We start from the raw sequence: 129,000 nt of genomic DNA, 5'->3' as shown, positions 1-129,000 counted from the left end.
ATGGCGTTTTTCATAAGATAGCACAACAGCGACGATGTGCCATTTTACTATAGTAAGCTTATCAAATGGAAGGTTCGGTATTTTGAATGTCTCTTCAAAATGTTCCGAATGGAATAACAAACACTTCAAAGTTCATGTTATATGGATGGAATGTAGCTTACAATTGAAGAGTCCATTTATATTCCTCAAAATAAATATTCAACGATTAAATTACTTTGCCCTCAACAGACTGATTAAGTGATCCATCAAATTCTAACTTTAAGCTTTCAGGATATACATTTGGTCAAAACTTGCCAAAACCCGAGCAGAATTGGATGTCATGTTGAAAATTCTTTTTGGTGTTGTGATGTTGCAAATGATGATTACTCAGATTGGCATCGTTTTTTACGGTTTATTCGAGAAAAATTGAATTTCAAACTCGAAATAGTTTTTGGTTATCAGTGAGAGCATGTTTAAAATTCAATCAGATGTCGAAATTTCTTGTTTAACAACAAAATGATTTGATGCAGTATGTAAGCACAGAAAAATTATAATAAAACATGATATTTTGTTTGAAACTCGTGAACTAAAATCAATCAAAATTTTCAATTTTGTGCTAAAATCAAAATTTGATTCCAATTTGCTATAATTTTGATATTAAGCTGAACTCGAGAAACCATTCTGCCACGTTCTGTTCACTGAACAGATAGATAAATCTTAAACAATTAATGCTAAAGCCAGAGTCAACCGGCGAAGTCGTGCATTCGATTGCCTATCACATTACGAACGCCACAGCCAGAATTGTTCAGTCGTGACTCGACTCGTCCCGTACGAGTGTACATTTAATTTACGACTTGCCACCATATTTAATTGGAATAATTGCTCGCGTCGGCGTTCGAGAACACATTTTTATTCCGGTATTTATAACTGATGACCTTCGACGAACGCCCTGGAACAACGCAAGGCGACGCACGGTTAACGATTTTGAACTGTGTATTTGCCAAATTCACTTCTATCGGTAGTTCTTCGCAGAAGCAGTCAGGTGAAACTGGACAATTCTTCAACAGCCACTCAACTATCGTATGATTTTTATACTAAAAGCAACCGGTATTTCCAGCGAATCACTTTTCTACAGTGTCATGAAGCGACCATTGTTCGAATTCTTTCAGGCGAAATTAAATATCCTTTTAAGGGGAAAACCCCACATTGCCCGCTGTACACGCTCCACTGCACACTAATGCGCGAGGGCAAGAATCTATCGGCCGATAATTATCGCTCAACAATCCATCCACCACAAAAGGCTAGATTTGTGTCTTCATCAAGGAACCTGCTTCGTTCGCTGTAAGCCTCAAATGGAACGTGATAGATTGTGGAGTCGTTGCAGTCTGTTTTGACTTGCTGCTTCTGCCCTTTTCGCCTTTTCTTTCGATCACCGGTGGTGCATTTATAAGGCGGACTCGACAACCGACGATGCGTTGGAATGCTGTCGCCGTGATAAATCGTAAGAAAAGTAACCATACTCACTAATTACCCCGCGCGCGGATCATTGGAAAACTGTTGAAGTTGTATGTTGTCTGTACGCGCATTCGTCAATAGGATGTTCGGAGAAAATGGGTCGCCCTTAACTCGTTGCTAAATAGTAACTTTCTGCGCACTTTCTTCTTGCCAACCTTGTGTTTTAGTCGGTTACCACCCCGCAACCGTCACGGATGAAGAATGTTGCCACATCACAACAAATTGGACAACAATAAGGTTCATCTCGGAGATCGAAGGTTATGTAGGTTGCCAATAAAAAAATCCGAGGAGGTTGGCAATCACGCGAAGTGCATGTCCGCATTGTTATATGTATGCACGTCGCTAGGCAGTAACGGTCTCAAGTTGGGCTCAGTCAGTCAGCCAGTACTAAGTGCGCTGATTGGCTAATATCTACTAATGGTGATCATTTTTCAGTCCATCGCACCGCACTGACACACCACGCGAGCATAATCGTGACTGTGACGGACGAGTTGTTTATTTGCTGATGGCATGGCAGGAAAAAAAGGCTCGCCAGTAATGGTCTGGTGCTGTGGGGTCTGGGAGAGTTGCAACAACATTGCAATCGTCACTCACTGCCCTGCAACCGCAAGTCTAAGCCCGAGTGCAACAGAAATTGAACCGTAATTGTCCGATGGTATTTTTATTGTGTGACATAAAAGTTTTTCGTACCGAATCCGAATGAGTCAGGGTGGCATGTATCAATTAATGGCCTTCTTTGCAGCGTTGAAATAGATATTTGCACAAGAAATGCCTGTATTACGTCATCGTTAGCACTTTGCCTCTGTGATGGTCGATTAGCTGATCTCGGCTAATGGCTGTCATATAGTGATATTGCTATAATTACTAGTGCACCTATCAATCCCAACAATCTTATTTTCTAGTAGTGAGAGTGAACGATCGAATCGAACCTGTTTGTAATTCGTATTCAATTTATTCTTTACGATATCATTACTTAAGAGGGTTAGCTGAACTCACCTGGAAACCGGATAATTATAATTTTATTTCTTAGTTTCACTCGTAGGTCGCTAACCGCGTAATTTCCCTTGTATTGAATTCTGCTGAAGCAGATTGTGCGGCTCCTTATGGGTATCGTAATTAGCGATTTTATTCTATGATAAAAACTCGATTTAATATACCTAGAAGGGACATGAAACCTTTCTTATAACAGCGTTTATATACCGAACTAAATATTGATATACACGATTAAATTTTGAATCTGTCATAGAGCAACGAAAACATACACATGTACGAACCGCCAGTTATTAGGATTACGATATTTTGGATTGTTTTTTTGTTATGATTATAAAGGAAATTGACATATCAACCACGCCGTATCCGTCTCTAGATGTTCGATTGTTGTTGGTTTTTCAGATTCTACTTATTTATATATGATCAGTATCACAACCAAGTGCTGGGCTGTTGCACCAGTGTTTACGCTATTGGGAAGAGTGCATCACTATTTCATCAATTACACTAGTTTACAAATTTTGGGGTGATTGCATGAAGTTAAGAAAAAATGTGTTTTCTAAGTCAATTTTGGGTCGCTGAACACGAAAATCATATTCATTTTCTTTTTCAAAGAACCCTTTTTGAGATTTTTTGAAAAACGTGTTTTTGAGCACTTTTTGCAGTTATCGGTCAATATCTCAGGAACAAATCTTTCGATTAACACAATCGACTCACCATTCGAAAGGTATTGATGTGCCCATTCCAAAAATGTATTAAATATTAGGATAAAATATCAACAATTTAGGGTTAAAAGCAACCAAAGTCAAAAAAGTAGTGTTTGGTAAAATTACTAATTTTTAGTTGGTTTTTCATAAAAAAATAGCTCGGCAAAAAAATCTTTTGAAATCTTATGTAACAGACAAACTTCTTACGTGAATTTTAAGCCTAAGATCACGAAAATCCGATAAAAACTGGTGATGTTATTAAGCACCGAGTGAAAATTGTTCTGTTTTTCACATATCTCTTTTGGTATTAAATAAGATTACACTAGTTTACAAGAAAAATGAAGTTGCGAGAAAAAGTGTTTTCTAGATGAATTTTGGGTCGCTGAACACGAAAATAATACTCAATTTCTCTTTCACAGAAGTTCGAGTTTAAAAAAAAAATAAAACGTTTTTCTTTTGCTTCCTCATTTTTGGTTTTGCTCTGTTTTTATTACAGAAAAATGATTTTTTATTTTTTCAGAATCTAATGTGACAGATTCTAACAATTTTAAAGTAATCGCGATAAGCTAAAAAGAAAGTTTTTTTATGTTAAGTTTGGATCGCTGAATACGAAAACAAAGTCCACTTTTTTTAAAGAAGCATTTTTAAAAATTTCTTTGGAAAAGGTGTTTTTGGGCACTATTTTAGTTATTTGTCATTATCTCGTCCAAATAGGATCCGATCGAAACAGTTCGAAAGGTATTGGTACGCTCTTTCCGAAAGTGTAGATCATTTATTATACATACATTTATTATGATTACAATAGACAAAAGTCAGAAAAAAGTCTAATGTTCGAGCTTTTTTTAGAAAATGCATATTTCTAGTTAATGTTTTATAATAAATCAAGGACAGAAAAAAATTATTTTAAAATCTAATGAGATAAATAATCTTTCTATTCTATTCTGTTCTATTCTAACCCTTACACAGCCAGTATTGAAAAGCATCCTGGAAAACACTGCAGATATCCTTTAGTGTTTTTTTTTTGTCAACATTAATATTTGAAGCATATTACAATATGTCGCAAATATTAAAACGGCCAGGCCTACTGTGCAGAGTTCGGTTTGAAGATGTTTCAATATTATACGGCAATTGAATTATTCATTTAATGAACAATTCAACAAACGAATCGTCTTGAAACTTGAATGAGGAAAAAACGAGGACAACCGTACCGACCGTTTCAGTTTATAGGGGGTTATGATAAAACGTTGGGAGTTACTTTGCTAAGAAGGTTAATGTCGCTCCTTTGGTCCTTTGGGATGGGACAGAGGTATTTACACCTTGCCCTGGCTCATTAAACCTAGGTCAAAGCGCCTTTACTCGCTCTCTAATGAGATAAATAATCTTTTTGCATAAATTTTATGCCAATAGTCACAAAAATCTGATGAAAAATGTAGATGGTATGAAGCACTGAGTGGAAATTGTAACTTTTTATTTTTCGCACAATCATACTTTCGGCTGAAATAATCTTCTATACTTGATAGTTATTGTTTGTGTTGGGTACTGTCTTCTCGAGCTTGCATCCATCCATCCTGCGGCATTTGAATGGTTTTGGATATTTCATTGTACAACTAGGTGCTCTTTTTAAAATGTGGAAATATTCGTTGGAAAAATTTTGTTTTGTCTGTGGTGAGTACGTATTTAACAAATTAAAGGAATTTTCGCCTACTGCTTCAACAGGCTTCGCAGCCGATTCTCAGTTTACAGAATAGTACGTGGCTAGTGCTACGATCCCACTGAGTCCCGATAAGGACTCGAATATTTGATGACTGGCTTATCAGACCAGTGCTACGGCCTCTAAACCGCCGCACCAGGGCAGGTTCTGCTAAAATCATAAAATTTCCATTTCGCTCAATGTGCCATAGCATCAACTTTTTTCATCCGATGTTAGTGATATTAGGCTTAAAATTAACGTAAACATATTATCATTCATCTTAGATTCTAAAAGGTTCGAAAGAAGATTTGTTTTTCTGTAAAAAATCGATTGAAAATGAGTAACTTTTAAAAATGGTCAAAAAGGCACTTTTTTAAACTTTGGTCGCTTGCAGCACTAAAAATTTTACATATGATCAACACATATTATATGTTTTTGGAAAGGGCATCTCGGCACCTTTCAACCTGCATATTGACTATATTAATTGGATGATTTTGACACGAAATATTGACTAAAACTACGAAAAGTGCTTAAAAACGAGATTTTTGAGAAAATCACAAAATCGCTTCTTTGAACAAAAAAATGAATACTGTTTTCGTGTTCAGCGACCCAAAATTAGTCTAAAAAGCCTTTTTTTTGAAGCTTCATTTTTCTTGTAAACTAGTGTTACTCGACTTAAAATCTAAAATCGAGAGAATTGCGTATAAATGACTATAAAACTCTGTTTTATTCATGAAAAGCCGAATAATAGGGGTTTGAAAATGGTGCAATACTTGCGTTTGAGCAAACTAGAATACTCCAATTCCCGCCATACCATCTGTACCAATGTGTTGAGCAAAGGCAGCAGGTCCTGTCGCAGAAACAATTGAGGTTTTACGATAGTTTTATAGCTACTCATTAAACTTAGATTGCAGTTGTAGCGTGCTATTAAACTTCAATTTTTATTTGGGTGCTCTAAAGAACGGCTCAAATGGGTAGGGTGATAATAGGAATTGGGTGAAAATAGAATCAACACCCTACTCGTTTTAGACTAGTGTTAATGGTAACAATTTTCATAATTATGTTAAGTGGAACAATAAATAGAAGTATATAATTTGTTCTTGTAAATTCTGAAAGATTTTCAAAAACAATTAGATTTTTTTCTACAGGCGGGTACGTAGGGTAATTTGGGAAGAGATGCCGCACATTTCTTAAAATCGATCCTGTATCAAAATAAACCATTCAATATTAGATGAAATCATTTTTATCTATTGCGACAAGTTCCTAAAATACTGTGAAATGGTTTTTTATGAAAAAAATTCATCAAATTTCCATGAACATTTAAAAAAAAATCATTGCGGGAGATATGCCGCATGTGCGGGTGAGACGACGCACCATGGTCATAAACTGAAAGATGGTGAATAAAATTATTTTTAGCTATCGTTGATGTTTTTGTGATTAGGGATCTTCAGCTGAGTTTCATGAAGTTTGATTGCACCTATAAATCGGCCAGCACTTTCATTTTTCTTAAGGGAGTAATACCATTTCTAGAAACTTTTTTTTATTCAACATTTCAAAAATATTTTTCTTTTGAAACCTTGTGTAACGGTTAAGTTGGAGTAACTTTATTAAGGGTACTATTTATGTATATGTTTGTACGAGCAATATATGTGTTGTATTGGTAGGGGTTCCTCCCTATATACTAGATATAGAAAGTGCGGCATCTGGCCCGAAGCGGCATCTTTCCCGAAATTATCCTATAGCGTCAAAATATTCCAAGCCCTTTTGAAAGCAGAAACCTTCGAAGTATCGGGGAAAATGGAAAAGACGGATCTCGAAGGCTCCTTATGGTCCGCACTTCGACAATATTGGTATTTTTGGAATGGTTTTGATGATTTGGTGCCAAAGGTCGATGTTTGACGCGCTTCTGAAAAGCAAGGCCGATCTCTGGCACTTACTCGTCAAGATCATTTAAAAAAACATATTAAATGAGTTCTAGAGAATTTCACTAAACCGAAAGTCGCCATCTTGGTTTCCAGAATGGTGTCAATCAAAGATCTCTGTCACCTACTCATCACAACCATTTTGAAAGTACCCGTATTGACTACGTTCGAGAGAAATTCGTGAAATCGGAACTCATCATCTTTGATTTCAAAAAGGCGTTAAAAATTGACTTCTGACACCCACTCGTCAAAACCATGCCGAAAATACCCAAATTGATCAGTTAATGACGAATTTGTTTAAACCGGTAATCGCCATCTTAGTTTTCAAAATGGCATCAAACATCGATCTCTGGTACCTACTCGTCAAAAGCATTTTGAAAATACCCATATTGACTGGGTATGAAAAATTTGTTAAATCGGAAGTCGCCATCTTGGATTTCAAAAAGAGCGCTAAACATCGATCTCTGGTGTCTAATCGTCAAGACCATTCCGAAAATAGGGTAATTTGGGGAGAGATGCCGCACATTTTTAAAAATCGATCCTGCATCAAAGTAAACCATTCAATAATTGATGAAATCATTTTTACCAATTGCGACAAGTTTCTAAAATACTGTGAAATGGTTTTTGTAATGAAAAAAAATTTAACCAAATTTCCATGAACATTTTACAAAAAAGGTCATTGCGGTAGAGATGCCGCATGTGCGGGTGAGACGCCGCACCGTGGTCACAAACTGAAAAAAGGTGAACAAAAGTATTTTTTGGCTCTCATTGATGTTTTTGTGATTCAGTGTCTTCAGCTGAGTTTTATGAAGTTTGATTGCATCTATAAATCGGCTAGCACCTTCACTTTTCTCAAGGGGGTACTACCATTTCCAGAATCATTTTTTATTCAATATTTTAAAAATATTTTTCTTTCTCAACCTTGTGTAACGGTTAAGTTGGAGTAACTTAATTCAGGGCACTATTTATCTATATGCTTGTACGATATACATATCTATGTGTTAGTAGCAGTTCCTTAAAAGCACTGTTTGGCTGTTTCTCCCAATGAATTTATACAACTTAGGTTTGTTCTTGAAAGATTCATTTTTAAAAAGCATCAATTCGTTCAAATTTTCGCTTTTATCTCAAGATTGACATCACTACAAATCAATGCGTTCACGAAAATTAGTGCCTGAAACTTAAAAAAAACATACGGAAGTAACTAATACTTAGATACATGTCGCCCATTTAAATATATAGATAAATAGACTCATAATCCTATATGTCACTGTGTTATGTCCGTTAGTTTGTGGATATACCTTATTATCAACCTACACCTGACGCAAATGATCATTTACTGACATTCCAGGGTGAAAAAAATTCATTTTAGCTATGCATCCTCTTCCATTGAGTGCGGCATCTCACCCGCAATTTTGATGCGGCATCTCTCCCAATTGTAGGGGAGAGATGCCGCACGACGCTATTTTCCTCTAAAATTATGGATTATCGTGCTCATGATCAGAATGCCTTCTAAAAGGTCCCAGCTATTCAACCGATACATGATTTACCAAAAAAAAAATCGAACAATTTAAAAAAACGAAATTTTAATGTGGAGCTGAGAAATTTTCGGCGCTCCGTGATGCAACTGAATGCACAAAATCATTAATAAAATTTTCGTGAGTAATTAAAAAGGATTATTTTACATCTCTAGAGTTATAATTCTTCGAAAGACAAACTTACAATATCATATTATCCTATAAAAGTGACCCCATATACGAGATATAGAGAGTGCGGCATCTCTCCTGACGCGGCATCTCTCCCGAAATTACCCTACTCATATTGATTGAGTTATAGTAAATTTTGCAAATCCGGAAGTCACCATCTTTAATCTTAAAATGTCATTAAATATCGACCTCTGGCACCCACTCGTCAAGGCCATTCAGAACATACTTGTATTGATTAGTTTATATGAAACTTCGTGAATCTGGATGTCGCCATCTTGTTTTTCAAAATGGAGTCAAACGTCGATCTTTGGCATCTAACCGTTAGAATCATTATTGATTGAGTTACAATGAATTTAGCTAAACTGGAAGTTGCCATCTTAGATATCAAAATTGCGTCAAATTGTTAAGATCATTCCGAAAATACCCAATTCCCGAAAATTTTGCAAGTATTTTGCGTTCGAAAGTACTTTTGGCAAAAACCAAGCAAATTGCGAAATTCCTGCAAAAATAAGTTGTTTGAATTCAAACGGCTTCAGTGTAACAGAGACGACGTTAATTTGAAAATCCGCGTAAAAACCGCGTAAAACCCTGAGTATATTAAAAATATTATTACTTCAATGTCTACAGAGTATCCGCTAATGTTAGGTACAGTTCTTTACGAAATTTGGTCAGCTGAACTAAATTAAAAACTAATTTCATTATTTATAGTAGATAAGATAAATAAATCAAATCATTGAAATAAATAAAATGAGTGAATGAATAAAATTAATCAAACAAGAGAACTGATAAATTTGAAAAGTAATAAAATTATTCAATTGATGAAATAAAAAATAATTTTATAAATTGAGTACAGTAGCGTCAAGTAGGCCAGCTTTATTTGGCCAGCTCGTGCGATGGTTTTTCTGCACTGATTTTGACAAACAAGCACTCGTTAGCAAGGTTATACATCTGTCAACATTCTGACAATAATGATTTTATGCCTGGCTAAATATTTTTTAAGCTAGATTCAATAAGGCGAAGGTACTTTTTTCGATGTTTTTAAAATCTGGGGGTACGATAGGTTACTATATTCGGGGTAACTACACAATGTACACTTATAGAAAATCAGCGGTTCAACTTTTATTTCAAGATTATGAATACTGCAGACTATTTGAAAATAAATAACACAAATAATCCATTGACGTCATTCAGGTAAGAAAACGAGTAAATGAAGTGAAAAATCATGAAACCACGGAAGGAAATGTCTAAAAACGCGTTCTTCAGTGTTCTCGTCATCGCCAGAATGTGGAATAGATGTTGTGCATTCCGGCTCACTGTGGGATGAATTCTGTTTCCTTTTCTTTATCGATCATGTTTTATTCGATTATTTACTTCAACCCCTTTAAATTATTATATTGTTAACTCTCGCGAAATAACCTACGCACTTTCATTGATGATGATCACTTTTCTTTCATACGAACACGTAATGTTTCGAACCTTGAATTGTTTAGAGGCTGGTCGAATACTGGCGTCCTCTTGAATAGATGCAATTGCATTACTTATACCCTCTTAACTTCCTTTTGAAGTTTTTCACACAAAATTACGCATCATTTTCCTGTCAAAATAATTTAAATTTTCATTATAGTAGTGACTTATAGTGCCCCCAAACGGCTGACCTCTCGTGTCCCCAAGCGTAGGTTTTATGTTGATGTCCGTATCTTTTCACAACCAAATGTACCGAAAAACCAAAGCAAAACTGTTGTTCAGTATTAATTTTTACATGAGAAAAAACTCACTTGACATTTTTTACATTGATTAAATGTTCTGTACTGAGGACGAAAGACAATGCGTTTTCGCAGAAAAACACGCAAAAACGTAACCGACGATGTAACTAATGCAGCTGATCCACAGTAACAGCCGAAATGATAGTCGTCAGCGATGTTCGCTACCATATATCTAATTCACGTAACACGAGCGCTTATATTATTTATTTTTTATATTACGCTATCAATAATCTTCAGGGGGTCTTCTGGTTATAAACACGAATTTCGAGCTTTTTTCCAGGATGGGTTTCAAAGAAACTACTCAAGATATGTTATTGCGTTTTTTTGTTTAGTTAGACAACTCTCCTTGCAATTATGAAAATTACCGTATTTATTTATGTACAATCTTGACCTTGAAATGTCTGTCACCACAATGCGGATTTTGTAAAAAAAAATATTTCGCGAAATAATAAATGTTTAAACAAAAAAAGGTTAAATAAATCTAGTGAATAAAAGTTAAAAAATTGATAAAATATAAAGAAAATTTAAAGAAAAGGAATAGATATAAAACAATGAATGAGTTGAATCAAATCAATCAAGCAAAAGAATAAAAAGAATCAAAGAATTAAAATGTAATAAAATCAATTAAAAGAATAAAATGAACAAAACGAGGAAATAATGATAAAATGATTGATAAATTAGGTGAGTAAAATAGCTAAGTTGAAAAATTTCAATAACATGAGTAAATAATTAAAACTATTACAATTATGTACATTTTATTAGTGTTACTAACAAAATAAATAGAATAAATAATGAAATAAAATAGAGTAATTAAAATGTATGTACCATGAAGCCATGCGCAATATTCCTCGAAGAAGAAAATTTATTTGAACTAACTCAGATAAGCAAAACTATGTGCATTAAAAATGGTTGTGCCTTGAAAATGAACTCAACTTCCAAGAATATTTCCTTCAATGTGAAACGCAGCTTGTGCCAATTCTTTCTTAACTGCATTCAAGCATGGTTTCCCATAATGATAGTCCTGGAAATCTTAGGTAAGTGATGTCAATTGGTCTCATGCTGATGTCAATAAAACTGTAATGAATTGGATTCAAAAATAAAATAAAAATGTTCAAGCATCACATAGATTGTTGAAAAATCCTTTTGATAGTTTGATCTGAATTTTGCTGGTTATTGACGTTGACCTGAAGCTAAAATACTCCGCGTCATGGAACTGATGCGATACTTTTTGTGCCGTTCAATTATTTCAACCAAATCCCCAATATGATTGATCTATTGCAATATTGTTATCAATGATGATTGATGATTGATCGCAAAAAAATAAAAACATTTCTAATGCATTCCGTTTTTTTTTCTCTTCCACTTGCAGGTACGTACAAGACAAGCAAACGTTAACTCTAAAAAATGGGTACAGTAGAGTACCGGAACTCTTATCAGGGTAGGTTTATCAGCTTCAGCAGCATATTTACGGCGACATACAGAAACGCGTGTCGTTTAAATATGAATAGATAATTACGCTTTATCATAATGCATTCGAGACAGGTTAACTACATATTCAAAACAAAAGAGTGAGACAGCAAAACAGGACTGACACATGCGCGCCGGAAGCATCAAACTTGAACAATTATCGCTTGACGAATTGGGCTTTGCAGTAACATTGTGTTTGTTTAGCGACTTCGAAAATGCTTTCCGGAAAAGGTTGTGTTAATGTGTTTTGTGTGGGAGAGGCTTAGGAACGAGTCATTTGGTTTGTAATGATCTGTAAAGCGCAAGCTTGTGGTATTTTTTTTAATGGATCGAGGTTTGGATGGGATAACCCTTATTGCGGTAATCGTAAAAAAGTAGAAGTCGCTGAACATCGATGAATTCCCGGAAAACCAAGGGAATTTTGTGAGTTGTGGCAGCAATTTAGAAAAAGTGCAATTGTTCATTATTATATTTTATCGCTTGTAGAAAGGGGTTAAAAATCAAAGCATCAACTATGTTTTGATTTTTAACCCCATCCTTAAATCATAAAATATAATAATGAACAATTTCTGATTTGCTGCTAGCGCGTTACATTCAGTAATTAATCATTTCAGTTGCATTAGCCATTGGACAGAATGCCATACTATAATTTCTACCAGGCATAAAACTCTTATAAACACCGTGGGCCATTTTTAATAGTGCTAATTTTTGCGCACCGTCGTGTTATTTATGTGCACACTCGCACGTCATTCACGTTCTATGAAGTCATGTTTTTATTGTTTGGGTGCCGCCTCAATTTGCAATAACGGTAACAGGTTGAGGCTGCATTCACCATCCTAGGGGTGGTGATTAAGAGCTGCAAGCTCAGTCTCGACCGGTTAATGGATTTACACTACCCTTCGCTGTCGGTTTTGCTTTCGGTAACGCAGAAATAACACAGAGATCAGATATCTAAATTTATTAAGAACAACAAATGCCACCTAGCATAGAAATTACGTCAGTCGTAATTAAGTTTGATATAAAGTATTCATCGGTTGCTAAGAACCCGACAACCGATCGTAGCCCCTACATTTCGTAGCGAAACTATTTCAACAAACTTCACACAGTGCACAATAAAGATGCATGGCTGTTTAGTGGTACGATCCTACTGATACTAACCATCCTTTGTGATTTGGATTCGAAATTCGCAAAATAGTTTTATTTCAAAATGACCGTTAAATTTCCTACAAACATTGAACATTTGATTTGCATGTCTCTACTCTGTGGTCATCATTATGTTGGATTTGGCGCTGGGACTGCACAGGCGCTCCAACTAACGAGTCAGCTGCTGTCTGGACCGGAGAGTGAGCGACTCTGGAGGAGAGAAATTGAATTGTACTAACGCTACGGAAGCCTGCTTGTACCTAGCACGTGGTAGGCTACAGAACGGCTACCACATGCTGCTAGTATCACCAGTTTAGTGTGCTCGACCGTGGAGACGGATTTTAGTTCAACTTAATATCTTAAACCGAGCGGTTTGCATCGCAAAGTCTCGATTGGCAACATATAACACGTATAAGCGGCTTCAAGTCGGGTTTGATACGCGTAGGGTGTCATGGTCATTCGAGAAAAGTTGTTCCAGGTGATTGCAATTCAGTTGGTATTTAAACCGGCGTCGTTGGAGTGGTTGTTATCAAAGATTCTAGTATGGTCGGTAAACTAACCGGATTATAGCATGGCTTCTTGCCACAGAAAGTTGCCTACTTTTGGGTATGGGGTTCCTTTTCTGTTCAAAAAAAATATATAAGAAGTTCTGATGTCTGTTGTTGTATTCAGAACCCGAACCCTGCTATTAATTAGTTGTGCGTGTTGCTGTCACTCACATTGTCGTTCTTTCGTGACCTGCTAGTTCGTGTATGCCTTTTCATCGTTCACCAGCCAATGTAATGCTAATACTAATATTATACGCATACACATACATACGGTAACTCTTCAGGTGTCACAGTATCCATAAGGAGTAGTGCTGTTATGTGAACAGTGGCACTACTTAAATTTGAATATCCACCGGCTGACACATTTCCAGCCGTCTCCAATGCTATCTACAATCGCTCGCTGACTTGGCCTCTAAGTAATGCCATTGTATGCCGGTTCTAACTGCTGGAATCTAACCGTTCGAGTATTGATCCATGTAGCCGTACACCGTCACACTGGGTTACATTGCTTCTTCAGCGACTAAATTTTCGTCCATTTGAGAGCCTTGTGCAATCCCGATTTCACTTTAAAATTTATAAGAGGTGCGTTCATAGTTGAGTGGTGTAAATGGTGTCCCACATCAAATGGTCGGTGTTAAGTCAGACCGGACCAAGTCGCAAAACATCAAAAAATGAGTTAATGATAGCACTGGATAAAGAATTTTTTCATCTACATTCCACTTTTACCAGATTTAAAATATGAAACAATAAACAAGAATTATGGTAAAAATTAAGTTCCAATTATAATGTAAAGGATGCTGCGATTAAAACTTTAAACGTGTTTATCTCGAAATCAATGCACTGTCGCTTAGTCCGGTTTGACCTAACACCGACCAAATTACAGCACGAAGAAAACGCTGTATAAAATTATCTAGTGTACCGATCCTTTTCAAACTTTCAGGCAATAAAATAATCCATTAGTAAGCTTTTAGTATATTTATTTAATTCAACTTCAATCTTATAAACCGTACGTTTAACGCCACTCATTAGGTTCTGTACAACATCTAGCTGCAGCTTCTTTTGTAGGGAAACCCACTTTTTCTTCATGTCTTCCTCAGATTTCACCTCCATAGGATGCTTCCGCAGTGTCTGCTTTCATAATTGCGATGGGCCTTAGTTCCGGTGCGTTGAGGGGGGGTTCATGTCCTTGGTTTCCAAAATGACCCCGCTGGCTTCGTTACCATTCCAGGACAAAATTTTAATAGTGACACGAAGCTAGATTCGTCTAGAAGAATCGGACGCTTCTGTAGACACTCCTTGAGGTAGTTTACAATCCCGGTAGTCACAAACGGCGCACTCCGTTTGCCGCATGAGCAGATCGCTTGCCAAACTTTTAAAGTTTCTGCTTCCTTATTTCCTCCGGATCATCAAACTTATGCCTATGGCGGTGAACAACAGTAACCTCGGAAGCAGCCGGAAGTTCGCCTTGACGTAAGTCCCATCATCCATGATGGGACAATGGGGCTTCGGCAGCATCTGGGTGTACAGTTTCCGGGCCAGTATCTTTCCCACCGTATTTTACAGTTCGTTACGATTTAAAGCCTTCTGCACTTCGTACCCTCCCGGTCCTTCCCTAGTATCAATTCAGGTTTGATGGTAGTTTTATAGCCAATCATACAATTTAGATTGCACTTGTAGTGTGCCATAAAACCTTAATTGTTAATTGGGTATGCTCTCTGAACGAAAGATTTGGACAGATTAAACTTTTTGGCCACATCCCTGACCGAAGCATTGAGATTTCGCACACTTTCACTAATGCCCCTTACAATGTTTTAGATGACCTCCCATGGATCGCTTATTGTGAATCTGACTCAGAATTTAGTGTAGTTTCAAGATATATAAGCCTCATCTTGCATACTTTTGCGCCAATGAATTTATAAGCATGTTTTTAAAAATACCATTATGGAGACGCCGTGTACTTTATAAATATTCTTACAAATTAGTTACCCAAACAACTTTTTATAGTTGAAAATATAGTGATTTCTACTAGTTTGAAAGTCATTTCTGGTGTCTGATTTGTTTGGCTACTATTATTGACGTGTATATTAGCCATTTAATGTCCACCGCTTTCACATGAGTCTTCTTAAAAATAATAGAAAAAATGAATTATTTGATAGTTTTTTCACAACTTTGTATGGATTGGTGCTGCTGTGCGATGAGAAAGTTGAGGATTTTCCGGGTGCTTGCACAAAATCAATTCGCGACGTTGCTTTTCGGGTGACGCCGTTTTTTACCAATTTTAGAAAAACTGACAGCGATAACAATACACTCTAAACTTAACTTCTACCCAAATTTTGATTTACTTTATCCTTCGCATTAGCTGACTTCCCAGTTATTTGAAAAGTAAATTCCAATTTAATTTCTTCTAGTTCCCCACACCTCCACTACAATTAATAGTCGGTTTATTGAATTTCTTATTTTATTTTTTTTAAATAATTTATTTTATTATAGGGGAACCTGGGGCTATTCGGAGCTACTTAAGCAAATCGCTCTTTTAGGTGGATAAATGTGAAAAAAATTACCGGTCAAAGGTCCCAATTGTTTTGGTACCATAAAAGGTTCATTTGCACCACTTAATGGCAGCGCTAGACGACGATTTGCAAACCTCTACGTTTTTCCATCCTTTTATAATGTAGGGTAATTCAGGCCTCCCTACGGGGCAATTCAGACCGTCACTTTTCTTTAATTTTCATACAATGGAATTATGTTTACCTATGAAATATTTATAAGAGACAGTTCTTAAAAAACAAAAAAATAAATTGCTTTACAAAACCTTAATCTGGTATGTCACAGCTGTCGATGGGCGTCCCATGTATTTGCTTTGCTATGGCGTGCCGCCGCAGCCGCAAGCCGCTGAACGGTGGTTGACGGAATAGGGGTCCGAATATCCCCGTGCGCTCATTTTGCACAAAAGTGGTAAGTGTCTCGAAAATAACTGTGTTTTCACCCAAACAAAAATCATTCCATAAAGTAGGAGCCTCAAGCTTTCCAAAACACTTACCATTTATTTTTTCACTTTTATTTGTTGATTTAATCACGGTTTTTCTATTATAATGATTTTTGTTTTGAGAATGGCAATAAACGAAACACGTTATATCTTCTTTCTACAAAGAACAAAGAGTCAAAATCAGCTTTCAAAATTAATGTTTCAGAATAGCGGTTCCACGAATATGTACGATAGTCAGAAAGTCTTGCTATTTTCTGGGACATCGAGGGGATCTGAATTACCCCCACTGTCTTAATAGCCTCGGGTTCCCCTATTCATTTTGCTCATTTTATTCTTTTATTTCTTTTATTCATTTTATCAATTTTTTCCTTTTATTAGTTGTATAAATGTTATTATTTCCAACAATTTCATTCTATTTATAAATTTTATATCTTATATTTCAATTAATTGATTTATTTTTGTATGCTGTTTTTAAAGTTAAAAATATCAGAATTCATTCAACTGTCGTATTAATTATAAAAATACTGATAAAAACCATGCTTTTTTCGTTTGTCCCTCGCGGTGATTAAGTTAATAGAAGACAAAAAGGGGAAACATGCAAATTCGTTTTCTATATGAGGCCTTCAGAAAAACATTTTCACGGAGATTTGGTTTCAGCATCAGAGTAACAGCGATATCAGGTACAGGAGAGAGAAGGTGGACACCGATGACGGAGAACGAAGTAGAGAAGACCATCAAGTCTGCAGTTCGTGGCAAATTGTCGACGGTTATGATAGCCATAGACTGCTCGGACAGCACGCACGGTCGTCCTCGATGAACCCTTAGGAAATCTTCCAAGTTGGGTCAGACCTTCAGGTCGTTTCGGCTTCAATTTTGGTTTATGCAAGCGCCTGAAGGGAATTCATTAGCCGAGGGAGCTATAATCGATGCACGCCCAGACAATGTGGTCGATATCGTGATAGTTGTCGCCGTAAGCGTAGACACCGCTATCCTCGAACCCAATACGTCGGAAATGTGCATCCAGCGTGTAATGATTTGACATAAGTCGTGACACGAACGAACCCACATCTATCCTCCTGAACCAACGTTTCGTCGATACCTTCGAGACTATCGAAACCTTCTTAGTTCCTCATTTCTCCAGATTTTTCTGATTTGTCGAAGCAAATTGATCTTTCATAAATCTCACCTTCTTAAGCACCCACCATAGCCAAAAAGTTCGTCCTCTCATTGCTCGAAATAAAGCAATGCGACAGCAATAAGACGGCGCCGATGGTTGTGCGGTAAGCGTGACCGCCATTCATTCCAATTGGCCTGGGTTCAATTTCAGCCGAGGTCGTTGAGATTTTTTCTGAGGTGAACAAATATGTGGTCACGTCTTCTTTCGGAAAATAGGTAAAGCCGTTGGTCCTCGGTCCATCAGTTGATGTAGAGATGTCTAGTCCAGGCAGTGGGGTCACCTCTCTGGCATCGGTAAAGAAGAAATAGAATCCAACTTCTATGCTTACTAATAAATATCCTCCTTCCGTGATAATTGTGGAGTGCGCACTAGTATATACGGCCTCTAGCAAAAGCAAGTATCGGACTAACCATTCCTTCCCTTTCCTTCTGCGATCTACGTTCGGACCTGGCCGACGCCGGTATTGATCAAATAAACACTTCTACTTATTCCCTGTGAAACTTTAGCTAGTCCAGATCGATAACGTAGTAGCAGCTAGGGGTGGTCACACATGTCAACGTATAGCCTCAATGAAAATGACTCCAAGGGTGTATTGGATAGCAGCTGGTTTTGCGGCTTAAACTGAAGCAGGGTTACGTAGTTTGTAGAAACCGGTGAACTTTTGATTGAAGATACCGAAGCCAGTGGACCCTTCGAGTTTTGATCCATCAGTATAAAACATTTTACAGCTGTCGGCATCTCGGAATTTTTCATAAAAAATGTTAGGGACCACTTGCGGACGTACGTGGTCCGGTATTCCACGACTCTCATCTTTCATGGACACGTTGAAGAAAACAATAGATTCGGAAATATCATGGGAAGTAAATGGGCGCAGTTGGGATTGTAAGACGAAGGATTGATATTTTGCGCTTTGTAAAGTACAAGGAGATAAAATGGTTCTGAAAATTGAACTCGACAAATCTCTCGGAATTTTCGATCATCACCGGGTTCAAATGAGCATTCAATAAAAGAGTTCCCAAAATAAATTGTTCAACCGGAGAACATCCGACAAGACTTCGAGACACATCGTATGGGTCGACTGTATGCATCCTAATGCGACACGCAATAGCCCTTGCAGATAAATTATCGAAAGTATTCTGTAATGGTCCTTGTATGCCTTTAAGTCCCGTAACAGAAACCACAGGAATCGTCAAGACATTCATTAGTGATGTTGACTTAAAAAATGTATAGGTGGGGGTTCAGACATGAGCCCTGCGGAAGACTCAAACCTAAATCGTGATGTCAATAAATCAACATGCGAAAAATGCATGTGCTCTTCCTATAACAAATATAGCAAAAAGTTTTCTAAATCGGTGAAAAATCATACTGGTGTAGCTTCATTGGAAGAATGTTGATAGATACTGAATCAAAAGCCCCCTTAATATCTAAGAACACTGATGCCATCTGCTCTTTGCTACCATAGGCCATTTGAATATCAGTTGAGAGAAAAGCAAGGTAATCGTTCGTCCCTTGCCTTTGCGGAAGCCAAATTGTGTATCTGACAGTTTGCCATTTGCTTCGACCCAATTGTCGCGACGGAACAGCATCATTTTGTCGAACAACCTCCAGATACATAAGAGCGTTTCAATCGGTCGATACGAGTTGTGATCGGAGGTTGGTTTTCCTAGTTTTTGGATGCCGGTGACACTTACTTGTCTCCAATCATGTGGTATAATGCTACCCCCTCAAGAAACTTGTTAAATGAATTCAACAAACGTCTTTTGACAGAGTCTGGCAGATTCTTCTATAAGGTGAATTTGATTCTATCAGGTCCTGCGGTATTATTGTTACATAATAAGAGCAAGTGAGAACGTCACCATCGTTTGCGGTATGGCGAGCGTACGCGGCAACTTTCATGGCAAAATCCCACAGTTTGAATATTCCACGCCCTCGTTAATACTGTTTCGGTGTTGTATACGTCGGGCCGTACCCCAAAGTGTGCTCATCGATGTTTCTGTCGTTGATCCGTCCATGAATCGGCGCCAGTATCCACGTTTCTTGGTTTTCATCAAACTCTTCATTCGCGTTGCTAACGTCGCTTGCGTAGCAGCCTTCTCCGTGTATAAGTCCGATCCGAAAGATTCAATAGTTCAAAAATCTGAAAATTTAAAGACTCGAGGATCCAGACATCGACTGATCGGAACATTTGTAGATTTAAATACGAACATACGAAAATTGAATGCTTCAATTATCTAACAATAATACAGTTGAAGATTCCAAAATAAACATGCAAATATTTAATGATCCAACGATCAAAAGATCCAAAAATCCAACGCAAAGATATAAGCATTCAAAGATTGATCAATCGGAAAAATTCGTTAATGATAGATCCTAGATTTAAATATTGCATGAGCTAATGATCCAAAGGTAAAAAGTTCCAAAAATTATCCCCTATATCATATGATCAAAAGTTTCAAAACTCCAGTTAATTGTTATGAAAGGTAAAAGATCCAGAGTTTCAAAGATTAAGACGTTCCAAACATTCCAATGTCAAAAGATTTAAAGATGTAAGGTTACAATAATTGCTTCAATTATCACACAGTCGAAAAATTCCCGTATTACCGTTTTCGAGCATAGAGCGAACCAAAGTACAACAGAGTGCTTTTATACAATGTATATTGGTGAAGTTTGTAGTGACTCTAAAAATGAATCCTAGCAACTAAGAGGCCTTAAAATAGTATATTCAATGTGGTGCTTGAAGTTTAATTTGGGATCTAGGTAGACTCTCAAATCTTTAACAGATGATTCGCGTTTGAGAACTATTTATGAGATATTGTAGTCGAATAATCTGAATATATCAAACATTACCTCTCTGGCGTCAGTGTTTGGCTTCGTAGCGGAAATAGGCCAATGAAAAGTAACTAGAACATGAAGAGGAAGAAGGAAGATGATTCGAAATAGCACCGCTCCAACAATAATTTGGAAGATCCGAAAATCCTTCAAAGATCCGATGATACAAAGTTCCAAAGATAAATACATACGCAGATTTCTAGCTCCTAGATCTAAAAATCTAATCCAAGGATTGGACTGGGTAAAGTTTAGCAAGAAAATTTTGAAAAAAAAGTTTAAAAAGAAATTTTTAACAACCACACAATACGACATTTTGATCGCTTTGCTCCAGTTCTCGATTATATTTGAGGTTATGTTCAGATCTGTGTATATAACTTGAAAGATAGTTGAATGCGGCTGACCAAAGTTTGTAGTTCAAGAGGTCCATAAAATATAATATTAGGGATAAATTAGTTATCACTTTTGCGTTTCGACTTCGTCTCATCAGAATACGACACTATTTATCTGAGCATACCCCTAGTCAAGTGTGATGTCCCGCAAAAAAAGGAGTTTATTTTATGCTTATGAGAATTCATGAAACATTGATTCAATTTAGCTAATTAAAATTATCGCACGAATCGTTTTAACCCCTTTTACCCCGATTCTTTACATAACCCAAGTTTCCAGTTTAACCTAGCTCTGCATCTCTGAAGGAGGCTGAATGCGATTAATCAATAATGGTATATCTTATGTAAAAAAATCCAAGAAATCGATAAGAATAATCGCCTGAAACGTGTAAAGCCGTTTTACGCCTATTCTTCTTATAATTGAAATTTACAAACTTACACCTAACTCTGCATTTCGGAAAGAGACAGAATTTTGCTGATAAAAAGTAATATTTCTTTGGTAGAAGAATATAGGGAAGCGATTGCATATAGCTAGTATAACCACAAGATATGTATGTACCCGTTTTACCCCAATTCATCCCATAACTCGAGTTTTCAGTTAGAGTTGACTACACATATTGGAAGAAAAAAAAACATGAGATTAATCTCAAATCATGTTATTTAGTACCAACATCATATTTGTCAGTAAAAAGAGTAAAGTAAAAAAAATGCAAAGAGAAATGTTCCATCCATTACAGACTGACTCCATATGACGGTTCCTTATCCATATCAAACGCGACGTATGTACGTTGTCCTCTCAGCTCTATTTTTCGATATTGTTCGCTTTCGCGCCCTAACAGCAACCAAACCTCCAAAAGAGCGATACAATAATCAAAACCACTACTTTCTCGTATCCCCAGCGAATCTCGAACAAAAAACCTCATCTCGAGTAGAAACAAAAACTAGAGAAATCACCATGAGGTGAAATGGAATCACAATAAAAACATTCATATACATGCAACCGAAAACTCGCTCCAATCGACGACGCCGCCGTCTTAGAGAGCGTGTGTGCATCTCCGCGAGTAGTTTCTCGCTCTTGCGGAGCGGGCGCGCGCGCGAGGCCCACGGTATTGGAGTTGAAATCTTCGACTCAAGCCTGGCTCCGCGGTTGCCTGCCTGCTGCCCGCTGTATGTACTGTTATTACGGAACGTCGCGGCGGGGCCCTCTCGAAGACGCCGCGGATAAATGTGATTTAGTACAACGTTAACAGTTCGTCGCATCGGTACACTTTCGTCGCGTCGTTTCTTCGCTCAAAGCCGGGTTCGGTCGTCATCCATCGTTCAATCAACAACCGGGTTAGCAGTCGTCACAGTGACTCACTACGACTGGTTCGCGAGTTACAAACCCTTTAAAGATTTCCACATACCGTCCGGAATCGGGGACAAACCAGCTCGTGAGTGTGATAACAAACTTTAACTGGCAAGGTAGTCAAAGTTAAAAACCAAAACAGAAATCACGCGCAATTAGTTCAAAATTACGAACGATCGCGATCGTGTGTTGTTCTTGTACACTGCTGTAGTGTCGTTATTGCATAGTTGAACACATATGCAGATTGTGTTCGATCGCGTTCGGGCCTCGAAGGTGTACGAATTGCAAAAATTAATTTCTTGAAAAGGTGCCTGATTCATAACTGAGAAGAAATTTACAATTCAAAGCGGCTAAATGATCACTTTTTGTGTGCGTGTGTCTGTGTATGAGTGTGTTTATTACTCGAATATAAGCGGGGCACGCCTGCGTCCGCCCGCCCACGCTGGTGATCCCTTTTATTTTTTCTGAGTAAGACCGAACTAAAGTGATTCAATGTGCCGTGTTCGTGATGGCTTCCTTCATTGTTGCCATTAGATGCATATTAGCGCACCATTAGTGCGCTATTAGAAAAGCAGATGATGAAGCGCTGCAAGCGGCATCTGCTCTTCATCTTCTTCTCGCGCAGCGGGAGCTGCTGAGTGCATACATTTTAAAACAATCGAGCATAACTGGTGCAACAGATAACCGACTAAGAAGCCCCCGAAAGAAAATTCAAAGGCGGTTGCCGCCGGTTTTGTTGTTGTTGTTGTTGCTGATGCAAATTGAGTGAAGCAGAAGAAGAAATGTTAAATATTTGCAAATTGAAATTGATGTTCAACAATTACGGCCACTCGGTTGAGGTGTTTGTGCTATGAGGCCATAGGGGTCGGCGTGGTGCAACTAGTGCATTCATCGGTTCGTGCAAGTGTGCAATGGGGTGGGGTGCAACGGAGTGATTTGATTTGATTTGAATGCTATCAGTAAGAATGAGGCACACCCATGTTTTCTATGTGAATCTTGTATTGCCACACAGAGGACATCTTGGTGTCAAACTCTGATTAACTCCGAAATCGTAAATCGGGAATTCATTTAGACTGCTTATTTTAATATCTAGCTTCATGGGGAAACTGTTGACGTTTCTCTCCAAGAATACGGTTAATTTATGAAAGGGTCGTCAAACGGTGGGATAACAAAATTCTCACAAGTTTCCTATCTCATGCCTCCACGCGAGTCTAAGTCTATTGATGACATTTGGTCCTTAGACCGGCGACGACTGGGTGCTATCAGCCTTCTGCCGATAGTAGCAGAATGAGAGGGTGCGAACAGATCTAGTCGAGAAAACATTGCCGTAAAAATGAATAGTTGATCGGAAATTAGCCCCAATACGAATAATCTGACTAGTATCTATGATCACGGGTCAATACGTATTGAAAATTCGCCGCGTCTGTTTTTATGAACCTAATTTCAAGCTCCGTTATTGCTAACAAGCCCGTGCATCAGGTTAACAATCCTTTATATTTCCCTCCAGTGTTCGTTATTATCGCTCGTATACTTGTATTCCACAAATCTGATATGGAAAATAAGAAATACTTTCCCTGATTTATAACATCTCGCGCTATTTTTGCCTATATAATGTGTCACTTCGAGTGGAGTTCAAATTGCTTTTGTTTAGGGAACATAGTATACTCTCGGTAGCCGGCTGCCCAGAGTTTAAAAAAAAACCAAAAACTAAAGAAGATCTTTTTTTCGAGTGATCGTGCACTCGAAGACTAACTAAACACCTACGTAATAAAATATGCTTTACAGGTCGCATCGCTTGCTTGGAGCGAATCCTAGACCTGATACCCTTCCAAACTACCAACTCCGCGACACCTATGGAAGAGTCTGATGAATCGTCGTCCTTCCGTTAAGTAGGTGGAGCATCAACACTTCCTGGCTACCTTATCCTTTATCCTTCCCCGTGAACGATGGAGATGGGGGCGGCCGGCAATGATGGCTATCATGCTGTTGAGGTTTTAATATGGGTCGAATTGGTATGAATTCCTACTTACCATTTCCTAAGCAACTCTTATTAGATAATCAGCAGTCAAACATGATGAAGTCAGTGTGCAATCCGCCAAAATCATCGTCACAACGCAACGCAACGCAAGAATACGGTTAATTTATGAAAGAAATCGTTCACTCTGAACGGCTTCGTTATTTCGCACTTGTGCTCACTCTATCGTGGGAATCAGAATCGTTGAACTTGGCAGAAAAAAATACCTTGATTTCGTAGAGTCCCTAAAGTTGATTGTTCAAAAGCTCAGTAAACATGCCTTATGATTGCAATCATACCTTAAAACTTCCTTTAATTTTGTTTTGGGTTCCCCGAGTTTCTTATAAATTCTCTGTATCAATTATTCCTTGAATTTTGTAGACTTCCCTTAGGTTTACAACTGTTCACAAGTTGGTAAACAAAGCTAGACCTGGAAGGGTCTTTTCTGATCTTCGCTTGGTTTTTTAAGGTTTTTTGGGTTTTCTTCAGCTTTCTCAGTCAATTTAGTTTAGTAGTAATTATTCGTAAAAGTGGCCGGCATTTCGAACGTTTTGGCATACTTTATTCGTGTCGACTGTCACTATGACCAAAACAACACAATTATAATTCCCCTTAACCATTATGTGTCCAACAAAAAACACCTTTAACAGGCCGACGAGGGTACCCAGGTACCCACAAATTGAAATGCTCATACTATGGCTTTCTTTAACCGATTTGGACACTTTTAGATGTTTTGGATTCAGAAACTTGTCCGTTTTTTGATTCTGTGAAATTGAACCGGGTGAGTGGATCTGGTTCTTGGTAATCCGGATTTCCCGGAATAATGTTCCAGTACCAGCGTACGATTTGTAAATTTTAATGATGTCCTAGCAACATGAGTATCAAAACTTTTTAAATTGTCTTGGAAGTCCGTTATTTATTGTTACGGGATCATATGGCAATATGACCTCGGAATGGCCCCTCACGGTCCCACGGGAACCTGTTCCGGAATGTCCGTTGCGGGATCAAATCACCAAATGATTCCAAAACCACGAGATACAGCCTGATGCAATTCCAAGCAGTTTCATACCCATATTACCAGTATTCCAGTGAAATTCACAAATAGTATCCCTGCACTGGAACATGCTTCCGGAAATCCGGATTCCCGGGAACCGAATGAAGTAACCCGATACATTTTTACCAAGTCTAAAAGTGGATGAGTTCCTAAATCCAAAACACCCAAAATTGGCATTTCAGTTCCCGATCAGAAACACATAACAAAAAGATTTCAAAACTAGATCTTACGTTGTTACTTGTTATAATTTTCTGTTATTTTAACTACTAACGAGACCAAATTTATAACACAGTCTGTTACGAAAATTTTATTGTGTTATAATATTGTTATTTCATTTTGATCGGGTTTTGTGGGTACCCGAGTACCCTCGTTAACCTGTTACGTAGTAAAAAAGTTCAGAAGCACTCCTCACTACTCCCCTTACTGTATAAACAATATTATTAACCCAAAAGCTTGACTAAGTTAAGTCCTATAATGTCACAAAGTTTCAATTTCCAGCTATGGATAAAACATTTGAATTTCATTTATTGAAATCTGAAAAAAGACCCGGGTACCGCGTCAGAAACATAACGTTTGGGAAAGACCGCCTATAACGGCCGAAACGTTGGGCAGATTAGATTTTTAATTATAATTCGAGTAATTCGCTTGCTTAAGCTAAATTGGCTGTCAAAGCTGTGAATATCCGTGAGAAGTAACAACCGACTATGTGAACTATGTAAAAAGAAGTCTAATAAAGAAATATTAACAATGAATTCGCGAGAAGTACTTACCTGCACTCCATAGAACTATAGTTTTCTGAACTTTGTAAAGCATTACTGTAGTTCTTAGTGTTTTCTTGAAGTTCGAAAGAAATATTAGAGTTCGTAGGACACCCCGGAAGTTTGCAAGACGTATTTGAAGCTTGTTGCATTTTCCGAAATAAAGAGTTCGGACTTCACTGAATGTCTAAGAGGCTCGTTGAAGTTCGGAGAACTTCTCTGAAGTTTTCAAACTTTCCTGAAGTGTGTAGAACATGTCGTTCCTGGAACTTGTAAGCCTTTCTTGATATTTGTTAAGCTACTTTGAAGTTCATTGGGCTCGCTTGAAGCTCCGAGCACCTTGCTGGTGTTCGTACAACTACTTTTACCTGAAATTTGTAGACTGATGCTAACATTCGTAATGTAATTTGGCTATTCACGAAATTCTTCAGACATCTCAGAATGTCGGATAGCCTAATTTAAATTCCTAGTGATTTTATTCAAATTTCCGTATTTCTTTGAACTTTTTATGATCCTTTCCTGGAGTTTACAGAACTTTGTTGAAATTCACAGAGTTTTAGTAAAGTTTATGCTTGATGTTTGTCGAATGGCACTGACGTTCGTACGAACTTTCCCCATGAAATTGTTAAAAATATGTTCAGAACGCCTGGGAAGTTTTATTGAAATTCAAATTCCCAAATTTCTTCGAATTTTCATAACTTTGTTGTATCCCTTGGAAGAAATTCGTTGAAGTTTACTGTAGTTTGTAGAACTACCCTTCTCTGATGTTGGAAAAACTTTGCTAATGTTCGTATGAGCTCTTGGAACTGTTGGATTTCTATGAAATTTGAACGTCGCAAAGCTTTATTGAAATTCGAGGAAATTTATTCATGAACTTCTTAGAAGTTCGTAGAACTTTCTTGAAGTGCAGGACTTCGGTGAAGTTGATTGTAATTCGTTGAAATTTGTCGTATTCCGCCATAGTTAGTAAGACATTTCGGAACATTTAGGATTTTTTGTTGTCTGGATTTCTGCGAAAATTTTCGAACCTTTGAAGGTTTTGTTTTCAAGATAGAAATTTATTGTTTTTCCTTGAAATTCGCTACTTTTTCTTGAAGTGTGTGTCCTTCGTTGCACTTTCTTGAAGTGTGTGGAACTATTTTACTGAAGTTTGTAGAAACTCTCAAACGTTCATAAAAAAAAATCGTATAACTTTGATGATTTTCCACGAAATTCATGAAAGTTCTTCTTTGGGCGAAACACTTTATTTAAAATTCGCGCAACTTCTTTGAATTGTTCAGAGTTACCTAAAGTTTGCAGACTTTCCAGAAGTTTGGGTACTTGCCCGTTGAAGACCGTGCTGTTTCTATGCTTCTATACCTCCTGGTATTTGTTAAACTTCTTTGAAGTTGGTAGAGTTCTTCTTCTTCGAAGCAGGAAGTTCATGAAACAATGGTTTCCACAAGTTTGTAAGACTTTGCTGAAGTTTGTAGTGATTCCCTGAATTCGTAAAAATTTACTTTGGTTCGTAGTACTCTCGGAAGTCTTCTTGAAGCTTGTCGGATGAAGCTCGGAAAGTTCGGAGAACTTGTCCTTAGTTTAAAGATTTTTCTAAAGTTGGTATGACATATTATTGTAAAAGCTAATTTTAGTTATACCTTTTGGAATAGAACTTCTTCAGAGTGCTTGGCTGGACTTCATAATACTAACTTTTCTTGAAGTTTGTTGAAGTTCGTAGTAATTCTCTTGTGTTCGTAGAAGTGTGTAGTATATCCCGGGAAATAGTAACGACTTTTCATAACTTTCTAGAATTTTATGAAATTCCTCGCATTTCTTAGGACATCGAAAAGCTGTATTAAAATTCGGATACCTTCTACAGAGTTTGCACTTCTTCGAAGTTGGTAGGACACGCAGTTCTTAAAGCTTGTATTCGTTGGGCTTCTTCGAAGTTTGCATGGCTTTCTTAAAGTTTAGAACACTTCCCTGGAATTCGCAAATTTAAAGTTTGCAGGATGTTTCTGAAGTTCGGAGTAATACTCTGAGGGTTGTAGGACATCTCGGAAACTTGCAAGACTTGTGTAAAATTTGTAGAATTCCCTTGAAATTCTTCGACTTTCTCTGAAGGATGAAAATCTTTTCTAAACTTTGGAGAGCTTCGATAAAACGTATAGACTTCTCTCAACCACCCTGGACTTTTTGGTACATGTTGTGGTTGATCTTCGTTATTATAAATACTTGCAAACTGGGGCTTGTTGATTTTTCTTATGCTTTGTAGGGCTTTCTTACAGTTGAAACCAATTAGATGACATTTTTTGAACAATGGAACATCTGAAGTTCGTTGGTCTACACCGAATTCCATAGAATTGTCCTGGAGGATTGTAACAATACTCTTTAAAATTCGTAAAACTTGCATAATTTACCGAGTTTTTCTGTAGATTGTGGTTTCCGCAGAAATTTATGGATCTTACAGAGCTTCTAGAAAATCCATATTATTACCTACAAAATAAGTAGGGTTTCGGAAACGACAGCATTAGTCACTAAGTCACTTTACATGTTTCCAGACATGCCGCAGACTCAGGTGATTCGCATTTAAAAATGCCAAAATATTTTGACTCCTGCGGTGGAAGACAAAGGGTTAAGAAAAACTCTAAGCTTGCTCACATGACCCTATTCCACACTTTTCTAAACTATCTTCTCAACTCCTTGCTCTTCCTTAAGTACTATGGTTCTTAATATTAAAAAAAACCATACCAGTCCCTTGCTACTTAAATCTCGTTACAACATAAAAAACTTACAATCTCCTGTAATCTTTTAAAATCTTCTATTTTCTTCTAAAATATACTGAAATTTTCTAAAATTTCCCCAATCTTTAATGTCATTGGAAATCTTTTAATAACTTTAAAACCCTCTGCAGTCTTCTTTACCAATCACCTAAAAACTTTTATTATAAATTTTCATCAATATTCTAACCTTTCTTAAAACTTAAATTCTTTTGAGATCTTTCGGTTTCCATTCGTAATCATCTGACGTCTTCTAAAATTCCAAGATATCTGGAATCATCTGAAATTTTTTCAGATGAAGACTGAAACATTTGAAATCTCTGAAGTTCTCTTGGGTATTCTGATGGCATCTGATATTTTCTATGACATCCAAAATTTTTCAAAATTTCATAAATACTTTGAAGCTTTCCTCTGAAATATTTTAAAATGATTTCAATTTTTTTAATTTTGATTATAGAGGTTTTATCCTTAGGGTCATTCGCCTCTTTTCGGCTTAGAGAAATCTCTTTTTGGGAAAATTTCTAACCTCCTGTGCGGGGTTGGCATTCGAACCCAGGTGAGCTGTATACAAGGCAATCGATTTACCAACTACGCTATACCCGTCCCCTCTTTATAATTTTATAGATGTTAAAAATTTTTGTAATCTTAAAATCCATTGCTTTCTAACATCTACTAAAATATTTTCCAATATTTCTTATAAATAATAATTTGTCGAAAATTGTTGTTATTATTAATCATTAGAAATTCTCCATTTTTCACATAAAGAAACAGATTTTCTGCTTTAGTTTGAAATTATCTGAAAATGCCGAATGAGAAGATTTCACCACAAGGTTAAAGCAGATGTCAGAAGACTTTTAAACTCTTAATATCTGAAATCAAGCCCTCTGAACTTTTTTGGAATCTTTAAACTTCTGCAATCAAGAGAATCTTCTAAAATCTTGTATATTTTCTAGAATCACTGATGTTATCGGAAACTTTCTGACAACTTTTGAACTCTTTTTGAATTTTCTGAAATCTTCTAAAATTTGCCTAACAATTCTTAGTCTAAATTTTTCGAAAATTTAAAATAGTTTTTTTTAATTTCCCTGTTTTCTTAAATAATCTGAATTCTTCTGAAGTACTAAGGTTTCTTTGGAAATAATGCTGAATTTGCTTAAGTTTTCTTAAACTTTTTAAATTCTTATGAAACAAATTTTTATGTAATAACACGCATTCGGAAGGTTTTCATGCTTCATCACTGGAATAGTGTACGGCATTTGAAAACAATACATAGAATTGGAACACTATCCTACACAAACAACTTTCGCTAGAATTTCGATTGGGCGGCATATTTAACATTGTCTAGTGCTGCTTCAATGTTATCAGTGTAGCAGCCTTCGTTTCCATATCATTTATGGTGTGAAGATGCACAATTCGTCATCCAAAATGATGAATATTGCATTCGTAAAGTGTTTACGGTGAAGTGTACGACAGCAAATTTGAACTTTTTCGAGTTGTTCTGTTGTTTATCAGCTTCGCATGAACATTCGTTTGGTGAACTCGAGGCAGACAAATACAGTGAAATTCTAGTAAATCCTGTCTTGAGCATATTTTTCTAATCTTAAATAGGCAAAATATAAAAAAAATATTTTTTGTAATACGCATATTTAAGAAGACTTTAAGGCAAAGTTATACTAAATCTAGAATCGTAAGATTTCTTCAGGTGATGACTGAGATTTTTTAAAATCTTCTATTGCTTTCTAAAGTGTTTTAAAATTTTTTTTCCAAAAATATCATAAAATTTTATGATATTACCTTCCATGAAATTTTCTTTAGTCTGTAAAAAGCCTCTATTTTTTCTAATATATCAAATGTACTGAAATCTTTTAAAGATTGCTAAACCTTCTAAAATCAGAAATCATCTGATTTGTTTTGTAATTATCTGAAATTTTTAAAAATGTTGTAGAATCTTCCGGAAATCTCTAAAATGATTTAATAAAATGTTTTGGTACTATCGTAAGCCCTAAAATGTCTTCAAATTTGCTGAAGCCTTTTGAATTTTATATCTGAAATCAACTCTTCTGAAGTTTTCTGGACTCTTTAATCTTCTGTAATCTTCTAAATTTTCTTCAAGTTCAAAATCATGTGAATACTAAATTTGTTGGGATGTTTCTTAAATTTTTTTGATATCTTCTGAAATCCTCTGAGGCGTTCTCATGTCGTATTGATCTATTATTTCCTAAAGTTTTAAAAATTGCTAAACCTCTTCTTAAATATTTTGAAATCTTCTAAAGTTTTCTTTTAAATCCTTTTTTTGAAAATTAAGATATCAGATTTTCTAAAACATAAAAGATTCTGAAATCATTTTGGAATGTCCTAAAAATTTCTGAAATTTGTTTAGAATATTCTGAAATTATCTGCAATGTCTGATGGTGATAAAATTAAATTTTCTCAAATTTTCTGAGGTTTTCTGATGTTGGAAATTAAGTTTTCCGAAGCTTTCTAGAACTTTTAATGTACTGCTAATCGGGGATCTTCTGAAATTTTTTCAAATCTGTAATCGACAATCTCGCGAAAAATAATTTTTTAGATGCCTTCTGGAATCTTTTTTAGAATTTTTTCTGATGTGTTATGACACATTTTGATTTAGTCAGAATTTTTTATCGGTAAGCGCCCTTGAAATGTGAGATCTTATTTTGTCTTGAATCTACTGACATGTATTATCGAAAATATTCTAATTCTTATAAAATATTCCTAAAACTTTTGAAATACACTAAAGTTTTGTTAAATTAAAAATATTCGGGAAACTTCTAAACTCTATTCAATCTGCTTAAATTTGATTTCTTAAATTCTTTGTTTTCTTGAATATTCAGAATACTTCTGAAATAGTAACGTTTCTTGCAAATCATTTGGAATTTTCTTAAGTCTTCTCAACTCTTCTAAAATCTTCTGAAGCCAATTTATAACATATTATAACATGCGTTCGGAAAGTTTTTACACTGAATTCCATTATTCGCCATTTTAGAACAAAAGATCGAATCGAAACACCGTCCTCAGGAATGACTTTCCACACAAACATCTTGCACTCAAATTTCGATTGGGCGGCATATTTAAGCTCGTCTGGTGTTGCTTAAACTTCGACAGTGTAATAGTCTTCGTTTCCGCTTCATTTATGGTGCAAACATGTAGTGTGTCCAAAATGATGAATTTTCCATTCGCAAAGTGTTGACAGTGAAGTGTACAACAGCAAATTGGTACTTTTTCGAGTTGCTCTGCTGCAACTTTTGGTGCCTTCACTGTCACTCGCTCATAATAGTTTGCAATGAAAATGACAATTTTGGATACTTTACAATGAAAATGGCCATTTGCTACATGGGGGAAGGGGGAATCAATGTTGGTCAATTATTGCCTTAAGTAACTTTTGAATAGTCCCTAATATGCTGAAATTGACCTCAATCTTTGACAGTATTTAGTTATATTTTCAAACCTTGACATCTCATTTTTTGAGTATTTCTATGGAAACTCTTACAATCTTCAAAAGTCACTTCCAACACAAAGATTGGGCTAAATATCACTTACATTTTGTTGAATATCCCGTCAATCTATTGCGATATTATGGAAGTTATTTTTAACATTTTATTCTATTTTGAGTGGTCTGTAGTCCAAATCGAAGAATAGAGAATAAATTCAGAGAACTAGATATAAACTCAAACACTTCGGAAAAATTTATCGAAATAAATTTTTGAATTGAAGGTTAACTCAAACTCAACTTAAAAAAAGAGCAATGATTTTCGTGTTCAATACTTAGTCCAAAGGGAAAGCATTGCTAAATTTGATAAAAAATTGTCTTGTTAACTCAAACACTTCGGAATAATTTTTCGAAATAAATTTTTTAATTGAAGGTTCATAACTCAAAAAACGAAATGAGCAATGATTTTCGTGTTCAATACTTCAAAGTTCAAAGGGAAAACATTGCTAAATTTGACAAGAAAATAATTGTTTTGTCAACTAGTGAAAGCTATGTGTTTGTCAGATTGTCAGCTACTGCTCTTATTCTATGAATCTTAATCTCTAAACCACTCAGACATAACAATGCGTATTTTCATCGCATATTTGATTTCCATTTATTGATACGTACACTCAAGTTTTTTTTACGCGGTTTTTTTGCGCGGTATTTTTCTACGTGTTTTTTTACACGGATTTTGAAATTTACGCGGTTTTCATTTACGCGGATTTTGAAATTTACGCGGTTTTCATTTACGCGGATTTTGAAATTTACGCGGTTTTCATTTACGCGGTTTTCATTTACGCGGCCTGTATCCCCCGCGTAAAAAACCTGAGTGTACTTGGCAAATAACAGTATGATGTCGATAGCGTTTTATACCCCCGATGAAAACGTCATAACAAAATACTATCACAGTTGTGTCGTCCCTAGTGTGAAACACATATGTGACTAATAAAAATTCTGTCATTATTTTTTTTTCTTTTAACCATACAAATTTACGCTGTCTTTCGCATCAGCTCCAAATTCTATCTGCATTCCCACACCTAAATGAGTTAAATACAATTTTGAACAAGATGTAGGCACCCTCTGAAATATAATATTAAAGATTTGGGCACTCCTGCCAAGCACTCCAATCCATTGCACAGACCCAACAAACATCACTACACGGGTGAACGCATGAAACCGCCCCAGGGAGAGGGGATCTCATAAATCAACGGGCTATGATTTTGCCAAATTTCACGCAAATATCTTCCCGGCACAAACATTCACCCCAAACTCACTAATGGCTCAAGATGATCTGAAAGTTTGAATTAAAGTTACCGTACTTAGTGGTACCCCCGCACCGCACAGCCGGCGTCTGTTGAAAGAAACTTTCGAGCCCCGAGGGGGGTACCGGCGGCCGGGAGACCGCACAGTCTACAGCTGGGGCTGGACTGTAGCAAAGACACACGGTTTTGCGCATCGCTGATTCACCCAACCGCGGAGAAAGTCGGAAGGAAGGAACGGAATCGCGACGGGGACACGAATCCGAATCTGAAACTCGAGTGAGAGCCTCGGCCGGCCGGCTAGCTAGCCAGCCAGCCGCCACCGAAAAGCGCATTGACGTGAAGTGAAATTGTTGTTCGGGCGCAAATAGTTTGAATCGTCTGTTGCTGACCAAAATCAATCAACCATTGGATTTGAAGTTTGAATTGTGTATTTGTAGTTGTTTGTGCGAAGTCGTGTTTACTGTGTTTGCGCGATGGAACGAGAAAGCCCACGTCTCGTACGGCTGATTTGATTAAGAGAAAACGACAATTTGTGAAAATTCATTGCTTGGACCCAGTGACCGCGCGCTGCCAGTGATCAGAAAATTTGTGCTTACGTGTGTGTAGAGAAATGCATGTTGCTTCAAGCCGCTGAGTGGGCGTTTGATAAGCATGGTACCGCAAATGCCGAAAACAAGGTGCTCTAAAAAGTTGGAAGAAAGATCGCTCTTCTCTATATGGTCATAATGGAATCGTTTCTTTTTGGAATTCCTGTTTCGAAGACGTACGTACGTACGGTTTGGAAGTGGTCGGTTTTTTGAAACCAACGGGTTCGGAAAAGAATCACTCACAGCATGCAGCTTCTGATCTGCCGTCGCCTTGCTGCAAAGCTTGGAATGCGGCGAAGGGTCGGCTGGTATACCTTGGAATTTCTCTCGTTATCACCTTTCCGCCATCTGACCGGGCTGCCGAGCGGGTTCATCATCACCTTTAAACAATTACCACCACCGTCGGTCATCGATCGGCACACCGACTGAGACCGCGGTGGTGGTGAGGCAGCGGGCCGCGATAACGACAACATCGGTCGTAACTTCTTTGTAAGCGATCTTCGACTTTCCATCACATCTCATAATCGAGTCTTGTTAGTCTGGTCTCATCCCGTTTCATCGTAGGCATCGAAGCGGTTGTCTCTACACGGTTAGAGTATGGTGGTAGGGAGGGGTGTGGAGTTGTCTGATAGCGCCCTCCGGAGGGTGAAGGGTTATGTAAATCATCGTTGCATCTCACAGCGAAGGCTGCCACCGATTGGACCGGGGGAACGCGGAACGCTCCGTCTCGAAATGTCAAGGTACTCGTCTACTGAGAGGGATGGTAATAACGATGGTTTTTAAGCTTTTAACGAAATTGCCGCAAGTCTCGGAGATGTCTGACTGGTACCAGTGCAACACGGTAGGATAGCGCAGCAGATAATGGTTATTATTTTCTAGTGAACTGGGGGTCGAGGTTAGCTCATGCTGAGCAGGTATAAATAAGGGGATGCCATTGTGATGAAAGATTTGTTTTCGCAAGTTTTAACTTGACCTATTTTCAATTAAAGCTGGTTGGTAATGACGCACATTTATCGTTTACTCACGTACTGTTTTTGTTCTTGTACGCGTAGTTCAATTCACCTGGTCGAATTATCTAATTTTTCATTAAGTACCTGGCCTAATTTCATGCACAGCAGTACTGTGAACCAATTCGACCATCTTTTCCTTTGGACTTATCGAAATCAGATGGTGTTTTGTTTGTTTTACCACATTGTTCCACTTTCGGTTGATTATTGCCCTAAATTTTTCGATTGGACGTAAATCTAATTAATTTGGTGAATTGAAACTTTTCAAATGAAAACGACTTCACTCGTTTCATACAGTTCTATCACCTCCCGACTGTAATGACAGTTGGTTAAGTCAATCCAAAACTTAGCATGGCCTTCTTGTAAAGTCATCCATTCATAATCACTCCAGTGCCGAAAAATTTGTTTTTTTTTTCTACAACTGCAGATACCTTGTCATATCATTAACGCACGAGCGAATTTATCTGCAATGACATACTTAGGAGTCTATTCTCACAGTCACGACTTTATGTAAATTTCTTTAAAGTTACTCGATGCCGTGACTGTGACAATTGAATCCTTCATCTTACCCGGATTTGTCTAAAGTTCATTGTTATGTATTGTATCATCGTCTATCAAAATGCATCCGAGGGGTGGGCGTAGCGTAGTTGGTAAATCGATTGCCTTGTACGCTGCGCACCTGGGTTCGAGTCCCGCACATTGGGTTAGAAATTTATCATAAGAGATTTTTCTAACCCGAAGAGGCGAATGACCTTAAGGTTAAAACCTCTATAATTGAAATAAAAAAATGCATCCGTCAGAACTTGTACTTTCAACTTTCTTGCATGGTTTTTGACAATCAGTTTTTGTTTCGATGTACTATTGGGAATTTTGATGATAGTGTAGCACCTAAAACCACCTTGCGTTCAAATTCACCGAATTGTACTGAACCTTTGGTGCAAATCACTTTTAGCTCATATATTAATTACTTTTACGTTTGTTTTCTTTTACGCGATCTTTACAATGACGAATTTCGCGCCAACTCGAACAAATGTTGGCAGCATCCTCTCAGATTTTAATGAAACTTTCTGTACATAGCAACTTTGTCACAAAAAGCCACTTTGCGTACATTTTTTTTTCCAGAAATGATCTAAACTCTCTTTTGAAAAGGGTCAAACTTTTTTTTACCATTTTTTTCAAGTGGCTATAGTTAAAAAATGACAAATCCTACAAACAATGTTGTAGGAGTGACTTACAAAATTTGTCAAATTTTTGAATAAAAATATTGAAAAAATTAATTCTTCATCGACTCCAACACTGAAAAAAACGATTTTAAAAAATTTAAATCGATTTACAAGAAAACTTCATCTTTGATTTGGCTGAAATTTTATTCCAAGATAGGTAATTATGTTCCATACCTACCGTCAAAAATTCAAGTTGGATACTTTCAAGGAAAAAAAGTTTATTGAAACAAACTTTTGCTTGCCCAAGCCGAATTTTTTTCAGTGTATCGAAAACTAAACCAATGAAAGTCATAATCATCTCAGAATCCAATTTCCCAACTGCTAGTTTCCTGATACATGCAAAAATATCAGTAACGAATTTGGTATTCGTTTGGCATATTACCCTGGTTACCCGAACCATACCTGCATCAAAACTAATTTTACCAAATAACAGTACTATAAAACTAAGGCCTGAAAGCAGTCTAGTAACAACAGTTATGAAGAGCAGTAAAATTATCATTATGGATCAATTGTATAAATCAAAGTTAAACAGTATCAAGTGCTGTGCCAACATAAACAATCCGAAGTGTAATCGTAATAATTCACGTCCTGATGTCGATGTCGCCATCTTGGATTTCAACATTGCGACAGACATAAATTTTTGGCACCTACTCGTCAAGACCATACCGAAAATGCCCTGTCAGTCTAGACTGTGAACTCTGGACTCTGCCCTCTTCACACTGGATTCTGGACACCGGGTTCTGGCCTCGATATTCTGTGCTATGGACTCTGAACTATGGTCTCCGGAGCCTTGATTCTGGATTATGGAGTCCGACCTCTAGACTCTAGACTCTGAAGTCTGGACTATGAACTACAATCTGCACTCGAAGCTTCGGATTCTGGGTTCTGGTCTCTGGACTATGGACAATGAACTTTAGATTCTAGACTCTTCACTCTAATCGCTGAATGATAGACTCGGCGCTGACATCGAGTTTCTGTACTATGCACTCTGGACTCTGAACCATGGCTATGGTATCTAGGATTTTGATCCTTCACTCTGGAATCTGAACTTTAGACTGGACTCTGAACTTCCCTAGTAATAATTGAGGTTATATGGCACTCTTGAAGCCCTTCTTAAAACTTAGAATGCATTTGTAGTGCGCTATAAAACTAGAAATGCTGCTTGGGTTTAGGCTCTGCACTCGGGTCTCTGGACTGTGGGCTCTCTCCTCGGGACTCTGGATTTGGCTCTCTGGGCTCTGAACTCGGGACACTGGGATCACTATTTTGGGTTGAGGACTCTGAATTCTGGGCTCAGGACTCTAGGCTTCGAACTCGAGACACTGGGCTCAGTGTTTTGGGTTGATGATTCTGGTCTCAGGATTCTCGTCTATGGATACTGAGCTCTAAATTCTGGACTTTGAACTCTAGATGCTGCACTCTTCACGCTGTGTTCTGAACTCTGGACTCTCGCCTCGAGATTCTGTGTTATGGGTTCTGGGCTTCTGTGCTCTGGAGTCTGAACTCTTGCCTCAGTATTTTGGGTTAAGTACTTCGGGTTCTGGATTCTGGTCTCGGAGCTCTGGACTCTGGCCACAGTAATTTGAGTTGAGGACTCTGGGCTCTGAAATCTGGACCCTGGATTCACGACTATGTTCTCTGCACTCTGGACTCTGCATTCATAACTCTGGATTTTGAGCTCTCGCCTCAAGATTCTGTGCTATGGACACTGGACTGTAGACTGTGGTCTCTGAGCTATTGGCTCTGGGTCTTGATTCTGGACGTTGGCCCACTGAAATGTGGACTCTGGACTATGCACTCTGCACTCGGGACTCTGGATTTTGGACTCCGGATTCTGGGTTCTCTCCTCGGGACTCTAGGTTCTGGTCGCTGAGCTATGGAATCTAAACTCTGGATTATCCAATCTGAACGCTGGATTCTGGACTCTGAGCTCTGGAATTTGGACTCTAAACTCTGGTCTCACTATTTTGGGTTAGGGGCTCTGGAATTGGGGTTCTGGGCTCTGGATTATGTGCTGAAGACTCTGGGCTGACTATTTTGGGATAAGAACTCTAGACTATGGTTTCTGGTCTCTGGGTTCTGGACTCTAAGTTTTGGACTCTGGGCTCTGGTATTTGAGCTCTGGACTCTGAACTCTGCACTCTGAACTCTGGACTCTGAGCTCTGTCTTCGGAACTCTGGGTTCTGATCGCTACGCTATGGACTCTGGACTGTGCATTCTCGACACTGAACTCTGGATTCTGGGACCATTCATAAATTACGTAACGCTTTTAGAGGGGAGCGGGTACAACAAGTTGTGACATGTTGTGACATAGGGGGAGGGAAGTAAGCTAGATGGTTACGTAACATGTTTTCACCGAAGAAAAGAATTTTTTTCAAGGAATTTGTTACGTAATAGAGGAGGGGTGAAGAAATTTGTGACAATTTGTCAATTTTGGGCAATTTTTGCGTTACGTAATTTATGAATAATCCGCTAGACTGGTTTCAGTATTTTGGGTTAAGGGTTCGGGACTCTATATTCTGGTCTCTCTCCTCGGGGCTCTGGGCTGTGAAATCTGGATTCTGGGATCTCTCCTCGGGATTCTGTACCCTGAATAAACTTACACGAAAAAACGGATTCAATTTTGACAAGGAAAAGTTTTTTTTCAAATAACTTTTTTTCCTTGTAAGCCCAGCTTGAATTTTTTACGGTAGGTAGGGAACATAATCACCTATCTTGGAACAAAATTTCATCCAAATCATAGATGTTTTTTTTTTGTAAATCGACTTTAAATTTTTAAAATCGATTTTTTCAGTGTAGAAGTCGATAACAAATTTTTTCAGCATTTTTATTCAAAAATTTGACTAATTTTGTGAAAATCACTCCAGCAACATTTTTTTGTAGGATTTGTAATTTTTAGACTAGAGCCATTTGAAAAAAATATGATAAAGATAGTTTGACCCTTTTCAAAAGACAGTCTAGATCATTTTTGAAAGAAAAAACAAGTATGCAAAGTGGCTTTTTGTGACAAAGTGATCATATACAGAAAGTTTCATTAAAATCTGAGAGGGTGCTGCCAACTCTGAATACGATTTAGCGCGCAATTCGTTATTAGTGAAGTGAAGCTTGATTTTGATAGAAACCCCGGTTCGACTTCAGAAAAATGTAAAATTATTCTGACGGTATGGTTGGATATCAATATGAGTATGACGGTTTGATATCAATATCAAGTTATATTATTCTGTCCCAAGTAGCAATTAAAACATGTGTAGAAATTAAAATTAGCGAAAGATGTTTTGTTAAAGGCTTATATGCGTTTTTTATGTTTAACAAGTTCGAATTGTTTTAGACAAATAAGATACAACATGTATTTGTCATTCGTTATCGAGCACTCAGTCGAGATAGAAGTCTTTTGTCATCGGTCCGTACACTCTATAGCGACAAATAGTGTTAATCCGCGTTCAAGGTTATTTACACACTCTGCGCCTAGTTGAGGTTTCAGTATTTTTTCCCTTCTTTTGTGTTTCTGTTTCTGAGTACCGTTAGCCGGTCAGTGAAGTGAAACAGTGTTCTTCTAGTAAGCCGTCTGGATACCGTTACATACACAAGCTAAGTATTAGTTTTCGTTTCCCCTTCTTGGTTGTCTTAATAACGTGCACTGGGCAATAGGCCCGTGCAAAAATGACTTCTCCTGACGGCGGTTCATCTCAAGGTGAGATGGACGTCGAAATAAAATCGGCTCCCCGGCTCAAGGTATATCCGAGCTCGGCCACCGGGCCATTTGTGATCTTCTTTCGGACCAAAGAAAAAAAGTGTTTGAATCTGTTACAGATTTCTCGAGTTCTGACGGATCGGTATTCGGCCGTGACAGAAATATCGAAAATTCGGCCTGATAAGCTTCGGGTGGTGGTTAACAGTTCAACTCAGGCAAACGATATTGCTGGATACGAGCCCTTTACGAGGGAGTACAGGGTGTATATTCCAGCTAGCAGGGTTGAAGTCAGTGGGGTCGTTTCCGATTCGAGTCTGAATTGCGAGGACCTGCTAAAATATGGGACTGGCTGTTTCAAAGACCCCATGCTTAAGCCAGTGAAGATACTGGAATGCAAACGTTTGCATTCAGCATCAGTCGCAGCTGACGGGAAGAAAACATACGTCAACTCAGACTCTTATCGGGTGACCTTCGCCGGCTCTGCCCTGCCTAATTACCTCCTTTTTGACAAGGTTCGTCTACCTGTTCGCCTCTTTGTGCCGCGGGTCATGAACTGTACTAATTGCAAACAATTGGGACACACAGCCTCCCATTGTAGCAATAAAGCCCGCTGTGGGAAATGCGGTGGGAATCATGCGGATGATTCCTGTGGTAGAGATGTCGAAAAGTGCCTCTACTGTGGGGGAAACCCACATGATCTCCCTTCATGTCCCGCGTACAAACAGCGCGAGGAAAATCTTAAGCGTTCCCTTCAGGGACGCTCTAAGCGATCTTTTGCAGAAATGCTTAAGATAGCTACGCCACCTGTCTCTACGAACATCTTTACCAACTTGTCTACTGACGAAGGCGACTGTGATGAACCCCAGGAGGGAACATCTTCTGCTGTGCCTAGAAGTAGTAGAAAAAGGAAGAACATTTCCTCTTCCAAGCTTCGTCGTAAAGGCCAGAAGGTGTCTCTTCATGGTCCCCCTAAAATAACTACTCAAGGAAGTACTGGTGCAAAACCGAAGCAAGTCGCTCCCGGTCTCAGTAACCTGAGCTCAGAAAAGGAGTTCCCAGCACTTCCAGGAACATCAAAAACCCCAAGTGTTCCCATATCTCAGCCAGAGAAAGAAAACAGTGCTGGCTTAATAAATTTCTCTGACATTGTGGACCGTATTCTTACAGCGTTAAACATTTCTGATCCCCTTAAAAGTATCTTGATAAGCTTTCTCCCCGCAGTAAAAACATTCTTGATGCAGTTCACTGCGAAATGGCCCCTTCTTTCAGCGATTGTATCCTTCGATGGCTAATTCATCGAACGAGGTCAAGGATTTAATCACTGTTCTACAGTGGAATTGCAGAAGCATTATCCCGAAAATCGATTCGTTTAAAATCTTACTAAATAATTTGAAATGCGATGCATTTGCCCTATGCGAGACATGGCTCACTTCAGAAATAACCCTACACTTCCACGATTTTAATATTATTCGCTTGGATCGAGAAGACTCTTACGGAGGAGTACTTTTGGGGATCAAAAAGTGCTATTCTTTCAATCGGATCGACCTCCCCTCGACACCAGGCATTGAAGTTGTCGCTTGCCAAACCAGAATTAAAGGCAAAGAACTTTGCATTGCTTCCACCTACATCCCCCCTAGAGCCTCAGTTAGCCACCGACGGCTTTGCGATATTGCGGAACTCCTCCCCGCACCGAGGCTAGTTTTAGGTGACTTCAACTCCTACGGCACGGCATGGGGTTGCCTTCATGACGATAATCGATCTACCCTACTCCATGAGCTTTGCGACAACTTCAATATGACCATTTTGAATACGGGTGAAATGACACGGATTCCTGCCCCTCCAGCGCGTCCGAGCGCCTTAGACCTGTCCCTCTGCTCGACATCGCTGCGGTTAGATTGCATGTGGAAGGTAGTCTCTGATCCCCACGGCAGCGACCATCTGCCAATCGTAATTAATATTGCTAACGGTTCAGGGCCACCGAATACAATCAATGTTTCGTATGACCTCACACGAAATATTGATTGGAAGAGCTACGCGTCCGCGATATCCGAAAAAGTAGAATCGACACAAGAGCTTCCTCCGGAGGAAGAGTACGGGTTCCTGGCTGGCTTGATTCTCGATACCGCGATTCAAGCTCAGACTAAACGCGTACCAGACGCGAATTCACGCGGGCGTCCTCCCAATCCATGGTGGGACAAAGAGTGCTCAGACGTGTACGCGGAGAAGGCCGCTGCGTATAAGACCTTCCGGGACGACGGGCTGCCAGCTAGCTACCGACAGTACGCGATGGCGGAAACGCGCATGAAGAGTTTGATAAAAGCCAAAAAACGTAGCTACTGGCGCCGGTTCGTCGACGGACTAACGAGAGAAACATCGATGAGCACTCTTTGGAGTACGGCCCGGCGCTTACGAAACCGAAACAGTACCAATGAGAGCGTGGAATATTCAAACCGTTGGATATTCGATTTTGCCAAGAAGGTTTGTCCGGATTCCGCCCCGGCACAGAAGATCTACCGCGCCGCGTCCCCTCACAATAACGCGAACGAAACACCGTTTTCGATGGTGGAGTTCTCACTTGCTCTCTTATCATGTAACAATAAAGCCCCAGGGCCAGACAGAATCAAATTTAACTTGTTAAAGAATCTGCCAGACTCTGCCAAGAGACGCTTGTTGAATTTATTTAATAAGTTTCTTGAGGGTAATATTGTCCCTCATGACTGGAGGCAAGTTAAGGTCATCGCCATTCAAAAACCAGGAAAACCAGCCTCCGACCACAACTCGTATCGACCGATTGCAATGCTGTCCTGTATCCGAAAGTTGTTCGAGAAAATGATCTTGTTTCGCCTCGATAATTGGGTTGAAGCAAATGGCTTACTGTCAGATACACAATTTGGTTTCCGCAAAGGCAAAGGGACGAACGATTGTCTTGCGTTGCTCTCAACAGAAATTCAAATGGCTTATGCTAGCAAAGAGCAGATGGCATCAGTTTTCCTAGATATAAAGGGGGCTTTTGATTCAGTTTCTATCAAAATTCTTTCTGAAAAGCTGCACCAGCATGGTCTTTCACCGACTCTAAACAACTTTTTGCTAAACTTGCTGTCTGAAAAACATATGCATTTTTCGCACGGTGATTTATCGACATCACGAATTAGCTACATGGGTCTTCCCCAGGGCTCATGTCTAAGCCCCCTTCTCTATAACTTTTACGTGAATGACATTGACGAATGTCTTGTCAATTCCTGCACGCTAAGGCAGCTTGCAGATGACGGTGTGGTCTCTATTACAGGTCCCAAAGCCGTCGATCTGCAAGGACCATTGCAAGATACCTTGGACAATTTGTCTGCTTGGGCCTTCCAGCTAGGTATCGAGTTCTCCACGGAGAAAACTGAGCTAGTCGTATTTTCAAGGAAGCGTGAACCAGCGCAACTACAGCTTCAATTAATGGGTCAAACTATTGCTCAGGTTTCAACTTTCAAATATCTCGGGGTCTGGTTCGACTCTAAAGGAACCTGGGGATGTCACATTAGGTATCTGAAACAGAAGTGCCAGCAAAGGATCAACTTTCTCCGTACAATAACCGGAACATGGTGGGGTGCCCACCCAGGAGACCTGATCAGGCTGTACCAAACAACAATATTGTCGGTGATGGAGTACGGGAGTTTCTGTTTCCGCTCCGCTGCGAACATACATTTCATCAAACTAGAGCGAATCCAATATTGTTGTTTGCGTATTGCTTTGGGTTGTATGCACTCGACACATACGATGAGTTTAGAAGTGCTGGCGGGCGTCCTTCCGCTGAAAAATCGATTTTGGGAACTCTCCTATCGATTGCTCATCCGATGCGATATCTTGAACCCGTTAGTAATTGCAAATTTCGAAAGGCTTATCGAGCTCAATTCTCAAACCCGATTTATGTCCTTGTACTTCGATTACATGGCACAAAATATCAATCCTTCTTCATACTATCCCAACCGTGTCAATCTCTTTCATGCTTCTGATTCAACTGTTTTCTTTGACACATCCATGAAAGACGAGATTCGTGGAATCCCGGATCACATACGCCCGCAAGTGATCCCAAGCATCTTTCATAGTAAATTTCGAGAAGTCGACTGCAACAAGATGTTTTACACCGACGGGTCAATCCTCGACGGCTCCACTGGCTTCGGTATATTCAATCAAAACCTCACCGCCTCATTCAAACTCAATGATCCTGCTTCAGTTTACGTCGCAGAACTTGCTGCTATTCAGTATACCCTTGGGATCATTGATACTTTGCCCACCGATCATTACTTTATTGTCTCGGATAGCCTCAGCTCAATCGAGGCTCTCCGTTCAATGAAACCTAGAAAGCACATTCCATATTTTCTGGGGAAAATCTGGGAGCGCCTGCGTGCTTTGTCTGTAAGATCGTACAAGATTACCTTAGTTTGGGTTCCCTCGCATTGCTCCATTCCAGGTAATGAAGAAGCGGACTCTTTAGCTAAGGCGGGCGCTTTGCAAGGTGACATATATGAAAGACCAATTAGCTTCAGCGAATTTTTCAGTATTACTCATCAGAGAACCCTCGAAAGTTGGCAAACATCATGGAGCAATGGTGAACTGGGAAGGTGGCTACATTCGATAATCCCTAAGGTATCGACGAAACCTTGGTTCAGAGGGATGGATGTGGGTCGGGATTTCATTCGCGTGATGTCTCGGCTCATGTCCAATCACTACACGCTGGACGCACATCTCCGGCGTATTGGGCTCGTGGATAGCGGTATCTGCGCTTGTGGCAACGGTTATCACGAAATCGAACATGTTGTCTGGGCATGCGCCGAGTACTGTTCTGCCAGATCTCAACTATTCGATTCCCTTCGGGCCCGGGGAAGATCACCCAATGTCCCGGTTCGAGATGTACTAGCAAGCCGCGATATTCTCTACATGTCCCTTATATACACGTTCCTCAAAACCATCAATATCCAAATTTAAATGCCCCTATCTTTTCTCTTATAATTCCCAGAAGTGCCCTCTTCCGCCTACCGTACCCCAACGATGGTTTGATACGACTCCAAGACGAGACAAAACATCTGTCGAATGAACCAACAACACGAGATCTACAGTACAACATCACACGCGCAGCGCGGTGTGTTCCCGATCCGTATCTGAGCCGTACTACGAAATCGTCTGGAGGAACCCCTGCCGGCTCGAGGAAAACCGCCCGGCGTCCCAATACTTGATACATCCGTTCGAATCTGTAATCCTATATCCCCGCCCCCCGTTCAGTCTTGTCCACCCTCTCTCCCATGTCTCTGATACACAGATGTATGTCTTCACCCCCTTCTCCCCTTGAATATCTTCCCAAAACTTATGTGCCCCCCCTATCTTCTAGTGTTAGTTGATCAATCCATTCGAATCTGTAATCCTGGCCGTTAATTCCTGATGCCGGAAACTGAAAGTTTATATCTCACCCCCCCCCCCCCTCTTCAGCCTTGTCCACCCACCCTCCCATGTCTCTGATACACAGATGTATGACTTCACCCCCTTCTCCCCTTGAATATCTTCCCAAAATTTGTGTGCCCCCCTATCTTCTAGTTTTAGTTGAACAATATTAAATCTCGTTAAGAAATGCGCAACAGTACCACTACTTTAAAATAGTCCTAATTAATTCCCCTTAATCTTGAACCACTCTTTCTAGTTATCTCTAGTTAATAAGCTTGTAAAATGTTCCGCTTAGTTTATAATTATTTTTTCTACAATCTCCCTTCTAAAAATCATAAAGTGAATTACTATACAAAGAACACACAAATGACCCGTCCCCCAAATCTTACGAATATTATGTTATACCCTCTTTTATATGTATAAGTTAGCTGTAGTTTTTTTTAGTTTTATTATATAAAACAAAATAATATTGAAATGTGTATCCCCCTAGTTTTAAGAAATTCAAAATGTAAAACAATGAAAAAATGGCACCTTTAAGCTAACGCATACGTGCCTTATCAAATAAACAAATTGAAAAAAAAAAAAAACATGTATTTGTCCTACTGCGGTATTTGTCAAGGAATCTGATACAAATCAATGTTATGTTCCACAGAGATACCACAATAATCTTCAAAAAACAAGTTACGCTGGTACCATTTTTTTCATTTGATTCATACATTTTTTATGAGTTTATTTTACTGCTTGTAGAACGTACGGATCAAGTGATTTTGTTCAACGATACTACATATGAACATATTGAACACATATTTCAACCAAGTAATCAAGTAACTTGTGATTGAAAACTGTTGCGCTTGATGCGAGATTTCGTTTCATATGCGAATATTTAACATTTCTCAGTTCAATTTTATTTATTATATTTGCCATTTATTCCGCTGGTAATTCCCTGGATGCCAGGTGTACAGATTTTCAATATGCTGCACAGATTTCTAAAACTGCAAAGACTTCCACAGTTTTCAGTTTAATGCACAAATTTCCAGTTTTCTGTTATAATGCATAGGCATTTCTCAACTTTTATCTCTCGCAAAAACTACAACAAATCGCCACTTCTTGTTTTAAAACTAGCTTGTATGCTTTTCTTCATACAGATTTGCACAGAATTTTACATAGGCGGTGCCAAAAATATCAGCTAATCAGAAACGTTTCATGGAATGCCTAATAAGAACATAATGATCAACATAAGAACTACTCATGTTCCACATAAGTAATCTAAAACTTGTGTATGAAAACCATATCGCTCGATTCGATATTTCGTTTCGCTCAACCGCGCATATTTGTTCGTTTTCAGTCGATTTTTATTATGAAATTGTATCACGAGGACTTAGCAAAACTATTGAAATCAATTGATGCAGTGATAATTATATGTATATTGAGTAATAAACAAAATAGTGCGTCAAGTCCCTACGATGTTCTACAGTGATACATACACAACAAGTGCCATTTGTACCGTAGCCTCCCCGGCCATGTTAAAAATATAGGAAAAAAGCTATCAAAACATTTATAATTGTTTTCAATTCATTACATTGAATTTTTAGCATGAATTTCTGCTATGTGTTTTAGGAATAGAAATTTAATTGCGTTTTTTACATTTTGGTGCATTCACGGGTGCGTAGTTAAAATAGAATTATTGGAATAAATTTTATAATTCTACAAAAACTGCTATTTTCAGAGGCGCGTTTAAATATTGGAAGTAAATTTCCATGTTTCACAGTAAATATACATTTCGTTCAGTATTTCCCTCTACTGAAACCATGTTGATTGCATAATATGAAATATATTTTCTTGAGTTTACATATTCAATATGGATTCGATGACGGAATGAATCTTTTTTTTAATTCGACTATCATTTGAAAATAAACTTAGCTAGAACATGTTTCTATGGAATCGTGTTCAATTTGTTTTTGTAGTAAACTTTCTGCCATTGCCGTGTTAACATGTTCTATTCCGTAACTTTTGGATTGTAAATAATACTGCTTGTCAAACATCCTGGGCAAGTGTTTAATCGAGTATTTTGTTAATGCATCAGAATATATTGAAAACAAAACTTGTTCTATATCGCACCTCAACGTGCGCTTTTTGGGTCGTACAGTAGGTAGTGATTTAGGTATTCAAAATAAAATTCTTTGTTCCACACCCAGATAAGAATACTTCATACCAACAAAGTGTGCTACTTGGGGTGTAACTATGGTCATTGCCAATAAATAGCACCCTTTAGCACTAGACCATTTGATCACATTTTTAATGGACAAAAGACACCAGTTTAAAACTTAAAATAAAATTTTGAATCTTAGAGCATTTCACTTCATTCCCCTAGGATGATTGGATTGACGGTATTACGAACATTTTTAAGCATAGTACATGTATCAATTTAAATAAACTTAGTACATCAACTAACAACAATGAATACCAGTTTATTCGTAATTCTCCATTTATAGGTTCAATTGGGAAAATAGCCATTCATATTGTATTGAACATAATTGTAGCTTTTAATATCAGCTTCTAACTGAAAGATGTTTTAAGATGTTGACTGCAATACGCCTCGGTAGTGGTGCATCGAGGAGACCGGAAGGGCGTATTCTGCTTTTTTATGGTACATTTCCTACTCTAACCAGCCCCACGCAAATTTCAGTTATTAGTAAATGTTTCTAATATGTATGCGATGTTCAGAATACTAATGTTTCTGTATGTTTTTGCCTTTCCCATTTTAATTATTTTTAGGTCGTTCTATGCTTGATTGTCACAATATCTAATGTCTTTCTCTAATATGTTGTAGTATATGAGTCGCAAGATTTTCTAACATTTACTGAATGAACTGAAATACTGAATAATTGATGTATTGTTTCTTCTTTTATTGCTTCCTTTTCGGCGACACTCAGAAGAACATGGGGATTTTCAAACGAAACAAAATACATATGTCCACGCTATAAAATACGCGTACAATAACATACAAACACTCGAGCCTGTCGCGACAATGCAAACCCGGTCGCAAACGAGATCATTCATGCATACCTACGCACACGTCCTGACGATTAAGTCAACGGGGTAGATTTATTAAACGTAATCTCATACAAATTCCCGCACTCGCGCGATCATGAACCATCCTTATCCGGGAGCTCCCTCTCTAAAATACAGAAATTATATTGCACTGAGCAACCAGTCTCAGGGTGCCATAATTGGAGACCCCAGTGAGATGGTGGAGCTCGCTTTGTTCCTTCATTTGAACCGCACGCTCAAAATTAACCCTCTACTGCCCAAATTTTTGTTTTACTTCCAAAAAAACATAAGCAGTGTGTTTTATGATGAGAAAACATATTACCGGTTTTAGAAAGTTACGGGTTTGCCAGTTGAACCTCAAAACATGTAACCCGTCAAAAGGTGGGATTGGGCAGCTGGGCGGAAGAAAATTATCATTTTTTCTCACTAAAGAGTTAGAGATTTTTTTTTGGGATGAACATCGCGGAAACATGCCTAGTTTGTGAGCACACACACCTATGGATGTCTGTGGACTCAGTATCTGAATTTCAGTATATTTTTCAGGCAATCCTATTGGATCGAGGCAGTCGCCAAGTTTATCCTATCTGGTGTTTGAATCGACAGATATGCTCGCGTCGAAATCGAAAGTTAATGATCGGTTAGGAATATTAATCAACAATTTTAGGCTCGACTAACCAGATTCTAGAATTCCCGCAATCAGTACTAGTGTGTCCACAAAAAACGTAAATGGCTACAAATATAATTACATTTTTTATTGATCGTCGCGCTGATTTTAATTCAGGTGGCGCATGACAGTAATATTCACACAAACAGGTGGTCTGAAGAACCTGATTCCGAAAATCCCGGGCCCGGTTGGAATGTTTCCACAAGTGTTCGGCTAATTTAAAATGCTTATTATTCATTAAACGTCGATTTGATGTAATTTGACATGACAGTACAGTAATATTTAGGTGCAAATGTGTTATATGAATTGCGCACACGCTAGCATACGCGACGGAAAAACGTCCACGCGATCAAACATGTTAACATAGAAACGCTCGTGTTTTTCTGGTCACGCATGCCATCTTCTGCGCACATCTATGACACGATCTCGCATTCACAGAAACACCTTACTGATCAAGTCAATGTTATAGCATTTACAAATTTATAATCGCCGTCTCAATTGCGATTATAACAAAACCCGTTCTAACGCAAACATGAACTGGTCACGTCCAGAAGCCTCTACCTTTGGTACTAGAAACCTGGAGCCAAGCCTTCAGTCGGGTCTAAAAAATCATATACACTCAAGTTTTTAGGCGGTTTTTTTGCGCGGTATTTTTTACGCGGATTTTGAAATTTACGCGGTTTTCATTTACGCTGATTTTGAAATTTACGCGGTTTTCATTTACGCGGATTTTGACTTTTAGGCGGTTTTTGAAATTTACGCGGTTTTCATCTACGCGAATTTTGAAATTTACGCGGTTTTCATTTACGCGGCATGTATTCCCCGCGTAAAAAAAACCGTGTACACTAGTACTAGTACTCCGGGCGCCAAGGGAGAATATTCTAGAAATATGGGGGAACTTTGGCCTTTCTAGATCTGAACCGTAAACTCAAATTTGCGGTTCGTCTCAACATTCAACGCGAATTTGTAAGCGGTTACACTGCTATACAAACGAATTTATACATGTGCCTGTGTGATAAAACCCGTTAACATACAAACGCTCGAGTTCTGCACGATTAGACTGCTCTGTCACAATTTCGAACAAGTAATTGGAATTATCTACGCAAAGCTCCGCGCGCGCCCTTGTGATCAAGTGAATGTTTTAACAGCTACAATGTATAAACGAGGTCTTAAGTGCGATTTTACACACGCGCGATCCCACGCGATTATGAATCGGTCACGTCCGGAATCCAACAGGTTAGGTCAATATCTTCAGTTATTATCTTTGAGCCGTATACTCAAAATTAAACATCAGACTTGCGGTCCGCATTCAAAAATCCACGCGGATGCACACGAAGTTATATACACATTCGCACATACGACATATAAACGCCCACGCGATCAAACACGTTAACATACAATCGCTTGAATCCTTCGCAATCATCCTCCCATACATGAATACCATCCCGGTGATTACGCTTCCATGCTCAACTTTTTTTAGCGCATATAGGGTTCCAAAACTATGTTTCCTTGAGAATGTTGGGATCAAGACAAATGAACAACCTGTTTTGAATACGATAAGTGCTTGCCTAAACTAAAAGTTATAGCTATTTAAAAACGTTGTTTATAAATAACATGGTCATGAAGGGATTAAACACATATATTTATAGACGCGGTCTCCATCGCGAACAAATAAACGCTTGGTCCCACACGATCGTGAAGTCCCTACGCCAGCATATCTGAACAGTGCACTCAATTTCACAACCAGAATCACGACTCGCTGCAATTTGCCTTACAGAGTGTTTTAGTGGGCGGCATTTCCCGTGTCGTCTACAATTGTAGTGAGTGATTCTGACAAGCAGCTCTTCTGAGAACCAAGCTCTACAGCTCCAGTTCGTCCACTCTAAAAAAAGGAAAAATAAGAAGAAGTGAATAACAATATTTTTTTTTTAAATAATTGGATCAAGGATTCTAATTTTCTTGTTCATTTAAAATCCATGTCCCATGTCACGCAGTCGAAGCATGCTAGACGATTGAGACACTGAGCAAACTGTTTAATACTCAACGTTCAATATTGTTCCCTGTATTGGGGATCGAGAAAACAACTATTCGATTTTGGTGCTATTGCGACAGAGTGTGGTAATAGAGCACTGGTCTGAAGGAGGAATAATATAAATTTGAAACTTTCGCATTTTAGTGTGGTAAAACTCGCCAAACGATATTAGTTTTTGTTTTGTAATGCCCTGATTTTTACCGAAAACTTCACTTTCTGTAGTTGCGAATTGCTTGCTAAACCGAAACATTTTTTCGAACTATTTGTCCTCAACACCAACACTGCATACCAATCAGGATTACCTAGACCCTTTGAGGACACCGTGTCATAACGTCCTAAGGGTGGTGCGTCAAAGCGTTTGGGGCATTATGACGCACCAGGTTCATAATATCCGTTAACGGGTGTGTGTCGTAAGGTCCTGGATTTATGACGCACATTTATTTTCGGGTATTATGACGCACTCCTTGTGCGTCACAATGTCCCGGACATTAAGACGCACTTATAGTTTCGTCCCGTTAATTATTAATAGTTAATGTTCCGGACGTTATCACGGTCACTGTTATGGGACATTATGACCATTGTGTCATAATAACCGTCACTATGAGTGCGTCACAGTGTCAAACATGTCCCTTGCGACTAAACATTGCCATCTTATTCTGATTTCGTTTTTAGATCAGAGTTGCTCTTGATTCGCTCGGAACTGTCACTTTTGCATGGATATTGTAAACATTAGAGCGAACCTAGGGCGACTCGATTCTAAACCCGAATACAGCATTAGATTCCTTCCTTGACAATGAGTGGACAAGATGTATTATCTCATCTTATAAAATTATAATAACAACAACAACTGCTTAACCAGAAGATAATTCTTATACTGATTGCGAGTTATTTGTTTTTTTAGTAAAATTTCCGTTTGCGAAAAATTTCGCTTTCCAATCTGCAGCTGCGATTTGCTTGCCAGACCGAAATATTTTTTTCGGAACATTCAACCCATTTTTGATTTAACATTTTCTGTAGCCATCGTAGTAACAACAGCTCATAGGTAATAAGTGAGTGATGATAGCTATAATTTGATTTGTTGTTCACAACGAAAATGTACATGTGGTGCTGGAACCTCGGTAGTCCCCTTCACTCCGATACGGTTCAGCAGTTACACTTTTGAAACGAAATTATTCTACTAACCACACCGTCGTCGTCTCACAAGAAAAAAAAACAAAACTGACCGCCATCCTTGACCAACCAATTGCTCATTGCGTGACGGTTTACTGCACTATACGAATCGTCGGTCTACGATCCGAACAGCCTGTCGGTTCCAATTGAACGTATGTAGATGTAGATCGACTAAATAAGAACCTGTGATTTCACGCCCGATTCTTATGCGGCTGTTTAATTACCATCACCGTCAGGTTGTGGTTTAGTACTCAAGCACAATTGACTAAGTGCACAGTAGCACCTATCGCGTATGTTCTGCTGGGTTGGTTGTGGTGATTTCACGATTGTCAAGCATATATGTCGCAAAAATTAGTTCAACCGTGACGATTAAAACCTCCATTCACCGAACCAGACGGGTACGCGCTTATACTGCTTGGAAAAAAACAGACTCGCGATCGTGGTGACATGATTGTGCCTTGGTTCGCGGAGGTCTCCGAAATGTGTCATAACATTTTGAACTCCGTGTGCGCTTGCCTGACATTCGTCAGCGCGTTTCGCGTGACATGAGCAATTCGCAATCTTTAACAATCTGCCAAACGAATTGACGTAATGACGATTGGAAGAGATTGTATTTCCAAAATAAAATAACTCAATTAGTTTTGTTGGTGGAAAAAGTCGTTTTCTAGTTTTTGTTTTTCTTGTACTAATTCGCAATCAAGGTTGCCTCGATGAGTCAAATCAAACCGCCCACGAACCGTGTTTATATCGACGATTCGGAAGTCCACGATGATTGGATTTGTCGTTCAACACGACAATGGGTATTGAATTCTGCCGGCAACCAACCAATCATGTCAGGTTGCAATTTTCTCAGCCAATGCTAATGACCGCAAGCCGCCGTCTCCGTCGCGTTTATTACGACAGTGGGAATGAGATTCTATTCATCGAGCTTCTATGTTCGAATATAATACCACCTACACTGTGTAAGCCGGGTCGGGACAGAAACCAATTACTACAGGGTGATTTGCCAGATTTGACATGAGTGACGAAAAGAAAAACCACCAAGCTTTCGCAAACTCACGAATTGATGGTTATCGTTCGAAGGTTACAACAGCCAGGCCGTTACACTTTCCGGCAACGTGGATCTAGATTGTAATAATTCTTACGCTTTCCAGTTGTAGTTGGCTGATTTGGACCTGATCCTGGCCGATTTTCGTTCGGAACACATGACACGTTAGTTTTGACTAATTTTAGGTGATTTTTCTACATTGCAGCGTCGAGGCCTTTTTAATTCCATTTGGATGACGTCCAAGTCGTAGTCGTCGTCGGATGCCAAGCCAACCCGCGGACAACCACAACCTAGAAACAAAGGCTGTGCTGGTTTTTGCGATTCGATAGCATGCAAATGCGTTAGCGTTCCTGTCATTCCAATACGACATGGCAACAGTCCCCAACAAAACCACTGGCCGCGGCGTAATGATGGCACCTTGCCAGCCAGCCGCGAAAAGTGAACCAAGTTCAGAAATAATAAATTTTTCTACAGCACTATTTGGTTTAATGCTTGGTTGCGATTATCGTCGTCCGAGTCGATGACCTAAAAAAGTGACCATTTTTCTTTTGGTCACGAGGAGGTTTCTTCCGTATTGTGTTTCATGCGTCCTTTTGTTCTCAACTTTCACAAATACAATCAACATTTCGAATTTGATCAATTCTTTCCGAATGCGTCACGTGGAATGTCAAACAACTGTTATATTCCGCTTCCACTAAAGTAAGGCGTTTCGTGTGGATTCCGATAAAAAAAACTCAATTTTATCACACGCAATCAGCCGAATCAATGCGAGTTTTCCTGGCATGCGTTCGTCAATATATTCATTTGCGATTATAGATGATGGACGCCGAAAATTACCCCAAATTGCGCGTGTTTATTTTTGAGTAGGCTGCCGCTGACCTAATTTGTTGCGTCCAGTCTGGCGGCTTTGTTTTATCGTGACTAGAAAATACAACGAGCACGCGTCCAAAACATTCCAACCAACGACACGATAGAGAAAACGATGTACACACGACCGACTTAGGGCCGTTCGGCGAAGGGAAATATAAGACACATAGCGATTGTCAACGATACGTGTAACTATCGGCTAATTGCCCGTTTTTCCCCGGACATACTTCTGTCCACCAGTTTGTGTGGCCCACACCTGTCGGAAAGTATGTGGATTTACACGTTTTGTCGATTTGAAAAAAAAAGAATTATGTTGCTTTGGGACACCTGACACGTGTGTTGTGGCGGTCTTCCAGCTGCCACCGCATCGGTTTAGTGTGCCACTCAATGTAGGACAAATGGGAAAGGCTTTTGATTGTTTATTTGACAATTTGTTGAAGTCTTGAAGCTCAAGAACTTGCCGAGATTATTAAATTAGACTAATTTTACGATGAAAGGAATATTTATTTTGTTTTATAAACTTGATTTTGAGCTTGTGCGACCACCCCTGGCTGCCACTCCGTTATCGATCTGGACAAGCTGAAGTTGCACAGGGAATAAGTAGATGATTATGCTAGGGAGTAGCGCAACATCTTTCAATGTGCAACTCCTGGTAATCCTAAAGTGTTTATTGAGCAATACCGGCACCGGCCAGGCCCGAACATAGATCGCGGAAGGATAGGGAAGGAATGGTTAGTCCGACACTTGCTTTTGCTAGAGGCAGTATATACTACTGTGCACTCCACAAATGTCACGGGAGGAGGATACTTGTTAGTAAGTATAGAAGTTGGATTCTACTTCTTCTTTACCGACACCAGAGAGGTGACTCCACTATCTGGACTAGATATCGATCCATCAACTCATGGACCGGGAACCTACGGATTTACTTCCCTTCCGAAGGAAGACGCGACCACAGACCTCAGAAAAATCTCAACGACCTCGGCTGGAATTGAACCCAGGACAACTGGAGTGAATGGTGGTCACCCTTACCACTCAACCACCGGCGCCGTCTATTTATTTTGTTTTATAAACTTGAGCTAAAAACGTGATTTTTGTCGCCCAACACTGAACCAAGATTGTAGATTCGCCGATGCTTGATTGCAAATTTGCTCAGTATGTTTTTCTATAATTGTCTAGAGAAAGATTCTTGCTACACATCTGTCATCTGTTCTAACTAGTTTCTCAAAATTAACTTAAGAATGAATAGCATACCTCGTATACATGAAACTGGATTTCCATAAAACTGATTCACGACGTTACACTCAGATGTTTGGTTGGCATCATGACTAGCTATCATAATATAATTTTGTCATTGGCCCAAAATGTGCTTTAGGGACTTCAAAATTATGTACCAAAAATTGAAAGCCAGCAATATAATCTTTCGAGCTCAGGTCGATCGTTTGTGCTTGAAGAGTTGCAGATTTGCTTGCTCGGTACATTATAATCATTTGGTTCTGTACATCTACAAAATCCTTGAATTTCTCCCCCATCTGGTTGCGGAGTATGCCACACTATCAGATAACTAAAAACTTCATCTGATAGTCATACGGATTTACGAAACGTATAGGAATCGTCAGTGCATGTTGTCTTCCTCTTATAAAATAGGCTCACACTAAAAGTCGACTTTTCAACCGAACCCGTAGTGCCGAGTGTCATTATATTATTCGACTCAATTCGTCGAAATCTGAAAATGTCTGTGTGTTTTATAGTAATGTTAAAAAAAATTCAAATGCCTGGCGTGTAGTGCCTGTAGCCATTTAGCTCCCGTCTCGATGAGCCTGTTATCTCCTGTTTCTGTGAGCCATTGAGTTCCTGTTTTCCACAAGCCATTTAGCTTCCAGTTTTATCGCGATCTACTCGGATAGTTAGTAACCGGCGCTGAATCTACCCATTTTCGACTGAGAGTTTCTCGGCGACGGAATTTCTCCTCATACCGATGCTCATTGTGTTAGCCATTTATCTCCCTCTTTTGTCACGATTTACTCGGGTGTCTAGGTTAGTCCGGAGCACAGTGTCGCCTAGCTGAACATAACCTCATCTTTTTTGGATTTTCATAATTTAACATTTTTCTGCAATTTAATTAGAGGTTTTTTTTCGAAATATTTAATTTTGAGGACCACAGATCGATTTTTTGCAGATCTTAGAGCTGAGAAGGATGATTAATTCTAAATAAACTGTATTTAAACAACTGTTATTCAAATGAATATATCTCTTTAGATGTATTTAGAACATCTTGTTTTGGCCCTGTTTGCCCGGAGGTATGAAAAAACGTGAATTTTCATAAGTCTGAAGGAGACGCATGGTAGTGTTTGATTACCCAGGATTCGTAAAGTGATTAATAATTGTCTCTCACAATTATCAACAGTTGAACAAAAGGTGTATTCTGTTACAAAATCGCTATTCTTGATTTTTAAAAAATGAATTTTCTAGTATATTGTTATTCGTAAATGTTGAATCCACCCCAAGTGCCAAAAAAAGTTGAAAAATAAAAAATAAGCAGCAAATATGAATTTGGCGTCACAGAATTATCCTATAGTAAAGTTTTCATCGAATTCGGAAAACTTTTGAGGTTTTGTCCAACTTCTGTACGGAGGATGATCACTGTGCGGCACTTCCGGTTTGCTGGTGCTCCGACGACCTATCACTGGCACTTCACGCGACCTATTCAATTTTGTCCTCGGCGGTGGAACTAGCATGCTCACGGGTTCCCTGGTATGTTGACGAGATCGGCCCGACGATTCTGAGTAGAGCATGGCGTCCGATATATTGGGGCCATGACGACCCGCTTCCTGTGTATCGACGCGAACGATTCGAGCTAGTTCCCGGCAGTAGACATGGCCTACTACACGAGGCGATTCATTCACTCGCTTGATGATCCCGCCATTTTTGCTGCAGAGCCGACATAATTTGCACAATGGTTCCGTTTAAGGCATTTCACGTATTATCATCACGATAGATTCTGTGGAAGGGTGCGGGCATAGCGTAGTTGGTAAATCGATTGTCTTGTACGCAGCTCACCTGGGCTCGATTCCCAACCCCGTCCATAGGGTTACAGATTTTTCTAAAGAGATTTCTCTAACTCGAAAAAGAAGCGGATAACCTCTATAATCAAAAATAAAATTGTGTGGAAGATGTTACCTGGGTTGATGTATCTACCTCGCTGGTAGAAAATGAATGGTGGTGAATGAATTTACATTTCCTTTGCATTCAAACATTCGATCCTGCAAGAAATTTAAGCTAGTTAAGAAATGAATGAATGAGGGATGCGTTGAAAATGAATGTTGGTTTAATTAAATTCAAGCCGAAATAGGGAACTGAGTTGGAAATTTCGCACCACTTACCTTTAGCTCTTCTAGTGATTCCCCTATTGTTTGGAGCACCACATCATCCACAAAACCCCAGCATTCTCCACGTCTAAGGTCACCCACGCACAATTGCGATATCCCCTTTTCTTTTCTTTTCTGTGTTGTCTCCCCAGTTTCCACAACCCTTCTGATGATATCCACTGTAGACCTGCCTTTCCGGCAACCGAACTGCATGTTGGACAGGCCGTCCACACTGTCCTAGTACTTGGTAAACTTCTCAGCGCCCCAACCTAACCTAACAGTTTTCCGACCAAATCCAACAGGCGTATTGGCCTCTAAGGCCTATAAAATCTACAGGAAGTTTTGTCGCTTTCGGCATCAACATCAGCTGCTGTCGCTTCCAGTTATCGGAGAATCTAACTTCAGCGATGCATTTCTGCAGCGTAGTCCTGAACATATCCGAGTTCTCCTGTATCGCTGTTTTAAGTACCAGGTTTTGGATTCCGTCTTGTCTTGGGGCCTTCTTCGCTTTCATGGCTTTCGCCACCTCAATTAGCTGTTCGTCGGTTATTCGGGTTTCTTCATAATCCTGTCTCTCACTGTACGATAGAAGCGGCTAGATCGTCGGTTCATGCTGTGCAAGGAGTCCTTCTATTATAACCTTCATCTTCACCGGGTACCTTTCATGTGGTTCTGATGGGCCATTTATCTTCACCATTGGCAACTCTGTAGGCGTCTCCCCAAGGAGTCACATTGGCTTTGTGGCCAAACTCCACAAGGTAGGCACTAAACAACGCGTTCCATGGCGACACGACCGGGGACCCTAGTGATATGGGGAATCTCATTCCCTTCTAGCATTCAGCACGCTAAACATACAAACGTTTAGGACCTTCGCGATCATCCACGCACACCAAAGTCCGCGTTCTCGCAAACTGTAAAACACCCCGATGATTAAATGAATGTTTTAACACTCATAAACTTATAAACTCGGTCTCAAGCAGGAACCTACAAACGCCATGTTCGCGCGATAATGCATCGGTCATGCCCGGAAATCTCTACCCTCGGTCTTAGCAGCCTAGATCCATGCCTTTAGTTAAACCAAAAAAATGATATATTCACTGGACAACACGTTCCATGGCGACATGACCGTGAACTCTAGTGATATGGGGAAACTTACTCGCTTCTAGTATATACCATATACTAAAAATTAAGTATTAGTAATATCAGTAATATGCGGTCAACACGGTTATAAAATCGAATTTATACGCGCAAAGTTACATACAAGCTAGCACACGCGATAAACACATTAACATACAAACGCTCGAGCTTTTCGCGATAATCCACGCACACCTGCGCCTGCGATTTCACAAGCAGGATAACACCCCGATGACTAAGTGAATGTTTTAGCGAGTGTTTCAAAAATCACTCCAATCAGTATGCGTTGAAAAAACCATAGTTTGACGAATCATTAAAATCCATGATTTCATCGCTCATGGTTTTTTTTCTCCTGAGGAGTGACAACCACCAAGGAACACGTTACTAGATTATAATTGCAGCATACAGTTTACAAGCCCGATGTAGAGCTCAATTTAGATTTTTAATTTTAATTTTTATCAAGCACAAAAGCAAAACAGAACCTTGGTACAGTTCGTGGCGAAACCTTCTTTTTTGAAAGACCTCGCAGGTTGGCATTCAATGGTTAGCGTAATCGGCTATAGTGGTACACCTGCTTTGCATCCTTCCACTATGCATTTAAACTTTTGGATTTTTTCACTCCAGCAGAAATATTCTTTCACCGCATTTGAGATATGTTTCCCCGTGACTATTGTTATAAGAATATATTTGTTAAAGAAAATTAAATTGAAAGCAAAGGAATTGCTTCAATATATACGTGCTGCTGGGATAATTGAGAAATTGACCGTACAATTCTTGAAGAACTGCTAGCAAAGTGTTAAATTAAATTCGTTCCATAAGCGGCGACCGAAAAAGAATCACAAATCGGAGTGAACAGTAGGAGACAACACCAGGAGTAAAAACCTAAGGGCCAAAACTTACTTGGATTGCTTTGATTTTTTCACTCACTCTCAGAAACGTGCAAAACAACCGCTCCTTTGGAAACAGGCTCCTTAGAGTGAAATGTGTGGTTTATTTGAAACACTGGTTTCAGCACTTCTAAATTTACAAACTCGATCTCAAGAATGCACCTACAAACGCCCGTGTCTGCACGATCATGAATCGGTTACGTCCGGAAATCCCTACTCTCGGCCCTAGCAGTCTAGGTCTAAAAACAAACCCTTCAGTCTGGCCTTCAGTCAGACCAATAAAAAACAAACGACGCTCACATCCACTAGATAACACGTTCCATGGTGCTATAACCGGGAAATCTAGTGATATGGAAGAACTCACTCTTTTCTAACATATGAACCGTACACCGAAAATTAAGTATCAGATTCACGGTCCACGCGCGTTCATACAAGAACACACGCGAATATGCGAATGGACACACGGTGATAAAATCTAATTTATATACGTGAAGTTACATACTCGCTTGCACACGCAACATACAAGCGCCCACGCAAACGAACATGTTAACGTACAAACGTTCGATCCCTTCGCGATGATACACACGTACGCGGAGTTCCTACGCCCGCGCATATTTGAATCGTACAATGAATATTACATTCAGAATCACGGCCCGCTGTAATTGGCCTTAAGCAGCGTGAGTGACATTACCTGTCTCGTCTGCAATTGTAGTGAGTGATTCTGACTGGGAGCCATTTCGAGAATCTAGCTCTACAGCTCCAGTAGAACAACTTTCGAAAAAAAGACCCGTTTTTATCATCCCCTTTGTTTATTTTAGGCTGACAAAATGGGGATATTGACAAAATCCGGACATATTTTTTCATTCCTTTTAATTTACTAAAACCGTTAGAATATTATTTCATAGTCCCTAGATGTGGCCCCATAACTCTTTCTGATTATTTGGTATAAATTTCCTCTAAGGAGGAGTTCCGGGTAAAAAAAGTTTTTTTTTATTTTTGCATTTTCTTGCAGTTCCGAAATCAATCGTATTGTTGAAGTGTGGGTTAAAAAGAAACTTCAAGATCCGCCGTTTACACTTTTCCAAAAGTCTTCTAAGTTCTTTGCATTCAAAAGGAATAAGAATAAAAGTAGAAACCGTATTAATTGCATAATTCGTGCAAGAAAACTTGTTCAAAAATCGTCTAAGTCTTTCGCCTTCAAAAGGATATTTTTGATAAATTCCCGAAATCATCAGTTTTCTTAAAATTGTCTAAATTGGTATTTTGCATTGTTTTCGGAATTAACACGGTTTGTTTTACACGGTTTTTTACACGGTACGTATACCCCGTATGAAAACAAACCTTAGTGTATTAGAGATATATGCACATAAAAGGATAAAATTTAATATGAATGGTGAAATGCCTAAGCACCCCATTTACCCGTATGCTGACAAAGTTCGCAAAGCTTCCGTTCGATTTCTGAGATTTTCACAATAGAAAAAACTGCAAAATATGCATGATTTGCAGCATAGAGCAGAATAGTTATTAGCCCTAGATTAGATTAGATTTGATTTTTGGGACAAATGACAAACTTCAACTTCCCCTATTTTTCGAGAAACGAAAATATTTTCAATGAAATGCAAAGTTGGTTTCCTTTCAAAAAATGTATAAGCTGTAATTTTACGAATTACTTCAAAGATCATAGCATTAAAAAAAATTCTCATATTTTCCCATAATGCTCATGTTAACCATCCTATCTCCCACTAGCCGGTAGTGCTTTACAGAAAAAAAGATGTTTGCATGTATTTAAAAATATTCATGCAAATAACTGGGTTCACGGATTTAGGTAGGTGTTAGCTCAATTGACTTTCCGATGACCCATTTCGTATACAATGCCAGACATGTTTGTCATCGTTCCATCAACCAGCCCCGCCTTAATGTAATGTTTGTATTAATTGGATTTTAACATTACAGTGAAACTTCTAGGAAAGCAGAAATCGATGCGTATTTAGTGTATTGCTTTGAGCATATTTTCCCATAATGCCCATGCCGGAAAATTCAAGCGAAGCGAGTGGTGATCTAAAATTGTCAAAATGATGTGAATTTTAGCATCTGAGCATTTTGCAATGCCCCAACGGTCATGCGGCCTTCCTCTTTGTTGTCTGTCTCTTGTAGCGTGGTGCTGTTTGTTGCTCCAAAAATACTGGATATATTCGTTCTTTTAAATTCATTCTATTCACTTTGTGGAGTCGAGAAATCTAGCAAACCAACCAAAATTCAAATTGTTTGTCAATGTTCGTGTTTTAAAATGGTTAAATTGAAGAAGTTTCGAAAAATGAAGAAAATCTTGATTAAAATTAAAATGGTTAATCATTTCGTTACAGCATTATGCTTAAAATGCGAAGTGATTACATGACATCCATCAATCACTTTCTCTCTCTCTCTCTTCCTTTCTGAAAACTGAAGACCCTATCGAGCTCTGAGCTGCAAAGGATATGGGAAATATTGCTAAATTTTCTTGTAGACAGATACAAAGAAATGTACAGGAAGAACAACTCATGTTAAAAAGAAGGATAATTCCCCATTCTATGGACTGCTAGACCAACAAGTATTGAAAATACAAGAATAAACAGTATTCAATTTAAGACGAACAAATAGTAAGTATTGACAATACAAGAATAAGCAGTATTCAATTAAGGATGAACAAATAATATTCGTCACTAACAAGTATTGAAAATACAAGAATAAAAAGTATTCAATTTAAGACGAACAAATCATATTCGTCACTAATTAGGTTGTATCTACGCATTTCTCTATTACTATTATTCTGTCAAATAAGAATTTTTCTATGTATTACTTTTGACCATATATCTCTTGCCCCAAAACCAGTCGGTCTAGTGATATTTGGCCAACCAGCATTCGGCCAAATTCAGTCAAATGCCATACGGCCCGCTTAGTCAATCAGAATTCGGTCACAAGACCCATTCAGTTGATTGGCTTTTCGGGCAAATAGCGTTCGGCTAAACCTATGAGAGGAGAGAACAGGCTTCTTGCTCTTCTTAATTTTCTCGACTAGACCCTGCCGCAAATCTAAAGACAACAAGCGTTCATCGTTCCCAGATATTTTTTTGTATGCTTTTCACAATTGCTGAAAATAATTGTACCTCAAAGTTCGCACCTTATCCAAGAGTTTGCAATGCTAGCTGCATTTAAAAATTTAATACAATTTTTATTTATGTCTCTATTAACAATACACGTAGCTATGTCGTCATTCAGGGCTTTTATTAAATTTGCATGAAAGGTTGATGTGTATGGAACGTGGCCAGAATAGATTCAGCAGCACTGTTTTCTATCCTGTTTATAAATATAATGAACGCTCATGACTGGCAAAACGACCAATCAGAAGCTGGTTCAGGTTTGGACTGGATCAAATTAGTTACGCGATTGTCTTCTCTTCTCTTAGGGCTAAACAGCAGTTGGCTAAATGGCTTTCGACCAAATGACCAAATAACCGGGTGTAATCATGTTTTTGAATCGAAAATTTATTTTTTCGTTGCGATTGCTATTAGATAAAAATCATTGCTCCCTATGCAATTTTAGAAAATACTGCGGTGAATTCCCATTAAAATTTATCAAAAATCGAGCATCTAAAAATCTACCATAATATTTTCAGAACCCAATTCAAAGCACTATCGAAGATACATAACCCGAAAATTAGGTACCAGCAAATTACAAACCGCCTCATTCGAAACGATTAATCGAATCCAAGTGAGGTAATAAGTAGGTGTTCGTTCTTTTAAAAATAAATAGTTAACAGCAAACCGAAAAGAGACCTGGTTTACGCCACAAACTAATTATGTCGGCACACAGCGAATGATGTGAACCAATCCAAATGACACTGGAAGATTCCAAAAAAATCTATTTTCGTTTTTTTAACTACATTGAAAATTATATAAAAATTCTAAGCATTTCAAATATTATTTCTAATGCCACATTGCTGACCGATTATTTGCAACAGGAAAAGTTAGATATATTCTCCAAAAAAGTGTTTCATGGTACCGAAGATAAAGGTTCTATTTTGTAATATTTATTCAGTACCAGTATTTCGGTACCAATAATGCACAGTGGTCCAATGCAAATTTAACAGAAATTTTAAGTTTTTATTAAAACTATCTTTATTATGTCCTTGCAAAAGTTCTTGTATTTTGTGAGACCTTTAGTTCTAATTTTACTCAGGTAAAAAAACTAACATTTTAATAGCTTTAAAACAAAGAAAATAGATATCATAATTCAGGTGAATATCGAGTCATACTGACATCAGTATTGTTTAGCAGGTTTCGAGTTAGTCACACCCCTACACATACAACCTTATTATTAGCTTATAGGGTGACTTCTACCACCTTGAGATATTTATTCATGCCATCATCAAAAAATATACAAGGGGCCGTACACAAATGACGTAGCTTTTTTCTGGCGATTTTCGACCCCTCCCTCCCCCCTCGTAGCATTTGGTCACAAAATTCTAACCTCCCCCTTGTAAATGACGTAGCATCTTACTAATCCCCCCCATACAACGCGACAGGGAGATGAAAAAATTACATATGTTTTTCAATTCTTTTAAATATATGTCCTTTCAAAATGTTTGACGACTTTTATCAACATTTTCATTATAACAGCAAATTGCCTACTAAACAAGCCCATTTTATGACAAATATAATGTGGATAGTTTTGTTTAGCATTTTACATGTCATATAGCATGAAAAGAAGTTCACAATCCTGCAGCGGTCAACGATTTTAGGAAGTATACGCACAGACTAACAGACATAACACTCAAAAACAAAGCTTCGCCCGCTTTAACGGTCATTTTAAATATATTTACAGTTGGGACTGTGGCCACATTTGAAATTATGGCGCCACTGACATATGAACAAGCATATGGGGGATAGACCATTAGTGAAAATTATTCCCAAACCTGAGGGGAAACCCACCAGTAATTGAGTGTTTGGGACCGTGAATAAAAGGTGGAGCTAGTGTTCTGCGAAAATTGTCGGATCGATGTTTTTTAGGGAATTCCCTCATAGTGTTATGTCTGTTAGTCTGTGGTATAACCTCAACTAAATAACTAAATTTTCTTTGATTGAATCCGAAAGAAAATTTAATTCAGCTACCAAAATAAGTCTACTAGTTAGCAATATTAGCTAACTAATGTGGAAATTTAAATCCGCATGAAAAATCTTTCAATTTCTTTGCGAGCCTGCCATTCCTCGAACAGTAAAATTTACAAAATGAAAAACCGCATGAAAAGCAACTTGGGAATGGAGGAACATTAAATTGTTTTCTCTAATTAATCTAATTAATACTAGGGGCAGATCACTCTAGAAATATATAACAAATTTGCATCAAATTAGAAAAAATGCATTTAATTTCCATTTTTGCATCAACTTTGCACTCCCTCGCCGAAAATTTTGTTTAACAAATGTCCTACGCTGATTCACTTTGTTCGACGTTTTATTGAATGTAGGACTGATTTTTTGTAGGGTTTTGACGTCTTACACGCAACGCAAAATACACTGTACGCAACGCAAAATACATTTTGAATTTTTATTTTGATGGAAAGAAATGCATTTAATTTAGCTGATTTTTAAACATGCATCACAAGTGATCTGCCCCCAGAATTAACGGGTGCCCGTCAAAAAAATTTAAACTTAATGCTACGTCGCACAACTTCTGACCCTACCCTCCCCCTCGTCACACTTCGTCACAAATTTGGTATACCCTCCCTACCCCCCAAAATGCTACGTCATTTATGCATGGCCCCCAATCGGAATTGGCTTGCTACTCTTGAGCCACTCACGCTAACCGGGCCACCCTCCTCCCATCACCAGTTGGTACCTTGCTAGAACACGTTATTCTACTTTTTTTCTTCACATTCCTAACCTAGCGTGTAGAACAGAATGACTTTTGAAGTCGACTGGGTGACACGATGAAGAAGGTGTGGATGATTATTCATGTTTTATTGCTGCCACCACCACCACCACCATCATAATCAAACCCGGCTGCATACTTGTACATTCTCGAATCGAGGAAATTAGCTCACCACCGGCAGACCTCCAACCAACCAACCAACCACACGGCCACCCGGTGGGTCAGTAATTGGTTGGAGGTTAGTCGGCCGAGGACGATAGCCATCAAATCGAGGGCGCTTTTTTGCTCTTTCGGAGACCGTTGGGCGCCCTCTCTTACCACTTCCATTTACTCACGGCTGATGGAGTTTTGGCCACACCGCACAGGGAACGAAAAAGTAATGAAACGCATACCGAAAAGCATTAACCTCTTGAGGCAGTAGCGGCCCCGGTTACTGATGGGTACCGATTGGGGTTAAACTGTGCAATGAAGTGTGATGGGTTCCGTTTTTTTAATCGTAGGTAAGATTCTGCACTTTTCCGGCGAATGGACTTTGGAAAACCCACGAAAATTGACAATGCTTTCTGGATGTTAGCTGCTAATATTAGAAGTAGAAACTGTTAAAGACTAGCCATTGAACAGAGAGTCACCGGCTTCCGGAAGTGCTGCGTTGAATAGCTTGAATTACATCGTAAGGAAAACAGCTATTTGAAGCTGAAGCGGATCAAAACGGCCCGTAAAGTAACAGCACCGTAGACCGGGTGAATCGGGCGTCATATTTGAAAACTAACTTTCGCCATGAAGTCGTAAAACTAAGTGGTCAGTCGGAAGAGGTTAACTGATGCAAATCTACCATTAGCTCGGATGCTCGGTCTGACATCAGCGGCTAGAGTTATGGCCTCGCACCGCAACTCGGGCTTGGTTCGCGGTCCTTGTCGCCGTCGGTCGGCACGGTTCGTGTTGAATTGATGCGATGCTGCAATACAGAAAATAAAACGATAATAAAAGAGCGGAGATGGCGTGGCTCCGCAAAAAAATAAGTGCTTATTGCAACATTTAAGTGATATGTTGTATTAAAAGCGTTGTGAACACGTGTATGATGCTGTACAAGTGTATACTTCGGGGATTTTTTTTATAAGCGACTGGTAGTTTAGTCGAGGCTAACTTGATGTAATAATGCTCAATGAAAAGTGACTGTTTGTTGTTACTTGTATTGCGGAACATCACAAAAAGAAGGAGGAAGAATGAGCTTGACACTACCTGTTTATCTTGCACGAGTCTTGAGTAGCGCATACTGAGTGGTTAATGGCACTGCATTTTTTTCATTTCTTGAACCGACTCCTTAATCAAATCTGAACTGAATCCTAATCTTGGAATGTCCAACTTTAATCTCTGAGTAATTCTAAGCAGAAATGAAATATGTCTTCGTCAACATGTATAATTGATTGATTGATTGGATTTATTGAAAGCGGATTTAATCTAACCGGTCATTCGCCGCTTGCAAATATAATTGTGTGTCAAAGATTACTCTCACTAAATTATTGAATACCTTGCAACCGACCGCACCGAAAAAAGTGTCAAGAATTCTGGAACAATCACGTTTTTACGTTACGCAAACTAGTTCACCATATTGTGAAACTTATTCATAGGCCAAAGGTTGACTCGTGATTTTATTCATAAATCTAGGAGCATTTTTTGTAGTCCGAGTCCGACTATACGACTTAAACCGATTCATGATATATTTCATCTTCATCATAATCTGGCTTCCGTGCTAGTTCACAAAAGAAAATATTCTGGTTTTTTCTCGTGAACTATTAAACTCAAAATATTAATAAATTTATTCGTGCCATGAATTAATAATTCCTAATACATTTGTCATGAAATGTTTCACAAAATCTTAAAATACGTTACGCTGACCCGAGCAGAGACTGATAACAAATTGAGAACTAAACTTGATGTTGTGATGTAGTAGGGAATGATTGCTCAGGTTGATATCATTTTGGTCGTTTTAACGGTTAAATGATCAAAATCGAAAGCAGAAAAATTGCACTATGACATCAAACAGAAAACTATTTATGCTATCAGTGAAAGCAAATTGAAAACTCATTGAGATGGTGAAATATTTCATTGATAACAAAATAAGTAATCATTTTGATGTTCGTCAAAGAAATAGAAACAAACATTTTTTTCTAAAAATGTAAGCACATCAAAATGAGATCAAAATATGATGTCATATCTGAAAAAGTTTAAACTGATATCAAAATAAGATTTCAATTTGATGCTTGATATCAAAATCTGTTGTCTATTTGCTGTAATTTTGATGTTGGACTTTGCTCGGGGACATGATGTAGTTCATAAAAAATACACGGTCCTAATATTTTCTCAGAACTTAGTTTCGTGAACTGGTTCATGATTCGTAGTATATTAATCTCGACTCACCATTCGTGTTCGTGAAATAGTTCACAAAATCATAAAATACCATTCATAGATTCGTCAACTGGTTCATGATTACTAGTATACTAATCACGACCCACAATTCGTGCTCCTGAAATAGTTGGCAAAGTCATAAACTATTATTCATAAATTCGTGAACTGGTTTTAGAATCGTAGTTCATTATGCTCAATCTATCTTGCGGGCTTGTAATTTTTATAAGGTAAGCCTAATCATTTTCACTTTCATACAACTTTGCACATCGTCTTGAAATTTTTACGTGAACTGTTGCTCAAAATTTGGAATATTATTCATGGAATCATTGTGTTCTGTGAGAAGCAGATATATGAAAACTATTATACATTCAATTTAGTTCGGTATTTTCCGCATAGCTGAACAGTCAGTAAAAATTTTCAACTCAGCAAAGTGGCGTTTATTTACTGATTTTCAGTGATATAGTTTCCGAGTTTCAGCAAAACAAACGTAACTCCTACTGAGATCTCAGTGGAACTCTCTTTGTTAGCTGAGTGCTCGGCTGTGTAAAACTCGGTAAAAGTTGCAAAAAACTGAGATTCGGTAGAACAAAATTAAGTATGAGAGGCCTCGAACGTCGTTATTTATTTGATAAGGTTCACCGAACCGCAAATCAGTTACACTATCATGAACGTGTTAATGTCCTCACGCTACTCTAAGTAAAAATTACGATGGTAACCCACAAATAACACCTCACGATAACGCGAAGAGAAAATGCAAATAACATGTTTAAATTGCTAATATTATGCGCCTGAGCCATATTACTCGTCATGAATAAAATATCACGATTAAGCACCTAAAATCATGAAAATCGTTTAATTTTCGGCTCTTTTACTTGATATAATTAATATAAATTAATACTATCATAGCAAAAACTTAACATGTCCAGGGAACAACCACAGTAACCCAATAAAACATTCGAACGTAACTTGACTTTGGGAGCGTCATCGGCATCCTTGGGATTGTGGGCGGTGGTCAGCTATTTTCGTCCGCGTCCCTTATCACCTATTTTTGTAAAGTGATGCATCTGTAGTTCTATCATTGAAAATGAACCACCTTGGTTACACAACTATTTTTTTTCTTTTTTAATGCAAATAATTAAGCAGCCTTCATTTCGTTATATTCTGAGTTGCACACATTTTTTCGCATGTAATTCTAAATGATCTTTGATTTGATGGCATTGTAAGGGAACACGTATCCGCCGGTTGATGCCAATCGAGCTGACATTTCTTTAGACTGAGAAAACTAATTTATTTGTTTGTTTAGTGTTTATTTGACCACCTAGGAAACGAATCCACTGGGTCTTTAATGCGCGTGGGAAATACGCATGGTCTTGTCTGAGTGAATGATGATTTTTGAATTATGTATGAGGGTTGAGAATTCACAATTCGTAAAAACAATTCAAAACCAATTACCAATTTGCAACAATTTGCTTCACGAAAAACACATGTTTAATTGTCATATTTAATGGTTTGCTTTTAGTCCATTGAATGGTCAGTCAATTATACTGAGCTAAGAATAAGTACGTGCTATTTAGAGACGGGATATTAATATCGTTTAGGAACGACCCATCGATATTTTTTCTGTTTCGCGTCTTCATTGACAAATGATAAATAATAACATAAATGGGATGGGGAGTCATGTGCTTTAACGCATTCGGCCGTTTTACGCACGATTGTACGATGTTTACAGGAAATTTCATAGAACATGGACTTTTGCGTACAGCGGCAGTATTGTGCTTCTACAAAAAAGGAAAAAAAACCAAATCATTTGTTCGTATTCGACCAAGGGGATAAAGAGCGTGGTAATATGAGAAAACGTTAGTTAGTTAGGCAATCTTTGCATGACATAATTTATGAATGGTCCACAATACCACTTTTAAACTGATTGTTCATGGTCCATTTTATATTGTCGACAACACTCACGACAGCCGGCTGTCCGTAGTTCAAGTTGTTTTCGATGAAACAAACTCTCGATAAACGGTTACCCAAAGTTTAAACGCCTTCCACTACCCAATTCGTGGTACTTATTGGAGTGTCACTGAGTCGGGGCCTTCCGTTAAGTAAGTACCAAATCAACACTTCCTTTCTCATATTCCAAGTTACGGTAAAGATGGTTGTGGGCCGCAATGGTGGTTCTCAGGAGAAATTTTCGAGTGGACTGAATCAACTGTTATTCCCAAACAATGCTCCTCAAGTGGTCTGGGTGGAATTGAGAGTCATCAGTCTGCAAACTGAAGTATACCGTGCTTATGCAACGACATCGGCTTTCTTGGGATTGTGACTTTTAAAAGTAAGACTGTGCGAATCTAACGGCCGAAATAGGTAATCGGTTCACTAACTCTCGAGAGCTTTTGGTGTCCGCTACCCCAATTTCGACATGTTTTTATTTTCTTCTTAAAAAATGGACATTTTTCCCAATTTGTATAATTGTAGATCCGAAAACTCTAGATCTGAAACTTCTATGCACTTTAATAAATTTTCAAAAAAAATCTCCGTTTCCTTTCTCCTCTTTCCTCTTTGCATATTTTCTCAATCCTGCCTATTTTTCATTTTGTCCATTGCTTTGGTTTTATTCATTTTTGTTGAATAAATAATAATGGTCAATTTCGTTGCTTTATTTGGTTTAAGTATTTTTTAATTTTTTGTTATTTAAAATATTGTATTTATTTCATTAACATAATCTATCTTAATAATTTTTTACTTAATTTATGTTTTTAATTCTATTCAGTTTAGATATATTATTTTTTTACCTCTTTGATTTGATTCTTTTGTTTTAATTTATTTGTGTGCTTATTCATTTCACTATTTTGGTAATTTTATTCTTAAATTCATATTATTGCCTTGCTTATTTTATTTATTCATGCTCATTTATTTTTATTAATTATCTAATTTTAGTCTTTTTTTTTAAATCAACTTTTTCCTTTTAGTCATCCCAATTATTTTATTCATGTTATTTTTTTGGATTTTGTTTGGATTTTGCTCATTTTTCTTATTTTTTTCATTTAAGTCATTTCATTCATTGTGTTTATTTTAAACATTTCTTCATTTTTTTCATAACATTTATTTTATTCACATTATTTCTTTTGTCGTTGCATTCAATTCAGTGATTTTAATTATTGTTTTCATTAATTGTAAATTTGCGCGTATAAATTAGCTTGTATAGCCATGTAACCGCTTATATATTCGAGTTGAATATTAGCGCGAACCGTGACTTCTAGTGTATGCATTTGTTAGTTTTTTTTTGCAACCAAGAATAACGAAATGGACCTAGGTTGCTAAGACCATTGGTAGAGGCTTCCGGACATGATCGATTCACATTCGCGTGGGAAGGAGCGTTGGTATGATCGCACTTGAGACATCGTTTATAAATTCATTGTATGATCCACTTTTAACAATATTTCCCATTCTTGATTCAAAACAATGTCCTACCATTAAAATAGCTATATCCGAGCATTTTGAGTAGGTCGATCAAAAAAGTTTGAAGCATTGGCAATGCTTACTTGCGGCTAATGTGCAAACGAAATGCTGATTATTGGAAGAAGAATTTTAATAATAACTTTTACTTTAGTGATTTACAACATTAAAAATTACTAGCATTTAAAATGCTAGTATACTGCAAGAAACATCTGAAATTCAAATAAAATACTACTTTACTGCATGTACTAATGCTTGGTGGTTACCAGGGTAAACCATTATTTGCTGAATAGAATTTTGCGTAGTCGTTCAGACTAAACTATTTTTTTTCGATTGATTTTTTTTTGTGGCGACGCCAAGAGAAACTGAAAAAGCTACCGACTGCTCTCAAGCAGGTGGCTAAACTTAGCTAAATGTTAAAAAAAACCTGCTACTGACAGTTTCTGTTTTGATTATGCAGATTGTGATATTTCAAACACGAAACTCGAACTATTATTATTTGGTTAATTGGCGATCGTTCTGATCCTTCTTTCTATCCATTAGTTTTCTCGGCTGCGCTACCCAAAGCTCTGCAAAATAAAAACAACAAACTCGCCGTCCGATTTTTAAAACCAAGATCAACTGTGGAGCAAACATTTGTCACAATCATGTCGGCGTGCCAACCATCGTCATGCCAACCAATCTTGACAAGACAATAGCTATTCGCCGATCTCGCCGAATCAACTGGAATGCATGTTTTCGCACTACCACCGCAGATTCCGCGTCGAAGCCAACCAAACCGTGCCATTAGGACATTAGAATCTCCGTTTTAAATCTGCCATAATTATGTACCGACATTGGCGAGAAGAAAGAAAAACAACATCCAAACAGGTTTTCGGCCTTGCGCGCCGATAGCCTTGACTTTCGGACATTGCGTGGCTTGGCGAATCGTGTCCAAGTCCGGGCACACCTAACGAATTTCGGATTTTCCGTGTCTTCTGACAGGATATGATGTTTTTGTTGTAAGAGATGTTGAACAAATGAAGTGGAATTATACTACTAACATTTCATTGCATTCCATTCCATTGCATTGCGCAGTATTTGGACCTTGAAGCGGACTTCGGACAAAGTGATCAATCTAGCATGTGTGCGATTGAAATCGCGCCATTCAATCGGAACATGTTTTTCCTCGCTTCTGCCCGCTCCTACTTAAACCAAGAGGAAATTAGTAATCTAAGCACGACGCAAATTCGTTCGACTTTGCTCTGAATTGGGGCAGGAAAAAAAATGGACAAACATTGATTAAAACTAGAAGGTCTATAATTAATCATGGGCGGGAGGGAGTTTTAAATGGATGTTGTAACACTTTCGGAGCTGCATCTGAACCAATCCGAGGATATTTTTAATTTTGATTATATCATGCCAATCACAACTAGCCGGTTTTGTGCTGGCCACACTGAATTCTGATCGTTCAAAGCCTGATCAAAGGCAAGCTTGAAAGTTCGAGAAACGCAACTTTTATAATTTAGGGTTCGGAGTGTTTTTGTAGTGGCACTATTTTGATGCAATAGTGGCCTGTAGCAGATCCACGTCTGTCAAAAGTATCGCTTCGGGGCAGCATTCGATTATCGCCCTCAAGTTTCTACGTCCAAATTGGTTCTTTTTATTTTATATGATCCGTTTGTTTTTGGGTCTTCGTCGTAATTATCGCATGAACTTTAGATGATCCACGTTGATTAATGTTCCACTTTGCGGTAATAGTAGGCTATTTCAACATTAGCATGTTTCTTGATCTTAAAAAGCATTATTTCTTCTCGACACCAATATCTTCAATTCACTCCAATCCTCTAGTTTAACAGAAAAAGGGGAAAATGCATCACCAGAATTTTCGCGTAACTGGGTAGATTTATTCAAAATAAGTTTATATATAAGCAAGAGCATGAGCTTGAACCGTATAATTTGTAGTAGATTGACCAAAGCAAGCGAAATTGCACAGAGAATCAACGAATGGGCCCTGGAATGTGCACATTTCCAAAGTTCTACACTTTAAAATGCCTCTAACAGCGCCGACCACATCCTTACCTTACGGTCATTGGGGAGGGAAAGGAATGTTAGTATAACAAACGTTGTTATAGAAACTATGTATCTCCACGTTTGCCCACGGGAGGGAGTTTTTGTTAGTGGGATGGGGTAAAGAGTTACACAAATCTGGATTCACCTTAATAATTGGTACGGTCTATGCAACTCTCAGAAGAGTTATCATGTATTTATTGCTCTCGGCAGCTGGCTGCCGAGAATTGATGATAGATTTATCGTTTGTTGAAGTAATTTGGACAGGTTTGTTTTGTAAAAATAAACAACTACTGCCCACAGTCGACAGAAGGGAGTGTTCCTTATTAAATTAAGCAGTATGTAAACGATTTTATTACTCCTTATTTCTTTTCTCACAACAAGCCAAGAACAATACAATATAATAAAAAGCAATTGTGTAACTTTACTGCCTCAAAACATTTGTCGAAATAGATATGCTAATGCCTATGTAATTGAAGATTTCTTAAAACAAATATTATTTTTCGTGTAATAATCTTATTATTATACGAAATCATGTAAAATTCTACTATGAGACAAAATATCTCGCTACGCTGTTAATCTTATTATTATTAATATTTATTTAAAATTAATCTTATTATTATTATACGAAATGAAATGACAATTAGTGTTGGTTTCTTTCTCCGCGAAAGTTTGAATAAGGTGTCGATTCTTATCTCATCACTATTCGCATGCGTTGTTATGCTAATTGAAGTGCATTTTAACTGGTATCAAATAAGCACTGCCGAAATACCTGTAATGGCTAACTTTGTAAGTCGAATATACATGCGATGGCATACGCGCGGATTTATTATGCTAGAAAAACTACTAGAAAAACAAGATTGGAGTCATTAAGAACGAATAGAAAATAATTTTATTGAAAACAACAGTGTGTCCAGAAAATGCAGTTTATGCGAGAAATAAATAAAAGACTCCTGGTTTTGTTACCTCTTACATCAATAAACAAGCTATAATATTTTTATACTCAGGAAAAATATGGTCAACATGACAATCATGACATATACTACTCCAAAATCTATGAAAGCGCTCAACACAAAGAAAGCAATTAATATTACTGATAGATGATTTAATGAACTAATAGTAAACCTATGAATATGAGAATAAAACATTATTATTCTTCGTACTGATATGACTGCCGCAAATTGGTAACTGTTTTTCGATTCTTCTCGTGATTTCTCAATTCCCAACCCTCATACTTGATTTAACAGTCATCATTCCACTCAGACAAAAAAATGCTAAATGCCCAGTGGATTAGTTCCCCAGTTGGTCCAATAAACACTGAACAAACAAAGAAATTAGTTTGCTCAGTCCAAGGAAATGTCAGCACCACCTGGCGGATACGTGTTCCATTACAGTGCACATTGGTCCAGAATGCAAATTCAGCAGGAGTTTTGAGATTCTATTAAAACTAAACAACTTAGCGTTATTAAGTCTTAGGAGAAGTTTTCGTAGTTTTTGAGTCCCTTCTTTTTGTTAAAACAACAGTGAAACTGGTTCTAATTTTACCAAGATCAATTTTTTTAGAAAAGTTTGCTGATGACATGTAAGCTCTTTCTTCTTTTTTTCATTTTACAACAAATTTAATATCAAAGGTTAGGGTGTTTCTTAGAAAAACTGTTTTATTCAAATAACTTTTGCGGCATTGATTTTAAAATTGAAGTAGTCTTCAGACAACTTTAAGACTCTTTCAACTCTTTGCGACGCATATATGTCCCACCTACTTCTCCTAAGTTTTTATTGGATTTCTAATTAGAGTTGATGATGATGATGGTCCCACCTCATACCCCTACAAAGGTGTGAGCTGATTTTTTGCCGAATTTTTCGTTTGTCAGTTTTTTCGAAAAAAATTATGAAAATTTGCAAAAATGGAGTTTATTATTATATTGGACTATAAAACATTTTGAGAGACAGGGATAACTTCTCCACTAGCATAAAAATAGATTATGTGCTTTTTGAGGTCGCTGATTACGATTCTGATAACATGATTCGAAAATTCAAAATGGCGGCTACACAATGGCAGCCATTTTACGAAATTGGCGAATTTGGTTCCAATGAGCATAATGAATTGAAGCTTGGTAACATGTTTAACTACTCCACTTTAACTGTCCGCCGTGAAGACAACATGAAAAATATAGTTTCGTTTTCATGATTAAATTCTGCACTTCACAAAACTTTTCTATTATTTAATTAAATTTTTCTATTTTTGTTAAAGGATGGGTAGGTAATGTCAGAGACATAACCGGATACAAGTAGAATACACTTTAGGCTGTTAATACGAATGCTTCAATTGTGAATATTTTTTAATAGATTCTATCAAAACCGGTTATTTCGACATTTCTACTGGAAATACCGAAATATCGATACACGTACATCGAAATTTAAAATATTCGAAAATATGCGCGAAACAATTAATTTGACAACAGTAGAAAATCGGATATTACTTGTGCCGTTATTTCGCTATTTCCATTAGAAATACCGAAAAAACTTATTTTTATAAAAACTTTCAGAAATTAGTAAAAATTGCAGCATTCGTATTAACAGTCTAACGTGTATGCTGCCTCATTTTGGTAATGTCTCTGACATTATCTACCCTTAATGTAAAAATGCTGTCATACATAAATCTGTTATATAATTAATCTGGTTTTACGGATCGTTATTTAACTGTGTTTAAACATTGATGATACGTGAAACTTTTTCCCAGTTTGCCGCGAGGACCAAGTAAGTTCCCCCCCGTAATGCTCTATAAACTCGCAAATAAACTTTACGAAGAAACTCGTATCAAATCATCAATCGGAAATCATCAGCATCCAATAAGCCAACACTATCTCCATTACACAACGAAACAACCAGTGCTAATCGGCAATCGCAGCCGCACTACCGCTTGCCAGAGCGAAACTAACCAAAGAGTACACATCAGCTCACACTTCAATATGTACACCGTCGTGCACTATAGAACGGGCGCCGTGGTGCATTTATATGTACATGCACCTGATGCCACATCGCCGCTGTTGTGCTATTTTATGACAAACGCCATTTAGGGGTAAACTGAGTTAGATTTACCACATTACCCGTCTGAAAAATCTCTACAAGGTGGCATTTTTCAGAATTTTGAAATTCTGCATTGATTATTGAAATATAGCGAGGATCGTGATGGGAAATCGTGAGGTTTTTGTTTCAAATCACTATATCTTGGGATTGGCTCAAGTTATAATGAAGTTTAAGATGTTTTGATATGTAAAAATGTTCGAGGTACACAATGGCATAATAATTTCCAAAATAAAAATACATGTAAAGCGAGAAAAATGCTGTTTTACTTTTAAACTGGAAATATTGCATGTTTGGCAACACTGTAACCAAAAATTAGTATTTTTCTAGATTCCTTGGCCAATTCCCTCGACAATGCATTTCACCGATTATTTCTAGATCAAATAAATCCGAATATATGAATGAAAGTTAATAATTAATGATTTATTTTTATGAAAAATTTTCCATGTACAATTATGACACGTCATACGAATTTTGTCATCAATACACATTTATGACTCGTGTGAGTGCGACTTTTGTTTACGTTTTTAATAAAAACTCAATATAGTCCACCGATCTTTGTAATATTTGAGAAATTAATAGATAATAGATCGAAGCATCATTTGTCTTCTCTAAATGTTTCTACCATTGATAAGTTTCAAGATATTCAATCTCAAACTTTAAAAATCGTTTTTCTCGATGTGTGCAAAGTGGCGCTAGTTATAAGATAGCACAACAGCGCAGATATGGAGCAAGAGAGCTATCTCGCACAAAACCAACCCTTCGCCAATCCATTTATTCAGCTCCGAAAGAAAGAAGTTGCTGTTTTTTGTGGTGTGTCTTCATAGACTTTTCTACAGATAATGTACGTATACGTCACATGACACAAATACTACATCACTAGCTAGAGGAAAATAGTAAACAAAGAAGGCAAAAGCAAATGGGATTGTTTTCAGCCAAGAAACAGCATTAGTGTTCGTGAGACTGGCCGACAAGAACTCAATGGTATCTTGCGTGTATGCATGAAACTGGCACGCCAGTGTATCATTGGAATGAAATACTATTAGCACCTGGCGGCAGTCATGGGATGTATTACCTACCACCGAAGAATGCGAGCTGACATGAAACGTAGCAGCCTACAATCTAACTAACGAATTGTCCTTATGTTCCCTTTCTATACGTGTCGCAGTTCATTCGATGACAAAGGGGCAGTCCTATTACACTCGCTGCTTGCTGGAATTGTACCGACCAATCATGGATCAGTTAATTACTACTTTCATAAAATTCATTATTTTCGTTATTTTAAGAAATTGTACATTCTACCAAATTGGATACAACATTGTTGCACACATTTCCAACCAGATAACGCAATAATCTTATTTTTTCATTCAGTACAACGGCAGATATTCACATTCAAAAAATCGAGTAAAATTCTTGCAGAAAATTTTGAAAGCCCCTATATTGAAACGTTAGATGTATTCTACTTCAAAATGGGTTAATTAAATTTAAAAAATAGTGGTTTGAGATAGAGTTACGTTGTACCGTGAAGACCCGTTTTATCAGCCTCTTAGTGAATTTTAGGCTGATAAAGCGGGGACATTGACAAAGTCGGGACATATATTTACCTTTCTTTTAAATAAACCGATGCTCCTAAAATATTCTTCTTTAGTTTCTTGATATAGCCTCACAACATTTTCTGATTATTTAGTGTATATTTCGCTTAAGGGGATCTGACAGCGCAAAATTAAAAAAAAAAGAAAAAAATTTTTTTTGCATTTTTCGGATATCTAAAATAAGGAAAATATGCTCAAGGATGGATTTACTCGAATTCAACTTGGTTCGTCTGCTAGAGCCCATCAAACTATCAACTATCAATTTTCATATGAGGCTGACAAAATCAGATACAAAGCTGATAAAATCGGAGGTGGACCAAATCGGGAACTGATAAAATCGGGTCTTCTCTGTAGTACGCTATTTGAACGTCACACAGAGGAGTAACTAGAACAAATTCTTGGCCAAAAACCAAAATATTTTTTTTTTCGATCTTTTTGTTTCGTTATATTTTTTTACATACCTAAGAACCTACTGTATAACGTGGAAAAATTGGGAGTATATCAAAAATTGTTAAAGAATTTTTGCATGTATGCCCAATGGTGATATTTTAAGGGATATTTTAATCGTTTTCGTTATATATTCAGCAAAATCGCTTTCTAGTGATGATGACTGTATTAAATAAGATAATACTATTACAAACGTAGTTCAACACAACCGTTTGTTTAACTTCAGCTTAAAACTAACTAAAAAAAGTAAACTTGCTGTGTATTGCACCAACTTTAAAAAATACCTTGTTTTAACATTTTATTCCAAATTTGAATTATAAAAAAGTTACATTATACGGCTAGATCCGGCAAAGTTGCTGAAGCAGTATTACAAAACAAGATTTCACCCATACAAAAAATATTCGAACTCTTCCGATCTTGTCCGATCCACCTATCCCAAGCGATTTGAAAATATTGAAATTTTGACTAATTTGAGGTACACCGAAATGCTGTAGGGCCAAATATTATGTTTGCCAACATGTATCTCTATGAAAATATGCACAGGCGTCCCTTTTCTTCTCCCTTTCCCACTGATCAAATGTTTATGCAACTGGAAAAATAAATGTATTCACAAAGATCACCTAGAAATTACTAGTATTTGAAAGGATATAGAAAATTGGCCTCTGCACTGGTAAGTGGGTAGATGCCAAATTGTTCCAAAAACTAGTAATTGTCTATTTTTAGTTCATATTAAGGCATAATAACAACAATTGCAGCAGCAAATAATTTTGGCCAGGATTCGACCCCAATTACTCCTCTGTGCGTCAGCATATTGTTGTAGGTGTTCTAAAAGCGCTATTTATTCCTAACTTCAATGGTGTTTAGTTATTGAACCTAGTGCAACAGTAAAAATAGAAAATGCGCCGCCATAAATTTTGTATAAGTAGGTAAATAAATTTAAAGTCGATGTATGCATCTCAAAAAACTTGTTTTCATTTTTTTGGTGGTATCCAACGAGGAAAACAGATCGAAATGGTGAGTTCAGCGAAAGTAATTATGAGAAAAAGTCCTCCAGAGGCAGGATTCGAACCTTCAACCCTTGGGACTCTGGCCCAATGCACGAACCCTTACGCTATCCCTGGGATAAGATGACGTCCCAGAAAAAACACATGATTGCCGCATTGAAGACAGTAATAGTATCCTATCTCTAAAGTGAGATCACACACAACTGCAGCTGCCACCCAATACATTTAATCTATTTAATTTTCCCGCTAGATACCGTTAGATACCACCAAAAGTCTTAAATATTGCCACTTACGTCAAAAACCAAATAAGTGAACTGTTTGTTTGTTTTCATTGTATGAACTGTTTCCGATAGGATCGGATATTAAATCCCTTTCGAATTTAAAATATTCAAATTAGTATCTGCGCAACACGTTCGATAATGTTCCTCCTTGAAACTGAGTACTCCTTTTGCTCTTGGTGAACTTTTCCACAAATTTGATCCTCGTCCTCCAAGCTGACGAGATGAGAAGAAATATTCTGCAAAAGTTGTTCGTTATTTCCATCACTAGTTTAATGACACCAGGTCAGAACTTGTATGGATTGTAAATCGAATGCCGAGGCCTCAGTCATCTTTCTTAGACCAATGTCGCTCTATTAGAGCCAATAAAAGAACTTTGCAAAACGCCCACAATTCATTCATAGTTAGCCTTCCACATAAATTTAGATACTAAACCCTCCTCACTTTACTCACAGTCATATGAAAATCCGAGTAAAACGTATCACACTAGTAAAAGAATCGAAACATTACAAGTGTTCCGAGTCGTTAGCTCACCCGTTTGAATGTCCCTTCTTCTCTCAAATGTTGATTTACTAACTGCGCTTCAAACCACTTACCTTTCACTCTCCTATGGAGTTAAAGAAAGAGAAAATCCAACAAATGGCGAAGCGTGTACCTCATTTAGTGTCAAATTCCATTAATCGGCGAAATGGATTAACAAACTTCCCCTTTTATTTACGCAAATTTACGAGCCAACACTGCGACGTCAGCACTAGCAGCAGTAGCCGGTGGCACCCTCGAAACCGATCAAATTCGCCACTAATGGACACGCGAGTGGGAGCCATTAATTTGGCGAGTAAATAAAAGCAAACTGCCATCAAGCCATGATGTTGTCGATTTTGACCAGTTGGTATCTTTCGTGTAACTATGCTCCGTGGAAAGGTCGCTGGTTCAGTTAACATTAGGTTCTGTTATTTTTATGCAAACTAAGCGTTTCAAAAATAGAACAGAATACTCTTGAGTTGATAGCTTATAGGCATATTTGAACTAAATTTGACTTAAATCGGCCCCTGTTCCAACTAACAAACAGTTCAAACAATGTCTTCTATTTTTCGTGCTTATATCTTTCAATAAAATATACATACACGCATGTATTGCTTTTAACCATTCTACAAACTACACGATATGCGTGATTCAATTCACGTATTAGCTTTGGAATTCCCTTGTACACCCGATACACAAGGATGCCACCACGAACCGCTGATCTTCGTCACATTAGTTAATGACACGATTCTAAATCGACGTAATACGTATTATAATTGAAGAAACGTTCAAAATCGATTTTTGACATCTCCAACGTCGTCCTATCCAGCTAGACTTGCCAGTAGGTTTTGTGAAGCCGTCATCAAAAATTTTCAGATAACCAAAAAAGACATCATATAAAATTCGTATCCTAAGCTCGCTGGTAGAAAAGTTTCTGTCTCACTGCTCACTGGAATAGATTAGTTTTCATTTCTCGGTATTAAACCCACGCGGTCCTTTTCTGTCGAGTCAACTAAAACCGTTAACACTGCTCACCATTAGGGCAAAGTAATACGAGTTGCCTGATCCATCAAATTCGACGAAACATGCCGCTGCTGCCGCCCATTGCCGGACGATCGGTTTGACCAGATTAGACAGGCCGACGTCGGTTGTTGTTATTGTTGCTAGGGTGGTCAAATTTGTGTTTTTGGAGAATTTACTGACGAATAAAATTGTGTAAATGTTTCGGGGTATCCGATCTCATGGACCAATAATAATTTCCAAAGTAGCTCCACCCGAAAGTCCCGCTGGTAGATACTAAGACATTTCAACCGGGATAACGAACTTGTGTGCCCGTCTGTTTTCGTTTAATTGGATTCGAGAAATAATGACAACACAATACTGCTCAGAAGAAAAAAAACTGACACTCCGAGACTAACTAGCGACCGGCTAACGAAAGTGGCATCGGAGGACGTAAAGTTCGAATGACTAGAGACACGGGAAAATCAATAACGCTAATTGACAAAAATTGGACTTCAATTTTCGACTTGTTTGCGCTCAGCTGGACTCTGTTGCAGCAGGGATGCTGCTGATGTTGATTGAGCGTCATCATTATAAATGACCTGCTTCGTGAAAGGCAACGACGATTGAATTTATTTTTTTTGTATCGGAGGAAGTCATTGGCAAAATCGATGCTACTTGAGTGCTGTGTGTCGGTAGTTTGGCCAATTGATGAATCTGAGATAATTGATATACAATTGGTTCATTTCATTATTCTTTATTTCAAGGCGATGGTGCCAAAGTGCGTTTGGAGATTTGATTTGAGTAGCGTACAGAACTACGACAGTTGTATCCAGTTTGTTGCGCAATTTGTTAAAAATCTTTTTAGAAACTGAAATCTGTATTTGCAGTTTGCGGCTACATAACAGTTTGTTTATTCCTTCATTGATGTGAGTTTATTCGCCAATTTGAGATTTTAAATTGGTATAACCTCTTCAGTATCATAAGCAACTCTTATTAAATAATCTGCCAACACTGACAGTAGTGATCCATATCAGATTTTTCCCAACGTTTAATGTATTCATCGTTGAAATGTGTGAAACTTGAGTTGAAATGTGTGAAACTTGAGCGACCCGTTGAGGATCAGTACAGTATCGATTGATTTTAAACATGGAAAGATCCTTTTTTTTATTTCGATTATAGAGGTTTTAACCTTAAGCTCATTCGCCTCTTTGGGATAAAAAGTCTCTTATGAAAAATTTCTAACTCAATGTGCGGGGTCGGGACTCGAACCCAGGTGCGCTGCGTACAAGGTAATCGATTTGCCAACTACGCTACGCCGACCCCCATGGAAAGATCCTGTGTTCTGTTGCAACATTTAATGTCGTTCCCCTGTTCGGTTTTGATCTTATGAAAAAGTGACACTGTTGTCGTTTAATCAATTGTTCAGCCCAGAAAAAATCGTTGATCGGAAAAGCATGAATTATAAATTGTAACTGATCTAGATCACCACGACAGAGACGTTCTAGAATAACGTTTCTTCAGCACAATTGCTTGGTTTGATATTTTTGACATACTATTTACTCCAGAACCTTTGTAGGTGGCGCTTTTTGATACATTACCCAGAACACTCCTAAAAATTATATATTAGCAACATTTTCTTGTAAAAGTCCTTAGGAAATTATATTTTCTAAACAAGCATAATAAAACCAGCCGCGAAGAGGTACCCTTATTATTTGAACATTTTACGGCACATTTCGTCAAAGACATCGAAAGAGTTACCCAAGTAACCAATAAGCATTATAACATGCATTAGATCTACATATAAAGCAGTCTTAACGAGCCGCAAAGCCATATATCCTGATATAATGCCAGTATTATGCCAGAAAAGGCAAAATATACTAATATTACTGTGCAGAAATTGAAAGCTTGTTTGTGCAGTACAAATGCTATTATATAGCATCAGTGCACAAATGTCATGCCATTAGAAAGCTTGAATTGACTCATTTTCCGCAATATGGTTTTGCAATATTTTTTTTGCGTTTTCTTTTCGGTATGATGAACAAAAAGGAAAAATATAAAATTACTGTTGAGAACAGTAATTGACTCCCTTCTGATGCATTGTAATTAATATCCTTGTCGGAATTTCGTTCTCACAATAATGCTTTCTGAAAATTTACTTTAGTGAGTCTCGAACAGAGGTGTCTTTCTTTGTCCCTCACGGCAAGTGCGCAGCTTTTGCTATATTGTATATATTCGAATGAAATGAAATGTGCCGAATATAATCTTCAAGAGAAGTTGCATGACGAATAAATCCACAGCATTATAATAGCATTATATCGGCTTTATATTTGCTATATAGCGGAACTAAATGCACATGTGAAGCATTCATGCTTTAAAGATCTTTGAAGCATGTACGCCTTATATTAGCTTTATATACGTATACAGAGTAGGGGTAATGCTATATTTCGACTGTGCATGTATGCATTAATGATGCTTTTATTGAGCTTATTTATTGTTAATCCTATAATGGAGTTCCACTGCAACATTTGTGTAAATGAATAGCCAATATTGTGCAGTGGCTTAATGCTTATCCCAACTAACAATTGAAGTTTTATAGCACGCTACAAGTGCAATCTAAGTTTTATCAGTGGCTATAAAACTATCATAAAACCACAATTGTTACTAGGGATGGTTACTTGGGTATGTTTTGGAAAAAATTGTTAAATTGTAAAGTGGCAACTGTAATTTTGCTTGTAACTAGTCAAATCATCATCTTAATAGTTGCGAAGAGAGAAAAGTAGGGCTTTTTCAAAACTGAAATTTGAAATTAATGAAAATTATATCGTTTCACGAAAAATGTTTCATTTGTAATTCATTGACTAACTGATAATATGCTTTACTCTTTGTTACTAGCTCCATTATTGTGTATTATGAAAGATTTGATGATAAAACTTTTAGCCAGTTAGACTGGAAAAAAATTGTAAAGAATCATTTTTGTACATATTTTTCGTGGAATGTAACACAGCGCCATCTACGTACATCTTGGACTATCAGTGTATTTGCGACATATGTCGAAAATATCAAAACAAACAACTTTGCCGAAAACATGTAGATTATAAGGAAGCTTTCAAAAGATTGATCTAGATCAGTTTAAACTTATCAAGATCAAAATCAAGCGGATTAAAATACAGCTAAATTTCATCCAAGCTACTTTGTCGAAGACACCAAATCTCCATGACGCATACTCAGAACACAACTGACTTTCGTTGACGAGGGTAGCCTTACTTTTCCTATGTGCGCCATAAGACCTGTTTGGTCCATATTAATGTGCGCCATCTACACAGGTTGTGGAATATTAGAATATGCCAAAAATGTGAAAACAAATAATATTTTAAATTAAACAAAAACATTTTATCTCAATAATTTATGAATGTAAAAATCGTCAAAGTTCATGTTTAGCATTTTTCTTGTATTGTTATACAGCGCTATCTACATACATTTTGGAGTACCAGAGCCTTCGAGCCATATATTGTAAATATCAAAACAAATAACTTTGTCTAAGAAAGCATTTTTCTAGGATACCTCTATCGAAAGATAGAACTGATTTCAATCAGTTTCAAGTTATCCAGATCGAAACCAAAGTTGTAAGAATGAGACGGGTAAAATTTAGTCTACCCGAGATATTTTATCGAAGCTATTGAACCGACCAAATGCATACCAAAGCCCTAGCGGGTCTGTCTGTTCGAAAGTAGTTTCCGGCCCCAATGTACGATGCCGGCTGAGTATGGTGATGAGTTATTCTTGCTTTCCGATCACGCTGTTAGACTCCGGTGGAACGCCTGATTTCTAGCAAGAAGAAGGCAGAGAATTACATTTCCTCACGATCATGTTTAGATGAGCATAACTAGTCTAATTTTCCGTTCTAAGTTTAAATCCCGCCAAAAATGTTTTTTTGGCTTATCGGACTAGTTTGCAAAATCTATTGGTTGATGTTAAATTCTTTCATCTAACGATTTGTTAAAGATCTTATGCCTTTTCAATATGGTGAATGACCAGTTACGTTAAAGCCGCTTTAAGTGAATATAAACATTTGCAGTTAGCTCAAATCATATTATACAAGCTCCTGATTCTTAACCAATGTCTGAACACTTTAAACGAAATTAAATGTGTATTAACTCAAAATTCAGCGAAAACATGCTCAATTCAGATAAAAGAAGATCAACTTTTAACGAATGTCAATGCCAATTTCTTTCTACTTACTTTCAATAAATAGGTAAACAAATATTAAAATATCAAAAATTTCTGAAATTTTCTCCGAGATTATTAAAAAGAACTGCTTTACTCAACCATATCTGTCTTTCAGTTTTGATATCTTTCTGTTTTCTTGGTCACCAATTTGCCGAAAACAGCCAACAAAATCGATAAAGTAATTCTTTGCAACAATTAAAACATAAAAACATTGAGAATTCAAATATTCTGCGCTATTCATTTCGATGTATTTCTGAACCTAAAATTCTTCCTACGCTCAAACCACCCAATGTGTGTATGAAAAACAGATTACTGTGTGTAAATTCCGCAAAGTAACAGTACACCATGGAAAGCCTTACCCGAGTAATGGTAAAACAATCCCACCGACTGCCACTAAAGCCACAATAGGTACAGGTATCAACATCCTCAACATTACTTTTGTCCAGTTCTCCTAAACTGACGGATTAACCACAATTTGTTATAGGGTGAAAGCGCAGTCGAATAGAATAACCGATCACGCGTAACAATAAATTAGCAGCAATAATGGCACGGACGAAATCAACCAATAACAAATAGATAATTGAGAAAGGATGTGCTATGTGTGGTGGTTGGCTATTCAAGTATTAGTAGTGTTTGAATTACTAATGTATATCTTTCACGTGATGATCATAACTTCAGCTGTATCTTGAACCTGTCTAATCTATTATGTGTCTTAACTATGGTCTTTTATTTCTTCTTTTCGAGTCCTATACTGCCATTCTACACCCGCCTTCAGCTGGGTCAGCAAAGAAGGTGATAGTGAACGTCTTAAGCTTCAACTGAGAACGCCTTAATAATCGGCCATCTTGGCGAATGTGTGAATGGTCGCAGGGTTACAAAATCGAATTTATACACGCGAAGTCACATACACGCGAGCACACGCAACAAACACGTCAACATACGAAGCCTTAAGCAAATCCACGATCATCAACGCACACCTACGCCCGCGATCGCGCAAACTTGATAACACTCCTGTAATTATGTTAACGTTTTAGTACTGACAAAGTTACAAACGCGGTCTCAAGCGCGAACCCGCAAACGCGCGAGATCATGAATCGGTCGCGTCCGGAAATCTTTACTCTTCATTCTAGCAACTTAACGCGTTAATGTACAAATGCTCGAGTCCTTCGCGATGATACACGCGATCGCAGGTCTCTACGCCCGCACATACCTGAACCGTACAATGAATAACACATTCAGAATCACGGCCCGCTACAATTGGCCTAAAGCAGTGTTTTATCGCGAGCTTCACGCATCGTTGGCCGTTGTCATTTGTAACGGTGTGCATACTGTCCAGCTCATCACCAGTTTGTACATTGCCTCTCGGCCTATCTGCCTCGTCCTCCCGTCTCGCTTCATAAGGGCAATGTACATGGATGATAATGTAGTTGAAGAAACGACCTTGATCCCGCGTTGGCGCATGTTGCCCAACACTATAAAGTTTGTTCCCAGCTGCACGTTTATCATACGGTCGCTCTTGTAGAATATCGCCGCTCGATGCCCACTTTTTACACCTTCTGCCCCGCCAACAAAAAGTGCCTGCAATGCTGCGACTGCGAAGTCTCGATTCATTGTGCCAAACTCGGTCGAACCCGGGGAAGGCAAGTGACTTGCAGCTCCATGTTTCAAGTTTTCAATACATATCCTTTTGTCGTCGCTTCGGACGTTTCGATTCGTATTTTCTTCCTGCTTATTCGTAACGTGGCGTTTACCGTGCTCAGATTGAGCTACGTGAAGCATGATGTCTATGTCTACAGTAGACTGCCCAGAAAAATAATGAATTTTTGAAAACTCAATCGGCCCACCTCTGATTCGATTCCTAGTCCCACCAGGAGTACTTGCACCAAATTTGAAGCAAATCGGACAAGTCTAGCTACCGAACCAACGTGCCTGAAGTTTGTATGGGATTTTTCGACAATTTACATGGAGAAAACCCACTAACTCGCCTTTTTGCCGCTAGGTGGCTAGTGTTGGCGCCCTCTATGCGGTACAATATGGAACTAAATTTTTCTAACCAAAATATGACTCGTGTTATTTACTACAACTCTTCTGAACATACTATTGAGCTAAATCTAACGGTTATTTCACAAAAATGTTTAGTTCGTGGGAATCGAATACTGATACACAACCATGCACTGCTAGGCCCCATGGAAAACTGACTCAGACATCACTTCGTTAAAAGTTTAATAACTTCTTTTAGAAAAGGTTGATTGACTAGTAGTCTTCGTCAAAGTTGTAGACAATTAAATTATCTTTCTTATTTTCACTTACAGTGATAATAAGATGCATACAGTGCCTTCCGTTTAAATGTTTTAACCACCTCATCTTTTTATTATCTCACATTCCCTGTGATTAGGCTTATTGCATTACATGCAAGGAAGCTATTTTGCACTATATTCCCATTACCATAGTATTCGTTTTTTTTTTCACATTGCCAGATTATTTGAAAATTTTGCAAGGAATTGTTCCATCCGCAGAAAGTGCGTTTGCGTCGAGGTCGACGATCACCTGGTCCTTGGATCGTATAAAATCCAGCAAAAAATCCTTCCGAGTCTCTGGTCTAGTCTAGCTTTTTGTCTATGCTTCGGGGTGCATATTCGAGTAATAAGAACAAAATGGCCTTGACTTTCATGCCCCTGATCCAATTCCTGATTCCACCAGGAGTATCTGCTCTCAATTTGAACCTAATCAACCCAATCTAGCTACCGTTCCAACATACCTAAAGTTTAGAGAGGATTTTTCGACCATTCACGTGGAGAAAACCCACTAGTTCAGTTCATCATCATATTAAGCATCGTGGTCTAGCAACAGGGAGTATTAGCGATTTGTTTTGTACGTGTCTGTAGGCTGTGGAACTGAAGCTAACTACGTAAGCCATAGAAAGCCGTATTAGTAGTCACAACACGTCTTTTCACCTCCCGGCTAGCTAGTTTTCCAAAATATATAGAACTCGTCAATAGCCCCGTATCATACCTCATCGATTTAGGGCCTCGGGACCTACACCGCTCGAACTGCCGTGCTCTCTTCCAGCTACCATGTACGTGGTGTTTCCAGAGTTGATAGTCAGTCCAATTCTCGCAGCCTTCCTTTTGTAAGGCACAAATAGCTCTTACACTGCTCTGCGATCAACGCCAATGTCCTAGATGTCCTCCGCGAAGCCAAGATATGAGATGTCGTGATGTAGTTTCGTTCCTTTGCACATCAGATCTTCGTATCGCACTTTCGAGCGCTATGTTGAACAATAGATTAAAGAGTACATCGCCCTGTTTCAATCCATCCTTCGTCACAAATGAATTGGATGTCTCTCCGGCCATTTTAACCCATCCAGCGTCATATCTACAAAAAGATGGTGAGAGTCCGCATGTTATTTTCAATTTATTCAGAATTGGTCGCAGAGTAAAAATAGGCTCTGTCGTTGATCGTCCTCTAAAACTCGCCGAAAAAGGATGTAGCCAAAGGGTGCAGTCTGCTAAAAAGGACTTCTGAGAGCATCCAACCGATCCGAAGGCATTTCTTCTTTCACCTAAATCACCCCCGCGTTATAAACATAAGATTATTACCGAATTCGCAATTCTGAAAGGCACTTCCACTGCCTTCAACTATGTCGAAGACTGCAAAGGGATCCGACTTCGTTAGCCCAAGTTATTACATTAGTTTTGAAGTGAGTCTAACAGCGCTTGATAATGGATCAGTTGTCGATTCCCACGAACTTTAACGAAATTAAACATTGCTGCGTTTAATTAAATAGTGTGATTGGAAGAATTTTATGACCAATTTGCGTCGAGTTTTCAAGTTCATTCCATTATTTACTCTTTTCATCCTGTTTGGCAGAAATATTGCAAGTGCCGCTTTGCCCCCTAAAACATAACAAGAAAATGTCATTATTTTCCTTAGAGTTATGCTGTTTTTTAAGCAACGTATTTATTACGTCTTGTGCCATTACAATCTATGTCCGTTCTGGTAGACAAAGGAATCCGAATCCAACCCTAACAAGCTGACCCAGATTCGAGTTAGTTCGAAAAAATAAAATTTCATCACTTCACCCACTTCGATATGAACTCAATAAGGAAACGCGAGATTTTGAAGCGAAAAAAAAACGAAGCGGGCGTGAAATTGCGCACATTTATTGCTCAAATCGAATATACAATTGTTAGAAACACCACCCCCATTTCCTCGACCCCCGGGTACGATGTCGAGGAAAAACACAAAATAATGGAAAAGAAATTCGCGAGAGAAAGTGACTCTGGGCTGTGCTTGCTTCCGCAGTCATCGTCGTCGTCATTCCACAGCTTCCATCGATATATACCTCTATCAATCAACCAACTCTGTTGTAGACAGGCGGTTTGGTTTGGGTGTGACCTGCTGCTGTTGCTATGTATAACGATGCACCATAGCCATCATAGGTGGGTTCAAATATGAATCAGTTTTATTCCGCTTTTTTTTGTTCCGGCAGCTGGGCAATGAATCTCTGACCAATTTCCGTTTCCACTCGAACCGCTACTGCTGTACGTCCATCTACATCTGTGAACTCTCGGTCCGGACGGCAGCAGCGGCGGCGGCGGCGTCAGCCTAGTAGGAAGTCTTCCTGGTCTTGGCGTGATTTCGCGACTGGCCAAAAGCCGTTTTGTATATGCGATGCACGTGGTTTAGTTATTATTTGCTCGACAATTGCCAGTCACAGCTGGGTTTCTGGTTGGTGTCGGTGCAAATAAGATTGAATTTTCTGGTAGCTAGCTGGTCAATTTGGTGGGTGCCCGGGGGGTTGGAAAGGGCGAAGTAAAACTGATTAAGTGTGCAAATTAAATAATCACGAGCTGCTGGCATCAGCTATAAATTTGAAATCGTGCAAGTTCTGGGCAGCTGAATCACTGAAAGCAACGGGAACGAAATTTTAGGATTTATGGTACGGGAGGGTGGTCTGTGATCGATGAACGCGAGGTGCCGCTTGAGGAGGCTGGTCCATTCTTCCTATTCGAATCTTATCGAGGTTACTTCGTTAAGCGGAGAAAGGTGTATCCAGCACATTTTGATTGATCAAATCAATCGGAACCTTTTGTTTGTCGGTAACGAAGGCAAAACGTTATCTGATAATCGAAAAAAAAATAATATCACACAAAGACTCCAAACGTGCTCTTTTGTGTAATTGTGTGTGCACATACATCATCCGTAAAAATTGTACCACATGGAAACAAAGGTACGTCGTGAAACCGTAACGGACGAATTAACGGGCGGACGCTCGGTACTGCGAAGCAGTAATTGACGGAACAAGCATAGCGAAAAACAATTAGCTTATTAACAGTGTATGCCCATGAAGTTGATCATCAGCGTAGAGAGGAAAGAAACGCAGCTTGACTGGACACGACAAAGTGACGAAGAAAATCGACAGCAGCCAAGTAACTGTTGGCCATCGGTCGATCGTGGCGAACTATTTTCAATTAATTCACTACTTTATTGGTGCCTTTGTTCGATCGATTGATACATCACATCACACTGATGATTATCGCATGTGTGTATTGGCAAGAGAGAGAGAGAGAGCGCGCTTTTCTCCATGGTGTTTAGCTTCGAACGTGACGGGATTTTATCGAAGAACAACGGAAAAGGGTTGTAACGTACCGCATTTATCAATCGAAAATGTCATTAACAAACATAATAGTTGGTTAAAATGACAAGGAGGTTGTATGCCTGCTTGAGAACGAGACTCTCAGCTACCCTTATGCAGCTCTTAAAAATAATATCCAAATAATTCAACCTTTTTCAACTATGTAATAGGATTCAGTACGAAATCTTAAATCAGACGCATCGATGCTCCTTTGGTGTTTTCGTCATTGTTTGTGGTTTTGATGAAGATAAAGTCTGTTGGTTGAAGATGCACGCAACTTTTACTTAAGGAATCCAATTTCATCACACACGTAATGCTATTCTGATAATGTTCAACACTTTTGTCATGGCAGAAAGGCGTATTAAACATAACACATCGTTGAGCATGACAATGTTAGAATCAAGATCTCCATTTATATGGACGATGACAAAATTGAGGTACCTTTGCACGATTTTGCACGATACTTTCGATAAGTAGATTGCGCGAGTGACCAAACCTATTGCTTCTTATCTGCACTTTTAATGCAAAATAAAAATCGTTATCTTATCTCAAATCACGCTGTGTACATATGAAGGACAGACCCCTACGTGCCAGCTCTGCAACCTGAAGACACATAATTGGAAATTCTGATTTACTAATGAAACAATGTTAACTGCAAACATATTCATCACACAACCATCATCAGCATCAACCAAACCATAAACAACCGTAACTACTGCTCAAGTAGCAACGAATATCGCAACAATAAAACCTACGCAAAGTGTTTCTGATCTTTATACTGCGCCAGCGATGAAGCAAATGACAAAAACCACAGATACACGATCGTGACCCGTAAGTCCAACAAACAATCCAATCCAGCCAAACTTGAAAACGAGCACAACAAAGACTAATTCAATAGCCTGAGAGAAAGCAGACTAATTCACTCCCAAGCCAAGCCGCGTCTAAACTTTTTCTAATATGAAGTAAATTTTCTTACGTCTGGCAATTTTTTTCCAAATCCTTCAGATCAATGTCATTGAATATTTTGGAGCCAAATTGTGTGTGAAATGGTTCACAAAAGATATGAAAACAGTGAACATCCAATCGGGCAAAATTGATGAAATCTCCCCTAAAACCGGTATTAAAGTTGTTCATTTTCGGACGTTTCGGTCATTCGAGCAGCCTTTTGCAAAGTGCACTGTGTCTTGTAAAAGGCCATTCTCGTACATCTCAAAATAAACTGAAACAGTTATCCTATCATCATGAATCAGAATATATTAGCACGTTTACCATGTTATTCAGAGATTTGTGCCATGCAATGACGTTTCATCACTTTCCTGATGGAAAAGTGGTGAACCAAAAATCCGGACACGCAATTGCATTACTGCAGGGCAGTTACATATCAAATGATATGAAGTTTCGTAATCGGATTCACAAAGATCACACGAATAATACTCGGTACGATGAATAGTAGCCATGTGAAAATAGAATTTGCAATGTCCAGTCAGTGCCCCGACTAGAATACTGCAATTATGCTTTAAAAGTGGAAAGTCCTTAGGAATAAAATAAAAATAGATTCGTTACCGGTAAAATTTAGAAATATCCGATATTTTTGGCATTTAGTCTCGATTCTACATTGTTATGATGAAATTGCACATATCAACTCTATTTAACAATACATTATTAAATACAGCTTCTTCTTCTAGTGTAAAAGACGCTTAGGGATCACATAATAAAAGTCATATGCCATTCGACTCAGTTCGTCGAGATCGTAAAATGTCTGGTGTATGCATGTATGTGTGTGTATGTGTATATGTTGAAAAAATGTCTGTTTCTCAGAGATGGCTGGACCGATTAATTAGCACAAACTTAGTCTCAAATGAAAGGTACAACCTTCCCATCGGCTACTATTGATTTTTTCTTATTGATTGGACTTCCGGAGTTACGGGTTGAAGAGAGTGGCCACACAGCAAATTACCATATAAACTGAAATGAAAAATGCTCAAATGGGGCAGTAAGAGCAAATTTCAAAATCGAATTTGTATTTTTGATGCCTTGATGCTGGTTTCAAGCGATGTTTCAATGTCGATACATAGTACCTCAAGATCGTGGTTGTCAATCCATTGTATGTATGTGTTTGTGTACGTATCGTACTAAATATGTAATATACATTTCCACCATTGTATTTAACATAACCAGCCATGGAATCGCAGCTTGGACAAATGAGAACAATTGCACCACTAGGTGGATTGAAACAGGTTTTTATACATTAGAAAAACTGCAAAATATGTATGATTTGCAGCACGGAGCAGAAAAATTTAAAAGAATAGGGAATGTTGGTGATATAATGGCCCAGTACCTCATGTTCCCCTATTTTTTGAGAAACAATATCTCCATTCAAATACTAATGTTATTTCTTTTTAAAAAGAGGTATATACTGTAATTTTCTGTGCGATACTTCAAAAGTTATAGCATTTAATATATTGTTTCTCCATATTTTCCCATAGTACCAGTTTCAAAAACTTCAAGCGAGGTGGGCGGGGTTCCAAAATTGTCCAAATAATATCAAATTTGGCATCTGAATTTACTTTGACATTTGTCACAATATGAAAAGGGGACTCGAAAAATGAGTGATTTTTTGCAATGCCGTAATAATCATCGGCAAAACCATGTCAGAAATCTAAGGTCATTAAGTTTCCTATACAAGCCATCGGCGACAAGGTTCCATAAAAGTGGTGACAGCACACCACCTTGAAAGCATCCGCATGCGCTCAGTTTCCTTATCTCTAGTTGTCATAACGATGATCACAGATGCCGGTTATCAAGCATTGCGTGTATCCAGTTCGTGATACAAGAAGGTACTCCATGGCCTGATGCTGCTTCCAAAATGAATTCGAAAGACGCGTTGTCGAAAGTATCATCAATATCAAGAAGAACTCCTAAGCTTGACTAATTGACAGCTTTTTCAATGTTGTAGACAGAGTGGTAGTAGACTTCCCTCGCTGCTATGCATGTTGTATAGCATACGGAGCAAAACTTTCAATCGCCTATTTGTTCAATTCTACGAGCAAATGCCCAAGAGTTAGAACTACCTGAAAAGAACTCAGCCTGGATGTGTCAAAAAGACAATTGAGTACTACATCTTCGTCAGATATATACTCACTATTAGCAGTTCTAATCGAACTGATATGAAAGTCTTTCGATGTCGAAAGTAACTTACTTAATCTACTATTATCGTTGAGATTTGAGACATTTGTGTTAGCGTTTTCCCATTCACTTTGCTCAGAGGATCAAAGGACATTGCTGTATACTTTGTGAGTTAACTTAAAGGTCTTCGATCCGTCCCTGTGTCTTCGATTCTAAGCTTTTCTGCATAACTTTTCGAATCGAACAAGTTGGGTATTCCACCAAGAGGTTCCTCTAGAAGCACGATAGTAGTACGATCAGATGATGATCAAGAAGGATTCAGTGTAACGCCCTTGTTAAGTTAAAATGGTAGAAAAATTGAAGCTAAACCAAGCCAAGTATTACGAAGATGAAAAACATAAGATTCGTTGAAACATTTTACACCTCACGGAGAATTTTCATGAAAATTGATTCACACCAGTGTTATTATACGTAGTTTCTCTGAGTAAATTTTAAAAATACCGTTGGACAAATTTCTGAGGTACGTCTTTTTAAAAATGCGATTTTATCCAAAAACCATACTTTAATATTTTTCCTTGTGTGGTGTAAATGTACAGTGTTTTGTTCGTTTATTTCACATGGCTCAATACGTAAGCATCACTGAGCGATGATCTTTAATGCTTTCACAAAGTTAAAAAATAAAGCAACTAGAATTACTTTCTATTCGCATTTTGTTGTTGCGTGTTTAGACTTGTCGGTGAGCCATTCCCCGCCGCATCTTGAAGGTCATTCGCTCTGCGTTCTTTTGCGTTATCGTACTCGTCCTTGTCGTCATCGGCAATGCTGTTCTTTCTGTTCGCGGTCGGAGGTTCTGTTTGTTGCTTGTTCTGATGAGTCACAATGGTAGCAATAAGTGCAATGTTTTTTGAGTGAATATTTAATTCTGTCAGATCCATAGAGATTGATTTTGCAGCCGTTTGTGATTTTGCTAAAGTGACTGGGTGCTGTTTTTAGTTGTAGTAGGTGTCCTTTCCTTAACTGCTTCTGCGCATGGTTTTCCGTGGGTTAGTTTCTCATTGCAGAATTGACACTTAGAAATCTACCGTGGGGTCGTGATTAAAGTTGTCTGACTAAAGGTCACATTTTCGGTTGATCTACACAAAATGGTTATGAATGAAGGGATCGATATGAATGGACGCATTCTTAACACACGAGCGTTGTTAAGAACACCCAGGAAGAAGGTCACCCAAGCACCAGCTGCGAAGGATTACACTTCTCCGTATCTTGACAAGAAATCCGACAACAAGGGTGTTCAGAGAAAATTTGTGTAAGCGTACCTCTATAGAGTAGCTGTCTATATATGCGGTATACTGATTTAAGATGTCGGTGCGGTACTGCATATTGTTTCGTGTATTGAATGACTTTGTTTGGTTCATGTTCCTGAACATAATCAGCACGCTGTGTCTTATGTGGTGGAATTGTAGGCCGATTCAGGCGTCACTGCGTAAAAAGTTGAATAACTTCTAACAAATTTGATTGAATTTATTGGTATGAATAGAAATTAAGGGGTACCCACTAGGGCGTCAAGAAAAAAATGACCCCCATCGGGCCACCCCTGAGTCGATTGCTAATCCTACCTGTTTGTTCCTAATTTGAGCCAAATCGGATAAGTATAGCAACCGGACCAAGTTCGAAGATTATATGGGATTTTTCGACAATTTACATAGAGAAAGACCACTATAACTTACATTTTCATCGCTAGGTGACTGTATGCATCAGTCTATTACCTACCACTTTGTCGAAGACTGCAAATTTATCCAACTTATTTAGGGGAAGTTATTAAACTTTTATTGGAGTGATGCCTGAGTCAGTTTTGCGTAGAGTGTAACAGTACATGGTGGTGAATTTGTAGCCAAAGCCCAAGAAACTTTATTTTAGCTTGAATGAATCAGTAGCCGATTCCCAAGAAAATTTAGGGTTCAGCTGAATTGCGCGTTTGAAAGAATTTTAGTACATGATATGAGTCATCTTTTAACTAAAACATTTTAGTTCTACTTTTCACCGCATAGAGGGCACCAACGCCAACTTTTTTGTGAACATGTTCTTATTCTATTGCTCTTCCTATAAAAGTCCGATTGAGTTTTCAAAAAATTATTTCTGGACAACAGTGTCGATTCTTTTCTGAAAATAAAATTTTCTGATCTTCCAAGTTTTTCCAGGACTTTTCAGAAATATTCCAGGTATTTTCATTGTTCATTGATTGAGTTTACAACTGGAATTTATTTTATCTTTTTTTATTAAATTACATATATTTAGTGAAAGCAGTTTGTTTTTTTTTCAATAAATCCTAGCATCCTTTAATACTCTATTTAGCTAAATAAAATTATGGTACTACTGGTATCTTTTTCTGGAATTTTCGTTTTCTATTTGAATAGACTACGCAGCCGATTCTCAGTGTACAGGGTTAGTTCTATGATCTAAGCATTGGGATTGTCGTCCATTATTTAATAATGATTTGGCTTACAAGTTGTCATGCTTCAACAACAAGCAATGATGGTGTAGTTGGCAAAAGCTTGCTCTACAAATTTGTCGAATACATAACCTTAATTTATCTACTTCCAAGAAGGTTGGTAAATAAATCTCACTTTTAGAAGGATTAATCATTAAAATTATAGCATCATATGAAGGGGCTCATAATGTCCACACATTCCTCTGAACACGTTATCGACTGAAACTTAACGATTTTGGCATTATTAATAGATCGCACGATTTTGGCAAACAGAATCACTGTGACACACACACACATCTGAGCTTACTTTGCCATTTGTAACAATATTAAAAGGAGGATAATGCATCACGTCACGTCCGTGCGTAGGGATTTCACGATCGCATGTATCATCGCGAAGGGCTCAAGCGTTTGTACGTTAACGTGTTCGATCTCGTGGGCGTTTGTGTCGCGTGTGCTAGCGTGTATGTAACTTCGCGTGTATAAATTCGAGTTCATAACCGTGTGGCCATTCGCATATTCGCATGTATTCCTGAATGATCGCGCGTGGACTGGATACTTATTTTTTAGTGTATGGTTCAGATGCTAGAAGAGAGTTAGTTTCCCCATATCACCAGACTATCCGGCCCTTTCGCCATGGAATGTGTTGTCTACTGAATATGAGCGTCGTTTTTTTGGTCCTACTGAAGGCATGCTAAGCCTGAAGGTAGAGATTTCCGGTCGTGACCGATGCATTACCGTGCTACAATTTCTGAAAGAACAATTTTTATGTTTTCTCAAAAAATAGGATCCCACATTCATTGGCATGTGCGCAGAAAAGCGAAAAAAAATTCTTTTCTACTCACATGTGCAATACATTTGCCAAACCAAAGTATTTTTCGAAAACTTCGATAACTTTTTTCTGTTTAAATTTATCAAACTTGTTCAACAATTTTTTTTATTTCGATTATAGAGGTTTTAACCTTAAGGTCATTCGCCTCTTCGGGTTAGAAAAATCTCTTATGAAAATTTCTAACCCTATGTGCGGGGTCGGGGCTCGAACCCAGGTGCGCTGCGTACAAGGCAATCGATTTACCAACTACGCTACGCCTACCCCCTTTGTTCAACAATATTGTATATAGCGCTCTTCTTTAACCGTGGTTTTTGCCTGTCATCTCGGTTGGTCTGTCACTATAAGCTCATTTCTTGACTGTTACGGAGTTACGGATTGAAGAGCACACAGCAAATTTCCATATAAACTGGTAACCCTATGGTCTCCGAATTATTTAATACATATTCAAATGGGTTCAACATTACTTGGATTTAATCATTAGATCATTAATGACCAATCAAAGTAGCTTTGATCACATTGGCTACTTATGACGGTTCTTGATGCCCCCGGGGGACTCGCCAAGTTCCTGAGCTAATGTCACACCTACTTCCCAGCAAACTCTTAACCGATTTTTACAAACTTGATTTAAAATGAAAGATATAGTACTCCCATTGACTGCTATTGAATTTCATTCAGTTTTGACTTTTGGTTCCGGAGTTACAGGTTGGTTATTGCGGTCACATAGGAATTTTCCATATAAACCTGTACAATCGTAATGCCTCATAGGTTAAAAATCTATTGAAATGAACATCAAATTACCTCGATTCGCAGGCCAGACCACTGATGACGAATCAAAATTTTTTGAATTATATTGTTCACTATCGGTAGTTCCGGATGTCTCGGGCTCCGGGCATATTCAAGAACTGAAGCCACTTCGGTGATTACTGAACCAATTTTCACTAACCTAGTCTCAAATGGAAAGTACAATATGTAGTTCGGTGTTAAACCCCCATCTACCACTCCTCCTCCTCATTCCTCTCAGACCCACTTTCTCACCCCCCTCAGACCAACCTTACAGCTGCAATAGCTTCATCCATCCCGTATACTAAAATAAGTTAGGTGGTTCCCGACGCATCCTCCCCCTCCCACTAATTGTACCCCTACCATCCCGTATTTCAAAATATGTTAACACGAAGACAACATTGAACTCACTCTGATTAAGCTAATTAAATATTTTATTTTTGTTTGTTTCAAGTGTGTCAGCGTCGACATGTTGCTTATCAGGTTCGTGACAGTCGTGCGCTTATATATGCTTACCAAGTGTAATAAGAATGTAATGTACATTTCCAGAATGTTATATTGAACGTAACCAGTTATTAAATTATAGTTTATGTAAATGAGAAAGGCACAATTGCACCACTAAGTGGATTGAAACAGTGTTTTGGTTTGAGAATCAAACGCCTGGCATTATGCAAAAAGAATATTTGCATGCACCAATTTTGTGGTGCGGGATGGCTTACGTAAAACTAGTTTATGGTGTTTCGAATTCTTTTAGAAATATAAAAACCTGTTTTAATCCACCTAGTGGTGCAATTGTGCCTTTCTCATTTGTCCAAACTACGAATCCATGGCTGGTTATGTTCAATACAATGATGGAAATGTATATATCGACAGCCAAGATCTTGAGATACTATGTGTCGACATCGCTTGAAACCAGCGGCGGATCAAGGAGGACGATTCGGGGGGTCCGGACCCTGCCGAAAATTTTCAACTTGTTAAGAAATTTTAAACTAGTTTTAATTTTAAAGTAGCAACCCCTCATTGCATACTCCTACTTAAGCCTTTATAGGCCGGGATTAGGTTGACGATTTTTAGAGCGATTGCATAACCTTTCTATATGAGAAAGACAAAAATATGCCAAAGTCCAAAAAAGTCAATCTTCGTCAATTTTTTTTTTTTTGAGGTTTTATCAAATCTCAACGTTTTATGCATTTTAAAGTCATTTGGCATTAAAAATGAAAATTCCATTTTGAAATTTTCCCTTACTCCCCCCTTTGAGAATTTTTCATTTCAGTTTATATGGGAATTTGCTGTGTGGTCGCACTCTTAAACCCGTAACTCCGGAACCGGAAGTCCAATCCACAAAAAATTCAGTTGCAGCCGATGGGAAGGTTGTACCTTTCATTTGAGACTAAGTTTGTGCAAATCGGTTCAGCCATCTCTGAGAAACAGCGGTAACATTTTTTCCATATACACATATACACTAGACCTCTCCACATTTTGAAAAAGTTTTGAAATATACATGGGTCAGCTCAAATTTTTGTTCTAGCTGTGAATTTAAGAACTTTCGCCAAAAATGGCTTAATTTGGACATGATTTAGAGGTGTCTCCAATCAAAAATCGTGTTTTTGCTATGTTTCCATGGGAAGATCACTTACACTCTGATTTGATAGGCCCTACATGACCACATATCATCAAAGGTTGTTCCTTACACATATCTTAACATGTTTTAACAGGTGAACATAGCTCTAATCGCAATAGAAAATTTGTTAACTGGATTTTTATATAGAAAAGAATACCAAAACCAAGAAAAAATACTACTAATTTTCCTTGGTTTTGATATAATTTTCTATATGAAAATTCAGTTAACAAATTTTCTATTGCGATTAGAGCTATGTTCACCTGTTAAAACATGTTAAGATATGTGTAAGGAACAACCTTTGATGATATGTGGTCATGTAGGGCCTATCAAATCAGAGCGTAAGTGATCTTCCCATGGAAACATAGCAAAAACACGATTTTTGATTGGAGACACCTCTAAATCATGTCCAAATTAAGCCATTTTTGGCGAAAGTTCGTAAATTCACAGCTAGAACAAAAATTTGAGCTGACCCATGTATATTTCAAAACTTTTTCAAAATGTGGAGAGGTCTAATATACACACATACATACACACAGACATTTTCCGATCTCGACGAACTGAGTCGAGTGGCATATGACATTTGGCCCTCTGGACTGGGATTAGGTTGATGAGTTTTAGAGCGATTGCATAACCTTTCTATATCAGAAAGGCAACAAATGGTTATTATGGTCTGTCCCGATTTTGTTAGCGTCCCGATGTAATCAGCCAAAAATAAGCCATAACAAAATTGGGTTATCACTGTATCAGCACTAGCGTTTTTAGTGTTGATTGTATTTTTGTTAAGCAATTAAAAGTCAGTAGACTAAAAAACGCTCTACTGAACCCATGACCAGTATCGGAATCATCTCTGGTGGTAATAACCATGTTCCGAATCGAAAAAAAATGTGCCAACACCAAACCGACCGTTTTGATCGAACAAGAGAAGAAAATTCTTCACCTCTGTACGGTCTGTCTGTTAACAACAGCCACCGGGTATCGGAGCTTACTTTTCCCCATTCGAATTGGTTTCCCACTCCACTTCGGAATCTTCTTTCTCCACTTACCTGATTATTCCATCCGTTTTGCGTTAGATTGCGGGATTTTTTTGAGGTTTCGAAATTTTCCACTTCTCCGATAGTCCGGCGTGGTGCGGTTCAGCAGTGCCGGTGCGAGCTTCGCCGTTGAAGGCTCGTGCTTGGACCTCGAAATAATTCGGAAAGTTGTAACATTTCCCTATCTACCTCTTCCAAACCGTTCCGCAATCGGAAGTGTAAAATGAATCCTTGGCTGGCGTTGTCGTCACCACCACCGTCATTTGGAAACATCGTGCCAAACAATCGCGGTTTCATCCGTTGGGTTGACCAGTGACCAGAGTGAGTTCAGTTTCAGGGCGTGTGCGCGACACCGCTTCTGCAACAATTATCGACGATAAATTATCCGGCTTTCGACTTTTCGTAACATGCGACACACGCGAGATTCGTCTTTCGCGTTGCGCTCGTTTCGCGGCCAGTCCAAAACAAAGCTACAGCGCGTGCCTTTCGCTACGGGCCCCACTCAGTTGGACGATTTGCGCGGTTGAGTTCGGTTCGTGATTTCCTAGAGACGGGGTTTCAGTCCTGGCGCGGTCCTCAAATTGCTAACGAAACGATCAATTAGACAACAACAACAACAACGTTTGCACAAATTTTCCTCGCCGTAGAACTCCTCCCGTGGGCGCCGCCCCTGATTTATTTCTCCGAATCGAATCGCGGCAAAGTGCTATAATAATTCCAATTTCAGCTCAGTTCAGTAAACCGAACGGTGCATCGAAAATGACCGACCGATGAGTATGAATCTCCAGTGAAAAGGAAAAAAATCTCTCCAGCAATTATATCTGTGATAAAAGTGAAACAAAAGCAATGAAGTAAGAAGATTTCAGCCTCGAAATAAGAGTGTTTGTATGTGTGCATATTGGAATTGTTATTACGGTAGTCGTTCTGCGTAGCAGCAGCGCAGCGAAAAGTGCCAAAAATTCTCCAGCTGAAGCTATGATATCAGTGAAACGTTGCACAGCTACCAGTCTCAGTGCCAGTCATCATCATCATCATCAACAGCAACATAATCCACCACAGCACAACGGTCACAGCCTTGGCAACCACCAAAGCTCAACGGTACAAATTCGCAGCAGTAGCGCGGGTCGTGCTGCCAGCAGCACTGGTTGTGGTGGTGGAAGTGGTGCCAACAATAACCGTCTAATCCGAAGCCGGAACAGTGCATACAGCATAGGCGGTTGTGGTGGTGGTGGTGGTGCTTACACGAACGGGTACTCTTCCGGTGGATCCCCCGGAGGAGGACCGACCAACGGATTCTCGGCCTTCCTAGGCAACGGTAGCAGCTCCAGTCTGTACCACAGTACTAGCAATAACAGTGTGCTGGGATCGAAGAGTCGTAGTAACATCGGTGGTGATTTCTATGAGTTTGACAGTTTGTTTCTGGTGCCAAAATGTGCGCTTACCTACGATAAGGCGATGAGCCTGCGGAAGGATCTGGCGGCGTACGATTTCAACATTCGGATCCTGGAGGATACCCCCAAGGGGAACGTGTGGATATGTAAGTTTTGCTTGTGTTGTTTGTTTGATACAGGATATTTCAATATGAAACTTGTGCATGAATAGCCTTTAGCTTGCTCTGAGGATTCAAACTTCTCCTGAAAGCTGCATTTGAAATGGATTCAGTTGTTAGAAAGCTCCAGATTTTAAACGGGTCATTAGTGCATTGCATCGAATTGTTCTAGAATTCTCAGAAATAATATCATTCTGATGGTAGGATTACATAAAATGATTGCGAAAAATTATTCACTCGAAAACGGTAAAGCGTACATCAATGATGTCCTCTGGGATGTTTTAAGATGATCCAAGACCTTTATTTTGACGATATAGTCATAGTGATTAATCCCCCTTGAAGTGAGTTATTTGCCACAATTTTTTTCAAGGTATAAATAACAGAATAAAGTATTCAGAAGTGTCAAAGAACTTGTTTTTGTGAACATTTTCACTGAAGACCAAAAATCTCTATTTATAGTACACTCAAATTTAATGACCGTTGTTTGTGAACGACCCCTTAAAAGTTTTTATTCAACATAACTTCTTAAATATCGAAGATGGAGCTTCAGTATGTTCAAAAAAGTTGTTCGTCTTATCAAGATACATATCTTTTCAGAAGTGATCATTGGTCAATCTCTTGCGACTTAGAAGTTATTGGGTAATTTTGATAAAATTAACAAAAGTTTTAAAAGCAATAATTTTTGAGGCAAAAACGGGCAACCAGCTCTAATTGCAATTAGAAATGCTATATCAACAGTATGAAATGAAATAGAGCTCACTTGTCTCTCGTTGTGTCCAGTAGAGTTGTGGATGATTTGAAATAAAACTATTGGTTTTGAAAAATGTCAAATATCTCCGAAAATACTCGAGATAAGGAAAATTATGCGTTAATAAAAATTGTGTATTTTGACGATTGAAATAAATTCGTAGAATAAATGAAACCCGCAGGAATGATAATAGAAAAGATATTTGAAAAACTATTTTTAGGAGTCATCCAAATAAAATGAGCTATAACTTAATAAGCATTAAAAAAAGATTTCTTGTATTCAGCAAAGATATTCGTAAAAGCAATCTACGCAACTTTTCCAAAGACGTTAGATCATTTCTTTTACTAAAAAAAAATAGTTGAAAAATCTCACTTAAATCATAGCAACAAATGATAATTCTTGCGGTTTTTCATGAGCCCGAAACACTATTGACGCAAACTCAGTCGTTTTCCCGTCAACAACCAATCACCTTTTTAACACTTTATTTTTCAAAAAATGTCCTACTTTGAAAATACACGATATAAGCCATTGTTGTAACATAGAAAGTTTTTATTTTGATAATTTAAAGCTTTTTGCTGAACATTTCGAACTTGTCAGAATGACATTTCAAAACTTATATTAGTGAATTGGCTTTAAAGGGATCATCCACAAACAACTATCCATAATGTCGAAGATATCAAAGATAATGACTTAGTGCCTTCGGCAAAGTTGTTGGCAAAAGCTTTCTCTACAACTTTGCTGCAGGCGTAATTTTGATATATGCGCTTGCAAGATAGTTGGTAAATATATCTCACTTTTAGGGAGATTAAAAGGTTTATAGTGTCAATAAAATCCTCCGAAGACGTCATTGATCCAAATTCAACGATTTAAGCATAATTAATAGATCGCACGATTTTGGCGAAAAAAATCTCTGTGCAATGTGCCTAGAGGCAGGTTTCGAACCTGCAACCCTTGGGACTCCGGTCTAATACATGCCTTATGCTGTTCCTGGACTATGATGACGTCCCAGGAAAAATACATGGTTTATATGAAAAAAAGTTGATCTCAATGGGTTTTACACGGAAAAAGTTGATTTGATATCAAAAACATATGCCAAAAATTCTAGGACAATGACGTTTCACGAAAACAAGATCAGGAATAAAAATCAGTGTATCGGTGGAACTTTTATAAGCTTCAGTCACGCTTTCCGACATGTCATAATCATACCGATTTTCTAAACTCGAACTGAGTAGTTCACAACTATATAAATATTATTCATAGACTAAAGATTGCCTTATTCAAAGATTTAGAAACATTGTTCAGGGTCCAACTATACGACATGAACTAATTCATGATTTATTACATCTTGATCTTGATTTGGTTTTCGTGTTTCTAGTTCACAAAATCAAAACTTGGAATATTATTCATGAATTTCTTCACTCCTCATGATTTAATTCGCGATTCTTGTTATATATGTTACGATTCAATTTCCGTGCTCGTGAGATAGTTCACAAGATCATAAAATGTTATTCATGGATACCTGAACTGTTGCATGATTCCTTACGTATTCGGCACGACTCGCCAAAAATAATTAATAAAATCATAAAATATTGTTCTTTGTTCGTGAACTGGCTCATTTTTTCTATTATATTAGTCAATATTCGGCATTCGCGCTCGTGAAATAGTTCACACAATCATGACTTACCTCTGTGTATAAGAGTCAGGGAAGGAAGGGTGGATGGCAGGGGGAGAAAATTCATAACTTTCAGTTTCATGCATCGGGAGACTAACTGCATGGATTACAGACTCGGGTGGCCTTCATCAGGAAGAATCATGTACTGGGACGCTGGGTGGTGCTCCTCAAGAAGGCAGAGGTTTCTCCAAACGATTTCGTAGTACGGCTCAGATGTGGATTGGAAACACTTCGCGTTGTGCGTTTAATGTTTGTGTCGTCGCATCAAACCATCGTGGGTTTATGGTACAGGCGGAACAGGGCACTTCTGAGAATGATAATAAAAATAAAAGGGGCAGTTAAATTTGTATATTGATGGCGGAAGTACTCGGCGCACGCCCAGACAATGTGCTCGATGTCGTGATAGCCGTCACCACAAGCGCTGATACCACTATCCACGAGCCCAATACACCGGAGATGTGCATCCAGCGTGTAATGGTTTGTCATGAGTCAGGACATCACACGAATGAAGCCACGACTCACATCCATCCCCTTGAACCAAGGTTTCGTCGATACCTTAGGGACTATTGAATGTAGCCACCTTTCTAACTTTTTTCATGTATTCTGAGCTGGTTTATTATTCTTAGTACATCAATCACAACTCAACATTCGTGCCTATGGAATGGTTCATAAAATCATGAAATGTTTTTCAATTATTCCTGGTTCATGATTTCTAAAATATCAGTCAAGACTCGCCATTCGTTCTCGTGAAATCATGGAATTTAATTAATGGAATCGTGAACTGGTTTTTCATTCATAGTACATACATTGGTCCCGATTCATCTAGTGTGCTTGTGATGTTTAGAAGATATTCCTAGTCATTTTTAATTTCATGCAACTCTGGCCATGATAAATTCACGTAAACTATTTCACATAATTTGGAATATTATTCATGGAATCATTTTCGTTCCATGAACTTTTACATGAAATATATAGTTAGGTCCACCTGCTAGCGTATATGTACGAGAAGAAGATATAAAAAATTTTAGGACCTCGAACATCGTTAATCATTTGATAATATTTAGTGTGATGTCCAGCCAGAAAACGAAAACTGCGCTGAGCACCAACAATACATTATAGAGCCATAAATCGTGTTATATAGTTTACAAAACACGTTTCTCCGTGTTAAAAGTCTGTTAGTATCCAAAAAGTAACATTCCACTATACGGCAAAGAGAAATTACGAATATCATGATAAAACTGCTGATATTATGATTATGAGTCAAGGCATTGTAATTCTCTCTCACTCACGCGAAAAGAAGCTTATCCGATTTCAACTTTTCCGAGATAAGATGAGTCACAAAATTCTCCGTCTCCACAAGTAGCGTGAGAATGATTTTCCGGATAAAATTTATTTGACTTTTTCCCTCTCACCGGAGAAGCTGATAAAATTTTAATTTCGTGGAATCCAATTAAAACTTCAAAAAATACACTTAATTACAAAGAAAAGCGGCAAAGAAGTTTGATAGACTTGCTTTTTCGTGTTTTGAAATAACGACAGCAAAGCAGCGAACGCAAAAAGGATACCGTGATAAACTCATTCACTCATTCTCCGGCTGTTTTATTTATCCGGAGAAATAACACGTTGTATTTATCCGGAGAAGTTGTGTGAGTGCCAATAACTTTTCGTGTGAAAATATGAGTTTTTATTGGCGCAGTAGCAAACTATCCGGGCGCATTTACTCATATGAGCGATAAATGCAATGCATGTGAGTCACATTATTTCACGTATAAAATTCGATAGTAAGCTCAAGAATAAAATATCACGATAACGTACATATAAATTACAAAAATTGTGATTAAGATCATAAAATCGTGAGCATTAATCACACTGAAGTGACAGAAATTACAAAAATCGTGACTACGGTTCTGAAATCATGAATATAAATTACGCTTCTTTGTCAGAAAAATCCGATAGCAAACTCATTGATGAATGTTGATGAATTCATTGATGTTGTAATCGCCGACAGGTTTTCAGTAGTGATCTTACGTGACTCTACTTACCAGTAGAAGACAAAAGATTAGTCCGTAAGATTTTATACCTATTTTTAATGACCCTGTCACTTCTAATTTTCCGATCTGTATATTTCACATCCTTGCTCTCACTTCAGTACTACATTTTCATAACTTCCCCTAATATCTAGCTAATTGAATGTAATTAAAAAGTAGAAAGATAAATTCAACTTCAGCATGAACCTACAGCAATTAAATCTATCCCATCCTCTGCAGCTTTTCTTTCATGTCATAAATTTAGTCCAAGGTCTACAAGGTCGGGCAGGGAAGAGATGTTAGATATAACGCTCTGCTCTGACAGTACCACTGGCACTGGAACCTCTTCGAAGCGGGCCTGGCGACTAGGATTTACTGTTATTTCTACCTTCAAGTGACTTGGATAAAACAAACCTACTTACCGTTACGAATGACCCGTCTTACGGTGTTAAGTGACGTAAATGAAACAACAACAAGAAACCTACTCATAGTAGCAGCATACAAGAGGCTTGCTCGCTTCGATTTTTGTGTGATTCTACCCTACCGATTTTTGTGTGAACCCCTTGGTGGAATGCCGAAATTGCTAAGCTCATAAAGTTATGTGGATATGGATACTCGTCTGACGAAGAATTGTGTTTCTGACACAAACTTTCCAGGTTGTACGGAGCCATCACGGACGACTGCCTCTAACTTCTTTTCATACAGTTCTAATTCTTGGGAATTGGCTCGAAGAGGCGAAGACTGACTGGACATTGCAAACTCAATTTTCACATGGCTACTATACAGTGTGCTGAGTATTATTCGTGTGATCTTTGTGAATCCGATTACGGAATTTTATATCATTTGATATGCAACAGCCTCTCCGAACCAGTAGGAGCAAATTACCTTACTTGAGTCGAAGAGTGCTTCAAACTTCTACTCACATCTCAAGTAAGTCGATAAACTTTTTAATATACTTTTTCACAATTACAAATTTCATTTTTGGTTCCGGCGGTGTTTAGCCATTTTCGTCCGCGTTTCTTATCGCCCATTTTGATTGGGTGATTCATCAACAGTGCTAGCTTTAAAAATGAGGCACCTTGGTTATGCAAATATATTTTTACTTTCTTATTTTATTGCAAATAAGTAGTAGTCTTCATTTCATTATTTTCAATGCTGCACATATTTTGTCGCATGTAATTTCAAATGTTCGTGGAATTGATGGCATTGTAAGCGAACATGCATCCGCTGGGTGATACCAACCCAGTTGACATTTCTTTGGACTGAGTAAACTAATTTCTATGTTTGTTTAGTAATGTATTTGACCAACTAGGAAACTAATCCACCGGGCATTAAATGTGCATAGGGAAGACGCATGGTCTTGTCTGAGTGGAATGGTCATGTATGAGAAGTGATAACTCGCGACAAGGATCGAGAACTAGTTACCAATTTCCTGCAGTCATATCAGCACGAAGAGCTTTTTTAGACGTTTATTTTTGGTTCATTAAATCTCGCTATTCCCAATTACGATGTTCCTATAACGCCTTTTCATTTTAAGTCTCCCGGTGGCTGGGTGCCAAGTGATTCCTAAAATCTTGAATCGTGCCCGAACTACAGAACAATTTCGAATCATTATCTTTACTAACAATCTCTCTCTCCTCCCGTGACATAGTATATGAAGCCTTTAGTAAAACCAAGTGTCATACTAACATTCTTTCCCGTTCCTACTTGGATCTACGTTCGGGCTTGTGCCGGTATTGATCAACAAACAACATGGGATTACCAAGATTAAGGTTGATGTACTATTCCCAGGCATAACCATCTTTTGATTCTCTGTGCAATAACGGAGTAGCAAACAGGAGTGGTTGTACAAGCTCAAGCAAGCAATCCTTAGCGTACGTTGTACTCAATGCGGTTTACGTGCCTCCATAACAATATATTAACTTCAACTATTTTTTTCAACGAATTTCCCTTATATAATTAGAAAAAAAATGAGTTGTCATCACTAACGGAACGCACGTTATCTTGCACCTAACTTAACCTAACTCACTACAATAGCAAGTTTTTTTTCTTTCAATTCTATATCTGACACGTCTTAAAACGTGGGAGTCATAACAAGTCTTTGCTGGAATAGAAATTGTTGAATTATTCCAAACAGTTCAGGTGTTAATAAAAAACGCGCGTTTGCATAATACTGCCCTGAAACCGAATCAGAATAGTCTTCCATGTCCACATGGATAACCATCCTATAGAATCCAGACGACTAAATCTATTTTATGTTCGTTTAATAACCTCATAAACCTTGAAAAGATTTCGATCGATTCTATAACCATACGTTCTCTATAAGTGTTCTTCAAAATTGTTAGCTAGCGATTCTGTCATTTACGTCAGAAATAATTTCCTTTTTGTAGATTACTCCCAGGCATCTATCGATATTTGTGTTATTTCAGGGTTGATCGCATAAGTTCAACACAGACTCAATCTCAGGTACAAAACAATTTCCTTCTTGTATATATGTATATGCTACATAAAACTGCTCATCTCAGTTACACAAGTTGACAATTCACAAATAACTTTGACATTGTGGGAAAATGTTTTTCCACGTGCCAATCTACAAACAAAACAAATCCGTTTCACTTTCTATGTTCTTATTTTGCTGCCTCGTGGGGGACTGCGCAAATTGTCGCAAAGATCACAGATCGTTTCACATGACGGAGTGATGGACACTAGTGCGTGTGTGTGTCCGGTTCGGCCCACCCTGGCCCGTCTCGACTGCAAACCGTCACGTCATTATTGTTTGTTTTGATTAATTTCTTTCCGGTTGTTATGTTTTCACCTTATAATGTGTGACCCGTCTGTGCCCCGCGGGGCAGTTTGTTGTATATGTACTTTGGTCCGCAAAGTAGCTACAGGTGATCCGTAAAGAATTGCCATACCATACCGAGTCACTTTTGTTATTATTTATATGCGTACATGTGAGACCATGGGAGGGTCAGGCGGGGTTGCTGTAGAAATCTCACTTTCGCTTGACCCGCCCTGTTCGGCCAGATGACGACGGCTGCAATCGGATTGGCAACGGACTGGTGTTCCGATCGTAAACTCCGGGTGCTTTACAGTCGCGGTTATGTCATTTGAGGGTTCACGAGTATTTTCTATTTATTGTTTTCGCACAAAGCGTGCGTTGGTTTAAGGCTCAAGTTACCTCAAGGCTTGGTAGTGTGCGTAAGAAAAATTGTGTTCAGCTTTGCCACCAGATTATCCATTTCAACCTTTTCAAAACTCTAAAAGAAGAATATCAGTCGATTTATTAGATCATCACGATTCAATTCATGCAAAATACCTGCTGGAAAAACCATCGGTTTAGCTGCATGGTGCTTTTGAAAAAGTGGCTGTGGTTTTTTCATTGCGCAGTTGTGTTGCGTACCCCAGCACGGTGTGGTAGTGTGAAAAAAATCACAGCCACTTTTTCAAAAGCACCATTTGGCGAAACCAATAGCTTTTTCAGCAGCTATTTTGTATGATTTGAATCGTTGTGATCTAATAAATCGACTGATGTTCTTCTTTTAGAGTTTTGAAAAGGTTTAAATGGATAATCCGGTGGCAAAGCTAAACACAATTTTTCCTACCCATACTACCCAGCGTTCAAATCTAACACATGCTCAAAAAAAGTAACTTGAACCTTAACGAGGCAAACTCAATCAATTGATGAACTATGCTAACATATGTTTTTTTTTGCTTCTCTCTTTTTAGGTAAGTGTCCGGAATTCTACGAGAGCTGTTGTCAATCTGTGGAGAGTACGGCAACACTGCCGCTGTCAAATGTCGCAATCAATCAAGTTAATGATAAGTTTTAAGTACTGGATGTGATAATTCATTTCGAACCATCTTACATGGAAACTCGATGGTACTTGTACGAAACTGCCAATTCCTAATAATTCTCATGGAACTATGTTTGCATATTTCTTGAAAGCGGAACTGAAAGATCTAGATGGTAACGAGCTCTTTCTTGAAGTTGTTTTGAATATACAACAGGGATTTGATGATTTGCATTTGTTGCTGCAACAAATTAAGGACAGATTTTCCTATCAATCGAGCAAAATGATTAAGGAATTTTTTCTTGATTGCACAAAATCAAAAAAACTCTACCTGAAAGCTTCTGGTCTCTTTATATTTAACGCTGTCACGTCTTTAAATGAATTTTGACAATAATTTCCCTCCACGCAAATGGAATATTGCAAGGCTACAAGTGTCTGTATCCTCTTTGAAATAGAACTGGAATGATTCCAGCGTCTCCCGGAGTCTAATACGGAATACAACTTTCAAGAGCCCATTTGATCGATTTGGTTGACATAATTATACGAGCAAATATTCAAAAGTCAGTACTGTCTGAAAATAACTTAGGATCAGTCGTTGGTAATGGCTCCGTATAACCCTGTCACTGTCAAAAAGGGTAAGGGTTTCAGTGTAAAAAAACACTTCTTGCGATTTTTTTTTACAAATTTGGTTGAAGTGAATTAATCAAAACTTTAGTGCATTATGTATCATTTCAATAACATTCTGTAATTTTTTCATGCAAAAATATCGTCATATGACTCGGTGACAAAGCTTTTTGTAGAACGTCTCTGGAAAAAACACGATTTGCGGTATTAACTGCCATTAAAAAACTACTTAGGGACCATTCATAAATTCCGTAACGCAAAAATTGCCCAAAATTGACTCCCCTACCCCCCCCCCCCCTCCCCGTAACAAATTGTCACAAATTTCTTTATCCCCCCTCCCCTATGACGTAACAAATAATTTTTTTTTCTTCGGTTAAAACATGTTACGTAGCGATATAGCTTACTCCCCCTCCCCCCTATATCACAATATGTAACAACTTGTCGAACCCCCTCTCCCCCTAAAAGCGTTACGTAATTTATGAATGGTCCCTTAACTGACTTATTTCAAATTTTGCATACACATTCTATTGAAAAAATACCTAACCCCTACGTTGAGTTCTCGAGATAATTTTTCGATCAAGGGGGGTTTTCACTGATAAAATTTAGAATGTTTCGTGAAAGATAGTAATTGTTATTTCAAATGATTAAAATACTCCCTTAATTGAAAAATTATCTCAAAAACTGCACTCTTGATCGAGATTGGAGTGATGGAATCATCAAGCTTTTTCTTAAGGTTGCTAGGCCCAAATCCAAAGCAGGATTGTAAAATGAGAGGTTGCTCCTCTGTTAGCCAGCTCGTCAACCAACTCGTTTCCTTCTATTTCTATGTACCCTGGCATCCATATCAAAATGAGCTAGTATTTGCTTTTTAGATCCTTCAGAATTTATCTACAGCAATATACTGGGAGCCCATCTTCTTGTCCTTGAGGACGCTTCTAAGCCTATACCTTCTGGTACAAGTCTCAATTGCATATACGTAGGCTTAAAACACTGGCGATTCAGTGAAGCGCCTTCTGGAACTGGATAGGCCTAAATTATCCATTCAGCTCGGTCAGTATGACAACATCGAATGTCTGATAGAGTTTATGTATCCGCAAGGCACTATGTGCTGTCTTCTTTTCAATGTGGACATCTAATGATGCTAAATTTAACACCTTTGCTAACTCCAGACAAGGTCAGAGGCATTACTTGGAGTGAGGGAGTGGTGGTTTTGGTCACCAAACCATTGAAGTTATTGGTCGATAGTAGCTCCATCAAGGATAGTTGGTTTTAGTTTGATAGTCCTATTCCTTGAAAAATGGAATTTTGGATGTATGATCCGCTTCTCCCTTTTACATCGTTGTCATGTCACGTTTAGAGAAGTTTGAATAAAGTCCGAAATCGTAGATTAATTCTTGCCATTAACTTGACAATAACGTCTCCGTAACACATTATGTCGAACCTTCCAACTCATTCAGGATTCCGCCTACTCCCAGGAACCACAGAAGGGGTGACAGCACTTCTCCTTTATGGGAAGTCTCTAGTGGTTCTCATGGTTTTGGAGATTTTTTCAATAGAGATTTCTCTAAGCTGAAAAGAGGCGAATGACCCTAAGGTTAAAACTTCTATAATAAAAAAACTTAAATTCTCTTCATTTGGTGCGCATGCAGTATGATATCTCTATTTTGATTTTGACATTTTCTTCTTATCAAAATGGTGTCCAAGCAAGAGGAGCAATACATTGCGAAACCCAGATTACTCGCTCGCCGAGTAAGCGAAACGTTAGAAGTGGTTAAATCAACTACAACCAACGTAAAAACTGGTTTTATTCCACCTAGTGGTGCAATTGTGCCTTTCTCATTTGTCCAAACTACGATTCCATGGCTGGTTATGTTCAATACAATGATAGAAATGTATATTACATATTCAGTACGATTTGCACATACATACAATGGATCGACAGTAAAGATCTTGTGATATTATGTGTCGACACTGAAACATCTCTTGAAACCAGCGGCGGATCAAGGAGGAAGATCTGTTGGGTCCCAACCCTGCCGAAAATTTTCAACTTGTTAAGAGATTTTAAACTAGTTTTAATTTTAAAATAGCAACCCCTCATTGCATACTCCTATCCAAGCCTATATAGTCCAAAAAAATATTAGGTTGACGATTTTTAGAATGATTGCATAACCTTTCTATATGAGAAAGGCCAAAAATGTGCTTAAGTCCAAAAAAGTCAATTCTCGTCAATAATTTTTTTCGAGAGTTCATCAAATCTCAACGTTTCATGCATTTTAAAGTCATTTGGCTTAAAAAATGCAAATTCGATTTTGAAATTTGCCCTTACTCCCCCCTTTGAGAATTTTTCATTTCAGTTTATATGGGAATTTGCTGTGTGGTTGCACTCTTCCACCCGTAACTCCGGAACCGGAAGTCCAATCAATAAAAAATTCAATAGCAGCCGATGGAAAAGTTGTACCTTTCATTTGAGACTAAGTGCAAATCGGTCCAGTCATCTCTGAGAAACAGAGGTGATATTTTTTCCACATACACACATACACACAGACATTTTCCTATCTCGACGAACTGAGTCGAATGGCATATGACACTCGGTCCTCTGGGCTGGGATTAGGTTGACGATTTTTAGGGTGATTGCATAACCTTTCTATATGAGAAAAGCAAAAAGGGTTTGGTAACGTTTGGAAGCCTGGATCCGGGAGAAATCAAAAGCCGGAAGCCAGCGGTTTCAAGCGGCACACCATTCTCTCCGTTCAAGATATCGCAAACAAGCTGCTAGTGTCGTCTACAACGAGTCGGACTGTCGGCTTTTGAGAAGACGATAAACAAAACACACGATCCGTAAACCTACGTCAAGGCAGCCTTTAATCAGCTTCTTAGGCAGGAGATTTATATAGTAACTGAAAGAGAAATGATGTCAGACATTTTCGAGCATGTGAAACTGTTCAAGTTCGTTACGAAATATCTGGTTTGGCATGCTATCTGTACGTGCGGCTTGAAAAGTGAACGTGTGACTGGTAGGGAAAAAGTTTGTAGCCTTTCCTGGGACTACGTGCTGGGGTGACATGGCGCATTTCGAAACGAAAACTTGCATGAAAAAGTCGTATCGACTTAGTTGCATGATTTGGCCCCATTTCTATATGCATTAACCTTTACAGTACCAAGCTAAAATTTTTCTGAAAATTTTGTTTAAATTTTGCTCTCATTTCGTCAATTTTTGACCGAATTGGATGGAATTGGCTTTAAAAGATCTGGAATTTAGTCCAGTTTCTATATACCGAGTAGTGTTCAAATCCGTGGACCGGTTCCGGAACTAATCCGAATTCCCTTGGGGTATATCCGGCATCCCAGTGGGGTGACGGACGAGTTTTGAAGAAACATCCCGTAAATTTAAGTAATTGTATTTTGAAATGTGCTACATATGACTATTTCCCATTGATCCTTCACAATAGACATGAATTGGACCAATCTTGGCCACCGGAGAACTGTTCCGGGAGAACCTAAGAAAATGTATATATTTTTCTATTCTTCCAGCGATTTCGGTTCATAGCTTTATACGAAATGCGAAGTTCTTCCAAACATACGGTTCTACAGCTCCCTCAAGGCCATTCCGGCACCGGTTCCGTACGGATGGACATTTGACGCCATTTTGAAAACCAAGATGGCAGCTTCCGGTTACCACAAAATAGTGAAAACCACCATCAATATGGGTGTTATTTGAAAGAGAACGGCCAGCAAAAGCCGGAAATTGATAATGACGCCATTTTGAAAAGCAAAATGGCGATTTCCGGTTACCACAAAACAGTGAAAAGCATCATCAATATGGGTGTCATTCGAAAGGGAGTGGTCAATAGAAGACAGAAATTGATTTTTGACGCATTTTCAAAACCAAGATGGCGGCTTCCGGTTATCACAGTGCAGTGCAAACCGCCACCAATAATGGCGTCATTGTAAAGCGCTAGCGATCAGCAAAAGCCGGAAAATGATTTTTGACGCCAATTCGAAAACCAAAATGGCGGGTTCCTGTTCCAAAGAAACAGTGAAAACCGTCATCAATATGGGTGTCATTAGAAAAGAGATTGTCACTTGAAAACTAAGATGGTAGCTTCCGGTTACCACAAAACAGTGAAAACAACCATCAATATGGGTGTTATTTGAAGGAGGAAATTTATAATTGACGCCATTTTCAAAACCAAGATGGCGGTTTCCGGTTACCACAACAGTCAAAAGTATTGTCAATATGAGTGTCATTCAAAAGGGGGGGGGGGTCAATAGAAGACAGAAATGATTTTTTCGCCATTTTCTAAGCAAAGATAGCGGCTTCCGGTTTCCACAAGGCAGTGAAAACCACCGTCAGTAATGGTGTCATTGTAAAGCGGGTGGTCAGCAAAAGACGAAAATTGATTGTTTACGCCATTTTGAAAACCAAGATGGTGGCTTCCTGTTCCAAGGAAACAATGAAAACCATTGTCAGTATGGGTGGCTTTTGAAACGGGGTGATCAGTAGAAGACGGGAATTGATGATTGACGCCATTTTGAAAACCAAGATAGCGGCTTCCGGTTTCCACAAAACAGTGAAGACTGTCATCAAGATGGAAGTCATTTGCGAGTGGATGGTCGGCAGATACGGATATTGATTGACGCCATTTTGGAAAGCAAGATGGTGGTACCACAAAATAGTCAAAATCATCATCGGTATGGGTTTTATTTAGAAATGAACGGTCACCCAAGCAGCAATTTTTCACACCAACAATAAGTATGTGCTGTTGTGACAGACAACTAAGTTTCTTCGTGACTCAAAAGGTACAGATTTAGACTAATTTTCAATATAGTTCAGCGAAACTTTTAAAACTTGCTCCCATTTCGTAGTCATTACTATGCGAGAATAACCGAATTAAATCATATTGTTGTCAATATGTTGAACGCAGATCTCAACAAGATTAGTTCATTCTAGCCGATGTTCACATGGACTGTCCATCGGCAATATTATTATAATAATAATTTTCGATTTGGACATGTGTATTTCCTCGTTCAATACTGCGGATCGTGATCGTGCGTTGCATTGGAGATGTATTTGTTGATTCACGCGTTCGTGGTTGGTGTCGGTGTCGGCTTCAAAGTGTGGTATACGTGCAGGTGTGTGGGGCTTCTTCGATGACAATCGTTTATGGAGTGATTGCTGGCCTCAATTAAAGCAGTGGATGATATCAAGAAGTTTTGACTCGTGAGCCGCTGCTGAATAATGTGCTGAGGGAACGACGGCGACTGAGATGCCGCGGTTGCCTACTTTTTTCTTTACTTTGTAAGTAAGGGTTTTCCACTATTCGGGTTCTTGTTTGCACGGCGTACCCTTCTTTTCAGGGCGGCCTAGGTGTTTTTACAGAATTACGGATTTTCGTTTCACAACAAAAAAAGGTAAATAAACTAATAGATTTACCGACTTTTATTCCACCAAATCTCCTCTTTGCTGCACTCTGTCGATGAAGTTGATCAGCTGCTTCTGACGATGGCGGGAAGGCGGGCGGTTTCTTCCGACCGGCCGAGAACACAACGGCCGCGTTCTCCTGCTGGTGTCGTTGGCTGCGCCGGCAGCGGTCCTTGACTTTTAGCTAGGGATGTGAGCTTGGCTCCTTTGTTGGAACCTCCCTAGCGACGATGGCGAATTATCACCGGATCTACTCGCTCCCCGCGAGAGATCCCAGAAGTCACCGCAGTGTACTTCCCAGGGAGCACCTTTGGCCACCCTGCTTCGCTCTCCTTGAAGCTTAGCTGTGAAGGAGAGCTAGGCTCGTTCGGCTGATCCTTCACAGCGAGAGCGGAAAGGCGTCTTCTGGGTTCTTTATACTTAGCCGGGGAAGCGAGTTGCTCCTTGGCGCTTAGCTTCCTTTTCCGGCGACCCGACACCAAAACACGTGAGTACCCGAACCACGGGTCGGCACTTTTCGAACGGGATTGTCACCGTCGCACACGCGCACTTCACCGCACTGGTTATTGTGGCTGGAAACTGTCCCGGAAAAACAAAAAAACTCGGGGCGTCTGTTCGATGCCGTGGTCCGTCACTATCTAAAAACCTCGATGGCCGCCTTCTCCACGACACGAAAAAACAAACACCAACACCAAAAAACCGTACCGCCGCATAGCTATGTGTAGCATATCCAGCACACTTATTGCAGCAAGAGGAGAGCGGTTGCCTATCCAACCCCTTTGTTTCTTGTATACAAACTTAAAACAAAAATTAGTACACCTATCTGATTACACAAAACCGTTCGACGATTGTAAGGACGTGACCCCTATCGGCCTACCTCTGAGTCGATTCCTAGTCCCACCAGGAGTACTTGCTCTAAATTTGAAGCAAATCGAACAAGTCTAGCTACCGGACCAACGTGCCTGAAGTTTGTATGGGATTTTTCGACAATTTATATGAAGAAAACCCACTAGCTCGCATTTTCACCGCTAGGTGGCACAGTATGCATCGAATTATGACTGTAAGTGAAAACAAGAAATATAATTTAATTGTGTACAACTTTGTCGAAGACTGCTAGTCAATTCGGCTTTGTTAAAAGAAGTTATTAAACTTTTAGCGAAGTGGTGTCTGAGTCAGTTTTGCATGGGGCCTAGCAGTGCGTGGTAGTGTATCGGTACTAGGTTCTAACAAACTAAACATTTTTGTAGAATAATGGTTAGATTTAGCTGAATAGTATGTTCGGAAGAATTGCAATACATAATACGAGTTATATCTTGGTTAGAAAATTTTAGTGCCACCTGTGACCGCATAGATGGCGCCAACACTAACTTTTCAACGGAGAGATAGAAATTAGGTGTCTTCTACAAATATCACCGGTTCTATTTACTATAGAATCCATTCGAAAAATGGTTTTTGAAGAAAATTGCTCAAGGAGCTTAACTTTTCGCGACAGTGATGCCAAGTATGCGATTTTTTTCAGTTAAATATTAAGTTTTTTTTCTTATAACAAATATTTTAATTTTGAAGATTCTAATGCCATCGTGTTCTGTAGATATTTTTACATAAAAAACACTTATAATGTCAATATAATTTGAGCGCATCCTGAGATGCACTGTTTTGAAGGGAAGAACTCGAATTTTCTCATATAAAAATCCATTTTTATTGGCCAAAATTGAGAAAATCTTCAAACAGTCATAAAAATTGACCCTGATCTGCTAAAAAGCAACCAAAAACGTAATTTTTCATAATTTCTCGTCTACTTCACGATAAATTATGTGTGAACTTAGAATACTCAAGTTAGTTTTTTTGTTGTTGTGCGCCTGAGATTTTATATGGGAAATAGCGTTTTTTGCTTCAAAATATCGCTGATTTGCTATCTGGCTGAAAAAATCGGATAGTTGGCAGCACTGCCGCCAATAACTAATATATTTTCTAAACTCCTTGAACAATTTTCTTCAAAACCCATCTTACAGTTTGGTTCTAGAGTAAATAGAACCGGAAATATGTTCAAAAGGAAATCAAGGGTTTTGACAATTTGCCAAAACGGGGGGGGGGGGGGGGGGGGTGCTCCCATTGCCGGATGATTGAATAGACACAAAAATATTGGTTTTTATATATTGGCCCTAGATGAGCAATTCCTCCAAATTTGATTCAAATCCGTGAAGGTCGATTACACGTGCCTTGATCACAGCGCGTGGAATGACCCTTACATAGAATACATGGGAATTGAGAGGGACCATCAAGCCACCTGATTGAAACGATTTGGGCAGGAAGAGTGGAGTAGCCAGATTCTTGTTGCTTACATTTCGTGAACATTGCGCAGGATTTTCTCCCCACCTATTGAGGCTACTTTTTATAACAATGGCTTGCATTGTAATTGGCTTATATGGTCTTGTTATTGGAAGCAAAAGCTTCCGTAGTACATGTAAGTCACTTTCCGACCACGCAATTTCTTTTTGGCCCTTCGTACAGTAGCATGCTGAGTATGGTCAGAGAGTAATGCTTGAACACGTCATGCTTGTCGTGTAAAAATTGCTCAGTGCTATGGAGAGTGTTCCTGTTACAAACGTGGTAGTACCACCGCCACCACTACATCTACTGACCACCCCTTTCAAATGACACCCATACTTATGGTTTTCACTGTTGTTTGTAGTAACCGGAAGCCACCATATTGGTTTTCGAAAATGGCGTCAAAAATAACTTTATGACTACCCCTTTCTGATACCTATACTGATGATAGTTTTCGCTGTTTTGCAGTAACAGGAAACCGCAAACTTGGTTTTCAAAACTGCATAAACAATCAATTTCGTACTTCTTCTCACAAATCCCTTTCAAATAACACCTATATTGATGGTAGTTTTCACTGGTTTTTGGAAACCGGCAGCCGCCATCTTGGTTTTCAAAATGGCGTCAATCATCAATTTCCGTCTCCTGCTGACACACCCCTTTCAAATGACACCCATATTGATGACGGTTTTCACTGTTTCTTTGGAACAGGAACCCGCCATTTTGGTTTTCGAATTGGCGTCAAAAACCAATTTCCGGCTTTTGCTGATCGCTAGCGCTTTACAATGACGCCATTATTGGTGGTGGTTTGCACTGCACTGTGATAACCGGAAACCGCCATCTTGGTTTTGAAAATGGCGTCAAAATCAATTTCTGTCTTCTATTGACCACTCCCTTTCGAATGACACCCATATTGATGATGCTTTTCACTGTTTTGTGGTAACCGGAAATCGCCATTTTGCTTTTCAAAATGGCGTCAATTATCAATTTCCGGCTTTTGCTGGCCGTTCTCTTTCAAATAACACCCATATTGATGGTGGTTTTCACTATTTTGTGGTAACCGGAAGCTGCCATCTTGGTTTTCAAAATGGCGTCAAATGTCCATCCGTACGGAACCGGTGCCGGAATGGCCTTGAGGGAGCTGTAGAACCGTATGATTGGAAGAACTTCGCATTTCGTATAAAGCTATGAACCGAAATCGCTGGAATGATAGAAAAATATATACATTTTCTTAGGTTCTCCCGGAACAGTTCTCCGGTGGCCAAGATTGGTCCAATTCATGTCTATTGTGAAGGATCAATGGGAAATAGTCATATGTAGCACATTTCAAAATACAATTACTTAAATTTACGGGATGTTTCTTCAAAACTCGTCCGTCACCCCACTGGGATGCCGGATATACCCCAAGGGAATTCGGATTAGTTCCGGAACCGGTTCACGGATTTGAACACTACTCGGTATATAGAAACTGGACTAAATTCCAGATCTTTCAAAGCCAGTTCTATCCAATTCGGTCAAAAATTGACGAAATGAGAGCAAAATTTAAACAAAATTTTCAAAAAAAATTTAGCTTGGTACTGTAAAGGTTAATTTCAATTTTTTTTTTGATCGATTACTGTATTTTTTACAGCAAAAATGAGAACGAGCTATGAACATTTTTGTACGACAAAAATATACACTAAAAAAATGTTGTCATTTTTCACAAAAACAAAAAAAATTGTTAATAATTTAAATTGCAAAAAAATGCATTTTTTCTAATTTTTTATTTTGTTCGAAAATGTGATAGTTTTCGAGATATCTGGAACTTTTTCCACCAAAATAGTTAATTCGTGTGATAAAAAAAAGTTATTCGTGTTTCCCCATCATAAAATGTCAAAAATCCAATGTTTATAGTTTTAAAGACGCAAAAGAAACTTTTTCAGCATATTTGGTTCATGGAAAAGCTTTCAATAAAAAAGTTTTCCTATAAAAATATATGATATAAAAATATATAAAAACAGTGAGGACCCGTTTTTATCAGCCCCTTGGTGAATTTTAGGCTGATAAAACCGGGACATTGATAAAATCGGGACATATATTTTTCTTTCGTTTTAAGAAACCGAAGCTCTTAAAATATTCTTCTTTAGTCCCAAGATATAGCCTCATAACCAGTACAATTCTTTTGTTTTATTACGACCTTTTCAGAAGTTATTCGCATTTCTCCCTCTACAATAATAGGTTTTTCAAAAGGTTTTTCATAACATTTCCTGTAGCTTTTTCTTTGACATAAAAGCGATATTGTAAACCATTAGAATGCTACACGAAAACAATCAACATACTATTCAACCATATGGTCTGATGATTAAACTAAAGAGTTCGATCATATTTTAGTTGCTTTTGTGTAGTTATTAGCATTTTGATTAAAAATGGCGTTTAGAGTCATATTCGAAAAGAAAATTGTATTTTTTACTGCAAATAGTATGAATTATAAAATATTTGTCAACAGATGTTGTTAGGAAAACTTTTTTATTGAAGTATGCAATTTCAAAACACGTATAAAGTTATTGTTGGAAAAACTTTTTTACCGACAAGTTCTCCATCATACAATTACATTCAAAATGTTTCTTTTCTCTTTAGATTTTTGTTGACAAAATATAAAAAAATTAGAGAAAATGGATTTTTGCAATTTAAGTCTTAACAAAAAAATTTGTTTTTGTGGAAAACGACACAACATTTTTTTCTATGCATATTTTTTCACACAGAAATGTTCATTCCTTGTAACTCGTTCTCAGAAAGTTTTGCGGTATAAAATACAGTAACCGATCAATTTTTTTAATTTATGCGTCTACGCCATTTTAAAAAATTGGTCGTGAGTCAAAATAATCATACTGATTGTGCAAAATGTTTAGTCTTCTATACTGGTGAAACGGTTAAAGTTTCTTAGGAATCTAAAATGATCGGTCACGATTTTAAAGATTTTCGGACGGATCTTCGTGGAATTCCTCTTCTTTCAACGCACACGCCGTTCAGAACAACAAGTAGTATCAGCGTTTTATATAGCGCAAGTTTTGTGCGCATCTGTAGGCTACGGAACCTTTTTTACAATGGAGAAGACCTTTACGTCCTAGCCCAATACACGTGCTATTGGTAGGTGTCCAAGCTACCGCCCGGTGTGTACTGGGGGCGTGTCGGGCTCGAATGGTGATGCTGCCATTAATACCGACTAAACTCCATTGGGCTCCGCCATCGTTCCTCCCAGGAACTACCTCTCGGTATTACTCCTGGGGGGATGGCTGTACTTAATGTACTCATTCACTCTCACTCACGCGTTCATATGTCATGTATGAGGCTTACTTGGGTGCTCTCTCTATCGCACCTTGATTCACTCTCAAACACTCCACATGAGGCTGACTTTTGTGCTCACCTTTTTCGTTCCTTGCGAGGTTGACTTGTGTGCTCACCTTTCCTCATTCCTTGCTAGGCTTACTTTTGTGCTCGCCTCACCCATACCATGTGAGGCTGACTTGGGTGCTCAACCTATCACCTGATTCACTCTTGATCGTACCACTCTATTATACCTCTGTCACTCCCCCTGGCATCCCATGTGGGACATTTTTCTTAGGCCCCACTTCTGACATACCATGCGAGGCTGACTTGTGTGCTCACCTTTTTCATTCCTTGCTAGGCTTACTTTTGTGCTAGCCTCTACCAGGCTACGGGACTTTAGCTGAATGCGTAAACCACATAGCCCTATTCGCAGCCTTTTACCTCACGGCTAACATCGTTATCACATGTCACTAGTGTTTCAAGATATGCGAACTCATCGACAACCTCGTACTGTAGCCCAATTTCCGCCTCGTAACCCATACCGGTCGGATTTACTCGTTCTCTATCTGCTACCATATACTTTATCTCGTCAGTTTTAATAGCTAGTCCGACTCCGGCAGCCTCCATTATAAAAGGCAATAATGCCTCTTCCACTGCTTTGCGATCAACGCCAATGATGTTGATGTCGTTCGAAGCATGTGAGATCTCGTAATGCTGGTTTCGTTTATTGGCACGTCAGATGTTCGCATCGAACCATAGGCGGCTATGGTGAACTTCAAATTAAAGAATTATTACACTCGAGGTTGTGGCTTTTCTTGAACATAAATCATACGAGGCCATCCAACCAATCTGAAGATATTTCTTTAATTTTATAGTATTCAAACACAAAATAGAATCTAAATTTGACTTTTTAAGCAATTTAATCCATTTTAACCTCTCGATTTTAGACAAAAAATATCCGTAAACGTTGTTGATTATCATAAATACACTTTTGATGATTGTTTCCGTACAAACTTCAATCCGTTTTAGTTTGAATAAATATTCAACGATTTGGACAAATTTTTTTGGTGGCATATTTGGTACAAGCGACTCTGTTATGCCCAGAATACTAAAAAAATCCACGATCCACGAAAAAATCCTAATAATTAAAGAGCTAACATCCTTCAAAAATAAGCGCACTTCAACCTTAATGTGACCCTCATTCCAAAACGTACGATATATAATATGAAAAAGTGGAACAGCTTCTTAGAACTATACGCACCGATCTGCTATTCGATGGAGTACGACTTCAAAGTGCTGTGTATGTAGCACTTGTAGCATGTACGGAATGTACATTTATCGAACCAATGTCTACATTTGAGCTTGCTTTGTGTATAGTATTTCGAGGCCGGCAAATTTACAGCTTCCGAAACAGTTATTACACAACCGGCGCGCAGCGGCAATAAAACTGCCCGTCGTGAGTGCTTTGTTCAGCGGCTATGTCCGGTGGCGGATCTTGGATCTCGAAATGACGTACTTGATTTTTCGAATTGAATTCACTGTTCCGCTACTGTCGACGATATTCAGTTTTTGAGTGAGAAGTGTGTTCGATGGGAACTGTACTCTGAATGTCTACAATGAATCTACATACAGACAAAAGTACAAAACAAATATTTCGTGTAAATATTGAACTTCAGTGTCAGTGATTGTCGTCATCACGAAGGATGCAACAATGCGCTTGCAAGATAAGATTAAGTTTGGTGTTGGCACAAGACAATTTAGTATTTTAAACAATTAATTATCTGCGCATATTCCAAATACGTTTCGCTGTAAATATTTTCTTTAGTGGTTTACCTATCGGCACTAGACCGAATCCTAAGATAGATAACAGCCATCGAGAAGATTAAAAATAATGCAAAGTGACTTATCCAGTTCGTTACGCCTTCACGAGCATCGCGATCACCGTCTTCTGCGCACATCTCTCACTTGATAACGGACGCTCGTTGAAGTTGAAATTGAAAGTTTTGTTTTTATTTTTGTTAGCTAGTGAATAAACTTAGTTTGGATGAGTTTTGCTGTTAGTGGAGCACTAAGAGAAAAAAATAACTTCGAAAGTATGTACTGTTGCAATTTAAAATTACATTTGTTGAACATATACGATTTGTTGGCATTAGTCGGTATTTTATCACTCCAAAAATATTAATCGATATCTATTTTACTGGCACATGATTAAGTATGGGCCTTTTTTTCGAGGCAAGCGAAATTTTGGCAATAGAAACTTTTCGTGGTCCATTTCGTAAACCAGCAATTTGCAGAATAATTCCATTGGAAATTAATGCTCTTCACTCAAGTGGGAGCCGCCTCATCGTTCGCAACAGCTTCGGGTGGTGAGAAGATGTTGTATAAAGTGCAAAGCTTTCCCCTGAAGCTCACCAAACACCGCCCATTATATTGGGATAACGAGAGGCTAATGCTTTTTCGCCACGCTTCACTTAGTCTACATTTTTCGTACGGCCTGGTAGGGTCCACGTAAACTGTTGTTGTACCTAATAAGTGCAGCGTGAAATCGCCGATGGCGATAATTTATTACAATTTTCACAATTTACTATTCGTGACAACAATAATGATGATGATTATGGTTACGATTATGGCGAAGAATGATGTTATTTGTTTTGTTATTATTGTTTGTTTATAAAATTTATCATTAATATTATTTGGTTTTGTTCGTAGACGAATAGAGCACACAGCTTAGAAATGGTTTAATTGCTCTTGTCTGCTTATACTTATTTGGTGTTTTAGGTTTATACTAACGAAATTGTACTCTTTTCATTTGCCGGTGTCGGTCTGTACTAGTGTTTTTGAATGAGCTGAGGTGGATGATTTGTGAGGTATTGGAACAATTGTTTACGAAGTTTATTTTACTAATAAAATCAAAGTTCTATTCCAGTGACGGCCTGATGTCCACTCGGAGGTTGATAGCACTTTTATCTTGCTTACTTTCTTTTCTTTGGTATCTTGCTTTGGGTGAGACTCGTTGTGCTTTTATCGCGCCTCTTTTTTACTCACGAGTTGTCGGAACTTCCGACTTTCCTCTTGCTTTCCACCTATTACGACGTTTAGATTCCCTGCGTGCTTTAACCATTTAGCCCCGAACTTGACTCGACTATTCCTCAGCGGTGAATTACCGCAAGCCATTTAGTTTCTAATTTCATGAGCCACTTGGCTCCGGTTTCCTGGAGCCATTTCGCTCCCAGATTTATCGAGATCTGCTCGGATATTGTGATCGGCGATGAAACTACCTTACTCCAACTGAGATTTTCCCGACGGCGGAATTTCTCTCGATACCGATGTTCGTCGAGGTCTCTCCGTGGATTCCGGGTGGTGTGAGGCTTCCGGTACACCAGCGCCTCGACGACCCACAACTGGTGCATCAACGTGAACTACTCAAGCTATCCCTCGGCGATGGATCTAGCCTACTCCACGGGGACCGCACTTATTTGAACGGTCAACTCAAATCACTAGATCATTGATCTTTCCTTCATTTTCTCTTCAGCTCAACTACTGTCTGCGCAATTAGGACTAGGGACGGTATTCTACGTCTTTTTTGTTTACACGTCTCTTGTGCGACATTCTCTATGCTTAGAACTGGCAACTTGCTTCACACTTCCTTACGTACTTTCTGAAGCAACTGTGTCCTGATAGGAACTACGTTAACTAAAAATCTATTTCTCCGTGCTTCACCTCTTGCTCCTCTTCATTGATAACACTCGATATTCTCGATATTAGTACCGATAAGAAACATCCCGGCGATAACGCATATTGCCTCCCACGAGTCGTAAGTCCATCGTGTTGTTTCTTCTTTTGTTGTTTCTTTCTCGGTAAAAGCGCACGGGAATATGCAAATGAAATACAGTAGAAATGCTCGCGCGTTTAAAAACTGCGCAATGCTCGGGCTTTACACGATAATACAAATCCGGTCGCCAATGCGATCATTCACGCATGCCTACGCTCACGTTCTCGCAATTGTATAAACATCCTGGCGATTAAGTCAACGTGGTAGCACTTACAAATTTATAAACGGGGTCTCATGCCCCCAGCAAAAGAAAAAGCCCATAATGCCCTCATGATCATGGTCCAAATTCACCCCCACTGTTTTGATAGTGTTTGGGATGGGTTCAACCCATGAAAACACCATCGCCATGGTCCAGAAGATCTCATTTAAAAACCGTATTCTGGTGTATTTATAGGTTTTTGAGACCATTTCATGGTGTTTTGATGGTTGGAAAATTTGGCGCGGACCATGCTCATGGTATCTTTATAGGGTTACATGGTGTTTGAACCCATGAATATTTGCTCGGGAGCCAACATACAAGCGCTTAGTCGCGCGCGATGGTGTAATATATTCGTGCGGAAAATACCACTTCAAAATCCGGAACTTATATACACTGAACAACAAGTCTCAGGGTGCCATAGTTGTAGACCACAGTGAGATGGGGAAGTTTAGTTTCTTCCTTCGTTTGAACCATGCAATCAAAATTATACATCAAAATGCGAGTCGCGCGAACATTCAAAAACCCACGCGAATATACACACGACTACATGGTTATATAAACAAACTCAAACCTGCGAAGTTATAAGCCAGCTAGCATTCGCGACATAAAACGCCCAAGCAATCAAACGCCTTTATAGAGAAACGCTCATTTCCTTCGTGATATTACAAATCTGGTCACGCATGCGATCATGTAATCGTGATCATCTGCGCACAACTACACCCGCGATTTTGCATGTATTCAGGGTGTTTGGTTCATGGTTAACACCCTCTCGAGGGATGATTGATTGTCATATTTGGAGAAAAAAATCGTTCTGCACATAGCATGAAATCTCAACCGTTACTAAGTTATTGAACTTTTTGTGTTAAAAACATAGTTGTCTTAAAATAGCTCTAACTCAAAAAATATACTTTGTATTTCAAATCTTTTAAATCCATTGGATAGGTGAGAAAATTTTCCACTGAAAAATGTCCTCAAATGTTTCAGCTAATGAGGTTAAGTAATCTTTTCACAGTAATTTATTTAAAATTTAACAATTTTGACCGATTTTTCCTTCACTTCGCGAAAATCTTAATAGTTAACATCACTATTTTAATAATTCAAATTGTTAGTCTTGAAAAGTTGTATAATTTGTTTTTGGACATAATATACTTATCTTGTCTTGTTTTCATGTGTTTGGGTTATTGAACTTGGACATTTTTATCTCATATTCACTAATACTAGGTCTTATTGAAAAAGTATGGCACTTATTGTACCTTTTCTTATTTTTATTCGAAAGCCAGGAAAGTTTTGCAAAGAAAAATGTATTAATACCTTTCAGTTAAGTGAATTTAGTATTCTTTTAGAAGTTAATTAGTTTACAGTTAGTGTTATTATTAGCATTTTCGTTATTTCTTAAAATAGTAAATAATAAACTTCGCCATTTTTATCATGGAATTAATGCATCTCAGCAAGTTCTACAATTCTTCCTTTGACTCCATTCAATTATCTCTTTTAGTTTCGAAGCAAAATCATTTTATCTTCTCGTTTCATATGCAAAAACAACGATTTCAACCCACTGCATTTGTGATAAGGCCATGCTGTGTTAACTATTAAATTGCAGCGAAATGAAAAGCGATAGGGATAAAGTTTCAAGTAACAAGTTGTAGATAATATTAAGGGGCACCAAATGAACAATAGTGACGATAAATTTAGTTAAATAATAATTAGAATAATTACAAAAATCACCAAAAAACGCAAATTTTGAGTTATTTTACTAGTAAAAAGTCATGTAGTACACGTAACTAAAAGATATCTGTACATACATCGAAAGGAAATTTTCTCAGCTTTCCAATGAAGCCCTGATAATAGCGATATAAAGAACATTTTTAAGATTAGAGTCATTTAATAACTTGCAAGTCGATTACAGGAAAAGCTTAGAAGTCAAATTACAAGGAAACGAGAAGAGATAGAAATATTATGTTGAAGAACAAATTATGAATCGTCCTCAAACCCAACTTTTGGATAATAGATATTGCTATAATCATAATTCATTATATTGAGAAAATTAACAAAAACCTCATCAAAAACACTAACTTTTAACTACTTTACAACTAAAAGGTAACTAAAACTAATTATCTGAAAGATGTGACAACATTATTAATAGAAAATTTTCTCACCTTTCCAATGGCACTAAAAGATTTAAAATACGAGGTATACTTTTTGAGTTAGAGGTGTTTTAAGATAAACAAGTTTTTTATACAAAAAGTTCAATAACTCTGTAACGGTTGAGATTCGATGGTATGTGTAGAACGATTTTTTGCTCCAAATATGACAGTAAATCACCCTTCGAGAGATTCTTACTCATGAACCAAACACCCTGTAGAAACGTCTCCGTGATCAAATCAAT

The 129,000-nt window shown here is 38.3% G+C and overlaps 1 protein-coding gene across 1 annotated transcript; it reads left to right on the top strand.

Moving 5' to 3' along the window:
- The first annotated feature begins 21,411 nt into the window (after window positions 1–21,411).
- Window positions 21,412–110,945, top strand: LOC131680636 (brain tumor protein-like). Its single transcript, XM_058961352.1, has 3 exons — window positions 21,412–22,266; window positions 101,844–102,653; window positions 110,842–110,945. The coding sequence occupies exons 2-3, from the start codon at window positions 102,092–102,094 to the stop codon at window positions 110,943–110,945; spliced, it is 666 nt and encodes a 221-aa protein (XP_058817335.1). The 5' UTR covers window positions 21,412–22,266; window positions 101,844–102,091.
- The last annotated feature ends 18,055 nt before the right edge of the window (window positions 110,946–129,000 follow it).

This window comes from Topomyia yanbarensis, chromosome 2 (genome assembly GCF_030247195.1).
Source record: "Topomyia yanbarensis strain Yona2022 chromosome 2, ASM3024719v1, whole genome shotgun sequence".
In the NCBI taxonomy this organism is placed as follows: domain Eukaryota; kingdom Metazoa; phylum Arthropoda; class Insecta; order Diptera; family Culicidae; genus Topomyia; species Topomyia yanbarensis.
Note: the sequence above shows the minus strand (reverse complement) of the source record. Positions and strands in the feature narration are given on the sequence as shown.

Excerpts from the sequence above, each read along its gene's own strand:
- LOC131680636 (XM_058961352.1), top strand. The coding sequence starts at position 102,092 with ATGATATCAGTGAAACGTTGCACAGCTACCAGTCTCAGTGCCAGTCAT. Across the intron at positions 102,654-110,841 it reads CAAGGGGAACGTGTGGATAT|GTAAGTGTCCGGAATTCTAC; the intron begins GTAAGTTTTGCT and ends CTCTCTTTTTAG.